A 144,179-nucleotide genomic window follows, 5' to 3' on the forward strand; every position below is an offset into this window, starting at 1 on the left:
CAACCCAACCACCAGTAAATACACTGTTTATATATCAGGAAAGAGCACATCGCTTTGGAACGGCTACAGTAGGGAACATGTGTTTTGTTTTAAAGCCTACAGACAAGAAATGCCGTTGCTCCTTGCATGAGTGATGTATGGTACTTCATCCTCTTCGCTCTGTGGCCAGGATTTGCTGATCCAGTACTTTTTTCGCGCAAGTTGAAAACCAGTGAAAAAAAAATAACGCAGTGTCATAAAGTCGCCTTACATTTATTCGGTTTTTTGCGTATGTAGAGTTCTGTGCATCGTGAGAATATCAAACCCGTTGCAATCACACAGAAAAGAGTTCAACGGGGTTTTTGTAACCGTACGTCATGAACAACGCAGGTCATGAACAACACAGTTGTCGGACTCCCTCCACATGGCCGTCTCGTTACAGGTTTCGATTACGTCACCAGTGCTATCACAGGAGAGGCCCATGTAGCACGCGTTATCGGATGAGGTTCTTACAGTTTGGCAGTACCATGGCACCTTCCATGACAGCAGGCGTTGTATGGTTAATAGTACAAAAAATTCTGATGTCACCGTATGTAGCAAAAGGTGAGACTGCGGAGGTTGAAAGTGGAGACATGATATTTTCAGTAGTTACCTTGTTCACAGATTTGAATGTTGACAATGGCTATATCCTGATACATATACATTCACGTAATTGATCATCCTCTCTGTGGATTACATTACACAACACCAGAAACTGGAGGAAAACTATGATCCATTTCAAGGTTCATGTGGCTTTTGATGTTCTTGAACTACCACTCTTCTATGTCATGAACTTTCTCGGGATATCTCTGTTTTATATTTATATATTATTTACGGTTGATTTTTTTATCATATATAACGCAACATTTTGGGGAGTGATTTCGGAATCATTGACCGGATACGTTCTCTATTGAAAAATTGGCTTATTGACCTCTGACAGAAGCCAAAAAATTTTTGATTGGACATGTTAGTTTTATGACATTTGTAGGAAATGTGAAACCAGGTCAGGTTCACCGACATGACCTTGGCTCCTGCTTGACTGATTTTTTAGGATTATTTTCGTCATTTCACAACAGTGTAGCAGGTTGGACCCAAGGCCGACATATTATACTGCTGCCTCACTGGAAGGTTAGGCCGCAGGCACAAAATGGCACGTTGCCCCTCCGAGGCACATTATACTGAGACCGGGCCAATCGTCCAGCACTTGGTCTAATCATCTTATTCTGAGTGTCAAGCGAGGAAGTAGCAAGACTGAACCCCGAAACTATCGTATATACAACACAGGCTATCTATCGACTATAAACATAATACTAAAGATTATATGTACATCACATAAACATACATACTGATATATGTTCTTGCTAATATGATTGGTGCTCAGGAATTCATTACATATATATAGGTTCTCAGATTTACGGTTAGAGGACGGCACAGTGCCCAGACTAAAGCACGGGCAAAACTGCTGGCTCAACGATCCAGTCGCAGCAGTAGCCAGAGATGAATTTGTGGGCACGTGGCCTCATTGTTCAAAGGCCTGCTAGTCACAGCGAGACAGCGTTTTAACGATCTGAGCTAAATGTGCTCCAGTGAAATTTAAGATTTAGACAATCTCTTACGTGGACGGAGACGCTGACACTTGTGCATATTTCCTTTGACATTTCAGAAATATGCATTTCCTAGAGTCATAGGGGAATTAACCCTAAGTATAATATTGAACAACAACAACTGTAATTGCGTTTTTAGCCAGTATTGGTTTCACAAAGCCAATGAAATCTTGATATAAAACATGGTTTGAATCTGCAGAGAGGAACAGCACACAAAGAAGCCATTGAAACTTTTAAATCAGGTATTAATTAAATATATTTATTTTCGAATGAATATATTTCTTGCAACTTTGGTCAAGTATCCTTCATAAAATTTAGTTAAAACAGTGAACAAAGACAAGATGGATACACTGTGCCAAGTTCTCTGACTGCTTTGTTTTTATACTGGCCAAGAATTCAGATTCATACAACGTGCGGCAAACACCATTTGGGTCGTCAGTCTGTATAGGAATAAATGCCCCCAAAATGTTTACACTTTTATTCACCTGGTTGTTCATAAGAATAAAACGTTGCCTGTAATATTGCAAAACCTCCCTAGTACACTGAGACGCTTGGTGTCAAAACACTTGTCAGTACGTGTTAATCAGGGAACGGGCAGTGGCATGAAGGCAAAGCAAGGTTTAAGTGTGATAGAAAATACCACTTTTGAAAATTAACTTATTTATAATGACTGTTGTTTAACGCTGTACTCAATAACTTTTGCGGAGCAACCCACTGCCTTTCGACTGTGACTATGAGCCACATTCGAAACAACGAGAGCTGGATTCGGACACGCGACCTCGCTATTCAAATGCCTGACAATGTCAGTGAGCCACTGTTTTACTGGTGAGCCAGCAATGCCATCCACTCTGAAAATGTATAGTCTTATTTCAATGTGGGGAATCTTATAAAAACCGGAAACTGCATTCTACGGTTGGATATTTACATTGGATTTAACAACTACTCCAGATGTGCAGTAAGTATCCTAGCGCTAATTGGCTAATGTGTGAATAAATAATTTATTTTGATTCATCCTTTGCAAGCTAACTACCGTTTTTTACTGTTTGCTTTTTAATGTCTCCTTATAATTGATACGTTCATTTGTACAACACAGTTACAGGAGGTATATTTAAGAAGCCGATTGACCTGATGAATAATTGATTAACTTGTGATATTAACTGCACGCTTGATAAACAGTACATTGCCATCGGCAGCAAACTGGTTAATATTTCGCCAATTGATACTGGTCAGTATTAATATCTTTGAGAGTAGATAAAACGTATATTCACAACACAGTACTTTATTACTTTTCTTTGATACAAAATGCTTTTACCTTAATGTATACATTTGTGAAATTGTTTTTTTTTTCATCTGATCGACTTCACAATGGTATTAGGATTATCTAGAGAACATGGACAATCTTCCCGTCATTAAGGTCAACTAACAAAGACTTCCAAACTATTTACTGGAATAGCTTCACAATGACGTGCACAAACATCCCAGCTGAAGGTCTATGGTCTGTGTCCTTCAGCTTAGAGTGAACATAAAGTTATCCAGTAAAGTTGAATTAATGAATTTATTTATTTGCTTGGTTTTTTATGTCGTACTCAATAATATTTGACTTATACCACGGAGGCCAGCATTATTGTGAGAGGAAACCGGGCGGATCCCAGGGAAACCGACGACCATCAGCTGGTTTATGTTAAAGGATACAAATACATGTATGCTTGTTTCTACGAAAAATGTAGAAGATTAGAGACAGATTATGTTAACAATCTCAGGCAAACGCCTGTAAAAAGTCAGACGATTGTATTTCATGTCTTAGATAGTCATAACATTACACTCAAAAATTAATGTGTTAACTTTAACAGAATGTCTGTTGTCTGATGCTAGAATGTATGCTATTACAACAGATTGTTCTGTTAAATATAACACACACGTTCTACAATTCAATATAAAGATTCTATTTCCCATCAATGCATTCGCTGGGAGCCCAGCTCATGCTGGATTCGTCTCCGGGCGTACGTGGGGAGGTCTGTCAGCAATCTGCAGATGGTCGTGGGTTTTCCCTGGTTTCCTCCCACCATAATGCTGGCCGCTGTCGCATAAGTGAAATATTCTTGAGTACGGCATAAAACATTAAACAAATAATTAAATAAATAAAGACTATCAGACTTACAGGGTATTATGTTGAATATGACAGAATATTGTTATAATAGCGGAATGCATTCTAGCATCACTCAGACAACATACTTTCCGTTAAAACTAAGAGGTTAATTTTTTGAGTGTAGCCACTCTGTGATTTGAATATCTTCAATGGGCCGGAACTACATGTAATGGATTGGGTCTGCGGGGGAGCCGTTCCCTTCCACTGACGTCACTATACGTGTAAGTCGTGTGCGACCCTCTCCTGACATGATCGTTGTGAGAAGCAAAGTGTATATGCATTAGTTAAAGACGTATAACGCATAAAGTTACTTGAATAAATGGCTTCCATACTAGCATGGTACACGAATTGAATAATAATTTCTCTTATTCATCTAGAAAATACCTGGTATACGAATGTCTGTTTCGAGGCATAGATCCACGTCAGCTTCTACATAAAACAGGAAAGAGCTGACATAAAACCGTCATCCAGAAGACTCGACCTTCGAGCAGTACCATTGGCCAAAAGGAGAAATCAAGTTAGCCAAGAATATGTGCATACATTTCTCGTGTACACGTAGTAATACACGTTTATTTCCAAACATGATTATAGGATTTTTAATAGCCGGACAAAAGCCTATGTTCGAATGTATGGCTAATTTTCTTGTGGCGAACATTGTGTTCTCAATCCTGCTATTTAGCACTCTCTTTGTTTCCTGTGCATTGTCTTCGCGCAAACGTTTATTGGATGTGATGAAGACGTAGACTATGAGTAACTGAAGACCATTAACGCCTTATCCATTCATCATCGAGGAACTTCATGATCTAATGTCATTTATCATCGCTGCATTTTTCACCTTATTCGGCTTATCCCATGGTCTTAGATGATGCGCAAGTTGTTACATTTTAAGCACTTTAACGAACATTTAGATTAAAAGCATAACTGAGTATGGTATAATACAACAATTACATAAATAAATAAATTTATAAGCGACAACCTGACCTTATTGACGGTATACAGAGGTACATCTTTGAATACCATTCTAACAATACTCCTCTGACGAGCTACATGCTCTTCTAACAAAGAGGATATTGTCCTAAGTTTATTTATCAGTAGGTGTTATAACTATGCGAATTACGCGTGAAACCCAAGCGATATTTCTCAACGGTTCGCAGCTTGCTTTTGATTTTGTGTGCTACTTGACATTGCATAATTGTTCACAAATTGCCAAGGTGACTAGATGTTAGATAGTAAGGTGAGCAGCAATTACTTGTTTCATCCATTTCATCGCTTTCATCGATCAGCCTCGGGATTAAGCCATAAAAGCTTTAATTCATTCTGACCGAGTCCCTTCTCCCCTGCTCTATGCTCAATGACACTATATTGCGGCAGTGGCCTTGTCTTAAATTACATGTCCAGGTTATCATTACAAAAGAGACTCGCCCATTCCATATTTATTTCATTTGAGACTGTATCACCCTTACCTCTGTTCTATAAGGTGAACGACAAATGTAACCAACCTGACTATTTACGATCATTATTTATTCAGGGCCTAGGTCACATAGTGGTTATAGCGTGCAAGCACGGAATAATGACCCAGGAGCACTGACAGCACTTGCGCCATCGCTCTGAGTTCAAGTCCAGCTCATTGGTTTACTCTCTGGTTGTACCTCTGAACATCTGACAGCAACCTGCGGATGGCCGTGCATTTCCCGGACACGGTTTCCCTCTACCATAATGCTGACCACCGTTGTATAAGTGAAATATTCTTGAGTACTGCAGAAACGATATGTGACCACTAATATATGTAAGGGAGGAAAGTATTATTTAGAAATGAATTATATCAAGACCATGCAGAGCAGAACGAGGTAGGATGAGAATTAGCGTATCTATAATCAGTGCTACAGATAATTTTTGTCAGAGGGAGTACAGTACTCCTGACTTTGAAAGAGAGGCAGAACGTTACGTCCGACTTTCTAATTACGTGGTACTGCAAAACACTTTTTTTTATCAAATATTCATCTCTTTTTTACCTATTTTAGGTCACCAGTAATACACCCGGAAAGCGTAAATTTGATCGAGTGAAAGGGGGTGAAGGACAGACATAGGCCAAGATGTGCATACATGTCTACATAGGCCAACATTTACAGAGATTCTTTCCTTTGTAGACTAGCTGGTATACAAGTAGATGTAGGCCTACATATAAATTGCCCCCAAAACATTCTAGAATAAAGTAATTATTTCAGGTCTTACGCAAGACGAATTAATTTGAATGAAGTTAATACATTTATTTCGCATCGACCTTGTGAGGTTTATTTCAATAACTTACTCATTGACAATTTTATTCTGTACTTTTCATTCCTTGTATTATAGTCTTGGTTCTGTCCTGATGCTAGCACCCTTTGCCGTTTACAAAGGTTTGCTATAGGTAGAGCTGTAATAAGAAGTACGAAGCCAGTCAGTCAATTATCGAGCACACAAGTGGAAGTATTCTTTTATTAAAGAGACAATATTAATATAAACAGGTGCATACATGTATATCCGTAACATCTGCACCGCTTATTTACAAGTATATAAATGTCTTTAATATTTAACAATAATATTCGACAAACCGTAAATTATATAATATTCGATAATCGTACTTATGAATCAGTACGTACATGTAATACAATTTAACTATAGGTCTTACGCTGGGACACCTGTTACTTACCTGTAATAAGAAATACGAAGCCAGTCAGTCAATTATCGAGCACACAAGTGGAAGTGAAGTCCTACCACTCTGTGCCCGACTTTATAGCTGACCGATGTGGCAACGCATTCACAGAACAGGCAAGAACAAGTGTCTCCACGGACGACCGTAACCTTGTACAGGCGCCCTAGAGAGCGGCCCTTTCTATACATGTACGCTCCCGCTAATCGGGTTAATCCTCTACCCCGAGTCATTCATAATGACTCGGTAGCAGATGGGTATCCCGACCACAGGAGCGCGTACATACAATCTTTAAACATGTAGGTAAACATGTAGGTAAATATACGATATATTCTATATAAGTAAATAGGTGTAGCATATTGATTTACATATACACCAAATGATACATTTTATTATTAATTTAATACAGTGGTATGCCCTGTGACGTAAGTAAGTAATACATGGAGTAATATGTGAATATAATATAACTTAAATAACATACAGTGAAATGGTGTGTGTATGCTGTGACGTGCATGTACACACCTTATCTTATACAATTCTATCAGTCTGAATAAGGGCCAATAATGTGATTATACATGTAATGAATCATATAAACAACATGGTCAATATATAAATAATCGTAATTATGTAACCTATAACACTTGTGCTTTGATAGCAGGGGTTGCAGTATTATTTTTTTTTTCATGGTAATCTGCCTGATGCTACAAGTAAGTTTTCTTGTACCTGTCTAATCAGTTCTTCGCGCGTACAAACTTGTTAATAACTGCCATCTTTGGGTCAAAAGATGATAAAACGGTTGATGATATGGGCTAAATCCAAATGTTGGGCAGACTTTAGTGACACGAATTTGTTATTTTGTGCTTTAATTATGAAATTTACATACAATAATATAACATTCAGTCCATCGGGTAGTGTTATAGCCTATTAAATCCATTACGGGACTAACTAACGTAACGTTCGGATGTTTGAGGACTACAAATTGCATTTTTTTTACTGTTAATTTACGCCTTCCATCAAGCGTTCCATCAAATTATGGTATTCGGGACATCGTTTATCTTTATCTCTGCATCTAATCCGTCTCGCTGTTCACCTCAAAGCTACACAGAAATAATCATGAAGGTGAATAGGTGAATGGTATTCTCATGAATCATGGATTTGTTAATGCCATTATCGTTGACTATGCCATTGAAACGTGACAAGCCACAAAATTCAACAACGATACTCCCACCTTCATTCTGAAGGTCGATCACAGCACTGGACGCTACTTCTGGAATGGTGGAATTGTGTCATTTCATGCTGAGAGTTCGACGTAAACATTACATTCGGGGAGGTACTCACAGAAGTCAAAACATCACAGTTTGTATCGGCTACGTCAGCTACAGTCTCAAAGACATTTTTTTGTACCGCAGAGCGACTGTTTTCCATCTTGAGTGGGCGTGGTCCTGTGAACAATATTATTTAGGTTATTTAACACGTCGAAAGAAAATGTTGTTTTTGAAATGGTGGTCTTAGAGGCAACGTTCTGGGAGATATCGAAACCCGACAGAAAAATAGCTGCAACACCATATACTCAGCAACGTAATTTTCGTCCTTAACAGAGAAGCAAACGTAGGCTATAGCCAAACTGGAACAAAACAACGATGTCTACTCGCACACTGAACAAGATGCTTGTGTATTTATGTTTGACCCTACTTACTGTCATCATTCTAGGGCCGCATGACCTCTATAAACGCTACCCTTCGCAAGTCACCCAAGCAACTGATTTGGAATCATCTTTGAGAAACACGAACAGAAAGTACAACGAGAGACGGCGTATAGGGAAATGGTCGTTCACTGAAATCCCAGAATTCCATCACCAGTCAATGTGTCAAATCCAGACAACTTGACATTTTCCCAAATGTTACTCTTTTGGGATTCGTTTTTGTGTCCTGTAGAGGGGTATTGTGGTGATGAACGCGCCTTGAATCACTCACATACACGCCCGCCGTTCACGTGCATCCTAAAATCTCTAGAAAGAAGCTTGCTTTGTTTGAATGGTATTCTGTGATAGACAAATGCCCATGGACATATCAGAATGCAGTCATCAAACAAAGGTGTGAAACACGTAACGATTCTCTGGATATTTCGAATTTCCCGCACACTTTTCCAGTTTACAGTTTTACCACAGACAGAAGTTACGTGAATGCTGATTGCGCACGATGCCACGGGGACGAGAGCGCTGTGGAATTGTGGGAAGCAGAGGTTCGCTGTTCCTTTGTCATGGATCTCACGAACATTACATATTCGACAGATCTGGTCAACTTAGTTCTGCAAGACGAGAGATGTTATATAACTTCAAACCCTCCTCTTGGAAGCAAGAGTCACAAGTGCAAACCACCGGGGCTGGAAATCAGTCAATGTCCATATGCCGATAATAATGACTAACTATACCGGAGTGCTGGACATGTTCAGGGATGGCTTTTTCTTTGCGCCCGATCATGAAGACAACCCTGTCTTGCCCCCTCCATTTTCGGTGCTACTAGATTTGCGTGGAGATGAACAGGAGGCAATCCTTCCCGAGACGTCAGACTTGAGGGAGTGTCCCACCAAGCAGCTTTATCATCCATATCTGGTGAGTGCAATGAATGAATGTGCTTATTTGTTTATTTATTTAATTTTGTTTATTGTCATACTCAAAAACTGTGCACGTTTAAAAAGCCAAGAGGGTCTGCCGCCAACATGCCACCAGCCTGCGTCCGCCATAATGCTGGCCGTCGTTGTCTGAATGATATATTTTCTTGAGTACGATGTAAAACACCAATGAGTTATATATACCACGGCGGTATGTTTTAAGAGTGGCGGAAACCGGCGAGCTTGGTAAACAGTTGAATGCAGCAGTAGTAGGCATACATCAAAAACTTCAATTGATACATCCGTATTATCTTCCAATAAACAAATCACAGTTGGTATTTTTATCCAATCATAGCTCGAATCCCTTACAAGTTTTGTTGACATTGTTATAGACAAAACCGCAAAACCTGGAAATAGAAGACTGCATTTAGAAATGTATTTTCTATGGATAAGTGCTATTAAACTTCTTCTGATAACCAGTACTCCCACAGCCCTCTTTACATCAATACAAAAAACAATTTCTGTCCAGCATATTGTCCATGTAATAAATCTTGTTTGCTAACAGCCTCTCTTTATTGTTACAGAAAACATGCGTGGATGTGATCTGTGCCAAGGGCCAGATCATGAGCACACACGCATGTGTGGATGCGTTCAAGAGTGCTCGAAGAATCGGCTACAAAATCAACTATGAACTCGTCCCTGAAATAACCCTTACATCTTGACTTCACCTGTAATTCATCTAAGATACGGGCGTTCCTTTGAGATGATAAACTGGGAAATTCTGCGCTATCTAAGGCCAATGCATGGGACACTAGACATTAAACGCTGTTCCCTAGAAGGCGCGTCGACTGGGAGTGATATCACACTCGTATACGCCTTGCAGGTGGAATTTCGTGTTGTAGTTGCCCATGACGCTTCCCCGGCTGGAGCACACAGCCGTCTTCTCAACCTCTCCAGACAGGATTGGTCGTATGACGGCATTACTTGGATGGCTTAGGAAACAGTCAACGTAAATACTAACATCTCTTGCAAGTCATTTAACCCTGTTTTTTTAACACCAATGGGCTTAGATGTCCCTCTCCCTGACGAATATAAGTGGGATGCAAGTCTTTACATATGTGTTAATGAACTATCGCGATATAATCAAATTCGGCTCGCACCCGAAGAATACGCCATTGATGACAGCAGTGGGGACTTAGACCTGGTATGGACGAATCAGACATTTGCTCAATCGCAGTATCAAATATTCAATGGCTCTGTTTACATATGCGTGAATTTTTCAAGCTTCTATGATAAATCCACGGACGACGAATACAACACGGCAAAGAAGAAATCAGAAGAAGGGTTGGACAACTGGCTTACACTCGTCTGTCTCATACTCTCTATGACGAGGTTAGTCTTTACACTTCTGATTTGTCTTCGCACTAGATCCGATCAAACCTTACCAGGAAAAATCACCATAGTTTTGGTGATATCCTTGTTTACGGCACAGTTGTTGTTTTTGTTGAGTCCATACGCAAAAGGCGACCTCTTGTCATGTCGCCTAATGGGCATAGCTCTGCGTTATACCTGGCTTGTGGTTTTCTTTTGGAAAAACTGCTTATCACATTCATGCCGTTTTTAGCAAACCCTACAGCATATCAACCAAAACCGATCTCGTACGCTGATAACGTATTGTTTGTATGGATTTGGTATCCCGGTAGCAATAGTAGGATTTTATGTTCTTGCTTGGGTAATAATATCTGAAAGCAAACACATTGGTTATGGTGAGAATTCTTGTTTCCTGTCCCGACCCGTAGACCTCGGCTTATCCTTTGCTCTCCCAATTTCCACTATCATCGTCTCCAATGCTTATTTCTTCGGTCGTGTTATCTTTTTCATCCGAAAAATGTCAGAAATGGAGAAGAATAAGAACAAGTCGAACACTTTGCTCTACATAAAAATGTCCGTTGTACTGGGGTTGACTTGGATTGTGGGGTTGTTGGCAAACATCACTAACATGCAATACATGTGGTACGTGTTTATCGTTGACAGTGGGGGGACAGGCGTGATAATTCTCCTGTGTCACGTCACTAATGCATATCAGAGCGGGATGTGTCGCCATCTGACAGGTCAATCGGGTGTAGACGATAACTCCCACGTTTGCAAAAGAAAATCAGAAATATAAACAACTCATACAGACACCGTCCATTCCATCACCGTCAATGCCATACTCAAAACTTTTGTAGCAAAGAGAATACACATTACCATACTCTTACTCTGCCCAAGAGGTCTTCACTTGTCAAGTAACAATGTTTGAAGGTTGTGTTAAGGGGCTATACCGAAAGTGTTCGGCAAAAGAGCCCATATTCGCTTATCAAATCAAAGCTTCTCTATTTACCGACAATAGCTCAAATTATCAGCAAACATCTGACCTGTTCCTGTATTATTTACAGTGTTAAAATGATTTTAAGTTTTTAAAAAAAATTTAACGTGACCTAAAAGTTTGCTAAGAGGTTCATTATATTCTCATTATAGTATAGTCTAATTACATTGTAACGGTATATACATAAAATAGTAAATGGACACATTCCGTCAAGCAATTAGGTAATGTAAGTTATAGGGCTTTCTTGATGTACATGTAAACCATGAAAATTGAAAATATCATCTACAGAAATGTTCGTTTACGCACAACACGAAAATAAACTCTGTGTGTTATAAATTATGGTGTTGTATGAGTTCTTTCTTTCTCTTATTGTCGCTTACAGCTTATACCCATGCATGCGCATGCTCTATCGCATTCAGAAGGCATGTAGTAAATTACCAAATCCGAGACAGGCGGATAAAACATACAGATAAAGCTTTAATATTTAGAAATATTCCCTAACACAAAGTTTCCCGATACAAATTCAATACCTGAATATGAAACTGGACTGGTTAAAGCAGCTTTATTTATTTAAACAAAGTGTTCGTCTCAACATTCTCTTTTGGGTCAATTTGAAGCCTAACTAAGGATGAAATGAAACAAAGCAGGGGGAGATAACAATGTATAATTATTTCAGGCGTAATTATTCAGGCAGTTTTGAACGCTCGCTAATGGACGGGTGTTTCGCCATGGACGACTCCCATTCTCTGCCATCAAAGCTTTCATACTCTGTTTTGTCAACGGTCCCTGGAACTAGACAATGGGGCATGACACCTGCATAAAAGAATAAAACAATACAATTGTAGGTTACTAATTTCAAATCTCGTCCAGTCTATATTGCTAGTCCGGGATTTGCTCTGACGCTAGGTTCGAATTTTGTTCGGACATGGATTTTAAAGATTGTGGTGCTAATGTTATTGATGAATGGTAATGTACTGGTGGGAGACTTTTATATATATATATATATATATATATATATATATATATATATATATATATATATATATATATATATATATCACGATACATATTACATCATGGCGCGACTTTCTGTCTATCAAAAGCGTTATGACTAGTTCTCACCGTAGCCGTCAGGGTTACTCCGGGGCCTATAAAAACTCTGTATTCCACACGTTTTACAAAACATATGTTTGGCCTTATGGGTATTAAATGTGTAGGTTGTCAAGTTTTCAGCACCCTATAAGTAAAAAAATATTTAGAAATGAGCCATATCTACAAGCTTACACAATGTTATTTCACCTGTAATACACGGGAAGAAAATAATTGGCTAATTTTAATAGAAAGTCTGTTACCTGGGTGATACCAGAATGCATTCTGTTATTATAATATAAATATTATGCGTAATACTTAACATAATATCGTGTTAGACTTACAAAATATTTTTGTCGATTTATTAGAATACTAGAGCTATATCTAACAGAATTAGCTGCCGAAATACATTCAAGAATAACTTAAACAACAGACATTCTGTCAAATTTTACAGGTAAGTTTTTTGGGAGCACCGCATACCAATCTTAACAAAGAAAGGATGATGAACAACCCACGGAATACCTACTCGTATATGACAGTACCCTTTATAAAATGTCTGTCGATATACATATACAATATTTTACTGTATTTTTATGACAGAGAAAAGTGGTGTAGAAAATATTTTACAGACAAACAGAGTGGATCAAGAAAAAATATCGTACAAATACAGCTCCCTGTTAACAATATTGATTTATCACGCGCCAAGTTATGTACACTCTTTCAAGGTATAGCTTTACATCATGGTGTTGCATATATTTGATTGGTTTACAGAAATTTGCTGCCACAAAAGAACATGAAACGATGTTCTACGTTTACAACCAAGCTAGAATGTACACAGGTTCAGGAAGACGTAATCCGGTTGCCATAAATGATAGCGTCATGGCCCGCATCTTACCTCAATAAGTCGAAATCTGGATTCCGGTACGATGAAGTGGTGATTTTGCTTCATTGTACATATTGTGCAACTGAAATGAAATATTTCTCAAAGCGATGTCTTATAAAAGTACATCTTGGTTTTTAAACTGATTATAATTCACTACTTTTTTATGTTTGAACACAGCCAGAAAATCCGGATGCATACTCCTTAGAGCGCATAGTTACTGATACGCAGATACCACTGTCATCCTCAGACCGGGTGATTTGATAATTCTTCAGAAAACCTCAGTCAAACCTGGAATAAGGTATGTTTTGAGCGACTCGCTGCGTGACGAATGTAGATATTGCAGAGTAGGACATAAAGGCGAGATATCATGGAATTATCACTCGTATACGAAACGGAATGAGATAAAAATTGTGCAGAAGTCGTCGGAGAATGCAATTTACCTGACTTAAGGATTGGCACGTATTTCATTCCGTCGGCTTGCTCGTTGGAAGGCAATTTTACAATATAGGGCCTACAGGACGTCATTCCTGATGTGAGCCCGGCTTTATACCCAATATTAAAAGTTCACATCCGATTTCTTGGATAAATTAAACTCTAATAGCCCGAATGGCAGAGCACTCTTACAGAATACGTAAACATTTGAATGCCATAAAACACGTGTTCAAAACTTTTCAATACTCGTGATATTAATAGCTCTGTTTTCGTGTATTATACCTATATCATACTCGGTATGCACATAAAAATATATAATACATCTATGTCATTGACCATCGCCTGTGTTTTTGTGGCATGTGCGAAGCTTACTTGCACTTGATGACCTTCAGGATTGCTGGAGCCCAAACCTCAAACTGCACGCGACCACAGTGACAGCCACCCGAATGGCGTACCACGTCGGAATCACTGACAGACATGAGGTTTCCTTGTTGTCAGTGATGATTGTGCACCTCGGTTACCTCCCTTGGAGTTGTTACTGATCGACTTGTTCCTGAAAAAAAAATAAGGGTGGAGTGTACACATCCAGAATGTATGCAACTACGAAACAGTGGAAGGGACAAGCAAAGGAGAAATCCTCATAAACGCAAAAAACAAATTTTTTACATGGGGCAATTGGCGAGAAAAATTTCATAGAAAAAAGGACATTTTTACTTACCACTGTTTCTGTTCAGGGAGCAAAAAGGCCTTTGGACAGCAATACAGAGCTTCCACTCTAGAACTGCTTGATGGCTGTCAAACTAAGCCAGGTCCGCGATATTATCCCTGGCCCCGTGATAATCAACCAATGAAAACAGTGTGTTTGACAACGCTCTAATTTGTGGGCTGCACATTGATCATTGAGGAGAGGTATAAATATATTAGCAGTAACAAAGACAGTAATATAAAATTATCTTTTCTGAGCTGGCAAACTAAGCCAGGTCCGCGATACTATCCCTGGCTCCGTGATAATCAACCAATGAAAACCCAGTGTGTTTGACAACGCTCTAATTTGTGGGCTGCACATTGATCTTTGAGGAGAGGTATAAATATATTAGCAGTAACAAAGACAGTAATAAAAAATTATCTTTTCTGGGCTGGCAAACTAAGCCAGTTCCGCGATATTATTCCTGGCCCCGTGATAATCAACAAATGAAAGCACAGTGTGTTTGATAACGCTCTAATTTGTGGGCTGCACATTGATCATTGAGGAGAGGTATAAATATAGTAGCAGTAACAAACACAGTAATAAAAACTTATCTTTTCTGAGCTCTCGGATAGAAAAAAGTCTTTCTTTGCATTTAACACACCTTTCTCAGTAAGAGCAAAACGTCATGACAAATTGTCTTTTTTTTGCGGACAGACAAAAATTTACTTTGACATGCAATGGGTTGCAACACACACGTGTCACTTTGTTCGGTGACTAAGACGGCTCGTATGTCTTGCGCATCGACCTACTTTACTCGTGGATTAAAATGTAGGTTACAGTTTAACACAAGATGAACTATTTGTTCTCAGCTGTTGTCAGTAGATAATAATAATATAATTCACACAGCTTAATGTGCTTTTCCGGTGTGTTATATCTTGTGTATTAGACACTGGGATAGGCTAGAATCTCGAAAACATATTCTTTGTCGTTAATAAAAGGGATAGTACCGCGAAGACCCGCCGAGAAACCACTAACGTTACATTACAGTCTCAGTCGAATCGATCCAGTTAGGACGGGTCCAGTTGTTACAAGTATTCAAGCACATATTGTACACATGACATATACCTCTGTCAATCCCAGCCCTGAGTGGCGACCCAGAGACCCGTGTTAGCTTGAGGTATGTAGCTTGGTGAAATGCATGAGACTGCACTGTACGTACCTGGAGGGGTGCAGTTCATGTCATCTGATATTCCACTTCAAAAATTTCAAAATTATAGGACAGGTACTTGAGTGCGGTATATCTAGCAACATGCAAATCCCGTTCTAATGCATGATTTCGCATTGTAATAATTTCGCGCTTATCTAGCCTTCCCCTCCACAGTCGTGCCGTTGCTTGTGGGGTTGACAGGCACGAACACGGGGAGAACAATGATAATTTAGAGCGTGCCCCTTACGGGGTCAGGCGTCACAATAGAGAGTTACGGGTAAATGTCGATCGAACAGTGACAAATTAACTGCCCTCCATCATTACTTCCGACGTGATCATGCCTTCAAAGTCTGGAATGCTATTCTGTCGTTACCAGGTGCGGGACCCCTGGACTGCTCAGTTGGTGTTACTAAGTGGGGACCCCTTGATTTCTTTCCAAGTGTTGATGGGTGGGATCCCCTGGTCTGGCATGCTGATGTTACTGGGTGGGGAAATTGTTCTGTTTTCTTGTGTTAGTGGGATTATTCCCCTGGACTGCTTAGTCAGTGTTACTGGGTTTGGACCCCTGGACTGCTTAGCCAGTCTTACTGGGTTTGTCCCCCTGGACTACTTAGTCAGTGTTACTGGGTTTGGCCCCCCTGGACTGCTTAGCCAATGTTACTGGGTTTGTTCCCCTGGACTGCTTTACCAGTGTTACTGGGTCTGGCCCCCTGGACTGCTTAGTCAGTGTTACTGGGTTTGGCCCCCCGGACTGCTTAGCCAATGTTACTGGGTGTGCCCCCCTGGACTGCTTAGCCAGTCTTACTGGGTTTAGTTCCTTACTTGTACTGTGTGGTAAGGATTTACATACTGTACACCTGTAGAGGTGTATTATTTGATCACCATTTTATGTCTGAGCAGAGAAAACCATCGATCTGTCGAGTCTATCTGGTTAGATGTCTGTTATTTTAAGAGATTTTAGCTTAATGTCGTCTCACGCGTGTCAGCATCAAATAGCATGGAAAGCAATGTTAAACAAAATGTTAGGAATGATATCTTCAAAAAGTACTGTATGTAGTGAACTGATTTTGGATTACAGGTGAGCTCTTTGGTAGCCGTGCTACCAAATTTAAATTTCGGTATTAAAATCCCTTGTTCATCTAACAAAACAAATACATGCACATGTAACTTTTACTATGGCAATTAACACTTGTCCTGACATGTACGTTGTTTATTCTGACCAATGATTCAGCAAAGTTCAGCTAGCTCAGTTGCTGCTTTAGGTAGGCTTGCATGAAATTCAGCTACATATAACTTAAACTTAACAATAACTTAACTTTTGATTTATTTTTATTTCTCCACCCATATTGATCCCATATAAGATACAACCAACTTTATACCAAGAGCGATATTACATTGTCACCAACGAACCTAAAGCCATCATATATTTATTGGATTGGTGTTTTACACTGTACTCAAGAATATTTCACTTATACGACAGCAGACAGTATTATGGTTGGAGGAAAACTGGCAAAGCCTGGAGGAAACCCATGACCATCCGCAGGTTGTTGACATACCTTCCTATATACAAGAGAAAACCAGCAGGAGTGGGACTTGAACTCACAGCGACCACATTGATGAGAGGCTCCTGGGCCATTGCGCCGCGTCGACATACTCACTACTTTGTCCACCTACTACCATATATCATTTGTGTACACTACCCTCTTCTGTACACGCATGTATGTATGTATGTATGTATGCTTGATGTTCTCTGTCGTAGTTACACCTTTCTCAGTGAGTGACCTACCCTGCTGATGTTCACGGACAACACCTTATAAAAAGTGAAGAATAAAGTGAGTGCAACAATCTTTAATAATATCACAGTCTTAACGAAGGGAGACAATCCACTCTACTGAATAACAAGCATAAATACACTGGAATTCATAGCTAAAGGGACGTAATCAAGAGATAGGAAGCGTTTCCTTCTCACTGATCACCTGTTTTCACGTATCTATGAGAAGACATTATCAAATCTCACAATAAATATCCTTTGATTTTCAGGTGTACTACCGCACCCCAAACCTTCACACTCTTTATTACAGCAGTCTGGGCAAGAAGGACTTTAGGTGTGCAAATTACATTCCTAGTCTTCTACAAGGAATGTGATAATCACACACCTGATCAAAAACAAAAATGAAGGCTTAATTCCACACTTTTTGTTTAGCAACATATCAACACTACGACTGAAGACACTTCTTAAGCACTTGTTTGCAGAACAGTAGTTCTCCATTACATTGCAAGACTAGTTCAAAATTTGGGTGAAACACAAACTTGTCACAATTTTTCAGTCATATGACGACGAAGGAATCCTTAGGGTGTATGTAATGTGCCTCCTTGTCGCACGACGGATTTCCACTGCTCTTTTATCTAGTGCTGCCTCACTGAGACGCCTTACTGAAGGTAAATGACAAACTATATTAATAAAAAAAAATTTCTACAGCATCAGTACCATAAACCCAATGGTTATCATCAGGAATACTCATCATTTAGTAAGTAAACTGTAGGGTCACAAATAAAGTACTGCAGTATGATGAGGTGAAAGAAAACCTTTGTTGTGATGATGTAGTGGTACAGATGTTCCAACAATATTTGTAGCACTTTTAAATACCATTCAATATCCTATCATTTCTATAAACATTTTTTCAACCATCAACAAATCAATCAAGTTTTAACCTTTAACAATGCTACACAGCTAGCACTTCTCAATGCCTGTAGGTGACAAAATATATCAATATAGTTCAAAAACTTAAAAAGTATAGTCACAATTAAGACATAGACCACTAGAACTGAACTTTGTTGTCAAACCTTTCTTCGATCCAGCACAATTACTAGTAAGTCATTCCCTGAATAGCCTAAAATGATGGTCTGCCAAAGCAGAGATATGCAGGACTCAATACGCAGTTTTCGAGTTACGCCATTACGACAACAGAATGACGTCTCCGTGTAAAAAGACGTTGCCACTTTACAGAGCAATAGGGCTACTTGCCTATCATTTAACATGGCAGTGATCGTGTTTAGATCAAAGTATCGACAGAACATCACTTTTTGTGCAATATTGGGAACGCTAATTCACCCCTGAACACAATTCAGAAGATCAGTGTAATCCTTTCAATTACTTCTCTATATTCTACATACCAGTCCATGTTAAAATTACCAGATTGGCCCTACCGCGCCGCAAAGTGAAGACGTCGTATCATAAAGGGATGTCACTCTGTCGTCATGACGTCATATCTTGAAACATGCGTATTGTCAATACACACACCTGCCTAGAAATCTAATATTATGTAGAGAACATTGCCTTTATATTCTTCCAAACATCTACCCAGTTTATCTTCTCATGCTTGACTGAAGGATAGCTGTAAATGGTTGATCTTGGCCTATCCTCTTCTATTACCTTTGGGAGAAACTTTTCCCAGTTTTCAAAAATGGTTTGTATTTCCTTTTCCTTCTTATATTCAACCATTTGCTTCTGCAGGAAGGGCACAACCATGTTGTACTTGTGTATTTTTGCATTGATATCATCGATGGTCCGTCGGAAGTTGTTGGAATGGTGCACCCAGCGATTGTGGTTCTGGCCAGACAAGGGAGGCGATCCTAAGTAATTCCTTTCTTTTGCCAACGTTTCTCGACAATGTCGTATCTCTTGCCTGTTAAAAAATACAGTGGACTAGAAAGGTGATGCCATCATGTACTTGTACAAAGTCTTTTATTCAAGGTGTTACAACCTTGTGGTGACGTCCCTTTGTGGCCGTTACTTCGCCGTCTTCACAGCAGAATGGGGCAAAATCAATGTTAACACGGGGGGATATGTACAACAATTACTATGATCCATAACCCATGAATTTTATTTGTGAATTATTTACTTCAGAGGATTTGCAAGTATTTATTTATTTGATTGGTGCTTTATGCCGTACTCACTTAATATTTCACTTATATGACAGCAGCCTGCAATTTGGTGGAATGAAACAGGGTAGAGCCCAGAGGAACCCACGACCATCTGAAGGTTGTTGACAGACCTTCCCATGTACGGCTGGAGAGGAAGCCAGCATGAGCGGGACAGTAACCTCATCAGTGAGAGGCTACTGGGTCATTGCACCATGCTGGCGCGACACCTCAGCCCCCAATTTGCAAGTAAGTCACGTAATTAAAGTCATGCTGTGTAGATAATTTTCATTAGTGCATATACCCGCCCATGTTAAAATGTAGTGTTTGACCTCACCATGCTCTAAAGCGACTGTGTAACTTCACAAAGGGATGCCACTACGACATCATAGCGTCATCACACCAAATCCCCTGAATCGGAGGTGCACCTCTATGACAAACAGTTGAAAGTAACTAGTCTAGCATACAAGCAACAAAATGGTAACCAGTGAAGTGGTTACTATCAATTTTTATACCTCGTTACCAAATAACTTGGTTCTTATTTTCAAAAGGAGACAAATCCTCAAGATCATGTGTACAGATTACGTGTGCTTGGTTATCTGTGCAATAATTCACTCGAACATTGTTTAATTTTCATAAAAGTTCAATTCCTGGAACCTCTTGAACATTTGAAAACTAGCCTGACCCATTCATATCTTCAGCAAATTTTATAAACAATGTGATTTTGATTGGCTGAATGCTGTTGCAATGTACATGTGAAATAATCCAGATGAGGGATCAACCACAAAATATATGTATCAATATAGCATGTATATGTGTACATGTATCTTCCATTTTTCAGGGGTCTCCGTGGCTCAGTTGGTTAGCGCGCTAGCGCAGTGTGATGACCCAGCAGTCTCTCACCAACGCAGTCGCTGTGAGTTCAAGACCAGCTCATGTTGGCTTCCTCTTTGACCGTACGTGGGAAGGTCTTCAGGCAACCTACGGATGGTCGTGGGTTCCCCCCAAGCTCTGCCCGGTTTCCACTCACCATAATGCTGGCCACTGTTGTATAAGTGAAATATCCTTGAGTACTATGTGTGCTTTCACCAGGGGTGTATTTCTGCAGTGACAGCGGAGCCTCTCACCGGATTTCTCTCTCCAGGGCGATCCACTCAGGAGCGAAGCCATCATTGATGAGGATCTTGTTGAGGTTGTGAGTGGTAGAATCCACGAAGGGATTCCTGTCTGCATGATCCACCAGTGGCTTTCCAGTCCCTGGCAGGTCCTGAAAATCACCTTTCTCTATCGACTCTTTGATCAAATCTTCAACCAGGCGGTCCATGAAATTCCTGAAACAGGCAAATACCTATCACATCAATATCTCCACAATGTGATCCGTGAAATTCCTGAAACAGGCAAATACCTATCACATCAATATCTCCACAATGTGATCCATGAAATTCCTGAATCAGTCAAATACCTATCACATCAATATCTCCGCAATGTGATCCGTGAAATTCCTGAAACAGCCAAATACCTATCACATCAATATCTCCACAATGTGATCCGTGAAATTCCTGAAACAGCCAAATACTGATCACATCAATATCTGCACAATGTGATCCGTGAAATTTCTGAAACAGCCAAATACCTATCACATCAATATCTCTGCAATGTGATCTGTGAAATTCCTGAAACAGCCAAATACCTATCACATCAATATCTCCACAATGTGATCCGTGAAATTCCTGAAACAGCCAAATACTGATCACATCAATATCTGCACAATGTGATCCATGAAATTCCTGAAACAGCCAAATACCTATCACATCAATATCTCCACAATGTGATCCGTGAAATTCCTGAAACAGCCAAATACTGATCACATCAATATCTGCACAATGTGATCCGTGAAATTTCTGAAACAGCCAAATACCTATCACATCAATATCTCTGCAATGTGATCTGTGAAATTCCTGAAACAGCCAAATACCTATCACATCAATATCTCCGCAATGTGATCCGTGAAATTCCTGAAACAGCCAAATACCTATCACATCAATATCTCCAGAATGTGATATATAAAATTCCTGAAACAGCCAAATACCTATCACATCAATATCTCCGCAATGTGGTCCGTGAAATTCCTGAAACAGTCAAATAACTATCACATCAATGTCTCCGCAATGTGGTCCATAAAATTCCTGAAACAGTCAAATACCGATCACATCAATATCTCCAAAATGCGATCCATGAAATCCCTGAAATAGCCAAATACCTATCACATCCATATCTGCACAATGTGATCTGTGAAATTCCTGAAACAGTCAAATACCGATCACATCAATATGTGCACAATGTGATCTGTGAAATTCCTGAAACAGTCAAATACCTATCACATCAATATCTCCACAATGTGATCCGTGAAATTCCTGAAACAGTCAAATACCGATCACATCAATATGTGCACAATGTGATCTGTGAAATTCCTGAAACAGCCAAATACCTATCACATCAATATCTCCGCAATGTGATCCGTGAAATTCCTGAAACAGCCAAATACCTATCACATCAATATCTCCACAATGTGATCTGTGAAATTCCTGAAACAGCCAAATACCTATCACATCAATATCTGCACAATGTGATCCGTGAAATTTCTGAAACAGCCAAATACATATCACATCAATATCTCTGCAATGTGATCCATGAAATTCCTGAAACAGCCAAATACCTATCACATCTCTGCAATGTGATCCGTGAAATTCCTGAAACAGCCAAATACCTATCACATCAATATCTCCACAATGTGATATATAAAATTCCTGAAACAGCCAAATACCTATCACATCAATATCTCCGCAATGTGGTCCATAAAATTCCTGAAACAGCCAAATACCTATCACATCAATATCTCCGCAATGTGATCCATGAAATTCCTGAAACAGTCAAATACCGATCACATCAATATCTGCACAATGTGATCCGTGAAATTCCTGAAACAGCCAAATAACTATCACATCAATATCTCCACAATGTGATCCGTGAAATTCCTGAAACAGTCAAATACCTATCACATCAATATCTCCACAATGTGATCCGTGAAATTCCTGAAACAGGCAAATACCTATCACATCAATATCTGCAAAATGTGATCCATGAAATTCCTGAAACAGTCAAATATCGATCACATCAATATCTCCACAATGTGATCCGTGAAATTCCTGAAACAGTCAAATACCGATCACATCAATATCTGCACAATGTGATCCGTGAAATTCCTGAACCAGTCAAATAACTATCACATCAATATCTGCACAATGTGATCTGTGAAATTCCTGAAACAGCCAAATACCGATCACATCAAAATCTCCGCAATGTGATCTGTGAAATTCCTGAAACAGTCAAATACCTATCACATCAATATCTCCGCAATGTGATCCATGAAATTCCTGAAACAGCCAAATACCTATCACATCAATATCTGCCCAATGTGGTCTATGAAATTCCTGAAACAGTCAAATACCGATCACATCAATATCTCCGAAATGCAATCCATGAAATCCCTGAAACAGCCAAATACCTATCACATCAATATCTGCACAATGCGATCCATGAAATTCCTGAAACAGTCAAATACCTATCACATCAATATCTGCACAATGTGATCCGTGAAATTCCTGAAACAGTCAAATACCTATCACATCAATATGTGCACAATGTGATCTGTGAAATTCCTGAAATAGCCAAATACCTATCACAACAATATCTCCGCAATGTGATCCGTGAAATTCCTGAAACAGCCAAATACCTATCACATCAATATCTCCGCAATGTGATCCGTGAAATTCCTGAAACAGCCAAATGCTGATCACATCAATATCTGCACAATGTGATCCGTGAAATTCCTGAAACAGCCAAATATCTATCACATCAATATCTCCGCAATGTGATCCGTGAAATTCCTGAAACAGCCAAATACCTATCACATCAATATCTCCGCAATGTGATCCGTGAAATTCCTGAAACAGCCAAATGCTGATCACATCAATATCTGCACAATGTGATCTGTGAAATTCCTGAAACAGCCAAATATCTATCACATCAATATCTCCGCAATGTGATCCGTGAAATTCCTGAAACAGCCAAATACTGATCACATCAATATCTGCACAATGTGATCCGTGAAATTCCTGAAACAGCCAAATACCTATCACATCAATATCTGCAAAATGTGATCCATGAAATTCCTGAAACAGCCAAATACCTATCACATCAATATCTCCGCAATGTGATCCGTGAAATTCCTGAAACAGTCAAATACCTATCACATCAATATCTCCGCAATGTGATCTGTGAAATTCCTGAAACAGCCAAATACCTATCACATCAATATCTCCGCAATGTGATCTGTGAAATTCCTGAAACAGTCAAATACCTATCACATCAATATCTGCACAATGTGATCCATGAAATTCCTGAAACAGGCAAATACCTATCACATCAATATCTGCACAATGTGGTCCATGAAATTCCTGAAACAGTCAAATACCGATCACATCAATATCTCCGAAATGCGATCCATGAAATCCCTGAAATAGCCAAATACCTATCACATCAATATCTGCACAATGTGATCCGTGAAATTCCTGAATCAGTCAAATAACTATCACATCAATATCTGCACAATGTGATCCGTGAAATTCCTGAATCAGTCAAATACCTATCACATCAATATCTGCACAATGTGATCCGTGAAATTCCTGAATCAGTCAAATAACTATCACATCAATATCTGCACAATGTGATCTGTGAAATTCCTGAAACAGCCAACTACCTATCACATCGAAATCTCCGCAATGTGATCTGTGAAATTCCTGAAACAGTCAAATACCTATCACATCAATATCTCCGCAATGTGATCCGTGAATTCCTGAAACAGCCAAATACCTATCACATCAATATCTGCACAATGTGGTCTATGAAATTCCTGAAACAGTCGAATACCTATCACATCAATATCTCCGAAATGCGATCCATGAAATCCCTGAAACAGCCAAATACCTATCACATCAATATCTGCACAATGCGATCCATGAAATTCCTGAAACAGTCAAATACCTATCACATCAATATCTGCACAATGTGATCCGTGAAATTCCTGAAACAGTCAAATACCTATCACATCAATATGTCCACAATGTGATCTGTGAAATTCCTGAAACAGCCAAATACCTATCACATCAATATCTCCGCAATGTGATCCGTGAAATTCCTGAAACAGCCAAATACTGATCACATCAATATCTGCACAATGTGATCCGTGAAATTCCTGAAACAGCCAAATATCTATCACATCAATATCTCCGCAATGTGATCCATGAAATTCCTGAAACAGCCAAATACCTATCACATCAATATCTGCACAATGTGATCCGTGAAATTCCTGAAACAGCCAAATACCTATCACATCAATATCTGCAAAATGTGATGCATGAAATTCCTGAAACAGCCAAATACCTATCACATCAATATCTCCGCAATGTGATCCATGAAATTCCTGAAACAGCCAAATACCTATCACATCAATATCTCCGCAATGTGATCCGTGAAATTCCTGAAACAGTCAAATACCTATCACATCAATATCTCCACAATGTGATCTGTGAAATTCCTGAAACAGCCAAATACCTATCACATCAATATCTCCGCAATGTGGTCCGTGAAATTCCTGAAACAGCCAAATAACTATCACATCAATATCTCCGCAATGTGATCCATGAAATTCCTGAATCAGTCAAATAACTATCACATCAATATCTGCACAATGTGATCTGTGAAATTCCTGAAACAATCATATACCTATCACATCAATAACTCCACAATGTGGTCTGTGAAATTCCTGAAACTGTCAAATACCTATCACATCAATATCTGCACAATGTGATTTGTGAAATTCCTGAAACAGTCTTATATCTATCACATCAATATCTCCGCAATGTGGTCCATGAAATTCCTGAAACAGGCAAATAACTATCACATCAATCTCTGCACAATGTGATCTGTGAAATTCCTAAAACAGCCAAATACCTATCACATCAATATCTCCGAAATGCAATCCATGAAATCCCTGAAATAGCCAAATACCTATCACATCAATATCTCCATTATGCTATCCATGAAATTGCTGAAACAGCAAAAAATCTGCCTCATGTATACCTCCATCAGGCTGTCCATGAAATTTCCATAACAGCCAAAACTCCTGATCAATACATCAATATCTCCACTATGCAGTCCCTATAAATCTGGTAACAGCCAAAAATCTGCCACATTATTCCTTTCACCAGTTGGTGCATTAAATTCAATTGAGTGACAGATACCTGTAGTTAAGGGATGCAAATCATTGAGAAGGGGAGTAACCTAAAATGTTACCTGTAAACCACTGACCTTTGGAATGTTTGTAATGAACTTTCACACAGGTGGCACAATATACTGGGAGACTCTGTATTGTCACCAAAATCAACAAATTCCCAGGCCATATTTGAACCTGCACCTTTAATCCTAGCGATTAAAGACTGGCTCAAGTAAAAAATCTACTGTATTACTATTTCACGCAAAGTTAAGCATTCTTCAAGTGTCACATTTCACCAGGTTTTCATTGATTCATCCATCTGACAGGCTCAAATGCTTGTCAATTTTAAATCCTTTATGTGCTTCTGAAAGTGACTGTTTACACAGTTAGCTTCAAGAGAAATATAGTACATTAAGACAATTTGAGATCTGAGATGAGCTTAGGATGAGGCAATGTGAGGACTGACTGTGTTTTGTGGGTTTTCATAGCCTGTTTATCCTTCACCACCAAGGCGTCCTCGTACTGCACAGCAATCTTCTGAACACGCAAGTCGCTGATGCTCTCTGTCGCCTTGGCAACACGGTGCTGTTGATACTGCTTCATTCTTTGTGTGGGTGTGCCAAACCCTATACCCTGGTGGAGATAAAACATCAGATCATGACCCTCAGGTTACTGAATTAACATATTTATTTGATTGCTGTTTTGAGAAGTGCTATTAAAAGGGTATTTCACTTAGGTATGAATCACGAATAATTGGGTACATGAAAGTTAGAGACACATTTTCTTTATGGACATTTGTGTCCTAACATATAAAAATGCAAAAACCACCCCTCAGCTTTTACCTTTGGGCATAAACACAACTTTAAATTACAGCTTTCTTATGGCCCCAGTGGTCAGTCTGGAAATCAAGTAGCTTGCAGCTGTGACATCACTGGTTATGGCTGTTTATACAACTCTGTACAGGAACAGCCCGCATGGGGAACGCTATGGCGGTCTCCTGTTCACAGCAAATTCATTGTATGATGAGCTGATTTCAGAAAGGGTTCCCTTTCATGTATCTTTCAAACAACGACTGACAGCATTACGGTGGGAGGAAACCTGGCAGAGCCCGGAGGTCAGGTTCCCAGCAGGCCTCACATACGACCAGACATGAAGCCAGCAAGAACTTGAACTGACAGTAACAGCATTGAACTGACAGTGACAGCACTGAACTGAACTGACAGTGACAGCATTGAACTGACAGTGACAGCACTGAACCCACAGTGACAGCACTGAACCCACAGTGACAGCACTGAACTCACATTGACAGCACTGAACTCGCAGTGACAGCATTGAACTCACAGTGACAGCACTGAACTCGCAGTGACAGCATTGAACTCACAGTGACAGCACTGAACTCACATTGACAGGACTGAGCTCACAGTGACAGCACTAAACTCGCAGTGACAGCATTGAACTCACAGTGACAGCACTGAACTCACAGTGACAGCATTGAACTCGCAGTGACAGCATTGAACTTGCAGTGACAGCATTGAACTCACAGTGACAGCACTGAACTCACAGTGACAGCACTGAGCTCACAGTGACAGCACTGAGCTCACAGTGACAGCACTGAACTCACATTGACAGGACTGAGCTCACAGTGACAGCACTGAGCTCACAGTGACAGCACTGAACTCACAGTGACAGCAATGAACTCACAGTGACAGCATTGAACTCACATTGACGCACTGTTAAGGCTTGATTCACTGTACAGCACCATTAGTTTCTGTTGCTTTCATCTTGCTGGTCATATAATGTCCTCTGAGATTACACCAGTGTGAGGAATACCAATGACTGGTGTAAACGTATCGATGTAATTGTCATGACTATACGGCTACTCTCAATCACTTTTGATGCCAGTCTACTTGATCTCCTTTGTATCTCTATGCGCATTTTTCATGCTTTTCCTTTCCACAGAAATCTGGGAACCCAATTCTCGTCACGACTGATGTGTAAACCAAAACTACAGGACTCCAAACAGATTCTTGTAAACATGGTAAAGTCACATAAATAATTGTGAACATAATCAAAATCTTCCACCTCCAATTCTCCATTCCTAACTATTCTGTCTCCTTAGGGGAAGTGGATACTGGAGTTTCACATCATGATTTAATAACGTGGAATCCACAAAATCAGCATTAACCCCTAAACTTGCTTCATCAGCTTTGTATTACAGCTTACTCTTTATTTGCATTAACCCCTAAACTTGCTTCATCAGCTTTGTAGTACAGCTTACATTTTATTTGCATTAACCCCTAAACTTGCTTCATCAGCTTTGTAGTACATAATTCTGTTGGATTCTTGCAAAGCAAATCTATCAGAGTCCAATTAAAAGAAGCCTGTTACTCAATGACACATCAGGAATACATGTATATTCATGCCTATAAATGTACATGAGGTAAACTATACGAAAATGACACGTACCTGCAACATTGCAAACAGTTTTAAACTGTGGATACAAGGAATTACATGGCAACTGTGCAGCCTATGTGATGGATGCATTGCACATTGCCGCTTACATCCAAACTCAACAAAATGTCCCTTTGGTGGTCACTTTTACATGTGTTTGATTTCGCACACTCAAGAATTTTCACTTACACAATGGCAGTTGGATTCATTGTTGGATGAAACCAGAGTGCCCAGGGTAAACCAAAGAACTTGGCAAAATACTGACTAACTCTCCTGCGTGTGGCCCTTACAGACATGAGGTGTACACCTCAGTATGAGGTACAGATGAGGTGTATATGAGGTGTATGCCTCATGTATTTATTTATTTATTTATTTCATTGGTGTTTTATGCCGTACTTAAGAATTTTTCACTTATATGACGGCAGCCAGCATAATGGTGGGAGGAAACCATGCAGAGCCCGCATGAAACCCACAACCATCTGCAGGGTGCTGACAGACCTTTCCACTCATGGCCGGAGAAGAAGCCAGCATGGGCTGGAGGCCCCTGGGTCATTATGCTGCGCTGGCGCAGTAACCGAGTGAGCCACAGAGGCTCCTATGCCTCAAGTAAACCCTGGCCATATGCCTAAAGGTTGCACAGGAGCTTTGAAAAAAAGTCAAGACTTAGAAGATGTACCTCCGGTTCCATTTATAATTGTTGAGAGTATTTGAGTGGTTTTTGAATATGAGATAATATACCTCACAAACTCCGAAAAAAATTGACACTTAAACGGTGTACCTAGAAAGTTTTGATTGAGTTTTTGATTATTATTTAGTGATACACCTTCAGTGCACCTCACATACACCCCAAGTATACCTTAGACACACCTCAGTTCAAATATGCTACACCCTAATGGTACACCTCAGATGTACCTCACATATACCTCCAGTACACCTTATACCGGTAATGAATGCACAGACATGCACACCATACTGGTGAAAGACAGGTGGTCTGCAATAAATGTTAGACTTTGAAACATGTACATGTAAACTGTTTGAGGGCCAATGACCTTCTGAACTGACCTCAAAGTTGAGGTACTGCCTGTGCTGCGGAGCGGTGTGGCGAATGTCAAACACGACCTGAGGTTCCTCTACTTCCCCGTCCATCCCCTCTCCCATTTCAGCAAGCCTCTCCTGACAACAAAAAAGAAAAAAGAAATGATGCATACATATAATTTCAAACCTTTTGGTTTTGCAGATCCATGTACCCATGTACACGTTTATTATTACCTAACTGAACAAGCAGTTTATATCGAGGTCAAAGAACACTAGTGCTACTGGTTAGTGAAATTTTACAATACACATGTACAGTTTGTTTCTCTCCCTGATATAACAGTACATATTGCATATGGTGAGGTGCAAATAGATGTACCGTAGTGGACAGGACAAAAGGTCTCCTCTGAATTACCTCCCTTGCTATACTGTAGCAGATATGACATATCGCAAACTTAGTTGTCAAGGCTTGAAAGTAAATAGGAGTGCGACCTAGCCTATTGAATTATGCATTATGTATATAACTTTGTCAGGACAAATGCTACCGTTTTGTATGCAACAGAGTGTAGAGAAACACCACATGACCCAGTGTGATCCTTTTCAGCTCAAGCTGAATACATCTATGTATGCTTTAGTTTGTGTAAGCTGTATATATGGTGTACATTTACAAGCATTTCAATGGGGAGGGGGATATTTCCTCCTAATGGCTTGCACATATTGAAGGTTTATTCTTTCAAACCACTTTACAAAATTAACATGTCTTGAATATAGGCCTCCAACTGGCCTATGCCACTTTAACATTGGAACTCACCATTAGTGATTTTCAGAGGTCCCACCTAACCACGTTGTCTCTAAAAAAACACCATTTACACAGGAGAGTAAGCCTAAGGGAGGCAATTTGGTTCCGCCCTACTGCAGAATAAGCTGGGCAGAGAAAATGGAATTGCCTTTCAAAGAGCAGTAAACTGGAACTGCCACTCAATATAAAATGGAAGCTTCAAATGGTAGCTGTCATAATCCAGCTCACAAAAAATTCTGATGATACACACGGTCACATTTGTTTCTTTCTTTCAGTACATTTATTTTCAGGAGGTAGAGGGTATTAAAAATTTGTTGGTATTTTTTGGGGCATCTACTCCAGACACAAATCTACAAAAATCAGTTCTCACAACATAAAGTTTGTTTTTCCAGCTTGTAAAATTGCTGATTGTCAAAGAGTTCTATGCACTTTCCAACATGCTGTTAAAATGTTGAGTGCAAATTAGCTGATTGCACTTTCTTCACATGTTACTGGTAATTAACAATGAGTTCACTGCATCCTCCCAACATGTTGTTAAACTGGTAAATGTCAACGCGTTCACTGCATCTTTCCAACAGGTTGTTATACTGGTAATTGTCAATGAGTTCACTGCACCTTCCCAATATGTTGTTAAACTGGTAAATGTCAACGCGTTCACTGCCCCTTTCCAACAGACTGTTAAACTGGTAATTGTCAATGAGTTCACTGCACCTTCTCAACATGTTGTTATACTGGTAAATATCAATGAGTTCATTTCACCTTTCCAACATGTCATTAAACTGGTAAATGTCAACGCATTCACAGCACCTTTCCAACAGGTTATTAAACTGATAATTGTCAATGAGTTGACTGCACCTTCCCAACATGTTGTTATACTGGTAATTGTCAATGAGTTCACTGCACCTTCCCAACATGCTGTTAAACTGGTAAATGTCAACACGTTCACTGCACTTTTCCAACAGGCTGTTATACTGGTAATTGTCAATGAGTTCACTGCAACTTACAAACATGTTGTTAAACTGGTAAATGTCAACGCGTTCACTGCCCCTTTCCAACATGCTGTCATACTGGTAATTGTCAATGAGTTCACTGCACCTTACGAACATGTTGGTAAACTGGTAAATGTCAATGAGTTCACTGCACCTTCCCAACATGTTGTTATACTGGTAATTGTCAATGAGTTCACTGCACCCTCCCAACATGTTGTTATACTGGTAATTGTCAATGAGTTCACTGCACCTTATGAACATGTTGTTAAACTGGTAATTGTCAATGAGTTCACTGCACCTTCCCAACATGTTGTTATACTGGTAATTGTCAATGAGTTCACTGCACCTTACGAACATGTTGTTAAACTGGTAATTGTCAATGAGTTCACTGCACCTTCCCAACATGTTGTTATACTGGTAATTGTCAAGGAGTTCACTGCACCTTACGAACATGTTGTTAAACTGGTAAATGTCAATGCGTTCACTGCACCTTTCCAACAGGCTGTTAAACTGGTAACTGTCAATGAGTTCACTGCACCTTCCCAACATGGTGTTATACTGGTAATTGTCAATGAGTTCACTGCACCTTCCCAACATGTTGTTTAACTGGTAAATGTCAACGCGTTCACTGCACCTTTCCAACATGTTGTTAAACTGGTAACTGTCAATGAGTTCACTGCACCTTCTCAACATGTTGTTATACTGGTAATTGTCAACGCGTTCACTGCCCCTTTCCAACAGACTGTTAAACTGGTAATTGTCAATGAGTTCACTGCACCTTCTCAACATGTTGTTAAACTGGTAAATTTCAATAGCTTTTCCATTGTTAATTGCTGACTGTCAATGAACTCAGCCAGCTTTTTCAACACGCTCTTAAATTAAAGTTGATTGTCCAGTTCAGTTTATATCCAACGAAATTAAAGTGGTAGTTGTTGCAAATTTCAGTGAACTTTCCCACCATACCTTTTTATAAACCGTTGTTGAAAATCAAAATCCACGTTACAAATAACCAAGCATATCATACCTTTATTGTCCTGTAAGCTTGCTGAAGTTTTGAAAATCTGACTGGATCTGCTGTCTCCGCTCCACTATCTGGGTGATAAACTTTGGCCATGCGAATGTAAGCATCTCTCAGCTGAGCAGAGTTACATCCCTCCCGCAGATTTAGCATCGCATAACAATCTGCCAGAGGGTCCTGTATTTTAACACCGATCCCATGGCTGGTAGTAGTGTGCATATCTGAGGTGTGAGGCACTGGTTGACCTTGTTTAGTCAGCAGCAGTAACGCAGGCCGAACACACGAGGCTCTGTGGCTGAGTAAACACGCAGGCTTTGCGCAGTAACTCAGCATTTTGGAAGAAAATGGCAGCCACACTCTATTCACATATCAAGGACTATTTAACCATCTCTCCTGCAACAGAAAAGAAAATAATAGTACAAAAGACTACGGCAAAGAGAGTAAAATAAACCAGAGAGGCAACGCCCATGTGATAGTTAGCAAGTGGTCCCACATAACCTGTCAAATGTAACATCCTGTCAAATTTACCTCAGTCAGCGTTTTGCTCTCACTGTTCATGTAAATGCTTGAATGGCAGAAATTTAGATTTGCAAAATAATAAAATATAAAAGAATCGAGTAAGACACACACAAAAGAATGAATGACTATGGCTGAACGCCAAATCAGCAATATTTCAGTCATATCGTGGCAAAATAACGCACAAGAAACCTTCCTAATCTGCCCCAGGCAATGTTGAACACAAACATGCAGTCTCTTTACAGAGGGTCTTGTCTCCAATAAACAGTTCAGCTGGTAAGAACTGTCAGGTAAGTTGTCAAAATAAGGACACGATTGAGTGATATGCTTTCTGAAAAGAGGTTGTTTGTAGTGAGTGAGTGCTTTGGGTTTAACTTTGTACTAAAAGTTGTTTGTAAGTGTCATACATGACTCCATGTAACCAAAGTCCACCTACATGTATTTACCCCTTCAAATGTGTACTTCGTAGCACCCAATTCCATTGTTTACCATTTATTTTATTTCAAATAACAGCTGTTATTCGCATTAACAACAGATATGACGATCAAGGCTCATGTAAGTTAACATTTGAAGTTCCCGTGCAGATGCCTTAAAAAGACAAGATAAGGTTCAGCGGCTCTCTTACCTGTCTATTTTCCCTTTATTTTCATATGTACATATGTACATATAAAAGCGTGTAATTTCAAATAGCATGTATTTCTCTTTGGATAAACTAAACAGGACTTGCTAAGAAGGAAATAACATCTGATTAGTGTAAACAATTTCAAAAACAAGACTGATTCACCCCACTAAAGTCTGTTTCTAAACCTACATTCCATCCAATTAAGATGTTAGATTAGATGGTAGAGCGGTTCCTGACATTCAGTTTGGGACTGGCCGAAAATGTCATGCATTCATTCTGACATTAAACCCTGCTCAGTAAGGTTGTGTAATGCTTTCACAAGATTTATCCTCAGACTTAAGTTAATGGGTAGGTTTTGGTAACATTAAGTATTTAAAAAATGTTATTCTGCCAGCCGGTTTCATCAAACCTTGATTAGTGACATCTTAAAAGATTGGCTACATCATTTAACTTGCGCTGTTGTCACTCTGTGGTCATAGTGACTTAAGTCAAAAACTGCATATACTGTTTAAATGTCTTGTAAAGGGAGATAACTCAGAGTCCATGTGACTCATTGTGAAATGAAAAGCAGACAGCTGCTCTAGAGCTGATTTTCAATGAAACCTTTACATAAGCCCAACTTACATGTACTTCTTTTGAGATTGCCCTGATGTGCCCTAATTTGGTTATGCAAAATTTTGGCAAGGATGGCCTTAAACTGATGTCAGAGCACACATTAGACACATGATAAAATTACACATGTACCTGCCCGTGTCTCGACCCTATAACAGTGTTACCTTCATGCTCAACGATGGTCGACTGGCCTGGATAGCACAGTTGATAGAACATCCGCTTCGGGAAGGGTAGATCCAGGATCAATCCTTGATCGAGTCACACCTAACACTTTAAAAGAGGAAGTTGTAACTTCTTCGCTTGGCATTCAGCATGAAGACGATAGTGCAACGACTGGTTGACCCGTATCAGTATAATGGCTCGGGCGGGGCGGCTTACTTGCCTTCGGTAAGTCGTCTCAGTGAAGCAGCACTAAGTAAAAGATCAGTGGAAATCCATCCTGCAACAAGGAGGCACATTACACGTACATGCACCCTAAGGATTCCTACGTCGTTAAATGACTGAAAAATTGTTGAGTACGACGTTAAACCGCAAGCACTCACTCACTCACTAAACGATAGTCCAGGTCAACTGTCTTGAGGAGTGTGCACCCTGCATCATGGCAATAATAAAGCTATTTTCAAGTCAGTAGAGATGTATGGTGGCGGTGCAGAAAGCAGGTCTTTAAGTTCATGTCTTTGTTTACACAAAACTCATTCAATAATAAAGACAAATGGCCTGGACCATCGTTGAGTACAGAGGTAACACTGTTATACCGTCCAGACGCGGGCAGGTACATGTGTAATTGCATAATGTTTCTAGTGGAGTGTGGCTATAATAAATTCATTCTAAAGCCAGTAAGGACATATGGCTGCTGTGTGGTAGGCGAGGAAATAGGTCATTAAGGTCAGTGTCTTTGTTAGTTGCGCAAGACTTGTGAGATAACAAAGACAATCGGTCTGGACCTTGGTTAAGTGCGAAATCAACACTCTTAGTGTCGAAATTCCAACCATGCTAGGCCTTTTTTTTTTTTTTTTTTTTTTTTTTTTTTTAATAAACGCAGCTGTAGTCTTTCGGGGCTAGAGTAATACCAAAGAATCTTGAGCCCACACTGCCTGAGAAATACACGATCTACGTTTAGTTCGAGACTGCTCTGACCTCAGGTTTGGCAAAACTTTTGTTCAGCCGACGTTGGCCCCTAATCACAAACCCGAATTTCGGTTTGAAGCTATCCCTGACCGAACGAAACTTTTCACTAAATTTTCTTAGCGTTGGATTATTGAGTTGCCAAATGTCGCCACATATGCATCGATTTGATCTCCACAAATTACAAAGACATTTTCCTGACATCTTGTTGGGATACAGGGCAATAAAGCTGAAGGGGTCATACTGACACAAAGAAGTATCAACAGTGTACAGCTCTACCTGGCTGTGAAACGAGAAATTACTGCCACCAGCGACGAACTTGACAGATTAACAACTTCCGCCGTGACTACACCACGTGACCTGAACCTTGGCATGGCCTTCATAAGTAACATGTCCAGTTGCATTTCAATAATAATAATGTATACCCATTAAATGACAAGTCTTTTTCAGTGATGCAGTTAACAAGTTGAGGCCTGCCGTGTGAGGAACAAAATATACGATCCCTGAGGAATACAGAAAAATAAAAATACATGGAGATACATTGTAGGTATACATGCACATGTAGCTAATCCAAGTAGATCTATACCGCTCCCTATAAGCCTACAATAGCTAAGGTGCACATATATATGCAGATCAAAACCTGCATGAGTTTATAGCTTGCATTTAACACATTGTATTCACTTTAATTTTGATAGAAAATAAGCGGCACAAAACAAAAAGGCACCACAACCACGTTAGGCTTCCCCCACCTGGCAACGCTCACCCCCCCCCCCCCCCCCCCACCCCCCCCACCCCCGGGCAGAGTTGCTGACAGAAGAACCGCACCACTCATCAGCCATCTATGTTTTACATAATTTTACCGAATAGTACGCACATTGATGATGTTTCATTCGGTACATATATGTAGTGGTAATAAAACTAAGACCTAAGACTAACCCGACAAGAGTTTCTTTCAATATAAGTTTAGAGTTGTGCCTCTGAAAAAAAGGCAAAACATAGACACGTACTACAAGGTAATACACCCGGGCTTATATGACAGATAAAAAGAAACTTAATTTACGTGGTTTGCTTAACCTAGAGCCTCTATCAAAATAACCTGGTAAGGTAAAAGACAGTAATCCTTCGATCCCATTATAGCCAGCTTCCTCATGATGCATACTGAGTCTGTAGGTCTGTATACGTGATTTGTAGGAATAGGCCCACTAAAATGTCAGCAACAGGATTATACAGTGTTACGATCCGAACAAAAGTTCACATGTGCATTCTGTCCTCGACTGATGCGGATATATTCACTTCTATCAAATAGCGATTTTACTCCTAGGTATACAACATACGGATGTTAAAAATTATATAGTCATCAGTCTATCACATATGCATGTACGAGGTGTTACCGTGGCCACAATGGCTCCAGTTGAGGAGTTTGTATTAATTAGAGTATTTATTCACTTATTTATTTATTGTGAAATATTCAATTACCAGTGTACAATTGCTCCCCTGTTAGCTATATACGACAGCACATAGAAATAGTTACGTATCATCCTGTGTGGTGGCGCTGCTAGTCGATGACCCGGATGCTCTAAGATACATATCCTCGTTCCGGAGCCTCAAATCAGGGTATATTGCGTCACACCTGCGCATAATCTGCAGACATCTGCCGATCAGAGAAGCGAGCAGGTTGTGCGTCATTACATGTGTCTCCCCTTGTAACTGTATTATGACCGCCAGCAAAACTGACCATGTAACACACTGTATTCGTATTCTGCCTAACGTCTTGAACTGGAGCGGTGTAACCTGAAACGGCTGTGTTCGTGCTTGAGATGAAATTCAACGACAGACTGCCTTTGCTCGCACTTGTCAGCGGAAAACGGTTGAGCCAGAAAGCTCTGTTTGCTCATAATACACGTTTACTTTGGAGTGGCCGTGATCTGCACTTACATGGCTGGGGGTGTTCTGTAGACCATGCTATCTTCCACGTGTAACCCTCAGCAGGCGGTAACAGCAGCGCCGCGCGCACGCAGTGTAGAATACCTGTGCAATGGCTAGGGTTGGGCGTTGAGTTGAATCGCTCGAAACATCAGGCGCTAAACAACTGTATTTATTGGGTAACCAGTATGACTACTACAGGTGTGCTGGCCACGGCCGGACTTCGTTAGTTGGCCTTGTGCGGTTCAGTTGATGTGCTGCTCTTAACAAGCTGGCATTAGTCTGCCCCCATTATGAAGCTCGAAGCTGTAGTGAAGGAAGAACTCGGTCAGACAGATTGATCACGTGGGCTGAAATGCTTAGTCCACTGGCGGTTAAAAAAGGCTCAGTTTCCGTGATGTACAATTAACTCTTATAAACTTTGCAGGTGCAGGCGTGGATATTCTCTCGAACACTACACTGGATATCTGCGCACTGACCCGTGAATGAGTACTGAAGACATATATCAGGACGAACTGCATGCAAAAGGAATGCTGGCTGTGACTGAAGAGATTGCACGGTCATGCTCAAGGAGATTTTTTTTTTTACTTTACATTTTTTTTTAACATCACATATTTTGCATACAGCATTCAGACCTTGCATTACACACTTTTTTGTCTCCATTGGGCTGTGTGCATGTAAGCAGTCAGATTAATTTCTAACCTAAAGTCTGTCGACAATACGATTCTTGAAGTTTTTAAACACAATCTTCGCTCAGGTCTTTATCTGTATAAGGCCCAAAATTGATAGCTCAATTCAGACTTCTACAGCCGCATAACGTTAGTGTAACAATATTAGTGGTACACGTATGATGGAAGAAAATAGTTGAAAAAGACTAGTTGAAGATAGCACTGACACCGTGCTAGGCAAACCGTAAAGGAGCAATCTTTTCAGTTCGTTTGGCACGGCGTCATTCTGTTGAATTGTGCAATGAACTAAGAGTTGTTAATTTTCATATTTGTCAAATCTACCGTCATAGGCTTTTGCCTTGACAAGCAATGTGATATAGGACTAACATCCTTGTGCGGCATTATCGTATAATTTAAGAAAATTCGCGTACAGTTCTTGATGCCTTGTCCAATATTGGGTGTAAACACCGAAATGGAAGAAAGGCAGGATGGAAAATACCACAACTTCAACGCAAATGCAGTCCGGTTGTGTCTTCCAGATAGGTGATACTGCATGGAGAGCTTGTGGGCTATTTTCAAAAAATCCTGTAAATAACGGTAAAGACTAAGATGACTAATAAATTTTTTATTTTGCCTCCAAAACAGGTAGTATTTTATAGAATGCCTTACGCAAAATATAACTTAGAAGCAGCAAAGCTAGATCATCTGTACTTACAAACTTCATTCAAATTCAAAATTTACTCTCTTGTCTTTACTGTTATCAGGTTAACAGTAAAGACAGACTTGATAACAGTAAAGACAAGGTCGTGCAAATAATACCAAAAACAGACAATGAGGCTGTTAAGAATTGTTTGCCTCTCAAAACCAACACCAACTGCTTCATTTTGTCAGTACATTACTTGTCTTTTGCCAATTTATTGTCTGGTTTATTTGCTCTCTTGAAATTGAACACCAAATCTAGCAGTATTTCAGCTAGACGATCGGCAAATGTTTTAGGTGACGACAGCAGACAAAGCCATGAAGTACATAGTGCCTTTCAGTTCGACTTTAAACTCAATAGTCATTTGGTTTCCTGAAATCTGATTCTGATGCAGTGATAAGTGGAAATCCACAAATTCCCTGACCAATGCCGGATTTGAACCCGCACCTTGTTAAGCTCCAATATTCATTCATTCATTCATGTGTCTCATAGTTACAGGGCAGTTGCATTGCCATTAACACATGTATATGTGTCATATAATTGTTATCCAGTCTCAGATGGGTACATGTAAGTACAAGAGGTCAGCTCTCCTTTCACTGGTTTACTGTCTTTAATTTTGGTTGCTGTCATATTAACACCACACCGAGCAAGAAACAAAACAAGGGATCTATTGATTGCTTGACATTGCTGTCAACATTGTTTTGACATACCACAATGGTTTCTCCTAGCAGGCCAGTCCCAATGCTTCCTTATTTATAGTGCTGCCTCACTGAAGTATCATGCTGAAGACACCGCTCTGGGTTGAACACAAAACAAGGGAAGATTGGACCCCAGCAACATCACATTTTGTTTAATGAACTGAAATCTCTGAACATACACACTACCGATAAGGAATTTCCTCTGTGTAATGTTATGTTAAAAACAAAGTAGGGTGTATAACCTTTACCCTCTGGGAACTACATGTACATTTGTCATGTTTGTAAGCTTCATTGACAGACAAATCGTTAAAACAAAGAGTAACAGTAAATGTAGAAAGTGAATGGACAAACTCTCAAAGAATTCTTAACTGAAAAACAAAAAAGTAAAGTGTCTGCACTAACATAACTGCTACATGTACATGTAACTGTATTTCTTCCGATTCAGCAAAAGCATTAACAACACTTCATGTCCTCTATAGCTCAAGACGGTTGACAGTTATTTATCACTGATAGATGTTCTCCCAAGGTCAAACTTCTGCACCTTACCAATTATGACTTTGTACTCCAAATCAGTGAGTGCAAATGGGGGTGGACCAGTAAACTCCACCTTCTGCAGAATGAAGCTGGTGTTGATTGTGCTGATATCATCCCTGCGTGGCCAGTCATATAGGTTTCCATTTCCGTACTTTCTTTCAAGAAATTTCATGTCTGCGACCTCACCATCTGTTTTCATTACACGGCCAAGATAGAAAGTTCCTTTTTTAGAGCCTCTGGCGTGGAAGAATACTGCATAGATCTTGTTGATTTCAGGAAACATTGCTGTAGAGTTGTGAGGCTGGTTCTGTTGGTTGTATTTCGTTGGTTTCCACTCTTCGTCGGTTTCGTCCGCTTGATCTTCTATGTCCTCAAGATCACTATTCTGTTCAGTCTCTTGTAGCTTGACTGCTCGCCATGCTGTCCAGTACAGGTACTCTTGCCTAGCATCATAATCAAGGGAACCTAAGTCCTGGATTGTGATGTCATACCCTTCTTCCAACCGTTTCTCAAACTTTACAATCTGTTCTTGACTCAGGTTTTTTTCAATTCTCAAGATTTTTGAGTTAGTGAACTCCACTTCAAACTTCTCTTTAGAATAACAATCGCAGAACCCAGGGTATGGTGCAGAATTGCAAAAGCAAGAAATTTCTCGATAGAAGACTGTGCCTTCATGTGGTAGAGCGGTCATAAGCTGGTGAATCTTCATTGTGCCTTTAACTGGCCTCAGACAGGATTTCTGCACATCTTGTACAATGGTGTTGATTTGTCCACTACTGACCTCATATCCTCCTCAGACCCAGGACATGTTTTTCTTGGAAAATTCGCATGCTACCTGCTATGAACACTTCTTTTAGACTATTTTGCGCAAACATGGTGTCTGTTTAACAACTCCACCTCCAACTAACTTCTCTTAACATGTCCTCATTTGTGGACATTGGGTTCCAGCCTTTTATAATGGAATTCAATGTCCACGTACGTGGACATCAACTAAAGAACTAAAGCAAACACATTTTACGCTTAAAAGCTTTTAATAGTCATGTAACTTAGACAACTTTGACAGTATTTGCTCAGTACTCTTGTAAGAATATGCATCTGGATTTTTTCAAAAGTATTTAAACTGAAACAAACTCTTTGAAAGTGTCACATGAAACGAACTATCTGTTATTAGTAACCGGTTTTGTTTTCATACGGAACGCCCAGAAGCCTGATTTAGACATTACTAGTCCTGTGAACTATTTGTGGAAGTTTTCAAAGCAGCCTTGAATGCAAAGGAAAACTTGACACGATGTGCACATTATAAGGCTTTTACCACGCTTGCATTCAGGATTGCGACATCTCGCCGCATTCTTTAAGTCAATGAACCTTGGCATGTGAAGCGCTTGAGATTTGCGTGCAGCCTCTGGTGGCAGGGCAATCCGCTTTCGGGGAGGTCCATCTTCCGGATCAGCATTTGTATTTCCCTGGGGATACAGTAAATGTTCACTGACAGCAAGGCGGAAGTCTAAGAACTCCCTGAGATGCTTAGTTGTGGTGCCTTTTTCCAGAAGATCCTCTCGCTCTTGAAGCCAAGCATTTACCAATGACATGTCAGTCATGTGCAACACAGTTCGCACAGTCCATTTCTTGGTGCGAGCATTGATGCGGTAATACGAGATCATCCGGTCACTGAGATCGACGCCACCCATTTTGTCGTTATATTCCTTTATAATTGACGGTCGTGGTACATTGATGTATGCTTTATCATCCTTGGACCACCTTCTACAAGTGTTGGCCCCCGTGGGGTTTCCGGGGTGATAAGAATAGGACCTCAGCCCTCTAGGCAAGCTTGTCGTAAAAGTCGACTAACCTAGAGCTCTCCTGCGTGAGCCCGGTGAATATAATAGGCTCACATCTTCTCGGTTGTGTGAGAGGCAACCGGGGAGCGACCTGTTTGCCGTGGGTTGCGACCCGTAATCTACGAGGACGGGATCCTGGTGGCTGAGGGTGTGTTGGTCTTGCGAGATCCTCACGCCCAACACGCCACTTTGGCCCTTACTTGGAGAGAGACGGGAGGTCGGATGGGCCCGGTCCGATCAATCGGCTTGGTCATGTCTTGCCTCTACCTGGTCCCAGAGTATCCATAACACCAATCCTTAGAGAATATCTGTTATTTCTGAAATTTTGTTTGCGGGACTAGGTTTTGAGGCGGTGGCTCATGGGTCAATCGAGTAGTATGTGTCTGATGTGTGACCTTATTAGCCTAATGGGGTTTGCTCATTGAGGCCATCTATTCGAGTATACCTCACGTGGAGTCCTTGATGTCTTTCCTGCCGGGTATTCCCAGGTTCAGGCATCGCCCTTGTTGGCACTCCGCGGTGGGTGGGGAACACGTGGGGTGAATTCGTATTATATATTTATCATGTCTACCTTAAACCTTCCATTAAATGTATCTAATGAATCGATCAGGTCTTCCTCTCAGCCGACTTCGTCGAATGCTGACAAAAAGAGGAAGTTAGACGTTTTATCAGACTGCCTTGATAATGCGCAGGATACATGGCCGTCTTTTATCGTTCTCTCAACAAAGAGTGAACAGAAGCCGGCATCTAAAATCCACCCATTTATGTTGAAAAGAGCCTTGCAGGGCGCAGCGGGCACACTAAAAAACGTGAAAAAGCTGAGATCCGGAGACATTCTTATAGAATGTTTCCGGAAACAACAATCCACAAATCTCCTGACTTTAAACAAAATATGCGAAATTCCGGTGTTTACATCCCCTCATAGTTCCCTAAATAGCTGTCAGGGGATTATACGTGATAGGGATGGAGATATTAGAGACCTAACTGAGGAAGAAATTTGCGCAGAGTTACATTCACAGGGTGTTACCAGAGTGAAACGTTTCACAACAAAAAAAGCTGGTAACATCCTAAAATTAAATACATATCTTCTAACTTTCAATACTAAATCCCTTCCGTCGTACATCTACATTGGCCCGTATAGGGTTAGTGTAGACTTGTATATTCCTAACCCAACGCGGTGTTTCAACTGTCAAAAATTTGGTCACGGAAAGGGCCAGTGTAAAAATAAACTGGTTTGTTTTCGGTGCGGCAGTGAAGGTCATGATGGTTTCGACTGTAGCAGCACAATTAAGTGTTGCAATTGCGGTGGAGATCATATGGCCTCCTCTAAAGACTGTCCATTGTTCCTTAAAGAAAAACAAATAATAAATTTAAAACTTAAAAACAATATATCGTATCAGGAAGCCCGCAAACTAGTCTCGCCTCCTAATACTTCACCGCAGACTTCGTTTGCCAATGTGGTCAAGCGAGTAGCATCTGTTGCTACTCAAACTTCCTTGACTTGGCCCATTGGAAACGACAAACCTAGTTCTACTTCTGTCCAACTTTCGGCTCAACCTGCGCTTAATTCCTGCTCAACTCAGACTACGACAATACAACAAATAACGCCGGTAAGTAGCACTCTACAAACTGATAAACCTGAACCCAATGTCCCTAAAAATAATGACAAAACTAAGTTCAAAAATAAAACTCAAAATAATAATAATAAACCTAGTGGCCCCACAGAGCGTCCCTCTAAGGCCACTAGGGATGCTATCCAAACTTTTAATAGGTTTGGATCGTTGGAGGACGTTGGTCCTTCAACATCGGATGCGATGGATACATCACCCGCACCAGGGAGATCTTGCAGCCGATCTCCACGGAAGGGTCGGCCTCGATCCAAACATAAAGATAAATCACCCATACGCCTTCCTCCATAATGTCTTCTTTAGATAAAATTATACAGTGGAATTGTCGAGGTCTTAAGGCAAATTTTATTGAAATAACACAGCTAGTTCAATCTTTTAATCCAGTTGCCCTGTGTCTTCAGGAAACTCACCTGAAGACACCTGACAAAGATAAAATAACTCTTAAAAACTATTCCCTTTATAGCACATATTGTATTGAAGAAGAGCGAGCTGCAGGCGGCTCCTCGATCTTCATAAATAACAATATTATCCACAGCCCTGTAGCTCTGGATACAGAGCTTCAAGCTGTGGCCGTTCGTGTTTCATTATATGAAACAGTCACATTATGTTCGGTGTATATACCTCCGAACACTTCTTTGTCAGCTTTTCAGTTACACAATTTAAAAGAACAGTTACCTAAACCGTTTATAATACTTGGAGATTTTAATTCCCATAACCCCCTATGGGGCAGTAACAACATAAATAATAAGGGCAAGATAGTAGAAGACTTCTTATCGAATGGTGAACTGTGTTATTTCAATGATGGTTCTAATACCTATTTACATCCGGGTAACGGCACTTATTCTGCTATCGATCTCACTATCACGGATCCATCACTTCTCCTTGATTTTTCTTGGAAGGTGCATGACGATCTTTGTGGTAGTGACCATTTTCCTATTATCCTAGAGCATATCACTTCTAATTCTTTAGAACGTGTAGCTAGGTGGAAATTCGATAAAGCAGACTGGATCGCATTCGAGATGTTCTGTGAGGCTGATATCACTCCAGAGACTCTCAATGCAGCAAATGATCCAATATTAAAATTTAACGAGCTTCTTTTACGAGCTGCCGATAGAACTATCCCTAAAACCTCGACAAATCCCAAATCCAAAAGTAAACCCTGGTATGATAAGGACTGTCGCAAAGCCATTAAGGACCGCAAAAAGGCCGAGCGAAATTTTAATATTTGTCCTACTGATAATAACTTAAACCAGGTTCGTATTTTTCGAGCTAAGGCTCGTCGATTACTCAAGTCCAAGAGACGATCTTGTTGGCGGAACTTTGTTTCAGGCATTACGTCAAAAACACCCATGCGTAAGGTCTGGAACATGGTTCAGAAACTTAAGGGCAAAAATAATAAAGCAAAAGTTCAGCATTTAAAAGATGGAGATAATATATTAACATCTCCATCTGATATAGCCAATAAATTAGCTGAAACAATTTCCAACAAATCTTCTTCTAAGAACTATACTAAAAAATTCCAACATATTAAAAACCAGAAGGAGAAAACTAAATTGCCCTTTTCTTCTAAAAATTTACAAGATTATAATTGTCCATTTAATATCGAGGAACTTAGAACTGCATTAAAAAAGGCCCACGATACTGCTTGTGGTCCTGATAATGTATATTATAAGTTTCTGAACCATTTACCACCTGAGCCACTGGAGACTCTCTTGGATTTGATTAATGATATTTGGATAACTGGTAATTTTCCACCATCATGGAGGGAGGCGTGTATTATCCCGGTTCCCAAACCGGGTAAGGATCATACTGATCCAAATAATTACCGTCCCATAGCTCTTACCAGCTGTGTCTGTAAGACTATGGAACGGATGATTAATGATAGACTTGTTTGGTTTCTTGAAACCAACAAGCTTTTATCTAACATTCAATGTGGTTTTCGGCAAGGTAGATCTACCATGGATCACCTTGTTCGATTCGAAACTTTTATTCGCGATGGCTTCATCAATAATGAACATGTGGTGTCCATATTTTTTGACCTTGAAAAGGCCTACGACACCACATGGAAATATGGTATTTTAAAAGATCTCGCGAATATGGGTCTAAAAGGTCGCTTACCTATATTTATATCCAAATTTTTATCCGATCGTCAGTTTAAGGTACGGGTGGGGTCCACTCTTTCTGACTCTTATGAGCAAGAAATGGGTGTACCCCAGGGCAGCATTCTATCACCAACTCTGTTCAGCATAAAAATAAATAGCCTAGCAAAAACATTAACATCGGGCACAGAGGGTTCTTTATACGTCGATGATTTCCTTATATGCTACCGAGCTAAGAATATGAATAATATCGAACGTCAGTTGCAGCTTTGTCTCAATAAGATCGAGAAATGGGCAACTGAAAACGGTTTTAGATTTTCAACGTCTAAAACCGTCGGTATGCATTTTTGTAATAAACGGAAACTTCATCTTGACCCTGAGCTAAATTTTTCTGGTGAACAGGTTAAAATTGTTGGAGAAACAAAATTTTTAGGTATAATATTTGATAGTAAACTATCTTTTATACCTCATATTAAAATGCTTAAAGCTAAATGTACAAAGGCTCTCGATATAATTAAGGTCGTGTCTAGCACCGATTGGGGTGCTGACAGATCAGTTTTACTTAATTTATATCGTTCTCTGGTGAGGTCTAAATTGGACTATGGATCCATCATTTACGGTTCCGCTAGGAAGTCGTACATTAAAATGTTGGATCCTGTTCATCACCAAGGTTTGAGGCTCAGCCTTGTTGCTTTTAGAACCTCACCAGTAGAAAGTTTATACGTGGAGGCAAATGAGCCTTCCTTATACAACCGACGTATTAAACTTAGTCTTCAATATACTACAAAGCTTAAAGCACATCCAACAAACCCTGCCTACGACTGTGTTTTCAATCCATTGTATGTAGACAAATATATTAAATGTCCTAACAAGATCCCTTCGTTCGGTCTGCGCATACGGGACCATATTGTGGGAGCTAACATCAAGCTGGAGGATATAGCTCCGGTGTCTTTTCCAGAGTCTCCTCCATGGCTTCTCCCACAAACTAAACTAATATTTGATCTACGTAAATATAATAAATCGAATACAAATCCTCTTATAATTCAGCAAGGTTTTGCTGAAATTAAAGCTAATTATATGGATTATAAATTTATATATACTGACGGGTCGAAGGATGGGGACAGGGTTGCGACTGCGGCTGTCATGGAGCAGCGAGTCTCTTCCTTTCGTCTTCCATCCTCTTCTTCAATATTCTCTGCCGAGGCCAGAGCTATACTCCTGGCCTTATCATATGTTTCTTCTGGGTGTGCCCAGAGGGCAATGATATGTACTGACTCGTTGTCTTGCCTATTGGCAATACAGAATAATAAATTTAAAAATCCCTTGATCCTTCAAATTTTAGCTATACATAGGAAATTAATTAGAAGAGGTAAAGATATTATATTTTGCTGGATACCAAGTCATATTGGTATCCATGGAAACACAGTCGCAGACAGAGAGGCGAAAGCTGCCCTAAATAAACCCATATCTAAGATAAAAATCCCTTATACTGACATGAAGTCGAATATTCTTAAATATATTCGTTGCCTTTGGCAGGGTGAATGGAACTTGCAGGTCCATAACAAACTGCATGCCATTCATCCGGTCATTGGCTATAATTCATATACATTTGATATGTCTCGTAGAGACCAAGTCGTTTTAACCAGATGCGGTATTGGGCATTCTCATCTGACACACAATTTCATCTTGGATGGGAGCAGTGCTCCCGAGTGTGTTGGATGTGATGCTCAATATGGCATCAAACATATTCTGGTTGACTGTGTAGACTTTGCCCATGTTCGGCAGAGATTCTACACGGTCAACTCTGTATATGATTTATTTGACAGCATCGCTGGCGATGTTGTCATCAATTATTTGAAGGCCATTGGTCTATATCATAAAATATAAATTTTAACTGTCATAAATATCTATAGAAAAACAGTGATATATATTTATACATGTACTATAACCCTGGTTTTCGAGTTTTAAATCTTATTTTTCTTTTATTCAATTTTAATCACGTCTGTACTTTTTGTTTTACTTTTGGTGTTCATATTATCAGATCGAAAACCTTAACCGTCTCTTGCTTTCACCTTGTTCTCGCCACGATATGGCTGAAATATTGCCGATGTGGCGTTAAGCCATAATCATTCATTCATTCATTCTACAAGTGTTGGTTGGATCAGCGCCAAATTCACTGGACATACATAGCACAGTTTTATTATCGTACCACTGAATAATGCATGCTTTGTTGTCCTCCCGAACAATTTCATTAATTGACCCTCTGCCTTGTCGTTTTAGATCAGTGTCATTTTTCAGGCAATTTTTGGCATTACGTGGTACCAGGTTTTTCGTAATTGTCCCAGTAACAGTTATTCCCTTGTCCAGTAAACAATCCAAAAGTGGCATGCTGGTGAAATATCTGTCAACAAAGACTGATGTATTGGGGTTGATGGTTTGTGTAAGTCTAAGGACTGCAAGCCCTCCCAGTGATAAAGTGGATGTGTCAGCGTCGGGAAAAAACCTTTTTCCCTGAAATATTTCGAAGTCCAACACCATCCCGGATGGTGCTGCCAGAACAAAATTTTTCAAGCCAGTTGGATATGGTTTCCCACGAATGTGCTGCCTTATGCCTACATGGCCAGTGAATGGTATCATCTGTTCATCGACACACATTCTGAGGCCTGGGGAGTGTTTGGCAAGTTTGTTTGATTTTATCCAGAAATGGACGAACTTTCCATAATTTGTCACGCTGTTTCTCGTTTTCTGCAACATTGATGTCTACAACTACCTTCAGATTAGAGCGTATTTTGAAAAAGCACAGAAATGATAAACCATAAAAATTTAGGGAACCAAATATTGTATGTCCACATATGTGGACGAAGGGCCTGAGGAGGATATATGGACTAGAGAATAAGATTAAAATTGAACAAATGATTTGCAAATCAAGCAGGTAGGCATTTTGCATATATGTAGAATAACTAAACACATCTGATATCATCATATCAATGGACATTAATATTTCTGCCTAATTAATTAATTAATTAGTTTGTTTGTTTGTTTGTTTGATTGGTGTTTATAGCCGTACTCAAGAGTATTTTACCTATATGCCGGCTTGCCAGCTTACGGGTGGAGGAAGCCGGAGTACCCAGGGAGAACCACCGACCTTTGACGAGTGCTAGCCAGTCTTTCACATATGTCATACATCCAGCTTCACGCTCATCAGGGCGCAACCCTGGAGTACATCACAGTGGTGAAAGGCAAGTGATTTCCAGCGAATGTATCACTGCTGTTTTTGCAGATGTACAAGCGTTGTCAATCACTTAGCCACCAAGGCCCCATGACAGTAAGAGCGGGAGAATCACGACAATTAATTAATTAGGTTGATGGAAATAAAACTTTGACGGCTTTACTTACATGTACTAGCAAAACATCAGGTCACCATGTAGCACATCCACAGCTAGTGAATATGCGGACATGTCATAGTCTATTGCATTATCATATTCCTCAGACTGAGACCAGTACGCCACCTTATAGACCATTTTGGCCATTCTCAGTTTCTCTAGTTTGGCATTATAAATAACAAGTTTTCCCTCTTCTGACCAAATGTGGCAAGCCTTCTGTCCCACAGCTTTTCCATCAAGGACGTCCTGCACCTTATCAAAGTTTACATAATCTAAGTTGGGATAGTCCCTTCGCACACTTTCTAAATCAGAGTTTTTAAGTATCTTTTCAAGTTTTTTTCTCTCTTTCGTATCACGCGCATGCTCTCGTGCTTTTTCTTGTCTGATAACTTCAGCTCGTAATTCCTTTTGGCTCAGCTTCCTCTTTTGCCTTTGTCTCCTCGAAAACTTTATCCCTTTCTTAAGCAAGGTGTCTCTGTCCTCCTCCTCCAGTTTCTCCAAATAACACATCGTCTTGTTTTTGTTTGCTCGCATCCTGCAGGACAGATAGTCCATCGTGGCATTAGGGGCCTTCTTCTGGGATGCCGAAAACATGCCCATCAGTTCTTCGGCATCCATATTATGGGATCTTGCCGATGCAGTCTCTTCGCGTAGCTTTTCGGTTATATGAATAGTAAAGTACTTGCTGTACTGTCGTTCCAGCACTGCTGTCACTGCCAGGAGACAGTCCTTCATCATGGTCTTGAACTGGGGATCAACAGGGAACTGGCGCAGCTTTGTTAAAGTATCATCCAGAGGCATCTCGTCACCAAAGAAGTCGTCTTTTGCAAGTAGAAGGGCCTCAGGATCATTAATGGAATTCTTTATTCTCTCAATAACTTTTCTGACAACATCAATACCATCTACATGATTAATTTCATTTGACGCTGATGTATAAAATTTCTTCATCCATGGGCCTGTCATCATCTTTCCTAGCAATCCTATCACATGGAGTTCAGATTTTGAGGTAGCGTTCATAACCCTCTAGTGCCCAGACCCATTTTCCTCTAAAGGAAAATTCTGAAACCTTCAAAACATGATCAAATAGACACAATGAAGACAAAAAATACCTTCAGATAATTATATTCTTTTATTGATTTCTTTGAAAATATTTTGTGTATCATATTTGATACAGTGAGCATTCAAACAAGTGTATCACATATGATACAGCGGGCTGACAGTTAGGACACAGTGGGGTGACAGTTACTTGTTGGAATGAAAATCTTTGAAACAGTTCCGGTCTTTGTTAAAACACAAATGGGTTTTGCACTTCGTGCAGACAACAAAGCTGAGTTTCTGGCAGGATGGGGCCTTGCATCGACCTCTGGTTGTCCACTCTGGCAGGTGACCGACGGAGTCCAGACGAACATCAGCGAATGGCACCTGCTCATTTGTACTGGAGGCTGCAGGTTTGGGTGTTAAAGGGGAATTCATCGCGGGTCTTCCAGGAACTTTCTTCACATTGATAAGACAACTGGCAATATTGGATTGGAAATCAGAGAGCTGGAGTGACTTTTCCGCGAGAAGAGAGCAGTGGCGACGATACCAGTTCCATGAATTTACGACAGCCATGTTTATCGTGTGGTAGAAGATGTACAGATACAAGCGCCTTGACTTGATGCCAAATTTGTACAGGGCTGTGAGAGAATCCAAGAGATCAACCCCTCCCATGTTTTTGTTGTACATTTTCACTATGGCGGGGCACTCTACTTCAACAAACTGTTTCCGTTTCTTATCATATCGGTTCACAGTTGTAATGGGTTCCACTCCTACAAATGACGAAATCAGGTCTACCTTTCTGTTGTCCATCCAACGGACTACCACAGTGTTGGAATTAACCTCCAGTTTACTATCCATAGCACCCCGTTTCTCTTTCTTCAGATGTTTCTCTGACTTCAAGTTACAGCCTTTCAGTCTGTTCTCACGGACTGTACCAACATACCACATCCCCCTATCTCGGAGTTCATTTACCAGAGCCAGTCCAGAGAAAAGGTTATCAGCATAAATGCGGAAATTGGCATCTGTAGGGAGTTTTCGTGTCATCTCTAACACCACATTCCCACCCATACCCACTCTACTTGAGTTATCTGTATCCCTCTTCCCTTGGTAGACATCAAAATCATGGAGTATTCCATCAGACCCAGCACGAGCCCACAGCTTGAATCCCCATTTTCTGGGCTTGTTACGGATGTATTGTTTTAGTCCAGATCTACCTTTGAAGGCAACCATTATTTCATCAACGCTCTGGTCTTGCAATGGAATAATTTTCTCAAGATTTGTGCGTAACATGCCCAACCAAGGCCGTACCTTCCATACGCGATCAGCTGCTTTCTGTTCATCTGTGAGTGATGTGTTCTCACAAAAGTGAATATGCCTTGCCAACAGTTCAAATCTATTTCTTGACATCTCCTCTGCCACAGGTGGATAGCGTGTTTCCCATGACCAATATGCCCTGACGCAGTGACTTTTCATAAGGCCCATACGCAAGTATAGTCCTATGAACACTTCGATTTCTTTTGCAGTTGTTTTCAGTTCGATACCACTCTTAGACATTGCATAGAGATTTGTTTGCCTTTCCACATGTTCTAGCATGTTGTCAGTAATCAGCAGCCGAAAAAATTCATAGGGGGATTGCAAACCATCTGTGGGCAGCTGCTCGATTGGTCCTTTGAAGGCAGTATCAGTTGGCCCCAGTGGAAGTTCAGCCCACATCGGTGAATCTAGCATTTCGGACAACATTTCGGAGTCAAAGTCTTCTTCACGGGACTCGCGAATCCGGTCACGTAAGACAGCTAATGGAATGTCATCATCCGTATCAGCTGGGCAAGATCGTCTTTTCTTTGCCTTTGGTGGTTTGGCCCTCCTGGCAGCTGGTTCATCTTCTATTTCACTCTCTTCAGAAGAGCTAGGAGTGTATTCATCATCAGATGTATCATATTCACTGTCATCTATGTCAACAGCGTCAAGAATGTCATCTACATCAATATCACTCGCCATTTCTATCTCTGCAGATAAACACAAACAAAATTGTTAGATTCATCAGAAATTCCATACGCTGATAATCATGCTCCAAATCAAGTTAAATGTTAGTTATATCTGACCGATGAAGTTAAAAGATGCTTTATATCCATGCGGTATGTCATCAACAATTTTGATAAATTTTGACAAGTTTTTATGCTAGACTACTTAATGCCCAGTGTATCACATATGATACATCAGAACTGGGCAATCCGCCGGCGTATCATATATGATACACTCAAATTCAATCACCTCTTATAAATACACTCTTCACTAATTTTCTCTAAAACAGGTATTTACTAGCATAATGGGCTGTATTTTAACAGATAAAACTGAAATTATAAAATAGTATGCATACCTTGACTGGATGATGATGGATTTGACACCACGTGGTAACGAAGCCAACTTGAGCAGACGACAGGAAATGGAAAGGAAGTTGTCAGCCAATCAAAACATCTAACATTTGTTGTCACACAGCGCCCCCATAAGTCATTGTAAGGGAAGCAACTTAGCCATGTTATGATTTTATAAAATTGTTCATGGTTACCTCCCCTTATGGGCTTCTTATCTGGGCGTATCATATATGATACGACGGGCACTAGAGGGTTAAAGTCCTGTAGAATTGCAGTTCTCAATCCTCCACATGAACTCCCACTACTGAAGTAAAGCAAAAACATGTCATAGTGCTCAATAAGTTTGCCTGCAATGTGAAAAAGAACATGAAGGCGATTCCCACGATATCGTGGAAGAATGCCCCTGCCAAGTTTATTCTCATCCAGAAATGCGACAAACCCACGCGGGTCCCCTTTTCCATTCTTATAACGAAGCTTGTTAATCTGTAAAACAAGATTTGCAGCCAGACAGTCTTTACCAAAAACCTTTCCTCGAGCCTCCTCGAGTTTTTTAAGGGCTGCTCTAACTGAGGATGCAATAGAGTCCAATGGGTGCAAATGACAATTTAATTCATGCAGTGATTTTCCCCATTCACTGTTTACTATTCTAATTGCAGCATGATTGCTTGCACACCTGTCAGTCATTGTATTTGTGATATTGTCAATAATATTCTGTCTAGTTTCTGGATAACTTGCACCTTCATGGAAATAAACATATGCATTACTCAAACGGTCAACTGTTTCACAAATGTGTTTTGCGTAATCTTCAGCTGTCCCACCAGGTAACTCATCCACAGCAGCGCAGACACATTCATCTTTCGTTGTAAAATGGATAGAATTAACGTGTGTTTCCTCCTGTGTAGTGGCATCAAATCCCAAAGTGATACAGTTATTTTGTAAAATCACTTCCACGGTCTGTAAGTCTGCAATGCTGCCAAGTTCTCTTGCCATCATCTCTACTGCACTGCGTTGTGGGAAACTTTCTTCGGCGTCTTTTGTAGGATCAGCAAGTTTCTTGAGAAGTATTGGAATATTAGCAGTGGGTACTTTGTTTGTTATGCAGTGATATACCCTCATTCGCATACTGGAGGAGTAAGTTTTGCCATCCATTTTAGACTTTGTGCCTTCAGTATTCTTGGACTCTTCGATAACTTCTTTTAATATCAGCTTGTCTTGCTGCAAGCTCTTCACGGTCTCGTCCAGGTCCTTCAGTTTAGCAAGAGTCTGTTGATATTTTGCTTTTGGTACAGTGGCGCTGTATTTAGCCTTTTTTAAGTTGTACACTTTCAGCTTCCGGTGGGCATTTTGTAATGTGGTGAGCTCAACTTTTTTTCTTGCCAATTGATTTGCAAGTATGTTTCCACGCAATTGTCTCTGAAGATTTTGTATTTTGCTATCCTTCCTTGCAATGATGCTGCTCTTCCTTTTAAGAGCTTGGTTGATGATTCTTTTGGGTGTCTTCAGTTGCTTCTTCAAGTCTTTGATCTCACCTTTATACTTATCTTTCTGCTTTGAAGAGGAGGCAGATAAAAACTCAAGGCGTTGCTTAAATTTCTGTTTTCGGGGTGTAAAAAGCTGGCTTCGACTTCTTGTAATGGAACTTGTGGTGTCCGGGGTCGATTGCATAGTTGAGGGCTCATCTGGGGTAATAGGAGTAGATGTCCAGGTAAGATGAATGGGGCCAAGCTCAGGACTAGTATGACAAATATCTCTACTTGGACCAGGTTGAATGCTGTCATCACCAACCTCATCATCAACAGAGTCTGGTGACACTTCAGGCAATTTGATTGTGAATGGTTCCTCACATGCTAGCTTGAATTTTCTAAATTGCTCTGGATTCCCCAAGTTTCGATACTTTTCTAGGGTTAAGACCACCTTTTTTATGTTTGCCTTGTAACAACATCCTGTGGTAATGTCAAGTTCATTCATGATTAATGCCCTCAATTGTCTGTCGCATTCTGCTCGGCTGAACTCCCCAGATGTCATATAAACGTAAAGAATGTGACCAGTCAAAACTTCCTCAGCAGCTGTAGGGAAGGATCCAAAGTTTTCTTGTAGGTAACATTTAGCCACACCAGATTTAGAGTTTGAGTTTCCACCTCTGCGTTTCTTCTTTGGTGGCATCTTTTTGCCTGCAAGGACAACAAATATTAAGGTCAGGTTTAAAATAACTGGGGAAGCTGGGAAACAATTATTGCTGAATTGATATTTTCTATAAAGAACAACAATTATATTGGTTTTAGTGTATTTTGAGATAGACACTGCTCAGCCAGATCTGCATCTATTTTTGTCTATAAATGAAATTCTAATTTTGCAAATAAACCAAGATTAAAGAAAAAAAAAAATCATTGAAAAATTCCATTCATAACTTTTTTCAAGCCCAACATAATTTGTCACACAAATTAAGCCAAAAACAATGTATTAATTTTTAATAATTGGGTTGGAACTAGGCCTGCTATTGGTTTGAAAATAGGCCCCTTAAAAAAATTAAAATAAACTAAATAAGAATCTGCTAGAAATAGTTATCTAGGTCTAATTTTAAGCCAAATATAGACCCTTAAAATATATATATATATATGTATACATGTATGTATAAACAACTGTCAGTAGGCCTACTGATGTGCTGGGATATTGTTTTAATGGCATATTACAGCTTCTGGAGCCCAAATAATTAACCTAATTTAATCAGTTAATTTATTGCACTGGCTCAGAATAATTTCACAAAAATAAAATAAAGGCTCCTGCTAAAAATCCTTAGCTAAAACTTTAATGGAGTCATTTCTCCAATAAAAGACAATGAGTATACATGTGGGGTTTGTTTTGTAAATACAACTGCTCGGCCAATCAAATGACACCAATGGATCACGTGACCGAACGAAGGCAATTTATGTATGATACATGGGTCTAATAATCTGTAATCATCCACCCCATCAGTAAAAATAATCAATAAAAGTACAGTTTTCTAACATCCTAAGACATTAAGGATGTGGTTTATTGCCATAAATTTGATATGTGAAGCACATAGAGTAGATATTATCGGGTATCAATGTTGGGGAAATTTACGAATTTTTTAGCCGCCATTAAACCTACTTGATCTAACAAGATATTTGAGAACAATAAAAACATGTCATAGATCCATTTATTATTGATGAGACTTCGTCAGTTTGGAGATAAAACATAGAATTAAATGTCCACTTACCTCACGATAGTGTCCAGAGTCTCAGAAAATGTCTGACGCTGGTTAATTCTGACTAAAAACTTTGGTAGTACCGTAACGAGCAAAATACTGAATGGAATAGAAAAATTAAAAAACGAGGCTGTAGAAGGGAATCCCCACTACGTCATTATAAGGAATTCCACAAAAAATAACCAATGGAAAGCGGCGCACGACCAGTTTTACTGAAGTACCCGTATGGGCATTCCCAAAGGTGCCAGCAGAGGCGATCGGAGAAAATGGCTGCCGCTGAGAGCCGGTATTGCAACATGCCTACATTGTGCCCAGGCCAAATGATTTGACACAAACTTTACATCTCGCCTTGTGTTTATCTGGATCTTTTTCCAACCACCCGACATATTCACTGTTTTCCAGCCATATTTCGTGGAACAAACAATGGCCAGGCATGTTTAACATTGTTAGCAAGTTCACATACTACGGCTTCCTCGATTCAAACCAATCCCGTCAGAAAACTTTCCTGAGAACCCGCGCAATTTCCGGTTTCGGAAACCAGCTTTTTCAATGACTACTTATGATGTGGTTGTGTTTCCGATATTACAATCTGCAACACTCGGCAATTTTCGTGTGAAGGGGCTCAAATGGGGTTTCTGAAATATGGTGTCTAACCGTATGATTTTCGTGGATGATTCTTAATTGTTACCTTGTAATATTAATTACTCAGCAATAATTTTTTTCACTGGTTGCAGTTTATAATTTTTAAAGACTTTTAAAGACCCTGATCTCACTTTTATCAGATTTTAAGGTTTTTAAGGTCCTTAATTAAACACAACGAATATTAGGGCCTAAAGACTTTTAAGGAAATTAAGGCAGCGTACGAACCCTGGTCCAGTGTCTTGCCATGCACATGATAACAAAGATTTTTCTTCACATCTCCAGAATTTAGGAGGGTCCCCTTTTTTTAGTTTTGTTACACTGGGTTTTATATCTGCAGGCAACCCAAGTCTGTTACTGCGGACAGTGCCACAAGTCCCTATACCACGGTCCATTAGCCTCATGAACAGATCTGGGGATGTGTAGGGGAGACTGGGGACCGATGGGCCACTTTTAACACATTTGACGAAAATTCCCATGTTCTTTGGAAGAGCAGGCATAACATTGGTTGTACTTGTTTGAGTATTATTGCTGCTTGCAATGAAGGTCAGTTTGGGTACCTATCTTTAACACTGGCATTCACAGAGGAGTTTTTATATCATGGTGCTTGGTGACCCATGGGTCCCCGAGGTAGGGGACCTGTGGTCCACCCAACGGGGTCCTTCCCTGTATAGATCTGAAGTCGAGGAACGTAACCGGTACTAGATTCTGCAAGCACCCACACTTTTATTCCAAATCGGGTGCGTTTGTTGGCAATGAATTGCCTAAATCCGATACGTCCCTTGAATGGAATCATTGATTCATCAATGGAGATGTACTCTTCAGGTACGTACACACTTTGGAAACGAGGGAGGAGTAAGTCCAGTAAGGGTCTGACTTTGTATAGTTTATCCCTATCAGGGTCATTGTCCTGGGGTGCCTCAGCCTCATTACAAAAGTGCAGGTACCGCCAAATCTGGTTGAATCGGTCTCGTGGCATAACCATGTTGAATGAGGGTATATCAAAAAACCACTTCTTCTTTTGCCAGTACGCGCCAAGGGTTGGAAGTTTTATTATGCCCAAGGAAATAACAAGAGCAATAAAAACCTTCATTTCTGTGACAGTTACATTTTCCCATTTGCCTCGATTTTTATTTGGATTTTCTCTGCGTTTAGTCTCAGCATTTAGATTTGTCATATCAACAAGCAACTTCCACACCTCCTCAGTAAAAAATTCCTCAAACACGTCTAGATAAGTGGTATTCTCTGGATAGCGTCTCTGTGGGCCTATTCTTTCTGCAAAATTCCTTGTGACTCTGTCATTTATTTTCTCCTCCCATACAAACAAATTATGTCCATCAGGCACTCTGACAGGGCTTCGTGATCTATCTCTCTGCGTAACAATTCGCCCACCACGAACCCTGACACCACGACCACGAACCCTGACACCAGGACCACGTTGGCGAGGCCTGGCGCGCCCAGCGCCTCTCCCCCGTTCTGCCGACCTTGCAGTATGTCTCACAAAATCATTTTCATTATCAGATGAATCAGAGTCACTTACTTCCTGATCAGAAAAACGATCATCATCATCTCTCACATCAGGTCCACTCACATTACCGGTACCCTGTAAATCGTCGGGCATAGATGCAGTGTCAACATCTAAATCACCGTCCAAATCGGAATCCACAGTATCATCCCCATCGTCTAAATCAATATCTGTGTCACTGAGATCGTCCAACATCCGTAGAACTTCCTCTATGTTGTCTATTCCTCGAATTCTATGCGTGTTCTTTGACATTTTTCACTCTGGTCAGAAATCGCTACCGGTATTACAGCAACAACGTGCTCCCCACGAGGCCTGCAGGATTCACGACATAAGCAAGCGCATGCGCACATGTGGCCGAAACACGTGGCCGAAGTATCGAGAATTGGGCCCTGGGTGTTACCATATATTATTAGACAGCCAAACTGAGCGATTCAATGCGCTATAACAGGTTAGTATGGGCAACGCGGAAGAATTAGGACGGGGAATTCCCGATGCGCGAAATTTCGCGTATCCGTAATGAGGAGGCTAGGGCCACATAGGCTCTCATTTCAGATTCACTTGTGTCATGCCACTTGTGATAACGAGACCTCACTGGAAAATCATCTGTACCGTCTAAATACTGCATGGCATATATATTTGTTTGTTCTGCAAAAGTTTTGAATAGAGGCTTGGGGAAAAACTCATAGAAATAGTCAACTGGTTTCTTGTCTGTCATGTCCTTCTTTAGGCATGGATAGGACTTGCCTGTATCAAATTCGGGGCACCAATCCAAAGAAAAAACATCACCCGTGATAGATTCCCACTCAAGCTGAGTCAGTTGTTGTCTCGTGTAATGCTGTTGGTGGTGAAGACCACGCCCCCTCGCATCACCACCTGGCTGGGGTACATGCCTTTCGTTGTCAATATTTCCATTCGTGGAAGCCGGTTCGTCATCAGAATTGTCAACAACAACATCGTCCACAACTGCATCGAGACAACTGAGTCATCCACTGCTGTTCTGTCTACATCGCTGACTGCCGAATCTGAAGTTTCTGGCAAACGAGACAGAACTTTTTGTCGGTCAAGAGGGAAGATTCCACATTTCGCGAATCCGGATTTCAGGTTGTCTGGTGTGTTTGTACTTAGCTGGTCCATTAGCTCCATCAGAAGGCGAGGAAACGTATCCTTGGGGATTGATGACTGTGTTGCACCCTTCTTCTTCCATCTTGCTAGGATAGGCCTCCATGCCATTTTCATCGGGCGGAAAAAGCACACATCTAGTGGCTGACACAGGTGAGTGGAGTTTGCAGGGAGAAAAACAAAAGCAATATCATTTTTCTCACACTCCTGGATAACATCTATTGTGAGATGAGAGCTTAAGTTATCTCCAATAAGGATTTTACGCCCTGGAAGCCTTCTAAAGTATGGCAGGGCAATGGTATAAAACAAATCAGAAAAACAGTATGAGTCAAACCATCCCGATTTGCTCCGGTTATATCTTGTACCTTCGAGCCCTCCCTGTGTCCACGTGTCATACATGTTCAGAGACTTGTACACAACGTAGGGTGGCAGTAAACATCCACTTGCAGTTCCAGCAAACATCAACGAAATTGAAGATTTTGATTGGTTCATAATCCTCTCTGGATATTTGCTTCCTCTCTTAGTGAGAACTTTTGCTCTGCCTGGGTCGTCAGACAAGTTGGTCTCATCATAATTTAGAATGTTGTCAGGTGGGACACCATCAACTGATTCAGCCAAATTATCAAAGTAATCATTCAGAATCTCCTGAGACACAGCTGCTCTGGATCTTTTTATGTTCTGACAAATCCTCTGTGTTAATTCCCCTCTGTGTCTCTTAAGGAAGGAGGCTGCCCATTCTTTGCCAGGTAGGTTATCTTTAAATTTTGAGATCACCAGCCCACGTCTATCCAGGTAACTTTTAATAATAACTCGCAGGTCGAAGGCGTCTAAAGAAAACCCCCAGTTAGCACAAGTTGTAATCCTGTTGACAATATGGTCCTCAAGGGCGACATCGAGTACCGTTTGTCCACCATGTGATTTTGTTTCTGGATGCAGTTTGTGTCGATTGATGACACTTTTCGGGATCCCAAATTGTTCAGAAGCCTTTCTGTTGGACATGCCTCGGTTCACTGCAGCAACAGCCTGTCTTATTTTGTCCTCATCATGTTTCTTGTATGATTTTGCACCCGGTTTTGGTTTGTATGTCCGCGGCATCTTCTGTCCCTATTCACCCCGGAACGATCATCTAATTATCTGAAATAAATGAAATTGGCTCCGGAAAATCTAAATTTAATTTTACTTAAAAACCTTTTCTACCACAGCCACACGAGGTTCTTGGCTGTACTTCACAGGCTTCTAAGACAATTTGATCTATTGGGTGAAGATGACCAGCCAAAGTTTTGACCACAACAATTTTTTGACGATTTCGATGACAATCGCCTTCTGTCCTCAATAATGCAGAGTTTTTATCCGCCCCCCTGTGTGATATCATGGAGTAAGAGCTGTCCACCTACTCTGTCAACCTGAAACATAAAATCATTTACAGAAGTTATTATGTTAGCTAGTGATCCACTTAAAAAACTTTCCTGGTTTTCGTCCCTATTCACCACGGTGTCCCTATTCACCCCAGTTTACGGTAATAATCGAAGTGTCCAATTAAACATTAAGGCCAATTGAAAACCAATGACATACCGTGCATGTCCAAAATAAAGTTGCCGGGAAGACATACAAGTGTAACACGTGCATCTAGCTAATGCATCAAATCTATAGTCTCTCCGTTTGGATTGAGGCTTGGCGCGAGAGAGGAGTTGGAGACGTTTTTACATATTCTGTTAACTCAGGAGAACCAAGACTTGGCCTACCAACCTTCCCACGAGGCTCAGAATAGCCGCCAATCAGAACCTCAACAACAGAGATAATGAAGTCACAATGCGTCTTCTGTTTGTTTAAAGGAGTGGGGTCATTTGGATTGTTCTTGTAACAAATGTATGCATTTGTCAGAGTTCTGTCAATCAGATGGAACACTACTTTACGCCAACACTTCACTGTACCCAGTTCTGGAGCATAGTGGTCTGTCATCTGATCTGATATATCGACTCCTCCCATGCCGGCGTTGTACTCAGTCACAATTTCCGGAATTTGTTTTACAACATTCCTTCTTGTAGTTTTATTCACAGAAGTTGCTGAAGAACTAGTGGATATCAGTCTAACTTGCTTTCTGTCCCCCCAACTGATAGCTAAGACCTGTCCTTTTCTCATGGCAGTAACATCACCCTTTTTGTTGTTTTTTTTCTTCACCTGAGCAGGTAGATTACGGCGATCACAACGAACTGTTCCCGTCACATAGACCCCCTTTTTCAGCATCTGTTCAGCCAGCGGAATGCTGGTGTAATAGTTGTCTACCACTAAAAGATGGTTTTTATTCTCATGTGGAGCCATAAGTTTGGCACATACATCATAAGGTTGTCCGTACTGGCTTTTTTTGGTCCCTGCTTGGTGGTACATCGTCTGATGCAGGTAACCGGTCAAAGAATCACATAGATTGTATTCTTTAGGTCCCCACTGGTGGTGTTTCTTTATTCTGATATAATTTACCAGGTCATGCCGCCCTTTGAAGCCCACAATAGACTCATCAATCGACACCATGCGATTTAGCTGAAATTCGCGGGCCCATGCTGCGTTGAAGTGGTCTAGAACTTGGCGAAATTTATACTGTGGGTCATAGTTCTGTGTACCGTGTTTCGGTTCCAGGGCACTGTCTGATGCATGGTAAAACCGCAGTATCAGTTTGAATGTGTTGAGTTTCATCACCCTTCTGAATACCGGAGTGTAATGAGAATAGTCTGAGCTATTCCAGTATTGCTCAATAGAATGTTTACGAATGAACCCCATGTTGAGTAGGGAAAGGTGGGGCAAGATGGGCCACATTTTTTTTAAAAGCTGTTTATTTCAACACAAAAGTAGGTACACACCAGTGCTTATGGATTTGTACAGATTTCGTACGACTACGCTATCAAACACAATCATGACTCATTGGCAGGGTTTCTTTGGAACAACAGTCATTCTTAAACAATTATGCGTGTCCCATCGTGCCCCACATATTTGGGGGCACGATGGGCAAGCAATGGACATTGTAATTTTCCTGACACCTGAGACACTAAATATGACAAAACTGTAGGGGTACGGGAGAATTACATAATTTCCAAAAATATTCCTTGTCCATAAAGATCAGACAACAGTTCAAGGACTTTCTTTTTAGACCTGAACATCGTTCGTGTACAAGTCCAACTATTCCAGCAACTTGTAAGTCAAGTAATTGCTAATCTTGATCATGATCAGAACACAAATCACAAATAAAATCATCTTTACCGCTCTCGTGCTTTTAGAACCTCACCAGTAGAAAGTTTATACGTGGAGGCAAATGAACCTTCTTTATATCACCGACGTATTAAACTTAGCCTTCAATATAGTACAAAGCTTAAAGCTCATCCAACAAACCCTGCCTACGACTGTGTTTTCAATCCATTATATGTAGACAAATATACTAAATGTCCTAACAAGATCCCTTCGTTCGGTATTCGTATACAGGACCATATTGTGGGAGCTAACATCAAGCTGGAGGATATAGCTCCGGTGTCTTTTCCGGAGTCTCCTCCATGGCTTCTCCCACAACCTAAACTAATATTTGATCTACGTAAATATAATAAATCAAATATAAATCCTCTTATAATTCAGCAAGGTTTTGCTGAAATTAAAGCTAATTATACGGATTATCAATTTATATATACTGACGGGTCGAAGGATGGGGACAGGGTTGCGACTGCGGCTGTCTTAGAGCAGCGGGTCTCTTCCTTTCGTCTTCCATCCTCTTCTTCAATCTTCTCTGCCGAGGCCAGAGCTATACTCCTGGCCTTATCATATGTTTCTTCTGGGTGTGCCCAGAGGGCAATGATATGCACGGACTCGTTGTCTTGCTTATTGGCAATACAGAATAATAAATTTAAAAATCCCTTGATCCTTCAAATTTTAGCTATACATAGGAAATTAATTAGAAGAGGTAAAGATATTATATTCTGCTGGATACCAAGTCATATTGGTATCCATGGAAACACAGTCGCAGACAGGGAGGCGAAAGCTGCCCTAAATAAACCCATATCTAAGATAAAAATCCCTTTATACTGACATGAAGTCCAATATTCTTAAATATATTCGTGGCCTTTGGCAGGGTGAATGGAACTTGCAGGTCCATAATAAACTACATGCCATTCATCCGGTCATTGGCTATAATTCATATACACTTGATATGTCTCGTAGAGACCAAGTCGTTTTAACCAGATGCCGTATTGGACATTCTCATCTGACACACAATTTCATCTTGGATGGGAGCAGTGCTCCCGAGTGTGTTGGATGTGATGCTCCATATGACATCAAACATATTCTGGTTGACTGTGTAGACTTTGCCCATGTTCGGCAGAGATTCTACACGGTCAACTCTATCTATGATTTATTTGACAGCATCGCTGGCGATGTTGTCATTAATTATTTGAAGGCCATTGGTCTATATCATAAAATATAAATTTTAATTGTCAAATATCTATAGATAAACAGTTATATATATTTTAATACATGTACTATAACCCTGGTTTTCGAGTTTTAAATCTTATTTTTCTTTTATTCGATTTTAATCACGTCTGTACTTTTTGTTTTACTTTTGGTGTTCATATTATCAGATCGAAAACCTTAACCGTCTCTTGCTTTCACCTTGTTCTCGCCACGATATGGCTGAAATATTGCCGATGTGGCGTTAAGCCATAATCATTCATTCATTCTTTACCGCTCTCTAAATCAGCACAACGTTCGTGACACCATTCCTTACAAGAGGAACATTGAATCCAGTCTTCCGTGATTGGCTCTACGTACTGTTCTGAACAAAATATGCACTCATATTTGGAAGTAGTGTTCTGTGCAGATTTTCCCCCACTCATGTCGCTTTTTGACTGATTTTTCCCTCCTGTTTTCTTTTTCCCACCCTGGTTAGCTGTCTTTTGATTTCCTTTACGGCCTTTTGACTTTTTGTTCTCCAACTGTTGAAGAAGCCTCGCTTTGTACGGACTGCTCGTCAGTTCCTCTGCTTTTCCTGCCGCACGTTTACGTGCGTTATTGCTTCTTTCCACTCGAGGAATTGGTGAAATATCTTCTATGGATACAGTTGTACTGGATCCTGAAGATGTGCCTTCATCCGAAGATGAAGCTTCTGGGAAAGGCGCTTGGATTGGTGGATCATTATCCTCATCAGCCTTGGAGGTCCCAGGCACAGGTTCGAAGTCATGGGCTGGAGTCAAGGTATCGTGGCCAGTGGCAAGCGTCGTGTTTCCGCTGTCAACTGTTTCGTGAAGTCCCTCACAGTTTTCCACGCTCCGTTCTGTGAGCTCAGCTGGGGCATAATCAGTTTCATCAAATATATCTGGGTTGAAAGGGTAGATACCAGTGCACTGAAATCCCTTGATCCCCTTCTCAACTGAGGCACAACGAGGGTACGCTTGTCCCACGAGTTCAGCAATATCATATTGTGTGATACGTTTGCCTGGATGATTGACCATAAACTTGTGACATTCTTGTTCATAAGCAGTTTTCAAGGGACCGTAAAACGTCCTGTCCAGCGGTTGTGTTTTATGGCTAGTGTGTGGCGGGATTGTTATCATGACAACCCCGTTCTCTCTTGCTTTCTTAATCGCCTCGATGGAGCAGTGGCTCACGTGGTTGTCCAAAATGAGCAACACTTTGTCTTCGGTAGAGCTTTTCGTGTGATCAATAAAATGATCCAGCCACTTAGGGAATAAGTCAGTATTCATCCACCCACTGTCAGAGCAGAGCCCTATTGCACCAACCGGAGCATTCCGCATTAGTTGTGCATTCATGTTCTTGCGCGCAAAGATAAATACTGGAGGAATGAACGATCCAGCGGCATTCATTGCGCATACGAGGGTTGTTGTTTGACCTTTCTCCGCAGAAGTGATTTGTCCCACCTGTTTGACACCCTTCTTGGCAATAACCTTTGATGTGCGGTTTGGGACGGTGCTCATTCCAGTTTCGTCCACATTGTAGATACGCTGTGGTTCAAAGTGATGTTCCTCCATGGCCTTTCTGACTAGTTCATAAAACTTCATTGTCTGAACCTTATTAAATCCAGTGATACGACTGAGGCTTGTTTTTTCTGGGGTACAAAAAGACAACTCTGGGTGTCGACTCATAAAGTGTCTCAGCCAATCCGCTCCAGCCTTTTTCTTGTCATTTGGAAAAGGATGTTTAATTTTGTTTCTTTCAGCAAACTCAAAAGCAAGAGAGCGGAGGTCATCCCCAGTTAGGCCATACATCAACCCTTGGAGTTTCAGTGCATGGTTTACTAACTCGTCTTCCATCTCTTTACTGAAAACAGTGGTAAAGGCACCTCTCTTCCCGCTTTCAACATTTCCCTTCAGAAAGCGCTGCAGCGTCGACTTGGGAATATTGTATTTTATTGCAGCTTCTCGAACAGATACACTCCCAAACTTAACATAGTCGGCGGCTCTGTCTAGGTTTTCTTTGCTCCACTTAAACCTGTCACTCTTTCTTTTGTAATTTCGGACCATTCTGAAAAAGTAACCATAAACAAGAATAAATTGGCAGCATCAGCTTTATATTCAGAAAACATAATTACATGGGTTCAGATCCCAAGAGACACTCTTAACTTAAAATTTAATTAGCTTGAATAGTTATGGTCATGTTGTTATTTGTGGCCATGTTATTACATGATGGGGCAGGATGGGACAGCGACCCATCCTGCCCCCCCGTGGGGTTTCCGGGGTGATAAGAATAGGACCTCAGCCCTCTAGGTAAGCTTGTCGTAAAAGTCGACTAACCTAGAGCTCTCCTGTGTGAGCCCGGTGAATATAATAGGCTCACATCTTCTCGGTTGTGTGAGAGGCAACCGGGGAGCGACCTGTTTGCCGTGGGTTGCGACCCGTAATCTCCGAGGACGGGATCCTGGTGGCTGAGGGTGGGTTGGTCTTGCGAGATCCTCGCGCCCAACACTCCGCTTTGGCCCTTACTTGGAGTGAGACGGGAGGTCGGATGGGCCCGGTCCGATCAATCGGCTTGGTCATGTCTTGCCTTTGCGTTGTCCCAGAATTTCTCCATAACACTATTCCTTCAAGAAAATGTTATTTCTGAAACTTCGTTTGCGGGACTACGTTTTGAGGCGGTGGCTCATGGGTCAATCGAGTAGATTGAATTTAACCTGTTGGTATAAATCAATCTGTTCGAGTATACCTCATATGGAATCCTTGGTGTCTTTCCTGCTGGGTATTCCCAGGTTCAGGCATCGCCCTTGTTGGTACTCCGTGGTGGGTGGGGAACATATGGGGTGAAATTTATATATATATGCCATGTCTTCTTCACACCTATCAATTAATGTCTCCAGTATGACTAACAGGCCTTCCTCTCAGCCGATTTCAAGTGCTGATAAGAAGAGAAAATTAGAGGTTTTGGCTGACTCAGTTGATAACGGACAGGACAGTTGGCCGGCTTTCATCGTTCTCTCGACAAAAAGTGAACAGAAACCGGCCTCAAAAATTCATCCATTTGTACTTAAAAGGGCCTTGCAGGGATCAGCAGGTACTTTAAAAAACGTCAAAAAATTACGATCCGGAGACATTCTTATTGAATGTTTTCGGAAACAACAATCCATTAATTTATTAGCTTTGAATAAAATAACTGATATTCCTGTGTATACATCCCCCCATAATTCCCTGAACAGCTGTCAGGGAATTATACGTGACAGGGATCAGGATATCATTGATTTATCAGAAGACGAAATCTGCACAGAACTGAAATCGCAGGGTGTTACCAGAGTGAAACGCTTCACTATGAAGAAATCTGGTAACATCATTAAACTAAATACATATCTTCTGACATTTAACAGTAAATCTATTCCGGCGTATATCTACATTGGCCCGTATAGGGTTAATGTGGAGTTGTATATCCCTAACCCGACACGTTGTTTTAACTGTCAAAAGTTTGGTCATGGCAAGGGCCAATGCAAAAATAAACTGGTCTGTTTTCGGTGCGGCAGTGAAGGTCATGATGGTTTCGACTGTAGCAGCAAAGCAAAGTGCTGCAATTGCAGTGGAGATCACATGGCCTCCTCTAAGGACTGCCCACTTTTCGTAAAAGAAAAACAAATTATCACTATAAAAACTAAAAACAATATATCGTATCAGGAGGCCCGCAAACTAGTCTTGCCTCCTAATACTACACTGCAGACTTCATTTGCCAATGCGGTCAAGCGAGTAGCATCTGTTGCTACTCAAACCTCATTGACTTGGCCCATTGGAAACGACAGACCTACTTCTCTACAACCTGCTGCTCAACCTGCCTGTAATTCCTGCTCTACCCAGACGACTACAATAACTCAAAAACACCCAGTAAATATTACAAAACAAACTGATAACCCTGAGCCTGATCAAAGCAAAAACAAACCTGCCAGAAATAAGTCTGAAAATAAATCTCGTAATGAAAATAATAAACCTAGTGGCCCCACAGAGCGTCCCTCGAAGGCCACTAGAGATCCTGTCCAAACTTTTAATAGGTTTGGATCGCTGGAGGACGTTGGTCCTTCAACATCAGATGCGGATGTGATGGATACATCACCCGCACCAGGGAGATCTAACAGCCGATCTCCCAGGAAGGGTCGTCCACGGTCCAAACATAAAGATAAATCCCCCATACGCCTTCCTCCATAATGTCTTCTTTAGACAAAATTATACAATGGAATTGTCGAGGTCTTAAGGCAAATTTTATTGAAATAACACAGCTAGTTCAATCTTTCAATCCAGTTGCCCTCTGTCTTCAGGAAACTCACCTGAAGACACCTGACAAAGATAAAATAACTCTTAAAAATTATTCATTATATAGTACTTATTCAAATGAAGAAGAGCGAGCTGCAGGCGGCTCCTCGATCTTCATAAATAACAACATTATACACAGCACTGTTGCTCTGAATACAGAGCTTCAGGCTGTGGCTGTTCGTATTTCACTGTCTAAAACAGTCACATTATGTTCGGTGTATATACCTCCGAACACTTCTTTGTCAGCTTCTCAGTTACATAATCTTACAGAACAATTACCTAAACCGTTTATTATAATGGGAGATTTTAATTCCCATAACCCTCTTTGGGGCAGTAATAACATAAATAATAAGGGTAAGATAGTCGAAGACTTCTTATGTAAGGAAGAACTGTGTTATTTCAATGATGGTTCTGATACCTATTTACATCCGGGTAATGGCACTTATTCTGCTATCGATCTCACTATCACGGATCCATCACTTCTCCCAGATTTTTCATGGAACGTGCATGACGATCTTTGTGGTAGTGACCATTTTCCTATTATCCTAGAGCATATCACTTCTAATTCTTTAGAACGTGTAGCTAGGTGGAAATTCGATAAAGCAGACTGGATCGCATTTGAGATGTTCTGCGAGGCTGATATCTCTCCAGAGACTCTCAATGCAACAAATGATCCAATATTAAAATTTAACGAGCTTGTATTACGAGCTGCCGATAGAACTATCCCTAAAACCTCGACAAATCCACAATCCAAAAGTAAACCCTGGTATGATAAGGACTGTCGCAAAGCCATAAAGGACCGCAAAAAGGCCGAGCGAAATTTTAATATATGTCCTACTGACAATCATTTAAACCAGGTTCGTATTTTTCGAGCTAAGGCTCGTCGATTACTCAAGTCCAAGAGACGATCTTGTTGGCGGAACTTTGTTTCGGGCATTACGTCAAAAACACCCATGCGTAAGGTCTGGAACATGGTTCAGAAACTTAAGGGCAAAAATAATAGAGCAAAAGTTCAGCATTTAAAAGATGGAGATAATATAATAACTTCTCCACCCGATATAGCTAATAAACTAGCTGAAACAATCTCAAAGAAATCTTCTTCTGAGAATTATACTAAAGAATTCCAACGTATTAAAAGCCAGAAGGAGAAAATTAAATTGCCCTTTTCTTCTAAGAATTTAGAAGATTATAATAATCCTTTTAATATCGAGGAACTTAAAACTGCATTAAAAAAGGCCCACGATACTGCTTGTGGTCCTGATAATGTATATTATAAGTTTCTGAACCATTTACCACCTGAGCCACTGGAGACTCTCTTGGACTTGATTAATGATATTTGGATAACTGGTAATTTTCCAGCCTCATGGAGGGAGGCGTGTATTATCCCGGTTCCCAAACCGGGTAAGGATCATAATGATCCAAATAATTACCGTCCCATAGCTCTTACCAGCTGTGTCTGTAAGACTATGGAACGGATGATTAATGATAGACTTGTTTGGTTTCTTGAAACCAACAAGCTTTTATCTAATATTCAATGTGGTTTTCGGCAAGGTAGATCTACCATGGATCACCTTGTTCGATTTGAAACCTTTATTCGCGATGGCTTCATCAATAACGAACATGTGGTGTCCATATTTTTTGACCTTGAAAAGGCCTACGACACCACATGGAAATATGGTATTTTAAAAGACCTCGCGAACATGGGTCTAAAAGGTCGATTACCTATATTTATATCTCAATTTTTATCCGATCGTCAGTTTAAGGTACGGGTGGGGTCCACTCTTTCTGACTCTTATGAGCAGGAAATGGGTGTACCCCAGGGCAGCATTCTATCACCAACTCTGTTTAGCATAAAAATAAATAGCCTAGCAAAAACATTAACATCGGGCACAGAGGGTTCTTTATACGTGGATGATTTCCTTATATGCTACCGAGCTAAGAATATGAATAATATCGAACGTCAGTTGCAGCTTTGTCTCAATAAGATCGAGAAATGGGCAACTGAAAACGGTTTTAGATTTTCAACGTCTAAAACCGTCGGTATGCATTTTTGTAATAAACGGAAACTTCATCTTGACCCTGAGCTTAATTTTTGTGGTAAACAGATTAAAATTGTTGGAGAAACAAAATTTTTAGGTATAATATTTGATAGTAAGCTATCTTTTATACCTCACATAAAAATGCTTAAAGCTAAATGTACAAAGGCTCTCGATATAATTAAGGTCGTGTCTAGCACCGACTGGGGTGCTGACCGATCAGTTTTACTTAATTTATATCGTTCTCTGGTGAGGTCTAAATTGGACTATGGATCCATCATTTACGGTTCCGCTAGGAAGTCGTATATTAAAATGTTGGATCCTGTTCATCACCAAGGTTTGAGGCTCAGCCTTGGTGCTTTTAGAACCTCACCAGTAGAAAGTTTATACGTGGAGGCAAATGAGCCTTCCTTATACAACCGACGTATAAAACTTAGCCTTCAATACGCTAGTAAGCTTAAAGCTCATCCAACAAACCCTGCCTATGACTGTGTTTTCAATCCATTATATGTAGACAAATATATTAAATGTCCTAACAAGATCCCTTCGTTCGGTCTTCGCATACGGGACCATTTTGTGGGAGCTAACATCAAGCTGGAGGATATAGCTCCGGTGTCTTTTCCGGAGTCTCCTCCATGGCTTCTCCCACAAAGCAAACTAATATTTGATCTACGTAAATATAATAAATCCAATACAAATCCTCTTATAATTCAGCAAAGTTTTGCTGAAATCAAGGCTCATTATATGGATTACAAATTTATATACACTGACGGGTCAAAGGATGGGGACAGGGTTGCGGCTGCGGCTGTCTTAGAGCAGCGGGTCACTTCTCTTCGTCTGCCACCTTCATCTTCTATCTTTTCTGCAGAGGCCAGGGCTATACTCCTGGCCTTATCATATGTTTCCTCTGGGCATGTTCAGAGGGCAGTGATATGCAGCGACTCGCTGTCTTGCCTTTTGGCGATTCAGAATAATAAATTTAAAAATCCATTGATACTTGAGATAATAGCCAAACACCGAAAACTAATCAAAAGAGGTAAAGATATTATATTCTGTTGGATACCAAGTCACACTGGTATCCATGGAAACACAGTCGTGGACAGGGAAGCGAAAGCTGCCCTATATAAACCTGTATCTCGGGTTAAATTCCCTTATACTGACGTGAAGTCTAATATTCTTAAATATATTCATCGCCTTTGGCAGGGTGAATGGGACTTGCAGATCCATAATAAACTGCATGCCATTCATCCGGTCATTGGCTATAATTCATATACATTTGATATGTCTCGTAGAGACCAAGTCGTTTTAACCAGATGCCGTATTGGTCATTCTCATCTGACACACAATTTCATCTTGGATGGGAGCAGTGCTCCCGAGTGTGTTGGATGTGATGCTCAATATGGCATCAAACATATTCTGGTTGACTGTGTAGACTTTGCCCATGTTCGGCAAAGGTTCTACACGGTCAACTCTATATATGATTTATTTGACAGCATCGCTGGCGATGTTGTCATAAATTATTTAAAGGCCATTGGCCTATATCATAAAATATAAATTTTAATTGTCATGGATATCTATAGATAAACAGTTATATATATTTATACATGTACTCTAACCCTGGTTTTCGAGTTTTAAATCTTATTTTTCTTTTATTCGATTTTAATCACGTCTGTACTTTTTGTTTTACTTTTGGTGTTCATATTGTCATATCGAAAACCTTAACCGTCTCTTGCTTTCACCTTGTTCTCGCCACGGTATGGCTGAAATATTGCCGATGTGGCGTTAAGCCATAATCATTCCTTCCTTCCTTCCCATCCTGCCCCATGGAGGATGTCCCATGCTGCCCCCCAACACACACGTATTTCACTTTGTACCACGGCGAGACTGGGAACAACATTCCGCCTCACACGCAACATGCAGTAAGGTTGATATATCAGCTATCACAATCACATGCAATCGACTTCGAATCCCTCATCATCCGGTGTCAGAGATAGTGAAATTTCGCCTGTCCAGAAAGTCAAACTGATGTGTATTTTCTTTGAAACTTCAAGAGAATGTTGTCACCAGTGGACGTCAAGATGTCTGCTCACGCGTGCTTTTCAGCAGCACAGCGTACAGCGCCACCTGTTGCTTTGCCTGAAACACAGAAGCTTGTCCCATGTTGCCCCATGTCCCATCCTGCCCCACCCTCCCCTACAAGACCTATGAATGCTCGCAATTGTTCCACAGTAACATCCTTCCATAGGTGCATTTTAGAATGTTGCTGAAGTACACCAAGCTTTGTCATACACCAGTGAAAGTACTTGTTGGTTTCATGAACAAGGAAATCCCAAAGTGAAGGGCCGTTGCCGTCAGAAGCAAAGAAACGATCAAAATACTCGATGGGCGTGGCCTCAGCTGGCACCCACACAGGTCCGCTGGAAGCAGTAAAATCGTTTACTACAGGGGGTCTGTCATTATCAAGGTCTCTTACATGTTGCCACTGCCCTTCACACTCATCATTAGACATTTCTGAACCACTGTCAGACCGATTGTCATCAGGAGACACCGTACGCACGCTTGTGTCAGTACAGTCAACAACAACATTATTGGTGCCCGATCGAGTCTCACCGTCTGATTCCTCCCCAGAATCACTAAAATCATCCGCATCTAAGTCACTCCCGCTTTCTGGACATTCCAACTCATCGTCCGAGTCATTCAACAAAGTACACACTTCATGCAAATTGAATTTGCGCTTACAATCACGGCTAGAATGCCGCTTGCCTGTGCTGGTTGACGCCATGTGTTTACTTATCGCAATTTGACCCGGAAGTACTTTCTTATTTAGCGTGCTTTAGGAGATCACGTGCGTTACTCGAGGCTAAAAATACTGCACACAGTAACCTAAGTGCCTGCCAATGGCAATGCATGTTACTAACTCGGGGATTCCCGCACTTGGCCAATGAGAGGAGACTTCACAAAACCGGTTTGTTAAAACGACAAAAATGTCGCTTTGCCCGCCGGACCGAGGGCGACTTTAACCCTTTCCAGACTGAATATATTTGCATAGATTAAAGAGTTAACTGTATGCATGGAGTCTTTTTAACCCTATATTGAAAGGTTCTATTTCCCCTGTAATAAAACATATACCAATCACACAACACGTCCTCCTGAAGACACTGAAGCTGAGATTCCATATACGCGGTATGCGGTTTGCGGTATACGGCACGCGGATACGGCATGCGCTTTCTCTGATTCCATTTATGCGGTAACCTATGCGTTTTCTTTCATTCATGGTGCGTTTTTATCAGAGCAAACATGTCGCATTTCACGACGTGTGGCTTTAGAGCAAGATTCAGACCTTGCCATAATAGCAATGTCATATAAGTTGTTGCAACTAAAGAAGCGTAAAAAGAGAAAACACCGATGGTGGGTCCACAGTATTTTGCGGCAAAGAGCTCAGCAGGGGGCTTTCCGAAAACTTGGTCTCGGAATTGCAGCTGGATGGAGAAAAATTCCAACAGTACTTTCGTCTAACCAGAGAACAATTCAAACAAGTTCCGACCAGGTGTCGGGGAAACACCCCACCAGTGACGTCATTTCTTGGGATACCCTGTCCGGTTTTGAAAACGCATACCGCACCGATCGCTACATGGTGCGATTGATTTTGCCGTATACGTTTCCGCATGAAAAAACGGATCCGCGACCGTACCTATGGAATCATTGCAACTTATTTTAACTATTTCGATTTTTTGCCGCGTACCGTACCGGTACCGCATGTAAGGAATCTCAGCTTTAGAGGTAAAAACAGGTGTTTTCATCAGGTTGGCCACCTTGACCTATTTTTCCAAATTGTAGCAGATCTGCTACATTGGTTAATGCAAAAAAGAAACGAAGGATATGACAACTATTACTTGAGAAAATTTATTCTGTCAAATCGAATATAATGCAGATCTATTTATCCGCAAATACAAAAGATCTTGTTTAACCAATACTATTGTGCTTTATAAGCATACATAAGTCACTCGTAAGGTGTCACACTGTAACATATCGTCATCCTAATAAAATAATTGCCTAAGTCATATTTGGTGGTTTTGATAAAAACGCACAAAACTGCACACAATTTTTGGATATCTTTATTTCTACCTCACTTAACGTACATATTACTATGGATTGAAGGTCTTTACCCCTGCAGTTTTGAAAAATAAAAAAATATTGTTGCATAACTACTTGTTATGACTTACGTACTTTTATCACAACATCTTGGTGACTTAGGCAAAAATTGTTTTTACGTCAGCAATGTCAAACAAGTTCCTTGACTAAAACAAACTGTCAGTTTCAACATTTTTAGAATTACACACATGGAAGGTCTGTTGTTACTCATGAGGCAAGTTGTCGAAGAAAGGATGGCAGTCTGCTGGCATGACATGTTTCATGGACTGGAGATCATTGAACTTCCTAACTGAAATCGGACGTGTTTTTCGATACATTGGTTTCCATTCAACATTGGTATCCAGGATCCTCTGTGGAAGGTCCTCCCACTCTGTGGTATCCGCAAATGAAAGCTTATATCTGACCTTCCCATTGCTGTCGTATTGTAGAGCTCTCAGGTCGTGAACGGTTGGGTCCCCTGTCTTTTTCCCAGGCCTGATGCTTGTGAGGATGGTGCCTTCCATTTTCTGGAAATCGGTGTGTTTCATCTGCCTTACTTTGTAAGGCGAAGGTCTCAATCGAGCATTCTGAATAATGACAACGTAATCTCTCTCAGTGAATATGTCGTTCGTCATTCTTTGTTCGATCTTACTGTGCATGCTGTCACACTCCATTTGGGTGTGACCCGCAACCAGAAACTTTTGTGTTATTGTTACGCCGCATTTCTTGGCCAAAACAGAGTAAGCATTAGCAACAGTCACGTTTCTATTCTGGTAGCCACAACCGTCACTCCAAATTATGATTTCTTTTAGCGTAGGATTAGCCACGAGGATTTTTTCAAAGTGCTGAAACTGCAAATATGCGAAAATGTCGCTACTCAATCCACCTTCTGTTTCGTTCCAAATATAACAATCAGCATCCCTTGTTTTAAGATCATAAAGTGTGAAGTTATGTATTTGTAGCTTGGTTTTGTAATACATAGTGCTGGCCTTGGTGTTTGGACATAGTAACACAGCCTGCAGATCCATAGTCCACACTGACTTTGTTGGGTCGTTTAAGTTTTTGTCACCTGTTTTCTCAGATCTGGCCTCATCTTTGAGAGCAGCGTCTGCGTCATACTCTTCCTTAGTTATGTTGCCATGCTTGTATAACACACATACATCACACTGATCTTTCCGGGGAATAAACACGCTATACTTCATCTCGTGAAAGACTTTGCTGAAATGGGCTATGCTAACAGGTCTGACTTTTGATGCTTCGGCCGCCAGTGTATACTCCCGATGGAGTTGGGAAATAGTAGTTCCTGGGTGAAGAAATTTTCTGTCTTTGTATGTACTTCTGCAATAGTGAGAATCGACCGTGGGTAATCCTTGCAGCCAGGTTGAAAGGAATCGTGTCTCCTCCTCTGCGAGTGCAGCGTGTTTACCTGAGAAAACAAATGTCTGCAATTAAGTGGAATGAGGTATAATGTTTTAGCGCAAGTGCCTGGTGACTTCTGCTGTATTTTCAAATAATTATATTTTTTCAGTTTATAGCTAAAAAGCTTTTTGTTAAAAGCTATTACCAAAATCAGTTCGATAACTGAGTGCATAGATGAAGTGACATAATTCATGGAATAGGTCACATGGAATTTACCAGTTTTAGGGCCACTCTTTTTCGGTCTTTTCGGATTTTCTGTCAACCACGACATGATTGTTGTCTCAGAAACACCAAGTGTGGAACAAAACAATGGCTTGCAAACACGACGAACAGATCCATCAGGTAGCCTGAGTTTGTAGGCGAATGATGAGTCTCGTCTTGATGCACTGCCTGCCTTCTTCTGTTTGATCTCAACCTTAAAATAGACATCAATTTTACAATTTTAGTTATCCGCCATTGTAAGTTTATATCAGAAGATCTCCCCCAATACATCATTTCAATGTGTCTATCATTAAAGTACAATAAAACTGTTTCCCGTTGACTAGTCACAAAAGTTATAATTATAGTACATTTTAATTCCGTTGCAATTCGACCACATATGTATTGACGTATTGTTGCTGGCTAAAAATGTAGATCACCTTTTCAACCAAAGCTCGGACACAAATCTTTCGCCCTTCCCACGAATTCATCGACCAAAATTGCTTAAAAACACCAACTCTCTGGTCCTCCCCTATAGACTGGCAACTCCGCTCTTTTGATTTCTGACAAAATTTTGAAACACAAGGTGCTCCCATTTTTTTCTCAGCCAAAGCTTTGCCCTTTTTGTTTGTGTAAGGCATTCCACACAAGCGTGTTTTCTTGCAGACGTTTTGCTTCCAGGTGGATGGAACGGGACGTTTCTGCCGGGCAGGTTTCTTCTCCTTAAAAATAAATATACTTGAGTTGTAGTTTAAAATTATTTTAGTTTCAAATAACTTTATTTTCAAATTATTTGAGTTACAAATTATATTAGTTTCAAATAACTTTAATTTCACATTATTTTAGTTTCAAATTACTTTAGTTTCAAATTACTTTAGTTTCAAATTCTTTTAGTTTCAAATTATTTTTGTTTTAAATTATTTTACTTTATTTTAACTAATGCAAATAAATAATGTGAATGTAAATAATTTAGTAAATTTATTGAATTAATTTTTTCTTTACCTTCTCGTTTTCGCCCCCCTTTGTATCTTCTAGTTCATCGCTACTATCGATTTCACTTTCTGAATTTGAGTCATTTTCTGGTTGATAATCTGCATCACAATCAGAATCCTGAATTTCGTCCTCACTGGAGTGCGGTGCCTCGGTAGTAGAGTTTTCAGCTTGGGCTAATAAATTAGCCATCTGTAACGAAACCGAAGGTGCCACCAGCTCTTCAACGTTGTCCTCTGAATTGCCATCCGTGAATACAGAGCAAGTGTCCTCTATCTCATCTCCTATTATGTGAAAGTGAAAGTAAATATCGTGACTTTCATGTTACTGCATTGTTTGCTTCAATGTGCAAGCTTGTTTAACTGCAGAAAGTCACTAGCCCATCTTTACATGTTACTATATCAGTTCCTGGGGTTAACTCCCGGATATCTATTCAATCAAACCATACAGATTACTTCGGTCACTTATTTGGTCTTGGAAACAGTTTACAACAACAACGCTCATATCAGCCTGTCTGGTTTACACGTTTATATGCCTGGTTTAATTACTGAGTTACTTTATGTCACAGTATAAATATGCGATAATTCTAATTGGAATACTTACCGCTAGAGATAGGTTCCCCAGTCATTGCTATAACAGCGTCTAAGGTGAGGTTGCTGACCTGTCTTTTAGGAGGGTCAGCCATGCTGATATTGAATAAAAATGCCTAAGTCACATCATTTTCACTTAGGCACTTCAGACAATCTGCCCGTCACACCGCTGACTTAAGCGGCCCATACACGATCAATGATATTGCACAATTGACTTCAGGGTTTTTTCTGGTCGCCACACACGATTCAATAAAATCACACAATTGTATTGAGCAAAATGGTATCATTTCTACTGTAAACTTTGGCCACTATGGATCCAACAATCGCTATCGCGTTGGTATTTGTCTCTAGACGTAGCAAATGGAGGTGACGAAGGTTGTGGGCGAAACAATGGTTTCTAGAGCGTGGACGAAAGTTCGGAAACCAATCATTATTACTCAAAATACGCCACAATGAGCAGGATGATATCAGGAATTTCTTGAGAATGGACGCAAATTGTTTTGATGAACTACTGGATATGATAACACCTTTAATTGAAAAACAAAAAACAATTATGCGAGATCCGATTTCCCCTAGTGAGCGACTTTCAGTTACGCTACGGTTTTTGGCTACAGGGAATTCTTTCGAGGATTTGAAATTTCACACTGCTGTATCACCTCAGGCCATAGGAAAAATCGTCATCGAGACGTGTGAGGCCCTCATCACGTGCCTTGGGCCATATATCAAGGTAAGCACAAACCACAATTTCTGTTAAATTCGGTTTATTATTATTATTGATTTAAGAAATGTAGAAATATACATGTGTCATCACAAAGTTCAGAAATGAATTACCAAAACAAAATCGTTAAGTCTGCACCAATTTTGTGGAGCAACTGCAAATTTAAACTGTTCAAATACTGTTTCATTCACGGTACAAAAGAAGAGAAATAATCAGCGAGTCCAAGATGACTCCTCAGGAGGCGGCAAAGGTGTCGAGGATCGACTGTATGTTGGTGCAGATACAGTGCTGTATGGCGTATCAGGGCGGTTGTTAATGTAACTTGATTCAGATGCACTGCTGTACCGGGTCGGCAAATGAACTGCTGCATTTGGTTGATTGTAACGCTGTCTCTTCGTAGAGTACTCATTAATAGCCTTTTTTGCAAATAATTGCTGATTCGGTGTCGTTTGCGATAGTTCGTTGGCCCATGTCTTTGCCAAGGCAAGATTAACATCATCGGGCTCACTAAGTCGTTTACATGCCAAATCCATTAGTTCCTGTTCTCGTGACAGCTTACTCTTTCGTGCGTCCTTTTGTCGAGATTTCGGTGTGTCTTTGGAGGGGACAGGCCCAGGTGTGGTTGATGGTTCATGTTGTGCGATATCTTCTGTCTCAACCTGAAATGACAATACAATTCTATATTTCAGATGCCGAAGACGGAAGATGTTGGAAGCTAGAGGCTGATAAATTTCGCTGTAAATGGAACTTTCCCCATGCCATTGGAGCGATTGACGGCAAACATGTGTCCATAAAAAAGCCCCCAGGTTCTGGATCATTCTATTATAACTACAAAGGCTTTTTCAGCATTGTATTATTGGCAGTGGTAAATGCTAATTATGAGTTTTTGATGGTGGACGCAGGCATCAACGGTCGCGTTTCCGATGGTGGAGTTATTTCATATAGTACATTTGGACGCATGATGGAGGAAAACAAACTCTGTATACCAGCACCGGAGAAGCTACATGATAACGATGAGGCATGTCTGCCATACGTATTCCTCGGTGATGACGCCTTCGCCTTGGGAGAAAATTTTATGAAGCCTTTCGGCGGGGAAGGTGCCGGTAAACTTGATTTGGACCAATGCATTTACAATTACCGTATAAGCAGAACGCGGCGTATAGTGGAAAATGTTTTTGGAATTCTGGCGTCCAGATTTGGGGTGTTTCAGCGAGCCATCCAACTTATCCCTGAGAAAGCTCAAATAATTACATTGGCATGTTGCTATCTTCATAACTTTTTTTTTTTTTTTTTTTTGTACACCACAGCAATCTAAGCTGTGGGTATCTTTATAACTATTTAAGAACAAAATCTGGTTCGCACATCACCAGCGGGACAGTTGATTGGGAAGATGATAATGGAGTCGTACACCAAGGATCATGGCGTGGACGTCAGAGAAACCTAGAAGGTTTGCGGGCAACCTATGGGCGGAATGCGTCGGGACAAGCAAAATACTACCGTGATTTATACAAGGAATACTTCAATAGCAAAGGAGCAATCCCGTGGCAAAAAGAACGCTGCACATGGTTGAAATAAAAGAGGAATCAGAGGAATAACAAACATTGCTACACTGTTGTATGTGTTACCATAGTAATGAAAAAACAGTCAACTCCACCATATAATGGTCCGTATTCATGAATTGCGACCAAGCTCGATCGGGGCCAATATTTCATTGTAAATACACCAAGGTTTGCTTGATAGACTCGTGGAATGCATAATATTTAGTCGAGATCAAATTTTATGACAGTTGATCTCAGATTCTCAGCAGAAAAGTACCAGTAACTGTATGTAATCGATCCGCGTTGATTGTAATATTTATGCAGGGTTTATAATCAATTTCGTATGATGAAATATGTAAAGTTTGGAGTCCGGATCAAATAAATGTGGTTGTCCGTCAAGCACAAAGCTCACAAACTTTGTCATATTTACAATAAAAAATTGACTCCATCGAAAAATATCGCGCGATCGGTAAATGATCTCGACTTGATCCCGATTTATGAATACGGCCCAATGTCAATGAATTGAAAAGAAAACTCTTTAACCATGATAACTGTAATTATATAATAATTATTATAAAGTTAAATATCAAGATGAAAACATACCTGGATTTGTTCTTCAAGTTCATTGTTTTCTACAGTTTCTATGGAATTTCTCGATGAAGCTGGCTGTTCTTGGTCCGTTAGGAATAACAATGCATTATAATACCACAGTGTAGGTTCATACACATCATCACTACCAGCACCAGATTTTTTGGAATCCATTACTTTCTTAAGTTCCTTCCGGAAGTTGGTTCGTAGGGCATTGAGTTTTTTCTTCACATCATCTTTTTCCCAAGTGGGATATTTCTCTTTGAATTTTGTTACAAGTACTCTATATGCCTCCTCTTTCATTCTCCGATTGCTGTAATCTTTGCTCTTAATATTCCAGAGTACGGGATGTTCCCGATAGAGTTCTATACACTCCAACAAGAATTTTTTCTCCTGGGTAGTGGTCATGTTTAAAGTAGAAAGTTGTCGCTTCAAATGAATATTGCTCAATGTAACTGAGCAATGCCACACACCGTCAATCAAATGATTGCGCAAGTCTGAAAATTTCTGCTAGATTTTGAAATTCTGAGACTTGCACAATATGATTGCGCAAGTCTTCAATATCACCCACACACGGTCAATATAATTGCGCAATGTCAGTTCACACAATACTATTGTGCAATATCATTCATCGTGTATGGGCCGTTTTAAGCACACGTCTGTTACCTCCTCAATGGATAACTGAAACTGTGGACCGGTATTTGTTTCACTGAAGCCATGTATCATGTGGTTAGCTGGGTTATATTCATGTCGCCAGTCAGCATCATTATTGGGCTGTTCAAAATGTACTCCAACACGCCTTCGTTGTCCTCTTCCACGTCCCCTGCCGCGCCCTATGTCCGTATGGCCATTTACCTGTCCCGTACCATTCCTATTTACTCCAATTACCTGGGTATTATCATCTGTAGGCCTACTGCCATCATATGAAGTGTCAGATTGCATTTCGTAATCGCTGGAAACCTCAGTCAGAATCCACGGAATGGTCCGTTTCCTGATAAATAGGCTCAATGCTCACACCTGAGCACCCATTCTGCACCGGTAAGACACCTGGATTGCTCACAAATTGTCAAATGTTGTTGTTGTACTGCCGGAATTGTCCTCCCGAGTCCGATTCATCGGAGCTATAATCACTTTGTAACAAGTCAGTCATACTCCCATTCGGAATCTAAAACCGCGTCAACAGCTTCCTGGGTATTTAGTAACAATCGCCGCGTCGCCATGTTCATGAATCAGGATGAAAATCCAGGTAAAAACAGTGAAAAGCTCGACTCAGGTGGCTGTCACACGTCTACACGGGAGCCGCCATTACTGCTAGACATTTCAACTGTACTAACCCCCCTTTAGGGCCAATTCATAAGTGGGTCAAGTTTACCGGCCAAATTTGGCCGGTCCGTCTGGAAAGGGATAAATCATCTAAAACGTCCTGCAGCGAAAGACGTTTGCGAGGTGGCGATCTACCTGTTCTATCCGCCATGTTGACATCGAAAATCCGGTCAAAAACACATTCAAAATAAGCACAGAAACTATCAAACTGTTGTCACTAAAACCACTCACTTCGAGCCGCCATTTGCAATGTGAGCCCCAAGCCTTTCAGTAACAAGGCTCCTGATTGGCTCCTGACGGATTCTGTCCATGTGTAACACCTGTTGATTGGTTTAAACAGGTCACCTGCTAAACCCCGGTTTATCGGGGTAACAGGATATAGGAGTAAAGTGTTTGCCCCGAAATATCGGGATAACGGGTTCTACGGGTTAACCTTCTGACACAGCTTAAATCTCTAGAACAAAGATAAACGTCAATATTCAGCAAGATCCTGGAGAGCATTAACACAGTCTAAGAATCATATCACCAATCTCCGACGTCAAAGTATAAGCAGATTGTACCTTTCGAAACGAGTATTTTATTTGATGTAGAAGCAGGTAAATCCTGATCGGCTTAACTACCACGATTACCACTACCAAGAATACCACGATATCACCGAGCATCAGGATTGCTGTCAATGTTTGAACTAAACGTGATAACCACAGCATACTATAAATGTCGCACTAGCCTGACGTATTCGACGATAAGAAACTTATTAAAGTATACAGGTACAATTTTAATCAGAAACGTTTAATCAAAACGTGGCCTTTTTAGGGAGGCCCGTGTCTTTATCGAACTTGATGTTCGTGCGGCAGATCGGCTTCGCCAGTGCGGAGCCGCAGCCTCCATCGACACGTGGGTTTGGTACAGAGGCACGATCGTCGCGTTGGGCACGACCACCGCGCCAGGCGGGTACTCCTTGCGGCGGGCGTCCCGGGCGCCCCACTCCTTCGCAAGGACACAGATCTCTTGGCGGCCGCCCTATGCAGCTGCTCCGAGCATCCGTGGCGCCCCACTCCTTCGCGAGCACGCAGAATCGTCCATGGCTGCCCTTTCCAGCTGCATCCTGGCAAAGTTCGTGGCGCGCCACTCCTTTGCGAGCACGCAGAGCCGTACGTTGCCCCACTCTGCAGCTGTTTCGAGCATCAGGTCGAAGTCTGTGACACCTCACTCCTTCTCGAGAAAGCAGAGCCGCTCGCGGCGTGGCTCGCAGTCTTCCTCTGCCGCAACGAGTTCGAGCACATAATCGAAATCCATAGCGCCCCACTCCTTGGCGAGAATGCAGAGCGACTCCTTGCCTTCTATGGTAGCAACTTGTAACATCCATTCGAAGTCCGTGGCACCCCACTCCTTCGCGAGCACGCAGAGGTCCTTGTGGCTCCATTTCGCAGCGTTATGAAGCATCCAGTCAAAGTCTGTAGCGCCCCACTCCTTTGCGAGCATGCAGAGGTCCTCGTGGTCACACTTCGCAGCGTTACCGTAAGCTGGGGTGAATTCGGACGATTTTTTTAGTCTTTCCTTTCTGTGCTTCAGAATATCTGATATAATAAGGACTTTTTCTTCTTATCAGTTTGCATTTAATATATGGGTTCATCCAGCATTAGTACAAGTCTTAAATGTATAAGAGTCTGCGATTTTGTTTTTGTTTGAAAGTTGTCCGAATTCCCCCCACAGGAGGTGGTTACTTCGGACATTTACTTTACATCAACACATAAACGAGATAAGCGAACCAAAGGGTTGTTTTCGGACTTTAATTAGGTTTTTAAAAAATACAAATTTTAACTTAAACATCTCAGGATGTTTGAAAAGTTATAAATGCACGTGTTTTGCTTAACAATGAAACAAATTTGAGAAACCGCAATCACGTTTCACATCAAAAACAAAAGCTTTGCAACACACAGTTCAAATACGGAACAGAACGTCTCTAGAATTCCTTTTGTTGACTATGGGATCCATTCACTGGCGTCAACCGCAAATTTGAGCAGACCTCTTCGCAGTGTTTGTGGTTGATTAAGTGCTCCAACTATTTGGTCGAAATCCACTAATGCACAGTCTTTTTCTTTGGGGTGAACAAATACATTTGTCTGCAGACCTTTTCTTCTTAGAAAAGAAACCTCAAGATCCCCATCTGAATAATACACGGTGTCGATCCTTCCGATGAACAGTTTCTTCACACGATCCCCAAGCCGCACTAATACCCACTGATCTATGTAACTCCTTAATTGACCTTACGTTAACCACGCCAGTTAGTCCAGTCTTTCCACTGCTTCGCTGAGCATTTCCCGATGACGAGGTTCCCTGGACACCTTCTGTTTCTATATTATCGCAATGGCAGCTAACCCCTTTATAGGAATCTTCACCTTCTGTGCTCTCAGACGACGCTTCTGTAGATTCCTCTTCTCCTGAACTTGTTTCCTCGGAGTCACTAGTTTCACCGTTGTCATCATTATTGTGGGATAAATCCTCTGAAGAAACACTTTTTCACGGCTCAACACGAAGACGCTTTGCTCGTTTCTTTGGCTGTTGACAATCTGCACCACGCATGTCTTTCAACAACGCTATTAATGCGCCATCCACTCCATGGCCTCCTGCTCCTTCAGGAGCATGTTCTTGGCACTTTTCAATTACATACGGCGACAAATGGCTGCTAAGATTGTCACCAATCAATACTTTCCTGCCGTTTAAGCGCCTCATGTAAGGAAGAATGACATTGGAAAACCAGTCTTCGAAGCAAACTTGGTCAAACCAACCACTTAGACTGCGATTGAAACGACATCGTTCCGGACCTCCAGTTGTCCAGGTTTCATAAAGATGCTTGGATCTGTATACAACGTAGTACGGGAGAACTGTACCGTCCGCCGCTGCAGCAATCATGAGAGAGGTAGCGGATTTTGAAAAATTTTGAACTCTTTCAGGGTATCTGCTACCTCTTTTCACAACAATTTTCTTTCGGCCGGGGTCGTCGGTCAAATTTGTCTCATCGTAGTTTACAATGTGACTGGGCGAAACATCTTGGGTTTCTTTCTCCAGGTTGTTAAAGTAGGTAGTTAAAACTTCTTCGCCAATTTCTGCTCTGGCCAATTTTATATTTTGTGAATTTCTTTCCGAAAGTTGCTTTTGGTGCCTTTTCATAAATCCTTTTCATCTTGGATGGGAGCAGTGCTCCCGAGTGTGTTGGATGTGATGCTCAATATGGCATCAAACATATTCTGGTTGACTGTGTAGACTTTGCCCATGTTCGGCAGAGATTCTACACAGTCAATTCTATATATGATTTATTTGACAGCATCGCTGGCGATGTTGTCATAAACTATTTGAAGGCCATTGGCCTATATCATAAAATATAAATTTTAATTGACAAATATCTATATATAAACAGTTATATACATATAGAATTATACATGTAATACATAAGCCTGGTTTTCGAGTTTTAACTCTTATTTTTTTCTTTGATGCGATTTTAAACATGTCTGTACTTTTTGTTTTACTTTTGATGTTCATATTATCATATCGAAAACCTTAACCGTCTCTTGTTTTCACTTTGTTCTCGCCACGATATGGCTGAAATATTGCCGATGTGGCGTTAAGCCATAATCATTCATTCATTCATTCATAAATCCTTTAGCCCACTCAGGCCCAGGTATGTTGTTCCTGAATGCCCTCACTGTTTTGCCACGCCGATCTAGGTAGGATCCATTAAAGTTAGTGGAAGCCCCCATTTACCACACAGTATTAGGCGATCAGTGAGTAAATTTTCCTCTTCAAGAGACAAAGCTGATTGACCTCCCTGCTTACCAAGATGACGTCCGCTTACATGATCTTGGAGAGTAGAGCGTTTAACATTATACTGAGCTGCAGCATTTCTAACAGACAATTTGCCGTCTTTTACAGCTTTAACAGCCTTTTCGAGCTTGTCGGGAAGAGATGTATTCATGGCACGACCACCAACCACTTTCTTATATTTCCTTGGCATGGTTGTGTGTGTCCGAATCCACCTCAAAAAGTTGTCCGAATACACCCCTAACCGCCAAAGAAAACAAAACAGGGTGATATTATTTCCCTTTAACTGAAAGAATTATTGCGCTTGCTTAATATAGTTGTTATATTGGATACTTCAATAAAATGACTTTATAAAAAATCGCCTGATGCAAGGTTAAGTTTTGTGGTTAAAGATATCGAGAGAAAGTTTACAAAAGTTTGAATGGAGACCGATTTTGCACACCTACCTTGGAACACGGCCCTGCGACACTAAACGTATGTATAACAGATAAAGATGGTCTATGGAAAAGTACCAACGCATATATGGGGTGCTCGAAGTGCAGAAAATATACACAGTGTAAGTTGCAACAATAACGATACTATTCTATACTTTTATTGGCTCACTGTCCGAATTCACCACGTTGTCCGAAGTCGCCCCAATTTACGGTACTAAGCATCCAGTCAAAGTCTGTAGCGCCTCAGTCCTTCGTGAGCACGCAGAGATGCTAGTGGCCGTCCCGCGTGGCGTGGTGGAACATTGTGTTGAAGTCGGTGGTGCCCCACTTCTTCGCCAGAAGGCAGAGCTGCTCGTTGCCACCTTCCGCAGCGTTTCTCAGCATCCAGTCGAAGTTGGTGGCCGCATCCATTACAACAGGGAGGTGTCCTACATTATCATGCCTCACGGCATTGGGAACATTATCAGCTCGGACTGTTAATGCAGGGGCACGGATTGGTTTTGAGATCACTGCCTCATTGGTCTTCTCAAACTTTGTTAGTGACAGAGCTACTTCAAGGCGAAAGGTAACTAGTGAAACCTTTTCCTCGGGATAAAGGATACGATACAGCAAGCAGGAGTTTACAATACACAGGTCCCAAGAATGAAACAATACACGCTTATACCATTTACTTGTTTTCATTGTGTTTCTGTAAAGGGCAAGAAGCATATCGCATTTATCTACTCCCCCCATACTCTTATTATACCTAATTACAACATCCAGACAACTGATTTCAACATACGTTTTTGCCTTTCTGTCGTATCTTTTAACCTTGGAAATTGGTTGTACTCCAAATATGTTAGAACCTAACACAACTGTGCGGTTGTCAAACCATTCTACTATCAAAATATTACTTTCCGTGTCAATGCGGTAGTCAAACGCACCACGCTTTCCTTTTTTCAGGTCTTTCTCAGCTAACAACGGACAATTTCCTGTTCTATTCTTTCTCATGGTACATGTTCCATGTATCCCAAGCCTTTGCAACTCCTTCAAAAGAGCAGGCGATGCAAAATAATTATCAAAATAGACAAATGACCCGTTCGGCAAATCTTTTACAAGCCGAATTACTACTTTTCCAGATTCCCCAACACCATCTGGAACATCTATTTCCTGAAGTGTGTTGTCACCATAAAAAAAAATTTATGTGCATAACCAGATTGCCCGCCTAAAACCCACAACTTGTAACCCCACTTTTTAGGTTTCTTTTGCATGTACACTTTGAGGCTGTGGCGCCCTTTAAATGGAATTATTTGCTCATCTACACACTGGAAAAGTCCGGGCTTAGCACAGTTTTCAAAGTTTTCGTTCAGTTGGGTAAGGATCTTCCTTATTTTAAATAACCTGTCATATCCCACTTCACCTTGGGTTTTTTGTAATGCACTGTCAGAAGCATGCAATAACAAGATTTCTTCAAACCTATTGACAATTTGCAACTGGTTCCTGTCTAGTTCCTGGGGACCAGTACATGCGCCTTTGAGGCAGATCAACAACAGACATATATAAACAAATGCCAATAAATGCAGACATTTCGGTAACAGTGATACTCTTTACTCACTCTCGTTTTAGTACTAAACGCTGCCTATTTGATTCAAGAGTCAGGAATTCTATCAAATACATGTCAAAATGACAGAGGAACATGTCAAGCGGTGTCTTCGCCTCCGCAGCAGGCCCTTTTGGGATAAGCTCATTCTGGGGTGGTGTGACCTCTGGGATGTCTTTTTTGATCCAGTGCCAAATTGGTTTGGTTTTCTTTGTCCTGAAAAACAATGAAGAAATGATCAATTTTACACTAATGCATTACTAACATGTGACTGCTTTTGTTGAAAATATTTCAGGTGTATGGCTTATCAGAATTACTCTTGGAGGTAATCCACAAAAAGGATGGACAAATAAACCAGTAATATTGAGAATTTCTATAATCCAAATGAAATTCTATCTGCAACTCACCTTTTTGCTGCGGGTTGACCGCTTTGGCTATCATCTGAACTCTCCTCGTTATCTTCACTGCATACAGTTTCCTTATCAGAATCTGTATCATCTTCATTTTCAATAAATACACTTAGGCCATTAGTGGAAACTCCATAATCGTCGTCGGACAGACGTTCATCATCACTGCCCGAAGGAACATCACCACCTCCTTGAGAAAGCTGCTCCAGAACATCACTGACAGTCAAATTGCGACTTGGCCTGGACCTGAATAAAAATGTTTGAGTCACATTTTTATTTGTTTATACCATGCAAATCAGATCAGCAATGTGATCCCACACCTGCATCACGGCCACATACGTGACTGGTGTCAGCAAGTGCAAGGTCACTACTACATGCATAATGGCAACATATGTGGCCGTTCAATTAAATAACTCTTAGATTATTCATTTGATAATAAAAAGTACTAAGCTACATTCATTTATGTTCTAAGTAATATTCTTCCTAACTGATATGAATATCTGCTTCATATTTTATATAGGGGGATAATATGAAGAGATTAAATTCAAAAACAGATATATCCATTTCTTTTGTTTTGAGTAAAATCAAGTTTTTTTCTCTGATGAACTCTTTTTCAAATAACCCAATGAACTTTACATTATCTAATAATTAGACAAAATTCAAACAAACTGGTATTGTAATTTAAAATGTTTCATTTAATGGAGCAGATAATTAGAATCAATAAAATTAACTTTAGGCACAAAAACAGATATACGCCACTTTTGGCGCAAAAGCAGACAAATCCTGCACTGTATTTTCGTAAAATGAAATGATTTCTTCTCGCAAATTATAGCGATCTTTGATGTAAGACATTGTTGTTTTGTTCCTCTTTACTTTATTTTGTTCCATAATGTTACCATAACATAACATTAAATCAGAAGTTTCAATGAACGAGACATTTTGCGTGTGACAACCATAATTTTAACAGAAAGGAACATTGTGGTGAACGACTTTGTTCTTTGCTACTGATACCGATGATTCCAAGCACCTTGACAGGTTCTCAGGGGTCAAACCTGAATATCAGACCAGTAATAGAAGCACACTGTTTATTCACTGTCACTGTGCCCTGCGGCAAGTTGCACGCCATCATCTTGTAACAAACCTTCATAGAAGTCCTTCACGTTCCTGTGAGCACCCATTTCCTCCAACAAAGAAAGAACATCCGTTTTCTTGTTGGTGTTGACACAGTTAACCATAGGTAAATCCAGAGGATTGAAGCTTGTCCATTTCTTTCCTTTTTTCAGGAGTGAGTGGTAGCAATATTCTCCAGCGTAGTTGGTGCGAAATCCGAGCTGGTCGCCAGAGATAAGAACAGATCTGGCCTCACTAAGTTTGAAAGAACGCGTTTGCTTCACATATTTCTTGACTTCACTTTTGAAATCAACAGCAGCCCAGTCTTCGCCATAAACATGGACACGACCATGGTTTCTCAACTCACTGATATACTCGCCAGGGAGAGAGATTGTGTCAATTTTCCGAAGTTTTTGTTCAATGCGACCAAACACGCGGTCAACGGGTAGAAAGCTGTGGCCTCGAATGGGGAAATAGTATTCAATGTTCATTTGGGGCTGCTGTTGTTTTCTTAAAGCAAAGAGCATTGACAGTAAATTTATATTCTTGTTTTGTCCATAGCAAGAATCACTGAAGAGGCGCAAGAGTGTACACTCATCAAGGTCTCTGTTGATGACGGTTGTAAAATAATGTCTGAGAGCTGAGGAAATCATGTTGGAATCTTTCCTGTTCTGGTCCTCTCTCCATACAAAGAGGTCAGTGTCATCCGTAGATTGCCTCTGCTTGCTGCCATGATGTCTGACCACTCCAAACACATACAGATATAACTGCCTGGAGTAGTATGCTTGGCCGACTGGTGTCTTAGGAAGTACCAAATTCTCCATAACATCAAAACAGATCGTGATGTCTTCAGCTACTTCATTGAGAATGTCGTAGAAACGCCTGCCTCGCCGACGGTGCAACATGAACATAGTGGCTTCCCTCTGTTTTTCTTGGTCAGTTAAGTCAGGATCCTTTAATTTCATCTTGAACTTAGTACATGTGGCGCACACATCTTTCACAGGTGTTCCAAATCCGAGGTTGAAATCGTAGCAAAAGATACTGTAATACAGTGAAAAAGTAACCTGAGCATGATTTTGTTCAAGGAACAGTTTGTGCATTTTTGAAATGCTGAGATCACTGGGGAGATACTTTCTTCCAGGAGCGCCTCGTCTAGCATAGTGGCTTGCCCGGCATGTAAATGATGTAATGTGGTTCTTTATCAGCTGCTTTTGTTGTTCTCGTTCTTCATTGACACGTTTTCCACCGCGGAGTTCTAGCATGGGCGTTCCTTTCTCTAACCAGTACTGAGAAATGTTGCTCAACCGGTCTTTGCGTACACCTGAAAAGAGTCATGAATGGAAAACCAGATTTAAGCAAAATCAGTTTTAATCGATAATCTTTCAGCTGTTCCGTAACTAGCCATCCACACCCAAACAACATCGGGTTAGTTTGTGGCCCTTGTCCGTTAATTCAAACTCTCCTTATTCATACAGTTAAAACGCCATTCAAATACAGAGGAGCCAAAATAGCCTGATATTTAGATTTCGTGAAAAACCTATGCCACACTATGACAAAATACCTGGAAGCAATTAATTTCACTTACCAAAGATACTCATGAACGTCTCCTTGCAAACAGGTTTTTTTTCCTGGGCTTCATTCACAATGAAATATTTGACTGAAGTGGTCCGTTGTCTTTTACGGCGGTCGTCTTTCACTCGGGACCTTTTTGCCTTGTTGATGTTCATGTAGGAAAGCAAAATTGCATCCTGTTTGGTCTTGACAGTTATGCTATAGAATCTATCTGCACAGAAAACTACCTCACCAGGCTGTAGGGTTCCACCGAGACACCAGTTTTCGTTATGGTCACAAGAAACGTGAGGAACATGTCCATCGCCACCATAGAGCTTACGCTTATTTTCAGCCCTTTTGGTACCGTCCTTCCTCACTCGACGCTTTCTTCCAACTGGTGACGTTACTACCCGTTCGTCAAGGCTGTCAAAATCATTCATATTTGCGCAAAATATCGATGTGTTGTCAAAACAAGCAGACAGCATTCACTCCACCGGAAGTGGATAACCGGCCTTCCCGCAAATCGACGAAAGGCGGTCACTGATTGGTTAATCTGGATATATCGGATTTTGTGGTGAAAGTGGAATGGCGGATATCGGCTTTTGAACTAAACCCGAACCTATCAGTCTGATTAGCATGGCATATATCGTTTTTTGCCGCAAAAATAGATAGCTTGGTCTGAAGCGGTTACTATGTAGTGTTGATTTTTATAGGTTGCTCGATTTTCGCGAAAATGGCGTTTATCGGCTTTTGAACTTAAGCTCTTCATATTGACCTTGATCAAAACGAAAGTCAACTCACCTGCTTCCACTGGGGGCAGCCATGTTTGCTTTGCAGCACTGGTACTATAGCGACATCTGGTGGTGATTTTATGAATCAGGGGTGCTCACTTCTGTGGTCAGCATGCAATTGGGAGGTATAGAGTGGCAATATTCACTGCAACACCATTTAAAACTTGGTCACATATGTGACCGGGATGCAAGAAAGGCATAACATGGCCTGGCTTCCTACAATAATTACATGTCACCCTGCTAAACTGTCTATCAGTAAATGTATGGTCAGACCTTCGTTGAGTAGTGTTTGAATCAACAAGTCATTGACCATACCATCCGCAAACATACTGTGAAGTACACCCTTGTAGCTTTGTAGGTCGGTGACGACAGCTACCCAGTCTTTCCACTTGGGCGTTGCACGCAGCTTAGTCAGGCTAAAAAGACAAAAGAAGTATCTACAAAGAAGATACCATCATTCTTGTACCGTCACCGACCGAACCATGTCCCCATCAATCAAATATATATAAACTCTGTCAAAAAAGAAACACAACCCCCGTATTGTAGAGATTTTAATATTTAGTTTTAGGACGGCACAACTTTTTTCTTATTGAAGACAGAAGTCAGAAATTTGGCAGAATAATAATCAAGATGGTCATGTTTAAAACTGTCTTTCTCACAGTAATCTCACAGTCACCAGTTGCTCACCAGGGGGTGTCTTCCTCAGTATCTCGTATGACCACCACGAGCTGCAATCACTGCACGGCATCTGCTTGGACAAGAACGGATAAGACGCCGGATTCTCTCCTGGGGAATAGCCCTCCACTCCTCCTGTAACGCAACGGCGAGCTGTTGAAGCGCCTGTGGCGGTGGCTGACGTTGACACACGTGTCGATCCAGAGTATCCCACAGGTGTTCAATAGGGTTGAGGTCTGGTGATTTAGAGGGCCACGGCAAGACATTGACGTTGGAATCCTGCAGAAAGTCCATTGTTGCACGTGCAGTATGAGGCCTGGCGTTGTCCTGTTGAAAAAGCTGTGTCTGTCGGTCAGTAATCGGGAGAAGTTGAGGCTGTAACACGTGGTTGATGTAACGTTGGGCTGTCAGATTCCCTGGAACGATCACCAAGTCTGATCTCTGGTTGTACGAGATGGCTCCCCAAACCACAACACTGCCTCCGCCAAATCTGTCCACCTGCCGGACGCAGATGGGCTCAAAGCGTTCATGACGTCTCCTATACACACGCTGTCTTCCGTCGTGACGTGTCAAAAGAAAACGGGATTCATCAGAAAACCAGATGCGCCTCCAGTTTTGTAAAGTCCACATCCTTACGTTGTTGCACCACCTGAGTCGTAGGCGTCGATGTAAGGGGCGTAGTACAGGTCCAACAACTGGTCTACAGGCACGTAAACCCGCTTCTTTCAGACGGTTCCTAATCGTTTGAGCCGACACTCTCCTCAAACCTGGTATTTGTGTGGCAGTCACGGTTGGTAGGGCATGCCGATTACGCAGGTGAAGGACCCGGATGTACCGATCTTGAAGTGGGGTCGCGATTCTTGGCCTTCCACTTCTCGGGCGATCGTTGGTCGAATTAAAGTTGTTGTAACGGCTCCAAAGTCGGGATATCGTTGTTTTGTGAACATTTAGGTGTCGTGCAATAGTACCAAAACTTTCTCTGGATTGAAGACGACCAATGGGGATATTTCGATTGGCAGCACTCAGTCGCGGCATTTTACCGACTGCCTTTCGTCGACGAATGAATGAATAAAATACGAAAGCACATGAGCTTTTATACACCCCCACACTATAACTGCCAATGACATCATTTGCATGTGAATGGTTCTGTGTGCGACGTCAACAAAGTCAGTCCATGTGTTGTGACGTAATAAGCAATAAAATACACTTGAGAGAAAAGGCAGATGTTTGGATGGTAATCTTCATTAAAAACGTGTATAATTTCATTACATTTGGCTAAAATTTAGTTTGGAAGCAATAACTTCATTCGAACGAATTTTTGATATCCGAGGACAGGGTTTGCGTTTCTTTTTTGACCGTAAGAGTTTATATCTCTTACGGTGAATCCATAACTCAACTCACTCAACTTACCCGAAGTACAGGTAAGACATAACCAACACAAACACCTGGGTGAAATTTCAACCTTGAAACATTTTGAACTCAAACACACGAACGATGTGTGTCCATTGTTTGTTTTTTTTTCACGGTAAGACATGTCTGGTCGTAACGGTGGAGGATGAATTACCAATATGAAAGTCCTGGCAATGGTTTATGTTCAGAACTCGTACCACCCTAGTCACCTTCCTGCAAAACACACGAGTAGAACGATCACCGTAGGCCGTACGGCATGGCTAATTCATTAATGGTAGGATCAATACGAACAAAAAAAAAAAGAAACACAAACAAAAGTCAGGGGTGAGAATGGAGCGGTTGAAACAGCAACACACACGTCCATAGTCTCGGTGGCCTGGCTGGGAAGGGTAGGCTTGTTGTTGGGTAGGTTGGCCGTCATATACTTCTCGTACATCTGGGGAAATTCAGGGTTAGACTTCTTGATAGGCCTCTCATTTAAAAACTGACGCAGTTGGTCTTTCACACTCTTCCCAGCCTCCCACAAGATGGAGGCTGCCTTACGGGCCTGGCGCATGAAATTGACCAGCATGGCTCCCTCTTTCAGGTTACGAGTACGGGCCTCGTCCACGATGCTCACGGTCAGCTCTCGGTCCTCCAGCATGGGGGGAAGGGGAGTCGTCGGATCGCTCGCGGTGGCCGGCTGTTTACCGTACGCTTTGCTCTGCAACTGTAAAAGTTGGGGTCGGAGAGCCACATCGTAAGCATTCCACAGCAAGCTAGTCAGCGCCGTCTCAAGCTCTGGCTTCAGCGGAGTGGGTTCCCGCGGCTCCAGAGTGAATGACAGGCGGCTCCACCTTCACAGCGTGTTCACCGTCCCTGGAGTCGCCGGGGTCGGCGGCAGCAGCCGCCACCACCTCCCCTTTCCCTTCCCTCTCCATCTCCTCATCGTCTTCAGCTTCAACGACCACCAGCAACAAGGCGTCGATGCTGGGGATGGCTTTTACCAGCCTTTGCCAGTAGGTTCGGTTGTTGAGAATGACACCTTCTCTCGTCGGGTAGAGTGGACTGTTCGGACGGTAGGCTCGCCATTTCTTCACGTGAACAAACATGACGCCGTCAGGGGCAGCCAGGCTCTTGAACTGAGCCCAACCCTCCCCGTCAAGCGTGACACGGGTCACACACCCCCACCCACAGCTGGGGGGCTGCTGCTGAAGTATGATCACAACCTTTCCGGGCGGTAGCACCTTCTTCACATTCTTTTCGGCAGGTTGTTGCTGCTCGTCAGTGGGTAGCAGGGCATGAGCAGAGCGTTTCATCCTGATGGCAGCATGCAGGGGATTAGCAGAAGGATCATCCGATTCTACTGTTTCGAAATCACAGAAGGTGTATAAACTCTTGCTTTCCTGCACCACTTATGGCTTCATGTAACACCTATGGTCACCCATATGATACACTAAACACGTGGTAGAATAGTTCTCATTGCAATTATGCATTGCAGGCGATCTAATGTCGCGCCGGAGAAGCCGGCGACACTGAGTACAAGACCAGTAAGTCTCGTTTATGGAATTATATTCTTTCTTCAGAGCATCTTTTTACGTTCCAAGTGCTTCTCATAACGGGTTTCACTACGGAAGAGCCTGTTACACACACGGGAATCTACAGGTGTCGTAACGTGACAGTTTCTGCTGTAACACATACATATGACATTGTATCTATGCACAGTGCATTGTACACTTAATACAAAAAAACCTGCTTTTTAGTGATGACATAAAAATGGCCATTGTGGTGTAGTAAGTAGATCTTATTACGTCGTACAACTATTCCCCGGTACACAACAGCATTGGCCGCATTAGCGTCAACCACTAAGTAAACATCTGAGTATAGCATTGGTAGCATTTTCCAATAAATGCATCTTAGCTAACCCAGTCAGCAGCGCCGGATCTACCCCAGCCTTTTCACATAGCTCTAAGGCCAATTTCTTTTGGAGGGCTTTGTTGGAGAAAGCTGTTCTTTTCTTACCTTGGTCATTCAACATATAAGCCCTAGCTTGACGATCGCTCAGGCTGCACACATATTATCCTTATTGGCTACCTATATTACACTTCTCTTCACGCATTTTGTCTAATTACACCGACGTGTATTTCGAAGTTTTCGCTAAGAACCAGTGCTTCATTAGACTGTAACATTTTCTCTACGAGATCTAGCAAATCACGAGGTGAAATGTCTTTTCCTGCTCATAAGCTCAAGACCAATGGGGTGTCCATACCTTTTTGAAAAATGTAAATGGGCGCCAGATCGTCGCTGTGAACGCCGTGGAAAGATCTCCCTAATACAGCCTCCAGAGCATTCGTTAACCCTTTCAGCCCTAAGGGGAGATAACTTACTCCTATACCTGAGCTCCACAGTCAAAACACTTAAAAATGTACATATGGCAAATAAAACAAGATTTATTGATTAAAATTTGACAGAAACCAATCAAATTTGACTGTCTTACCCCAAATTGTCACACCTTCACTCTAATACCAATATTGGACTTTGGTGTGCCAGTCTTCCCAGCATTTGGAACCTCTTTTCACGCACAAATATCTTTTACACAAGGAACACCAGATTGTTGTCTTGACAAGTTTGTGCGGAATGTCTTTGTAAGCAGTCCTTGGGTTATTCCTTCTGTATCTGAGATGTTTCTCACTGCAGACAACGCATACGTGGTTGCCTGATGTATCCCGAGGAATAACGGGGTAATGCGGGCCTGCTAGGAGACGCTGATCGCAAGGCTCCTTTCTGGTACGGACTTGAGCTGAAGAGCGATATTCACCAATCAGTGATAAACAGATTTCCTCAATAAATGAGATGAAATAGTTATTGTTTGTTTGGCTGTGTGCATTTGACAGGATATATGTATTGTATGTAGCCCACATAAAAAACTTTATGAAGAGACGACGTGGCCATCTGTAGTGTTTTCTGGTTTTGTGCAAGCGCGTCATCTGGTCATTCTTGTCACATCCTCCCATAAATGAATTATAGTCACGGATAAGCTGTGGCATTTGTATTTCAGACAGGGATCCATTCTTGTTTCGCCTGTTCACTGTAGTTACATCATCAGGACTGTGATAGTTAGAGATGAAATGTATTGACTTCCTGTCCTGCCACACCATACACGTCAAGCTGTTTCGACACAGAAAGCGGAAATCCCCACGATTTGGCAGTGTTTTTTACTTTTAGAGTCTTTGGATAGTGTTTCCTATTTGTTTGGACTGTACCCACTACTCCAGTATTCAAGACATTTAGTAAATGGTCTGCTAAAAGTACAGAGTTACAGTATCTGTCCATAACGAGCACATGCTATTTTCCATCAAGATTGTAGGATTTAATTAGGCGAACAACAGTATTCCCTATCACACCTAACTTTTCCTCGACAATGTCTGTTTTTCCCGTATACATTTCAGCGTTGAGTACATATCCCGTTTCACCATCACATAACAAAAATGACTTTATACCCCACTTAGTTGGCTTATCTTTGATGTACTGTTTGATAGCTAGTCTGTCCTTGGTTGGAATCATACCCTCGTCAAGGCTGAGGTGCTGACTAGGTTTATAGTACAGTCTAAATTTCTGCAACAAATCATTCAACATTGGGCGCATTTGTAGATTTTGTCAGATTTATCAATGTTTGGGTCTTGTTCATCCATTACATGTAGAAATGTCCATATTGCTAGAAAGCGATCACGTGTAATTACCTGTCGAAAACCAGGTGTGAAAATTACTAAGTCACTACCTTCACTTTTCCAGTAGTCTCTATAGCTTGGCTTGATAACCAGATATTCCATACATAGGGTACACCGGGGCATTAGGCACCACCTTTTCACACCCTTCCCAAAAATATTAAATAATGTAAAAAAATAAATGTACATTTGGGGTAAGTTCTGTAGGAATGATAAATTAAAACATGTGTTTAACCCATATCCGCCCAAGCCATTTTTAGTAAATAAAGCTGAATCTGCCCAGTCCTATAGAAAAATAACTATTGTTTTCTGCACAGTGAACAGAAAATGTAGATTCTACACATTTGGTTTGAAAGGAACTGTCAAGTTATATACTGTTAGAAAGCCTAATAACTGTCCTACAACATGGAATGATTTATAACATAACATTTTTGCTGTTGCCATGGTTACCGTACCTGTGAAAACTAAGAATAGTGGGGGTAAATTTATCACAACAGTGGAGTTGTAGGTTTATCTGCACCCATAAAATCAGAAATAAAGCTATAAAATGATTTCTTTCCTGGATATTGTAGAGGTATTGGCGTAGTACACAGAGACAGACATCACAACTTACTTAGCTACAGTATAAGGTAACAGGTGAGAATTAATTACAGGTGTGTTGTTTTGAAATATAACGTCACTACACAAGTTAGAATATCCAGAAGTGTTACAGCTCCATTTCAATGTACAGTAACCATGTAACATGTCCATAAAGACAATAAAATAAAATTACAGACTACCAATCACTCTGTCCAGGTAAATTGATTTATTTTGGGGATATTCTCATCAAATATCATGGCTCAAATCAATTTTTGCAAACATTGTATGACATGTAATTGGACACATTTGAAAATACCAAGATGTTATTCTATGCAGATGGGGCCACAGATCATATCAAATAAAGTAACTTTTGAACCCGGGATTTCATTCACACTCATGGATTGATGTATTGAGTGATCAATTATATTATTCTTTGATTAGTTTATCGGCTGTACCAGTATGCCAAGAAAACGAACTCTGACTGGAGACTTTTGGATTTCGAGATGTGCTGCTACAATCTGCGCCTGATCAAACCTTTGTGTACAACATCTGAACAATTCATATTTCTTTACATAAAATGACTTAATTAATTACTGACTGATTGGATATTTAATTGGTTGATTAATTGATTTCTTGGTTGATTTATTGATTGATTGATTGATTTAAAATAAGAGAATTTGGACGTTATGACCAAAGCAAGCACATGATATCAAGGAAACACATTTGTACACAGATCACAGCTTGCTCAACACATGTACCTATCAAGCTGTAGGCCTAGTTTAGAGGCAGAGTGGTTTGTTTCTACACACTTAGCTGTCAGTCAGAAATTAAAAAAAGATACATAATTACAGACTATCATTGCTTTGTTGCACTGCATCTCTTGCGTACCGGTATACATTTTTTGATTCCAGGATCGTCAGCCAAGTTTGTTTCGTCGTAATTAAAAATATGTGTTAGTGGTATTGGGCTACCGTCTACATTTTGAAGTGTGCCCTTGAGGTTATCAAAGTAAGATTTCACAGATTCGGACGACACTTTGGCTCTCGCTGTCTTTATGTTTTGGCATAGGCGACGAGTAAGGTGACCCTTGTGACGTTTTAAGAAGTTGAAAGCCCACTCTCTTGATGGAAGATTATGTTTAAATTGCTTTACGGTCTTCCCTACCTTTGATAGGTAGGTTTTCAGCAGAAGTCTTAAGTCCAGTATATCAAATGGGAATCCCCACTCAGACACCACTTTTACGTGGTTTACCAGACTTGCTTCTTCTTCGTCGCTTAAAGCAGTAGGGCGACCTGGGGCGTTTGCGTATTTCTTGTTAATTTTGTGAGATAATGTTCCTAACGGGATGCAATACTCTTTGCATGCTTTCCTTAGACTCAAGCGCCCAGTTCGAACAGCTTCAATTGCTGCAGCAAGCTGTTCATCATCATATGCTTTGTATCTCCTGGTACCAGGGCGACTCTTGTAAGTTCTCACCATCTGAAAGGCAACAATGTCTAGCTGTGAATAATAGTGTGGGTAGGCTTTCAGGATTTCATTTGGAAGGAACTGGTAATTAGTGGACATTTGTACTGAAGGTACATGCACAAGCTGGTAAATTTAAAACTGAAAAGAATAATGTGCCCAGCATTGAATTTAAACTTCTGTCATTATAAAATCACAGAGCACATTTTAATTTTTGAGCACCTGTGGAACAACATATATGTATACAAATGCTTTAGACCGAATAAAAACGATGTTTTACATCAGCATTAACTTACTTTATTTCAGATTTAGCATCATGAATTTATTAATCTATTATCTTTATTATAACTTTGAACGGCAGGGTAACTTTGAACACTGTTCAAAGTTGCCCCACAAAAACTGGCTTGTCGACCACTAATAGTATTTGCTGTCATAACAGATATTCAAAACATTTTTATTAAAAATTCTCGTAATATCAGTGGACACTAATGGGTGTACTAGACTTCTACTACATGCATTTGACTCGACCATTGGTTCTTACCGTTGAGTGACCAGAAGTATATCCTTCTTACAAACACATGTCATCCACATCAGCCATTTGCAATTTTGCTGCTGAACAGTTACTATGGCAACAGAATAAAACCAACCACTGAAAAAAATTTCAGTCACATATAATGTTGGAAAATAAAAATTGCTGATAATAATTCAGCATCATAATGGATATTTGTTAAAAAAAATTTTTTTTTTCAAAAGTGTTCAATTTTACCCCAATGTTCAAAGTAGCCCCACTTGACGGTATCCGCTTTTTGTGTTGCCACTCTGGGTCATCATACATGTAATTATCCATATGATGGTAACGGTGAAAGCAAGGAGCTGGACACATTCTAACACCACACACTTGGCAGATGTAAGCAGTTTCAACTCTTTGCATATGCACACGACAGTTTACAGAAGTTGATATTTTCTGCGGGGCATGGTCTAACTGACGATTCTGTCTAATATCAGCATCTGCAGGTCTTATTTGAACAGATTTGCGATAACAGCCGCCATCGATGAGTTGAGTTGAAAGTTCCTCCCTGAATTGGCGAAGAGAGAGTTTATTGGATGTATGTGAGGCAGAATACATTATGAAGGCATTGAGAATGGTAACATCTAACATATACCACAAGGACTTTATGGTACCATTTCAAACCTTTTGTTTGACGCTTGTAACACACAATTTTTTTGTCAGCCAAATCTACACCTCCCATATTCACATTGTAGATACCAATAATGTTTGGTCGAGGGATTTCAATTTTTTCCCATTGACCATTTCGTTTTACTGTTCTCTCTACAGGTGTACAGTCCTTCGTCACAGGTAATGTAGACATTACATACACGACTTTAGTATCTTTCCAGGTCACAAAATATATATTATCTGACTGACGCCAAAGACATTCACCACGCTGCAAATTTTTCACCACAGCCTTTTTTTTACCAACTGAATCCTGGGGAATTTTTTTCTGTTCTCACGAACTGTACCCACAGCCATAAATCCACGATCTAAGAGTGTTTCCAGAAGAGGAACAGAGGTATACAAATCATCCATGAATACTGTATGTCCCTGACCACTGTAAGGTATAACTAAACGCTTCACCACTTCAGCAGTCTTATCTGACTCTCCGTCGAAACTTGAACTTTTCCCACCATATATGTCTCCACTGAGAAAATATCCGCTTGCAGATTCACAAAGAGCCCACACTTTCAGTCCCCATCTCGACGGTTTATTTCGCATGAATTTTCGAGCTGGCATTCTGCCCTGACCCTTTATCATACTCTCATCAACAGACACATTCTGATTTGGATTATAATGTTCTCTGTATTTTGGAATAAGGTAATCTAATATATATCTGATCTTGTAGAACTTATCATAATCATCTGCATCTCTTCCTTGATTTACACGATCCTACCCCGTGGGGTTTCCGGGGTGATAAGAATAGGACCTCAGCCCTCTAGGCAAGCTTGTCGTAAAAGTCGACTAACCTAGAGCTCTCCTGTGTGAGCCCGGTGAATATAATAGGCTCACATCTTCCCGGTTGTGTGAGAGGCAACCGGGGAGCGACCTGTTTGCCGTGGGTTGCGACCCGTAATCTACGAGGACGGGATCCTGGTGGCTGAGGGTGGGTTGGTCTTGCGAGATCCTCACGCCCAACACGCCACTTTGGCCCTTACTTGGAGAGAGACGGGAGGTCGGATGGGCCCGGTCCGATCAATCGGCTTGGTCATGTCTTGCCTCTACCTGGTCCCAGAGTATCCATAACACCAATCCTTAGAGAATATCTGTTATTTCTGAAATTTTGTTTGCGGGACTAGGTTTTGAGGCGGTGGCTCATGGGTCAATCGAGTAGTATGTGTCTGATGTGTGACCTTATTAGCCTAATGGGGTTTGCTCATTGAGGCCATCTATTCGAGTATACCTCACGTGGAGTCCTTGATGTCTTTCCTGCCGGGTATTCCCAGGTTCAGGCATCGCCCTTGTTGGCACTCCGCGGTGGGTGGGGAACACGTGGGGTGAATTCGTATTATATATTTATCATGTCTACCTTAAACCTTCCATTAAATGTATCTAATGAATCGATCAGGTCTTCCTCTCAGCCGACTTCGTCGAATGCTGACAAAAAGAGGAAGTTAGAGGTTTTATCAGACTGCCTTGATAATGCGCAGGATACATGGCCGTCTTTTATCGTTCTCTCAACAAAGAGTGAACAGAAGCCGGCATCTAAAATCCACCCATTTATGTTGAAACGAGCCTTGCAGGGCGCAGCGGGCACACTAAAAAACGTGAAAAAGCTGAGATCCGGAGACATTCTTATAGAATGTTTCCGGAAACAACAATCCACAAATCTCCTGACTTTAAACAAAATATGCGAAATTCCGGTGTTTACATCCCCTCATAGTTCCCTAAATAGCTGTCAGGGGATTATACGTGATAGGGATGGAGATATTAGAGACCTAACTGAGGAAGAGTTACATTCACAGGGTGTTACCAGAGTGAAACGTTTCACAACAAAAAAAGCTGGTAACATCCTAAAATTAAATACATATCTTCTAACTTTCAATACTAAATCCCTTCCGTCGTACATCTACATTGGCCCGTATAGGGTTAGTGTAGACTTGTATATTCCTAACCCAACGCGGTGTTTCAACTGTCAAAAATTTGGTCACGGAAAGGGCCAGTGTAAAAATAAACTGGTTTGCTTCCGATGTAGTAGTGAAGGTCATGATGGTTTCGACTGTAGCAGCACAATTAAGTGTTGCAATTGCGGTGGAGATCATATGGCCTCCTCTAAAGACTGTCCATTGTTCCTTAAAGAAAAACAAATAATAAATTTAAAACTTAAAAACAATATATCGTATCAGGAAGCCCGCAAACTAGTCTCGCCTCCTAATACTTCACCGCAGACTTCGTTTGCCAATGTGGTCAAGCGAGTAGCATCTGTTGCTACTCAAACTTCCTTGACTTGGCCCATTGGAAACGACAAACCTAGTTCTACTTCTGTCCAACTTTCGGCTCAACCTGCGCTTAATTCCTGCTCAACTCAGACTACGACAATACAACAAATAACGCCGGTAAGTAGCACTCTACAAACTGATAAACCTGAACCCAATGTCCCTAAAAATAATGACAAAACTAAGTTCAAAAATAAAACTCAAAATAATAATAATAAACCTAGTGGCCCCACAGAGCGTCCCTCTAAGGCCACTAGGGATGCTATCCAAACTTTTAATAGGTTTGGATCGTTGGAGGACGTTGGTCCTTCAACATCGGATGCGATGGATACATCACCCGCACCAGGGAGATCTTCCAGCCGATCTCCACGGAAGGGTCGGCCTCGATCCAAACATAAAGATAAATCACCCATACGCCTTCCTCCATAATGTCTTCTTTAGATAAAATTATACAGTGGAATTGTCGAGGTCTTAAGGCAAATTTTATTGAAATAACACAGCTAGTTCAATCTTTTAATCCAGTTGCCCTGTGTCTTCAGGAAACTCACCTGAAGACACCTGACAAAGATAAAATAACTCTTAAAAACTATTCCCTTTATAGCACATATTGTATTGAAGAAGAGCGAGCTGCAGGCGGCTCCTCGATCTTCATAAATAACAATATTATCCACAGCCCTGTAGCTCTGGATACAGAGCTTCAAGCTGTGGCCGTTCGTGTTTCATTATATGAAACAGTCACATTATGTTCGGTGTATATACCTCCGAACACTTCTTTGTCAGCTTTTCAGTTACACAATTTAAAAGAACAGTTACCTAAACCGTTTATAATACTTGGAGATTTTAATTCCCATAACCCCCTATGGGGCAGTAACAACATAAATAATAAGGGCAAGATAGTAGAAGACTTCTTATCGAATGGTGAACTGTGTTATTTCAATGATGGTTCTAATACCTATTTACATCCGGGTAACGGCACTTATTCTGCTATCGATCTCACTATCACGGATCCATCACTTCTCCTTGATTTTTCTTGGAAGGTGCATGACGATCTTTGTGGTAGTGACCATTTTCCTATTATCCTAGAGCATATCACTTCTAATTCTTTAGAACGTGTAGCTAGGTGGAAATTCGATAAAGCAGACTGGATCGCATTTGAGATGTTCTGTGAGGCTGATATCACTCCAGAGACTCTCAATGCAGCAAATGATCCAATATTAAAATTTAACGAGCTTGTTTTACGAGCTGCCGATAGAACTATCCCTAAAACCTCGACAAATCCCAAATCCAAAAGTAAACCCTGGTATGATAAGGACTGTCGCAAAGCCATTAAGGACCGCAAAAAGGCCGAGCGAAATTTTAATATTTGTCCTACTGATAATAACTTAAACCAGGTTCGTATTTTTCGAGCTAAGGCTCGTCGATTACTCAAGTCCAAGAGACGATCTTGTTGGCGGAACTTTGTTTCAGGCATTACGTCAAAAACACCCATGCGTAAGGTCTGGAACATGGTTCAGAAACTTAAGGGCAAAAATAATAAAGCAAAAGTTCAGCATTTAAAAGACGGAGATAATATATTAACATCTCCATCTGATATAGCCAATAAATTAGCTGAAACAATTTCCAGCAAATCTTCTTCTAAGAACTATACTAAAAAATTCCAACATATTAAAAACCAGAAGGAGAAAACTAAATTGCCCTTTTCTTCTAAAAATTTACAAGATTATAATTGTCCATTTAATATCGAGGAACTTAGAACTGCATTAAAAAAGGCCCACGATACTGCTTGTGGTCCTGATAATGTATATTATAAGTTTCTCAACCATTTACCACCTGAGCCACTGGAGACTCTCTTGGATTTGATTAATGATATTTGGATAACTGGTAATTTTCCACCATCATGGAGGGAGGCGTGTATTATCCCGGTTCCCAAACCGGGTAAGGATCATACTGATCCAAATAATTACCGTCCCATAGCTCTTACCAGCTGTGTCTGTAAGACTATGGAACGGATGATTAATGATAGACTTGTTTGGTTTCTTGAAACCAACAAGCTTTTATCTAATATTCAATGTGGTTTTCGGCAAGGTAGATCTACCATGGATCACCTTGTTCGATTCGAAACTTTTATTCGCGATGGCTTCATTAATAATGAACATGTGGTGTCCATATTTTTTGACCTTGAAAAGGCCTACGACACCACATGGAAATATGGTATTTTAAAAGACCTCGCGAACATGGGTCTTAAAGGTCGATTACCTATATTTATATCTCAATTTTTATCTGATCGTCAGTTTAAGGTACGGGTTGGGTCCACTCTTTCTGACTCTTATGAGCAGGAAATGGGTGTACCCCAGGGCAGCATTCTATCACCAACTCTGTTTAGCATAAAAATAAATAGCCTAGCAAAAACATTAACATTGGGCACAGAGGGTTCTTTATACGTGGATGATTTCCTTATATGCTACCGAGCTAAGAATATGAATAATATCGAACGTCAGTTGCAGCTTTGTCTCAATAACATCGAGAAATGGGCAACTGAAAACGGTTTTAGATTTTCAACGTCTAAAACCGTCGGTATGCATTTTTGTAATAAACGGAAACTTCATCTTGACCCTGAGCTTACTTTTTGTGGTAAACAGATTAAAATTGTTGGAGAAACAAAATTTTTAGGTATAATATTTGATAGTAAGCTATCTTTTATACCTCACATAAAAATGCTTAAAGCTAAATGTACAAAGGCTCTCGATATAATTAAGGTCGTGTCTAGCACCGATTGGGGTGCTGACCGATCAGTTTTACTTAATTTATATCGTTCTCTGGTGAGGTCTAAATTGGACTATGGATCCATCATTTACGGTTCCACTAGGAAGTCGTACATTAAAATGTTGGATCCTGTTCATCACCAAGGTTTGAGGCTCAGCCTTGGTGCTTTTAGAACTTCACCAGTAGAAAGTTTATACGTGGAGGCAAATGAGCCTTCTTTATATAACCGACGTATAAAACTTAGCCTTCAATATGCCACAAAGCTTAAAGCACATCCAACAAACCCTGCCTACGACTGTGTTTTTAATCCATTGTATGTAGACAAATATACTAAATGTCCTAACAAGATCCCTTCGTTCGGTCTTCGTATACGGGACCATATTGTGGGAGCTAACATCAAGCTGGATGATATAGCTCCGGTGTCTTTTCCGGAGTCTCCTCCATGGCTTCTCCCACAACCAAAACTAATATTTGATCTGCGTAAATATAATAAATCGAATACAAATCCTCTTATAATTCAGCAAGGTTTTGCTGAAATTAAAGCTAATTATACGGATTATAAATTTATATATACTGACGGGTCGAAGGATGGGGACAGGGTTGCGACTGCGGCTGTCTTAGAGCAGCGGGTCTCTTCCTTTCGTCTTCCATCCTCTTCTTCAATATTCTCTGCCGAGGCCAGAGCTATACTCCTGGCCTTATCATATGTTTCTTCTGGGTGTGCCCAGAGGGCAATGATATGCACTGACTCGTTGTCTTGCCTATTGGCAATACAGAATAATAAATTTAAAAATCCCTTGATCCTTCAAATTTTAGCTATACATAGGAAATTAATTAGAAGAGGTAAAGATATTATATTCTGCTGGATACCAAGTCATATTGGTATCCATGGAAACACAGTCGCAGACAGGGAGGCGAAAGCTGCCCTAAATAAACCCATATCTAAGATAAAAATCCCTTATACTGACATGAAGTCCAATATTCTTAAATATATTCGTGGCCTTTGGCAGGGTGAATGGAACTTGCAGGTCCATAATAAACTGCATGCCATTCATCCGGTCATTGGCTATAATTCATATACATTTGATATGTCTCGTAGAGACCAAGTCGTTTTAACGAGATGCCGTATTGGACATTCTCATCTGACACACTATTTCATCTTGGATGGGAGCAGTGCTCCCGAGTGTGTTGGATGTGATGCTCAATATGGCATCAAACATATTCTGGTTGACTGTGTAGACTTTGCCCATGTTCGGCAGAGATTCTACACGGTTAACTCTATATATGATTTATTTGACAGCATCGCTGGCGATGTTGTCATAAATTATTTGAAGGCCATTGGCCTATATCATAAAATATAAATTTTAATTGTCGTAAATATCTATAAATAAACAGTTATATATATTTATACATGTACTATAACTCTGGTTTTCGAGTTTTAACTCTTATTTTTGTTTTATACGATTTTAAACATGTCTGTACTTTTTGTTTTACTTTTGATGTTCATATTATCATGTCGAAAACCTTTACCGTCTCTTGTTTTCACCTTGTTCTCGCCACGATATGGCTGAAATATTGCCGATGTGGCGTTAAGCCATAATCATTCATTCATTCATTTACACGATCCTCGTCAACAAAATGAATGTAACGCAAAATTTGCAAGAACCGGTTTCGAGGAAAAACTTCCGGAAAACCCTCAGTTCTGGTAAGTCTATGCTTTGCTGACCAGTAGGCACGGATATCTCCTTTCAGTTGTAAAAGTCCCATACCCACAACCAGCCCCAACCATGCTTTTAGTTCAGCGTTTGTCAAAGGTGGGAAAGAAGACTTATTTTTTTTCAGGCATCTATGTGTGTTTTTTTTTCGTAGTTCAGATTTGTCAATCGAACAGTTTCTGAAATAAACCCCTCAGTGAAAAACAGTTGAAATATTTCTAGGACACTCTTATTTGAGTGGTCTTGAGTAGGGCCAGGCGCAGGGCCAGTAAATCTTTTAGGGACATTTACAGTCAAGTTGTCTGTCCACACCCTGGGAGGACTGGGAACTGTTGACCTTTTCCTTGGGCCTCTGGGTCGACCTCTTTTGCGTGGACGAGAACGTGCAGGAATAGACTGGTCATCTGATTCAGAAGAATTATCATGTAGATCTACATCGCCAATGTCAGTGTCACTGTCATTATCACTACCATCAGCAACATTACCATTGCTAGTAGTTGATCTAGGCCTAGGCCTACTGGTGTTGACATCTCCGTTGTCACCAAAACTATGCGGCACATAGACGTCTGACACATCAGAATCAAACTCAATTTCACTTTTATAATCATCACTAAAGAGCTGCGATATATCTCCTCCACTGTTGATAGCTTGGGCAAGTCTCGTTTTTCCTTTGAATGCCACGGACAATGTAGGCATGTGACAAAAAAAATGAAGTTTGAACAATGTCAATAAAACTGGTTTCATTGGAAAGAGCTTAAAAAAAGCTGTGCAATGGTGTTTACTTTTTGTTTTTGCAACAAATATTAAGGAAGCTACGTCGTTTTTAAGATGGCTAAGTCTCGCTCGTTTTGTGCCCTTCCTCAAAAACATAGGAACAATTGGCACCCTTTTTAAAACCAAAGCAATAAAAATGCAAAAGTTTTCTTACAAATTTCGTTAATAACAACAAAACGATCACCAACTGAGAACAAGGCTCAATGAAATTGCAATCAAACTAATTAATTAATTTGATTAATTAATTTAACTAGTTATCATCAATTAATTAATCAATCAATTAACTAATTAACGAGGCATTGTACACAAAAAAGCTCGGAAATGCCTTAATACATGGAATATTTTGATAAAATTTTCACCAAAAGACAGCTTATAAAAAGTAATATATAATCAGGGTTCATACACTCATTCACAGATGAAATTCCAGGAGTTTTCCAGGTGTGTCACAGTAATTTTCCAGGAGTGATAATTGTTCACTTTGGCCGAAGTCAAACCAAACCACATTTCAGTTAGTTTGTCCGGAGTTATGCCTTCATCATCAAAAGGACTTCCACAGACCAGTTCAGTTTAAGAATGAAGGATTGTGAAATTCACTTATATAACAAAACACTGCTGTGCATAGAACAGTTTAGGGAGATTAACCCCTTATAAATTGGAGGTAAAAAATGATATTTAACTTCAACACTATTTGACCTGTCAGTCAAACACCAAATTACATTCTTTCAAGAAATCATTGCCTATCATTCCCTTCTCATTTGCACAATAATACTATGTAAGGGGAAGGCAGTAATGCCCCTGCATGGTAAACATATGTATGGTTTGACAACACATACCTTTTCTACCACCATTTCAAAAGAGGTGGATCTCCCTAACCTGTTGAATGATGTCACATTTCACAGAGCTCTCCAACCCAACCAATGCGCAAGTCTGAATTCTTAAACTGAACAGGTCTATTTCAAAACTTATAACAGCCAGGACCCAATCCAGGCATCAAAACGTTTTTGTGATCCCAAATCACAAAATTATAAACTGTGAAATTTTGATATCTACATTTGAATTTGAAGTCAAGTAGTGATAGTATATTTAACTGCCCTGGCTGTTTAGTATTTTCACAAGGGAGACAATCTCACAAGTTTATGATACTTTATTCATGCAACAATATTGTTTTGCATCATAAAAAGTAGGAGTACATGACAGAGACAGTCAAACTGATTTCCCTGATCATGACAAGATGTCCAACAGCAGTCACTTTTTTAACTCTTGCAGTCTCTCATCCAAGGTAGAAGCAATGGTGGCAAGTTCTTGTTTCTTCTGCTTCGCTGTTCTTCGCAAACTGTTGGACTTTGTAACAAAGTCCAACTGCCCTGTCTCTTCTGCTTTTTCTGCAAATTTATCTGCAGATTGTGTCAAGGATTCAATGTCTCTTTCAATGCGCTTACGCTTTGTTTTCAGTTCATCTATTGTGTCCAGAACATGCTTTCTTTTGGCAAGTTTTTCTGCATTAAGTTTCTCTTCCCTCTTGGAATCTAAGTACAAGGAATACTTCTGTCTAGCAGAAGAACAGTACGTCAACATTTCCTTTGTTACTTCAATGTTTTTCAATCCGCCGATTCCCTTGAGGTGATCACACACAAGTCGTTCAGATACAACAGTTTGTTCAATCATGTTTTCTGTTTCAATCTGTCGGTTCACTGAGAAGCCTCTTTCGACCGTCGCTTGTCCATGCGACAGGAGAAGAAGGTTTTTCATAACATTCCACAAAGGTGCCATTCGCTGATTTAGGGCAACAGATTCAAACATCAGGGCATCTAGTCTACTCTCAGGTTTATGTGGGTCAAAGTTGGAAAATGTTGACATGTTACCAATAACAGTTGTTTCCAGAAATTCTTCAAACTGTAGGAGTACAGTGTCGCATGCAGATGCTCCTCCACGCATTTGGTTGGCGTCCAGTAATGTGGCCAACAGTTTTTTCATGTTAGTGATGCACACGGTTTTGTTTGTTGCCATTTGTCTTGGGTCCAAACAAGAAATTTGCAAAGTAAGGGGGGTATTTAAGAGGAGATTTTTCAAGGAGTTTGATAATAAACCCTTTGCATTGCATGCGTAGCTCAAGGATCTCTCTGTCGCTAACTTTAGCCCAGAGGAAGAGCTCTTGATTTTCTTGAGCTCCTTTTCTGCCGCAAACCCGAGATCAACATCAGTGTAGCTCTTGTGAAGATCTTTGTCTTCAAGATTGACCTTAACAAGTTTGTTTACCGGGCTTATGTCCACATCTTCTTTGAGGAACCTTTTCATTAAAGATCGTATCAGACGAAACAAATCCTCAGCCAGGAATGGTAGCATTGGTTTGTCAGTTTGGTATTGTGTCAAAAATGGCTGAATAGTTTTGGCAATAGACAAAAATGACAAAAGTGTTACAACAATAATCTTGTCTTTGGTCATCTGATACAGTCTTGTATGAAACTGTCTTTGGGTTGTCACAATGTCCTTTATTAACCTGTTTCACATACTTCTGAATGTTAAGCCATATGGAGAGTGCTCGTTCAACCACAGGAACATTCTCCACCCATCTGTGGGGGCAAAATTTCATTGGGAAAGTGGTTGATTCTGTACATTTAATGAAATCTTCCCTTCGTGCAGGCGTGTCCTTGAATAACGTGTAAAGGCCTCTCAACACATCCTGAATCTGCCAACCAGATGCACTTGCACCATCCTTAAATGCTCCATGTACGATATGAAGCCCACAGCTCCCAACATTCAGAAGAAAGTGGTCATAAGTGGAAGAGATCTTGGTTTGGAACATGCGATGAAATTTCCAGTTGACGGAAGGTCCATCCATGGACAGCTGTAGAAGTCTTCTCATATTGAGCCCGTCCGTGCCAGTTTCAAAGTGTTCGATCATGTCCTCAGCTGTGGCATGTCCCATGAATAGAGAGGTGAAGTAATGGGTGCCAACCTGAAAAGAGAAAAGGATTAAACTTAAATAAATCATCATATATCAAAAGATTTATTTTCCTAGCATGATGAGCAACACATGCAAGGCTAGCACCAAATACTAAAGCTGTCCCATGTGCTCAAACAATGATAATGTAACTGGTTCAATTGTGTTAATACATTTAATTAAAAATACACATGAAAGGGAGGCAAAAGTCAGCTTTTATTTTCTTTCTTGATTTTGAGCCATTGATAGTTAATATCTTATTTTTCATGACCTGTTCAACAAAAAACAAATAAGCTAGATACGATTATTATTGAGTATTAATCATGAATTTTGGCCTAAAATACATATAAACTTAGAGAAAAGGAAATTATAAAAATTCTTGAATAATGACAAAATCCTCCATGTATTTTAATTATTTAGCTAAAGTGAAGTTGGCGGATCTATTCCCCAATTTGGACCGTGGGAATCACAGCCGTCCAATGAAGAAGCAGCTTTTCAATATGTACTTAAAGAGAAGCAGCTCTTCCGGTGACGTCAAGGATCAGTCGATCCATAAACTTTACAAATCCCAATTATTTTAACAAAGATAAAAATACAGGAGATAGGGGCACGAGAAACAAGGGATATTAATTATCAATGGCCGTGTCAGATCTGTATTATGGCTGTTCTAAATATATGACAGCTCGACAGTCTGGCATAAAAGGGGAAAAGTCCCTGACAAGAGGCCTACACTTCTGCAGGCTGGCTAGACGTAATGGTTAAAATGGCTCGCAATAAAAAAAAAATCAATTCTAGTACATGTACATACCAGTCCTTCATCCCAAATCCTGGCGTGTATGTCCATTTGCTTATTTCTAGTCACCTTGTTTAAACTTTCGTCGAAGAGGAGGACGTAACCGTCTGCGTCTGAGATTTTTTTTGACAGTCTGTGTTTCAGGTATGGCGCGATTCCGAATGTACATAAATACGCACATTTCCTCTCGCCACAAGCAAACTGTTTGGCTATATCAGAGTCTGGGAACATTTCTGCAAACAGGTGCTGGGTATCTGCACAGGATTTGAAGGAGTAATGAGATGCGATCACTTTTAGTGTCCACAATATTTCCGCGTGCAAACATTCCGACTTTGCTACAAAACTAGGCACGGAAGTCGAAGTTGGTCTACCGGTACTTGAGGCTGCAGAGGTCGTAGGGAGATCTTCACATGACTGTGCTGTTATTGTGGCAGTTGTGCGTTTAGGTTGAAAAAAGTCTCTAATGACAAATCCAGAAGATAATTCCTCGAGACGTTGTTGGTGTTTCTGTCCCTTGGCATGACTGCGCAATGCTGGTTCTCCCATGTTTGATACGTCAATCGATTAAACGCAGATCTTGCATTTGGCGCTTAATTTGTTTCCTGGGTCCGACTCCAGCCATCTGGCGTACTCAGCCTGTTTCAGCCAACGTGGGTTGAATAAACATTTGCCTGGAGGCATGATGACAAATAGCCCGTGACCCACTTCAGTAATCAGAACAAAGAAACGGAGAAATTTGGCGGGACCTCGAGACAGAAAGTAAAGCCAACTGTCGTTAAAAGTTAGAACGCTTTACGGTTTATATATAACATACGTTAATGTCGTAAAAATGCAAAGTTATCTCCCTTGCACAAACAGCGTTAACTAGATTACCGACCGGCTAGTTTTTTATATTTATCAGAATTTCAGGACTTTCCAGGAGTTTCCAGGTCAGATTTTTTTTTCAAGGACTTTCCAGGACTTTCCAGGAGGCGTGCGAACCCTGTATAATTCTCTGATGAATTAAATTACCTAATTATAAATTAATTAATTAACAAGGAGTAACCATGTTCAGAAAATGTGAATGTCCAAGCATTTTGGCACCTTTTAATCAGGAGAATGTCACATTTTCTTACCAAGAAATGTACATGTTCTTGACATGTCTTTTTATTTTCATGCAGTTCATAACCAGCATTATGCAAGAACCAGATCTTCACAAACTAAGTCGGCACCAAGTGCAAACTTGGTGAGTTCGTAATCTACACCATCGTTATCGTACGTTTCACCTTCACTCCAGTAAGACACCACGTAAGTTCCTCCAAGTTTCTTTTTCATTTTCTCGAGTCGACCATAATATGTGGTTTTCCGATTGCTGTCCCTGTCATACCAGATGTGGCAGATGTCTCGACCTACTGCTTTCCCGTCTAAAATGTCTTGGAGGTCGCTCCTTGTTGTTGCATCCAGATCTGAGTTTTGTTTCCACCTTTTTCCTGTCTCTGGTTTCTTTTTTTTCACGTTTCAAAGTCTGTCTTCTGGCCATTTCTTTTCTTAACTCGAAACATCTCTTTCTGTTATGCTGTCTCTGCTTCCTTCCACGCGACACAGCCGTCTTTAACACACTCTGCAGTGTGAGTGTATCACTGTCCAATCGATCCAAATAATCCATTACCTTGTTTTTCTGTGCTCTTAGCTTAGATGACAAGTGACAAATTGTACTGTTGGGGGAACGCTTTTGTGCGGCACTGAACATTCCCATGATCTCCTCTGCATCTATATTATGAGATCTAGCAGACTCTGTTTCCTTCCGGAGCTGTTCAGTGAGCTCTAAACTGAAATAGCGACTGTACTGACGCTCCAGGACAACTGCTATTTCTTCCAAGACCGCTTGCATCATTTGACAGAAGAGATTTTCATCTGCTGGCCTCTCTTGCAGACATTTCAAGGTGGAGTCACAGGAGTTGAGTTCATTTCCAAAGAAATCAGTGGAATTTGTAAGGAGTGACATGGGGTTTTCTGCATTTTCCTTGATAGTGTCAATGACATTTTTGACAATGGGAATACCATCCACATGGTCAACTTGCTTTTCAGGTGAAGTATAGAATTTGGTCATCCATGGCCCAGACAAGATTTTCCCAACCAGCCCTAGAACCTGTAGTTCTACTTTAGCCACTGGATTAACAAAATCCTTCAGCATAGCAGCCTGTAGACCACCACATGAAGCACAGCCTGGTTCCAGAAATTTTGTGAACAAATGATGCTTTTCAACAAGTTAACCACAAATGTGGAAGACGATATGAAGGCGGTTGCCACGGTAACGCGGAAGGATCCCCCTTGGTAAGCCCTGTTCGTGGAGGAAATTCACAAAACCCTTGGGGTCACCCTTCCCATCCTTGTATCGCAACTTGTTCATCTGCAACATGATGTTCCCCGCTAAACTGTCGCTTCCATATAAACTTCCTTTAGAAACTTCGAATGGCTTTAAAGATTTTCTAGCTGTGCTTGCAATTGTACCCAAGGGGTGGAGATGACAGTTAAGTTCATTGAAAGATTTACCCCAGATTCCAGATATGTGGGTTATGGCAGCATGATTCACAACCACGCGGTCTGTTAAGGTATTAGTTATATTGCCTATCAATTTCTGTCTAGTTTCCTGGTAATCAGCTTTATGAAAGTCTGAATAAACATCAGCTAGCCGGTCAATGGAATCCACCACATGGAGTGCGTAGTCTTCCGCCGTCCCGCCGTCTAATTCGTCGACTGCAATGACTTGGCAATCCGACTTGGTTGTGACATGAATTTCATTAATATGAACTCCTCCTTGGGTGGTTGCATCAAAGCCAAGTGTACTGTTTTCACTGTCCATAAGAACTTCAGACGCCTGAAGGTCTGAAAGGACTCCCAGCTCACGGACCATCAGTTCTACCGTGCTCCTGTGAGGAATACATTCCAGCTGTATGTCAGCTCGCTGGGCAAATTTATCAAGCAATTTCGGGACATTTTTTGTTGGCACTTGGTTTACTATACTTTCGTACACAAACATCCTAATATCAGTTGAAAACGTTTTCCCAGTTTTGGTGAAGGATGCATGATTAGAAGCTTGTAGCTCTTTCAAATTTTCTTCTAACTCAAGCTTATCATTTTCCAAAGTTCTAATGGTGTCCATCTTTAGTTTTGATTATTGCGGTCAACTTAATTACTTTCTCATTAACTGAACTAACAGGGCCAGGACTTTGTCGGTGTTTCAGTTTCATTTGTTTATGTTCTTTTCTCAGGAGAGCCAGCCTTTTCTTCGTATCAGCGAGATCACTGTCTTTACTCTGAAGCCTCTTCTTTAATTTAGCAATTGTTTCCTGTTTCCTTTTGATTATCCGATTCAGATTTTTCACTTTGCTTGGGGTTCGAGCCTTGCTCTTTATGTCTTTCAGGACGGTTCGGTGTTTCTGTTTCAGTTCACTGTTTGTTGCAGACAAAAAATTTAACCTCTTTCTCATTTTGACCTTTCGAGGTGTCGAATCACCTGTTCTCAGACTGTAAAACAATGGTGTTGCAGTAGACGGAGGAGTGAATGTTCTATCCACTGCAGAAGTAGACGGCGCAGTGTCATTCGTGTCCTTGGATGGCGTCATATTCATGGTAACATCTTCAGCAGAGGTTGATGGTACTACTACATGCACATCACCAGACTCATTATGACTGACAGCGACAGAAGGCGGTTCTACTGACACTGTAAACTCTTTACAACACATTTCACTGAACTTCGTCATTTCACTTTCATTCGATAACCGTTTATAATATCGTAATGTTTTATCCACCAACACCCTTATACGATTTTTCAGATCTGCAGCTAGCACTCCAATTTTCTCCGTCACAGCTCCCACAGCATTGGTCACGGATCGCCCATTCTGGATATAAAGCAACAACACATGTCCCACTTTAAGTTCTCCATCTGGAACCGGAGAGAAATTATCCAGCAAGTACTGATGTGCTATGCCAACTGTCATGACTTTCCTCTTTTTTTGGGAGGCATTCTTCTTGTCTGTAAGTGATAAAATATGCATACAAGTAAGCCTATACACACAGAATTAATATCTGGCCAATATTTGAAAATTCAAGTTAAAATTCCATAAAAAAACTGAATTGGCACGACTTCCAAACGTTTTAGTGAAGCATAAGTATTGTTCAATAATGTGTTACAATGCGCACTAGAAAAAATGCTTCAATGTGCCTTGAAATCCACCAGAACATGCACAGCACATGGCACAAGTGTTTTGTAAACACGGGGAATGTGTTAATGAGCCAATGATATGACCGTAAATGAGTCACGTGACCCGGTTGCCACGGACCAGGACGAGAAGCATCCACTTACATGGCCCTAAATATCTGCCATCATCCACACTTTTTAAGCATCTGGCAATTAAAACATCCGATGTAGTAAATAACAATATCTTAAAGTTTCTCACAATGTCATTTTAAAAACCATAAACAACTGCGTAGCACTGTACGCGTGCTATTTTGAAAGATGAAATCCTGACAAAATTCCAAGATGGCGGTCATTGTCACGTCAAGATACTAATTTTTTCGCGTCTTCAACAGCACTCTAGGACTTATTCAATCTGATTCAAATTTCCCAGAAATGCAGACAAATACATGTATTATCTTACCTATGTATTAGGATGTTTGACCCAAGTATACTTCAGGTGTAACTTATTTCACATTGACGAAGCTCAAAACTGGAACCGCCGATCTTCCGTCCTCCTTAGAGTACAGCAACAAATCGAAAACGAGGCAACAGGGAGGGTAATGGACTACGTCATATCCCAAAAATAGCTCGGAAAACACGCGCAATACCCAACAGGAGCCGAGATTGCAGGGGAGTCCCAGTACAATTGAACAGTGTACTGGTACGGTCAGCGCGCCACCAGGAGACCGACCGATGACCTAGTTTTGTCACATGCCTAGACAATGCCGAGAGGAATGTTATCATCCGAAGAATCCGTGTCTTCTGCCATTTTTACACACAAAAATCACCTCCAACAGCACGAGATGCTCAGTCCGCACAGGGTAAACACGTGTATAAACAAAACCTGCCACGCCCCGCCTGCACTGTCCACTAATTTTACTGAACAATCGATGTAAATTTCTTCAAAATCGCAAAACACAAAACTGCAACTACAACGGAAGCCCACTGAAGCAGATCTGACGTCACATCAATGCTACGGGGATTCCCCAAGCCAAGAAAAGCGTGACCTAAATGATGATACGGAATACCCCATATCTGGGCATATTCAGCTTTCAAAACACGTACGGCGTACGCCGTACTTGGGCGGATATGGGTTAATAAAAATAGCCATTTTTATTATGGAAAAAGAACAGGAAAATATTAAGTTTTTTTTTTCAACCTATGCAGGATATCCTTAGTCAAGAGTATTGTGGGGCAATAGGCACCACGGGTTGGGGCAAAAGGCACCACTACTATTGGGCACAAAAATCACACGCCCATTCCTCATTTCGAAGGTCTTCAATGGATGCCGATAGTTCTGTGCATCTATGGTGGAACCAGGAATCGCATATGTCGCACTGTATCCAATTTGTGCCATCAGGACTGCTGTCCTTGGTACATCTCCAACATTCCTGACCGTCGCCTTCTTCGGCTGAAGAAAGTGGACTCCTGCTCCTCGACCGTCGAGCCGATGATCCTCCAGCAGTTCTCCCACCTCTTCCTCTACCTCTTCCACGACCCCTCCGGGATGCAGCAGCCTCCTTAGCGGCAGCAGGCTCCTGGAGACGAGTGAAACATTCATCTGATATAAGGCTTTCTCCATAACGAAATCGTACGCGCTCTGATCTGCCTCAAGCTGAAGATTGAACCTGGGGAGTCAGTTGTTTTAGAAAGAAATCTTTCACAGAGAGGTTAGACGAAGATGTAGCAGCCCCTGGAGATGCTGGAGGAGAAAAATGTGATGAGGAGGGTGCTGGAGATGAGAGCACAGTAGGGGTTTCAGACGAAGAGGACCCAGGTGAGGGTGCTGTCGATGCTGGCCCAGGAGTAGGTGAGGGTGCTGTCGATGCTGGCCCAGGAGTAGGAGAGAGTACTGGCAAAGGTGAAGTTTGAGAAGGTGTTGGTACAGAAGGCTGAGGCGACTGGGGTCTTGCTTCTATTTCAACAGCCTGGTCGTTGAAAGGGTAGATACCAGTTGAAGAAAATCCTGCCAAGACTGTATGTGGCCTGAAGGACTCCTCCACCGGCTGTTTAAGCATTTTTGGAAACTGCCTCTTTCCCACAGGTCCATTGTGAGTCCTAGCAAACTTCAACAGCATGGATTGCCATTTGATTTTTACTGGACGGAAGACTGCACGATCTAGCGGCTGAAGGATATGGGTCAGGTGGGCTGGAAGGCGAAGGAGCACGACATTGTTGTCTCTTGCTTTCTTAATGAGGGCCAGAGAAAGGTGGGAGGCGTGGCCATCGAAAATGAGCACCCTTGGCTTGTCCTTAACATCCTCTGTATGTTTTAAAAAGATCGTCTCGAACCAGTCAAGATACAGAGCTCCTTCCATCCAACCGTTGGTGCTGGAAACATATGCTGTATCCTTGGGCCCGTCTGTTATCCAGTCCTTGTACAAATTTTTGCTGTTGTAAACCACATACGGAGGTGGCAGCTTCCCAGTAGCTGAGGCACAACAGTTGACCGTGATCTGGTCTTTGCCAGACCCCCCCCCCCCAATGCTCTGGTTGACTCTTTTGCTTCCTTTCCGAGCCAATACGACTCCTGACTTAGGATCAGTGACGAAGCCAGACTCGTCACTATTGAATATCTGCGCTGGTATGTCCTTCACCCCCTGTTCTGTAAGCACTTCATCTAGAAGCTTAAACCACCTTTCCACCACTTCTGGATCTTCAGTCTGTTCTCGACATTTACTGAGGTGCTCCGTCTTTCTCGGGACGATATCTGGATGACGTTTTTTGAAGCCTTCCATCCAGTCATACCCAGGGCGACAGTCCTTAAATGGGGTTTCCAGCCCCCATGCCTGCACAAATTGTTGAACAATGTCCTTGACTTCTTCACTGGTGAAGCCATAGCCCCAGTCTGCCATTAGCTTGATGGATTCTGCCAGCTCGTTCTCTTGAGGAGGTGAAAGGACAGTGTTTTTTCCAACGTGAGCGTTAAGTGGAATCTCACCAGACACCCGTTGAAGAAGCGATTTTTTGTTTACTCCATTGTATTTTGCAGCTCCATTCAAGGACATCTGTTTTCCCATCACTGCATTGTATGCAGCAGGGATTTGCAGGCACTCACTCAGGTTCTTTCTACTGCCTTTTCCCTTTTTTTGTTGTTTCGAACCATTCTGAAGAGAAACAAAGTAGACGGGGCATTAGGCACCACACAGCAAAAGATGTTTCTTCAGTGAAGTGTGCCACCTTCTGGTACAATAACTGGATTCAATAACTTGCTATGAATTAAAGGTAATAAGAAGTAATATTATTTGATTAGTTTAATAATTTTTTACATTGTTTGAACCAATTTAAAACATTTTATCTTACAAATAAAATTGATTTGGGGCATTAAGCACCCCCAACATATTAAGCTAAAGTACACCCTGAATGGGCTTAAACCTTTCCATGCGTAATTCCATATTACATAACATATAGCCCTTGCGTAATTAATTGCGGCTTTTTGATCAAATTGCTATCCTTGCTCTTGCTATGGTTTTTATAGAGTCAAGTGTATAATTTTAGCCAAGAACTGAGAGGGAATTAATTATCCTCTATTTCTCTTTTTTTGAAACACCAACAGTGCGGTACCCATTCACAGGGATGCCCATTGGGAAGGGCAAAAAGGGCACTATATGCTATGTAGATATGAATTTTCAAAAAAACAATGTATATATAGCCACAAAAATCCACAAAAAATAAAACTGATGGTGATGAAATCTCATTTATTTATGAATCCTATGAATTCCAGAGTCTATTCGGCACTAGTAATTTTTTTTAGTGTGGTACAAGCCAAAACAAGGGGCTGGGTGGAGGGCTGGGTGGGAGCCGCATTTACTACAATAATGAACTGATTCTGATCTATTGCCACTGCAAACAACACATTTTCTCCGTTTACCATCATCAATTTTGCCTAGTACATGCAACCTTCCATCCAGTCTCTCTAATGGGGCATCTTGCATGGGTCTACCCCTTTTGGGGGGTGGGGGTGAGTGGTCATCATACACAGGGAGTGACACTAGGCCAGTTACAAGCTGTTTTCGGAATACCAGCAAGGTAAGTTTCTTCTTAGGAATAGGGGGATTTCTTGATAACTTATAGAGAATATAGCTGTTTGTTGCACATAACTCAATTAGCCAAAAAACACTTTCTTGTACCACTTCAAAGAATGGCGTGCACATGAATAATACTGGTTTAGCTGGTCACACTTGTCGACACCGCCCATATAGCAATTGTACTTTTCTACGACATTAGGTTTTACAACAGGGGTATCTCTACCCCTTATTTGTTTTTCCACAGTCTCATTGCCATTATAACATCAGACCTGTGCACCACAGCAAACCCCCTTTCATTATTCTGGGTGGAGTTTTCAGTATTTTCCAGGAACTTTCAGTATTTTTACTAATGTATGCACGGATGAATACAGGAACTTGTCACGTCCTTCTGAATGACTCTTGTACAACACTACTGTTAGACTTAATATCCAGCTTTTTGAGTGCAGTACACCATGAAAATCGTAAAATGATATAAATATCAAATACAGGACTTGAGTAAAATTCCTGAATTCATCTGTGATGAGTGAGCAATGGGAAAAAATACAAACACATAAAATCTCAATTTAAATTATAATATTAACGAAGAGCAATATATTATTCAGTTACACACATGTATATGTTGGGAAGCCAAGATTTACATGATCAGACCAATAAAGTTGCTTATTGTCCACTGTTAGAAAGTGTTTGTTTTGATTTGTTTTTGTTAGATTCATAGTAAGAGTGTTTGAGTTTGGACAACACAGATGGTGACAGTTGATTTGTAGAATCAAATGGATGTCCTGGCTGTGATTTGATCATGAGGAGAGATTCCAGTGTGTCATCTCCCATAGAAGCACGTTGATCTGTCCTGTTCTTCCTGACTGTAGAGAATATCCTCTCACAGTGAGCATTACTGTGAGGAATTGTCAATATTCCCCGCATCACAACTGATAAATTTTCCATCACTACAATTCCATCTTCATCTTTTAGTTTCCCAATCTCTGCCCAGGTACTGTCCATCCTGTCAGATAGCATGCAATTAGATATATCAGAACATTGATAGACTGCAAACTCTTCTACTATTTGGTCAATACTACAGTCTTGGGGAATAAGAGCTGGAAATTTCTCTAAAAAGAAGTTCAGATCCTCCAGGCTAGAAGCATGTTGTAGTTTTGCATCAGCAACCTCAGCATGTTTAAGGTAAATGTCATTTACTGGTAACTTATCCACGAGGTATTTGCAGACGGTTATGAAGTAAGTTTTCACGTCACTATAGAACTGCTTCACCCGACTCTCTCTTAGTCTATTCTTATCCGACTCACTAATGAAAGTAGTTGCTGCCTGACCAATGATCAAGTCTTTATCATCCTTCTGATTACTACCAGTCTTATAGTCAACCTCCAGGACATTATCTTTCATTGCTTTAGGTTTGATAAAACGAACCATTACAGTCTTTATCAACTTCACCAAAGACCTCTGCAGGATGTGAATTTTTGGCTCATCTGATTGTAGGCCAACCAGCACTGGATCAAACGTCTTGACGGTGTAGTTAAGAAAGAGAACATACAACTTATTTGTTGGAGACTTGACAAATTTAAGGATGTTTTCAACTTTTTTGGTGGCATAGGATTCTGTGGACTCCTTCGTGTTTGGCTTCAGTTTCTTCTGTTGGGTCTCCTTTTCAGATTTAAAAAACTCTTTTAATGCATCCCAATTGAGTAATAATCTTTCTAAGCACCGACCTATGCTTAGCCATCTAGTGCAAACATGCTTAAGCATCTTCTTTTGATCACTGGAACTATCCAACAAATAAGTGACAAAGTCATGTTGTCTTTTTTCACTTTTTTGAAAGTAGTACCAGATGTCTTGAAGGACATCAGCAACATCTGGCAAACATTTGGATCCTTTTTCAACTGCAATATGTACTAGATGTAGGCAACGTCCTGCTAAATACACATTTTCATGCTGTTTCTTTATAAATGCAAAAACACCATTTTTCTTTCCAGTCATCACAGGGGCATTGTCAGTGCCTAGAACCAGGCAATTGGTCCAGCTAAGATTACGAGACTGAATTTCCACATTCAGTAAATGGAAAATATTCTCTCCTGATGCACGGCCTTTGCAAATAGGAAGGCACGGCAGCTCCGAGTTTACAAGTCCAGTTGATGGATCAACAGGCCTAATCACAAGTGGAAATTGCTTGCTGGAATTATCATTGCTACCATCTGTTGAAACAGTAAAAGCTGTGTTCTTTAACCTCAGAGACAGTTTCTCCTTCTGGGCACTTGCTAATGATTTAACAAATGCAGTCGCCTTCTTTCTTCCACCCCCGTAGGGTTTCCGGGGTGATAAGAATAGGACCTCAGCCCTCTGGGCAAGTTTGTCGTAAAAGTCGACTAACCTAGAGCTCTCCTGTGTGAGCCCGGTGAATATAATAGGCTCACATCTTCCCGGTTGTGTGAGAGGCAACCGGGGAGCGACCTGTTTGCCGTGGGTTGCAACCCGTAATCTCCGAGGACGGGATCCTGGTGGCTGAGGGTGGGTTGGTCTTGCGAGATCCTCACGCCCAACACGCCACTTCGGCCCTTACTTGGAGAGAGACGGGAGGTCGGATGGGCCCGGTCCGATCAATCGGCTGGTCACGTCAAGCCCTACACTTGATCCCGTTTATTATTCTTTGTCTTACTGAGATGTCAAGTTTGCTCTTCTTCAGATGCACTTCCTTTGGGGTCAATGCAGAAGGCGGTGGCTAATGGGTCAATCGAGTAGATTGAATTTAACCTTTTGGTATAACTCAATCTGTTCGAGTATACCTTGTGTGGATTCCCCGTTTCTATTCTCTGCCGGTCATCCGCAGAGGTAGATTCGCCCTTGTTGGCACTCTGTGGCGGGTGGGGGACACGTAAGGCGAAATAAAAAAATTAAACAATGGCCTCATTTCAAATGTCAACCTCAATTATGCCTAACAGATCTTCCTCTCAGCCGACTTCATCAAGTGCTGACAAAAAGAGGAAGTTAGAACTTTTTTCAGACTCTCTTGATAATGGACAGGACAGCTGGCCGGCTTTTATTGTTCTCTCGACTAAGAGTCAACAGAAGCCGGCTTCAAAAATTCATCCTTTTGTATTGAAAAGGGCTCTCCAGGGCACAGCTGGAACATTAAAAACCGTTAAAAAGTTAAGATCCGGAGACATTCTCATTGAATGTTTCCGGAAGCAACAATCAAAAAATTTATTATCATTAAATAAAATTGCTGATATATCTGTTTTCGCATCCCCGCACAATTCCCTGAACAGCTGTCAGGGAATAATTCGTGACCGGGATGGTGATATTATTGATTTGTCTGAGGAGGAAATATGCGCAGAACTGAAGTCACAGGGTGTTGCCAGAGTTAAACGCTTCACTATGAAGAAATCTGGCAACATCATTAAACTTAATACATACCTTTTGACCTTTAACACAACCTCGCTTCCGTCGTATATCTACATTGGCCCGTATAGGGTTAGTGTAGATTTATACATTCCCAACCCTACACGCTGCTTTACTTGCCAAAAATTTGGTCACGGCAAGGGCCAGTGTAAAAATAAAATGGTTTGTTTTAGATGCGGCAGTGAGGGTCATGATGGTTTCGACTGCAGCAGCACAGTTAAGTGTTGTAATTGCAGTGGAGATCACATGGCCTCCTCCAAGGACTGTCCGTTTTTTATTAAAGAAAAGCAAATAATAAATCTAAAAACTAAAAATAATATCTCTTATCAGGAGGCCCGCAAATTGGCCTCCGTCTCTAACACTTCACTGCAATCTTCGTTTGCCAATGTGGTCAAGCGAACTACAACGTCTGTTGGAACTCAGACTTCATTAACATGGCCCATTGGAAACGACAAACCTAGCTTCACATCTTTACAACCTGCTGCTCAACCTGCGCATATTTCCTGCTCAACACAGACCCCTGCAGAACAGCAAATAAAACCAGTCAATAATAAACAACAAACTGATAAACCTGAAATTAACCAATTTAAAAACAAATCTGCCAAAACCAAATCTGAAAATAAATATAATAGTGATAATAGTAAACCTAGCGGTCCCTCTAAGGCCACCAGGGACCCTGTCCAAACTTTTAATAGATTTGGATCGTTGGAGGACGTTGGTCCTACAACATCGGATGCGGATGTGATGGATACATCACCCGCACCAGGGAGATCAAACAGCCGATCTCCAAGGAAGGGTCGTCCTCGGTCCAAACATAAAGAGAAATCTCCTATACGTCTCCCTCCATAATGTCTTATTTAGACAAAATTATACAGTGGAATTGTCGAGGTCTTAAGGTAAATTTTATTGAAATAACACAGCTAGTTCAATCAGTTAATCCTATTGCCCTGTGTCTTCAGGAAACTCACCTGAAGACATCTGACAAAGATAATATAACTCTAAAAAATTATTCCTTATACAGCACTTATTCAAATGAAGAAGATCGAGCTGCAGGCGGCTCTTCCATCTTCGTGAATAACGATGTTATTCACAGCCCTGTTGCTCTGGATACAGAACTGCAGGCTGTGGCTGTTCGTGTTTCGTTGTCCAAAACAATCACTTTATGTTCGGTGTATATTTCCCCGAACATTTCTTTGTCAGCTTTTCAGTTACATAATCTAAAAGAACAATTACCCAAACCTTTTATACTTATGGGAGATTTTAATTCCCATAACCCCCTATGGGGCAGTAATAACATAAATAATAAGGGCAAGTTAATGGAAGATTTTTTATCGAAGGAGGAACTGTGTTATTTCAATGATGGTTCTAACACCTATTTACATCCAGGTAATGGCGCTTATTCTGCTATCGATCTCACTATCTCGGATCCATCACTTCTCCCAGATTTTTCTTGGAAGGTGCATGACGATCTTTGTGGTAGTGACCATTTTCCTATTATCCTAGAGCATATCACTTCTAATTCTTTAGAACGTGTAGCTAGGTGGAAATTCGATAAAGCAGATTGGATCGCATTTGAGATGTTCTGTGAGGCCGATATCACCCCAGAGACTCTCAATGCAGCAGATGACCCAATATTAAAATTTAACGAGCTTGTTTTACGAGCTGCCGATAGAACTATCCCTAAAACCTCGACAACTCCAAAATCCAAAAGTAAACCCTGGTATGATCAGGACTGTCGCAAAGCCATTAAGGACCGTAAAAAGGCTGAACGTAGATTTAACCATTGTCCTACTGATAATAACTTAAACCAGGTTCGTATTTTTCGAGCTAAGGCTCGTCGATTACTCAAGTCCAAGAGACGATCTTGTTGGCAAAACTTTGTTTCGGGCATTACGTCAAAAACGCCCATGCGTAAGGTCTGGAACATGGTTCAGAAACTTAAGGGCAAAAATAATAGAGCAAAAGTTCAGCATTTAAAAGATGGAGATAATATAATAACTTCTCCACCCGATATAGCTAATAAACTAGCTGAAACAATCTCAAAGAAATCTTCTTCTGAGAATTATACTAAAGAATTCCAACGTATTAAAAACCAGAAGGAGAAAATTAAATTGCCCTTTTCTTCTAAGAATTTAGAAGATTATAATAATCCTTTTAGTATCGATGAACTTAAAACTGCATTAAAAACGGCCCACGATACTGCTTGTGGTCCTGATAATGTATATTATAAGTTTCTGAACCATTTACCACCTGAGCCACTGGAGACTCTCTTGGACTTGATTAATGATATTTGGATAACTGGTAATTTTCCACCATCATGGAGGGAGGCGTGTATTATCCCGGTTCCTAAACCGGGTAAGGATCATACTGATCCAAATAATTACCGTCCCATAGCTCTTACCAGCTGTGTCTGTAAGACTATGGAACGGATGATTAATGATAGACTTGTTTGGTTTCTTGAAACCAACAAGCTTTTATCTAATATTCAATGTGGTTTTCGGCAAGGTAGATCTACCATGGATCACCTTGTTCGATTTGAAACCTTTATTCGCGATGGCTTCATCAATAACGAACATGTGGTGTCCATATTTTTTGACCTTGAAAAGGCCTACGACACCACATGGAAATATGGTATTTTAAAAGACCTCGCAAACATGGGTCTTAAAGGTCGCTTATCTATATTTATATCACAATTTTTATCCGATCGTCAGTATAAGGTATGGGTTGGGTCCACTCTTTCTGACTCTTATGAGCAGGAAATGGGTGTACCCCAGGGCAGCATTCTATCACCAACTCTGTTTAGCATAAAAATAAATAGCCTAGCAAAAACATTAACATCTGGCACAGAGGGTTCTTTATACGTGGATGATTTCCTGATATGCTACCGAGCTAAAAATATGAATAATATAGAACGTCAGTTGCAGCTTTGTCTCAACAAAATCGAGAAATGGGCAACTGAAAACGGTTTTAGATTTTCAACGTCTAAAACCGTCGGTATGCATTTTTGTAATAAACGGAAACTTCATCTTGACCCTGAGCTTAATTTTTGTGGTGAACAGGTGAAAATTGTTGAAGAAACCAAATTTTTAGGTATAATATTTGATAGTAAACTATCTTTTATACCTCATATAAAAATGCTTAAGGCTAAATGTACAAAGGCTCTCGATATAATTAAGGTCGTGTCTAGCACCGATTGGGGTGCTGACCGATCAGTTTTACTTAATTTATATCGTTCTCTGGTGAGGTCTAAATTGGACTATGGATCCATCATTTACGGTTCCGCTAGGAAGTCGTATATTAAAATGTTGGATCCTGTCCATCATCAAGGTTTGAGGCTCAGCCTTGGTGCTTTTAGAACCTCACCAGTAGAAAGTTTATACGTGGAGGCAAATGAACCTTCTTTATATAACCGACATATAAAACTTAGCCTTCAATATGCTACAAAGCTTAAAGCACATCCAACAAACCCTGCCTACGACTGTGTTTTCAATCCATTGTATGTAGACAAATATACTAAATGTCCTAACAAGATCCCTTCGTTCGGTCTTCGTATACGGGACCATATTGTGGGAGCTAACATCAAGCTGGAGGATATAGCTCCGGTGTCTTTTCCGGAGTCTCCTCCAAGGCTTCTCCCACAACCTAAACTAATATTTGATCTACGTAAATATAATAAATCCAATATAAATCCTCTTATAATTCAGCAAGGTTTTGCTGAAATTAAAGCTAATTATATGGATTATAAATTTATATATACTGACGGGTCGAAGAATGGGGACAGGGTTGCGACTGCGGCTGTCATGGAGCAGCGAGTCTCTTCCTTTCGTCTTCCATCCTCTTCTTCAATATTCTCTGCCGAGGCCAGAGCTATACTCCTGGCCTTATCATATGTTTGTTCTGGGTGTGCCCAGAGGGCAATGATATGCACTGACTCGTTGTCTTGCTTATTGGCAATACAGAATAATAAATTTAAAAATCCCTTGATCCTTCAAATTTTAGCTATACATAGGAAATTAATTAGAAGAGGTAAAGATATTATATTCTGCTGGATACCAAGTCATATTGGTATCCATGGAAACACAGTCGCAGACAGGGAGGCGAAAGCTGCCCTAAATAAACCCATATCTAAGATAAAATTCCCTTATACTGACATGAAGTCCAATATTCTTAAATATATTCGTGGCCTTTAGCAGGGTGAATGGAACTTGCAGGTCCATAATAAACTGCATGCCATTCATCCGGTCATTGGCTATAATTCATATACATTTAATATGTCTCGTAGAGACCAAGTCGTTTTAACCAGATGCCGTATTGGACATTCTCATCTGACACACAATTTCATCTTGGATGGGAGCAGTGCTCCCGAGTGTGTTGGATGTGATGCTGAATATGGCATCAAACATATTCTGGTTGACTGTGTAGACTTTGCCCATGTTCGGCAGAGATTCTACACAGTCAACTCTATATATGATTTATTTGACAGCATCGCTGGCGATGTTGTCATAAATTATTTGAAGGCCATTGGCCTATATCATAAAATATAAATTTTAATGGTCATAAATATCTATAGATAAACAGTTATATATATTTATACATGTACTATAACCCTGGTTTTCGAGTTTTAAATCTTATTTTTCTTTTATTCGATTTTAATCACGTCTGTACTTTTTGTTTTACTTTTGGTGTTCATATTATCAGATCGAAAACCTTAACCGTCTCTTGCTTTCACCTTGTTCTCGCCACGGTATGGCTGAAATATTGCCGATGTGGCGTTAAGCCATAATCATTCATTCATTCTAAAAAGGCGTCAGTATTTAATCAAATAGTTTTCGACGATGTACATGTATAAAGCTGTGAATGCATATCGACATATCAATATTAACCTGTCACTTTTGATGTCAGGTATTACATCTGTCTGTTGGCGTCGCTATGAGCACTTAAAAAGTCTTTCACCTTTTATGCGATCTTGAATATAATAATACACTCTGGCAACGTGCATAATAACAAGCCAACAGTGCAAAGTAGTATACGCAATCTCCAGTTTCCTGGATCTTTGAACAGATCTGAGGATGGTGACAAATGGTTTGTATTCGTATCTGTTTTTATGTTGATATGAAAGACACAATGTACCTTTCCGTTGGAATCAAGACGTACAGCATAGAGAGAGAAACCTCTCTAAAACTATGACCTCATTTTGTCTCTTTGTTCCAGATATATATAACGCAAAAGATGGCCGAGGCTGTATAGTAAGTCTTATACCTGGGTTTTGTTTCACTATCTTCCCCCTACCTGTCAAAAATACAGCTCTGTACTCCAATATTAATCAACGAGAAACTGTGTCCGGTTGACTGCACTATCCTCAAGGTTTCAAAACTCTGGTACCCCCTAAAAAGTTTCTCATTATTCGTAAATGATACAGATTGTACTGTCGCAAAAGACAAAATGTAACTGGCGCTCCCAAAGACAGGACCCGAACTTTGCCGGGCACCATTTTCGAATCATATGTTGGGTTAATTGATACATCCTAATAGATACTTAGCACCATCTGGAAAATGATAATCACGTTGGTTGTACCACAAAGATATATAGCCCTAACCATTATAACAGGAGTATACAGCGTGCTATGGAGTCTAAACTTACTTAATATTTTAATAATGAAAATGATGTTTGTACGCTGTAGAAGCTGATGAGATGTTTACGTGCTAATTTTGACCGTACTCTCTTTCTCACCTACACGAAGTACAAATTTGGTTTTATTTTTAACTGATTGTCGATTGGACTCATACTCTAGAATGTTTCACCTACATGAGGTTGATCAGTTTTATGAGTGGAGGAAACCACGCAAAACAGGGGGAACCCACAACCATCCGCAGGTTGCAGGCATAAACTTTCCCACATTTCACTTACACACTTGCACACCATCACTGGTGAAAGCAAAGTGTCTTCAACGAACGTTTTTGTGTGCTAACGTCGCCATAGTCCAACAAGCAGTAAAAGCGCATTAAGTAAATGTATTTGCTTTAAAATTTATACAGGACGTCTGCCACCATGAAATATAACGACTATTATAAACCATCATCAAAGAAGAATTCTTGTTTTGTTTTGTGTCCTTCAAACAATTTGCCCCCGTGGGGTTTCCGGGGTGATAAGAATAGGACCTCAGCCCTCTAAGCAAGCTTGTCGTAAAAGTCGACTAACCTAGAGCTCTCCTGTGTGCGCCCGGTGAATATAATAGGCTCACATCTTCCCGGTTGTGTGAGAGGCAACCGGGGAGCGACCTGTTTGCCGTGGGTTGCGACCCGTAATCTCCGAGGACGGGATCCTGGTGTCTGAGGGTGTGTTGGTCTTGCGAGATCCTCACGCCCAACACGTCACTTTGGCCCTTACTTGGAGTGAGACGGGAGGTCGGATGGGCCCGGTCCGATCAATCGGCTTGGTCATGTCTTGCCTCTGCGTTGTCCCAGAATTTCTGCATAACACCATTCCTTAAAGAAAACGTTATTTCTGAAACTTCGTTTACGGGACTACGGTTTGAGGCGGTGGCTCATGGGTCAATCGAGTAGATTGAATTTAACCTTTGGTATAAATCAATCTGTTCGAGTATACCTCATATGGAATCCTTGGTGTCTTTCCTGCCGGGTATTCCCAGGTTCAGGCATCGCCCCTGTTGGCACTCCGTGGTGGGTGGGGAACATATGGGGTGAATTTATAGTATATATACACCATGTCTTCTCTAAACCTCTTAAATAATGTTTCCAATAGTAATGTTTCATTAAGGTCTTCCTCTCAACCGACTTCGTCGAGTGCTGATAAGAAGAGGAAGGTTGAGGTTTTGTCGGACGCACCTGACAATAGACCGGACCGTTGGCCAGCTTTCATTGTACTCTCAACGAAGAGTGAACACCATCCAGCCTCTAAAATTCATTCTTTCGTGTTGAAAAGGGCTCTTGAGGGCACAGCTGGGACTTTAAAAAACGTCAAAAAATTACGATCCGGGGACATTCTGATCGAATGTTTCCGGAAACAACAATCGCTAAATTTACTTTCACTGAATAAAATTACTGATATATCTGTATATACGTCCCCTCACAATTCCCTGAACAGCTGTCAGGGAATAATATGTGACCGGGATCAGGATATAAAAGACTTATCGGAAGAAGAAATCTGTAGAGAACTAAATTCACAAGGTGTTACCAGAGTTAAACGCTTCACCACGAAGAAATCTGGTACCATCCTAAAATTAAACACCTATCTTTTGACCTTTAATAGTACCTCTCTTCCGTCCCATATCTACATTGGCCCGTATAGGGTTAATGTAGACTTATATATTCCCAATCCAACACGTTGTTTTAATTGTCAAAAGTTCGGTCACGGCAAAGGCCAATGTCAAAATAAACTTATTTGTTTCAGATGCGGCAGTGAAGGTCATGACGGTTTCGACTGTAGCAGCACAGTTAAGTGTTGCAACTGCAGTGGAGATCACATGGCCTCCTCTAGGGACTGTCCGCTTTTCCTTAAGGAAAAACAAATAATAAATTTAAAAACAAAAAACAATATTTCTTATCAGGAGGCCCGCAAATTGGCCTCCCTTTCTAATAATTTTCCGCAGCCTTCGTTTGCCAATGTGGTCAAGCGGGTAGCATCTGTTGCTACTCAAACTTCATTGACTTGGCCCATTGGAAACGACAAACCTACTCCTATTTCTGTGCAACTTCCGGCTCAACCAGTCTTTAATTCATCCTCAACCCAGACAACTTCAACACAACAGATAAAAACAATAAACAGTATAGAAAAACTTGATAAACCTGATCCCAGTCTCCCTAAAAACAATGAGAAAAGCAAGTCCGGTAACAAACCGCAAAATAATAATAAACCTAATAAACCTAGTGGTCCTACAGAGCGTCCCTCTAAGGCCACTAGGGACCCTGTTCAAACTTTTAACAAGTTTGGATTGTTGGAGGACGTTGGTTCTTCAGCCTCAGATGCGGATGTGATGGATACATCACCCGCACCAGGGAGATCTTCCAGCCGATCTCCACGGAAGGGTCGTCCGCGGTCCAAACATGAAGATAAATCCCCCATACGCCTCCCTCCATAATGTTTTCTTTAGACAAATTTATACAGTGGAATTGTCGAGGTCTTAAGGTAAATTTTATTGAAATAACACAGCTAGTTCAATCTTTTAATCCAGTAGCCCGATGTCTTCAGGAAACTCACCTGAAGATATCTGACAAAGACACAGTAGCCCTTAAAAATTATTCATTATATAGTACTTATTCAAATGAAGAAGAGCGAGCTGCAGGCGGCTCCTCGATATTCATTAATAACAGTATTATCCACAGCCCTGTTGCTCTGCATACAGAGCTTCAGGCTGTGGCCGTTCGTATTTCACTGTCTAAAACAGTCACATTGTGTTCGGTGTATATACCTCCGAACACTTCTTTGTCAGCTTCTCAGTTACATAATCTAATAGAACAATTGCCAAAACCGTTTATCATTATGGGAGATTTTAATTCCCATAACCCTCTATGGGGCAGTAATAACATAAATAATAAGGGCAAGATAGTCGAAGACTTCTTATCTAACGAAGAACTGTGTTATTTCAATGATAGTTCTAACACCTATTTACATCCAGGTAATGGCACTTATTCTGCTATCGACCTCACTATCACAGATCCATCACTTCTCCCAGATTTTTCTTGGAGGGTGCATGACGATCTTTGTGGTAGTGACCATTTTCCTATTATCCTAGAGCATATCACTTCTAATTCTTTAGAACGTGTAGCTAGGTGGAAATTCGATAAAGCAGATTGGATCGCATTTGAGATGTTCTGCGAGGCTGATATCTCTCCAGAGACTCTCAATGCAACAAATGATCCTATATTAAAATTTAACGAGCTTGTATTACGAGCTGCCGATAGAACTATCCCTAAAACCTCGACAAATCCACAATCCAAAAGCAAACCCTGGTATGATAAGGACTGTCGCAAAGCCATTAAAGACCGCAAAAAGGCCGAGCGAATCTTTAATACATGTCCTACTGATAATAACTTAAACCAGGTTCGTATTTTTAGAGCTAAGGCTCGTCGATTACTCAAGTCCAAGAGACGATCTTGTTGGCGGAACTTTGTTTCAGGCATTACGTCAAAAACACCCATGCGTAAGGTCTGGAACATGGTTCAGAAACTAAAGGGCAAAAATAATAGAGCAAAAGTTCAGCATTTAAAAGATGGAGATAATATAATAACTTCTCCACCCGATATAGCTAATAAACTAGCTGAAACAATCTCAAAGAAATCTTCTTCTGAGAATTATACTAAAGAATTCCAACGTATTAAAAACCAGAAGGAGAAAATTAAATTGCCCTTTTCTTCTAAGAATTTAGAAGATTATAATAATCCTTTTAATATCGAGGAACTTAAAACTGCATTAAAAAAGGCCCACGATACTGCTTGTGGTCCTGATAATGTATATTATAAGTTTCTGAACCATTTACCACCTGAGCCACTGGAGACTCTCTTGGACTTGATTAATGATATTTGGATAACTGGTAATTTTCCAGCCTCATGGAGGGAGGCGTGTATTATCCCGGTTCCTAAACCGGGTAAGGATCATAATGATCCAAATAATTACCGTCCCATAGCTCTTACCAGCTGTGTCTGTAAGACTATGGAACGGATGATTAATGATAGACTTGTTTGGTTTCTTGAAACCAACAAGCTTTTATCTAATATTCAATGTGGTTTTCGGCAAGGTAGATCTACCATAGATCACCTTGTTCGATTCGAAACCTTTGTTCGCGATGGCTTCATCAATAACGAACATGTGGTGTCCATATTTTTTGACCTTGAAAAGGCCTACGACACCACATGGAAATATGGTATTTTAAAAGACCTCGCGAACATGGGTCTTAAAGGTCGATTACCTATATTTATATCTCAATTTTTATCCGATCGTCAGTTTAAGGTACGGGTTGGGTCCACTCTTTCTGACTCTTATGAGCAGGAAATGGGTGTACCCCAGGGCAGCATTCTATCACCAACTCTGTTTAGCATAAAAATAAATAGCCTAGCAAAAACATTAACATCTGGCACAGAGGGTTCTTTATGCGTCGATGATTTCCTTATATGCTACCGAGCTAAGAACATGAATAATATCGAACGTCAGTTGCAGCTTTGTCTCAATAAGATCGAGAAATGGGCAACTGGAAAACGGTTTTAGATTTTCAACGTCTAAAACCGTCGGTATGCATTTTTGTAATAAACGGAAACTTCATCTTGACCCTGAGCTTACTTTTTGTGGTAAACAGATTAAAATTGTTGGAGAAACAAAATTTTTAGGTATAATATTTGATAGTAAGCTATCTTTTATACCTCACATAAAAATGCTTAAAGCTAAATGTACAAAGGCTCTCGATATAATTAAGGTCGTGTCTAGCACCGATTGGGGTGCTGACCGATCAGTTTTACTTAATTTATATCGTTCTCTGGTGAGGTCTAAATTGGACTATGGATCCATCATTTACGGTTCCGCTAGGAAGTCGTACATTAAAATGTTGGATCCTGTTCATCACCAAGGTTTGAGGCTCAGCCTTGGTGCTTTTAGAACCTCACCAGTAGAAAGTTTATACGTGGAGGCTAATGAACCTTCTTTATATCACCGACGTATAAAACTTAGCCTTCAATATAGTACAAAGCTTAAAGCTCATCCAACAAACCCTGCCTACGACTGTGTTTTCAATCCATTATATGTAGACAAATATACTAAATGTCCTAACAAGATCCCTTCGTTCGGTCTTCGTATATGAGCAGACCATATTGTGGGAGGTAACATCAAGCTGGATGATATAGCTCCGGTGTCTTTTCCGGAGTCTCCTCCATGGCTTCTCCCACAACCTAAACTAATATTTGATCTACGTAAATATAATAAATCCAATATAAATCCTCTTATAATTCAGCAAGGTTTTGCTGAAATTAAAGCTAATTATACGGATTATAAATTTATATATACTGACGGGTCGAAGGATGGGGACAGGGTTGCGACTGCGGCTGTCTTAGAGCAGCGGGTCTCTTCCTTTCGTCTTCCATCCTCTTCTTCAATATTCTCTGCCGAGGCTAGAGCTATATTCCTGGCCTTATCATATGTTTCTTCTGGGTGTGCCCAGAGGGCAATGATATGCACTGACTCGTTGTCTTGCCTATTGGCAATACAGAATAATAAATTTAAAAATCCCTTGATCCTTCAAATTTTAGCTATACATAGGAAATTAATTAGAAGAGGTAAAGATATTATATTCTGCTGGATACCAAGTCATATTGGTATCCATGGAAACACAGTCGCAGACAGGGAGGCGAAAGCTGCCCTAAATAAACCCATATCTAAGATAAAAATCCCTTATACTGACATGAAGTCGAATATTCTTAAATATATTCGTGGCCTTTGGCAGGGTGAATGGAACTTGCAGGTCCATAATAAACTGCATGCCATTCATCCGGTCATTGGCTATAATTCATATACATTTGATATGTCTCGTAGAGACCAAGTCGTTTTAACCAGATGCCGTATTGGACATTCTCATCTGACACACAATTTCATCTTGGATGGGAGCAGTGCTCCCGAGTGTGTTGGATGTGATGCTGAATATGGCATCAAACATATTCTGGTTGACTGTGTAGACTTTGCCCATGTTCGGCAGAGATTCTACACAGTCAACTCTATATATGATTTGTTTGACAGCATCGCTGGCGATGTTGTCATAAATTATTTAAAGGCCATTGGCCTATATCATAAAATATAAATTTTAATTGTCATGGATATCTATAGATAAACAGTTATATATATTTATACATGTACTCTAACCCTGGTTTTCGAGTTTTAAATCTTATTTTTCTTTTATTCGATTTTAATCACGTCTGTACTTTTTGTTTTACTTTTGGTGTTCATATTGTCATATCGAAAACCTTAACCGTCTCTTGCTTTCACCTTGTTCTCGCCACGGTATGGCTGAAATATTGCCGATGTGGCGTTAAGCCATAATCATTCATTCATTCAAACAATTTGCTGTAGGACGGTTTTTGCGTCTAACACGCCAACTGAACACCATCCATTTAGGACCATGTTTTTTGGTGGTCAAAATACTTACGTGATAGGAGGTTCTTTTATGACACATTTTGATCTGAACCGATGGTATTAGTTAAATATTACCGGAACACAATAAATAAGTCTTTCAAAGCCAGGTGATGAAAGACAGGTATTGTCTTGCTTCATACTTTGGTTGCTATCCATACATAAATCATGTAGGCCAACACCAAAAAGCAATGACATCTTTCAAACATGCCGATGAGCGTATTGCTCGGTTAAAATAAGTTGTCCCATTGTGTGTACATTTTTGTCTTTTCCTCAATACTCCACTGTTTCTGTGTACATTGGAAATGTTGTGCCATGACGCTCTTTATCTCGCTTCTACAACGTCTCATTCGAAATATTTGCTTGTTGCCCAGTCAGATAAACGGGGATAATAAAATTGGTCGCCTACTTGTCATTTTTTATATCAACTTAGGCCTACAGGCCACTCGACACATAGCACATTGACTTACAGAAGAGCGAAAAAACCCGAATCTGATATTCACAAAATTTAAAAATGACCATGATGACTAACTTGGTCATGTTTCCTGCTGTTGTTTCAGGACAATTCTCCCGGTGCTGGGAGAACGCCACACCCTCGATAATACCTATGCAATACCAATGCCTCTTATTCTGTCTGCAGACAAGTTCCTGCTCATCGCTCACCGTGAGACGGAATATCAATGTCACGTGGACTGTCGACTGTATGAATGCAATGCGTACGATGACATGGATGGTGTCCCTGCTGAGGGGTTGGTGCACTATGACCAAACTTTTGCTATGAACTTCAGTAATTAGTAACATGATTAAACATATTGTCCCAAATGCATATATACATGTCTGCATCTGAATATAATACCCAACTTGAACTATTCGCTGTGTGTATTCATCGATCAGTATATTTATTTATTCATTTTATTGGTGTTTTACGCCGTACTAAAGAATATTTCACTTATACGACGGCGGCCAGGGCCATGATGGGATAAAGCCAGACAGAGCCCACGGACACCCACGACCAACAATAGGTTGCTGCAAACCTTTCCACTTAATTACGACCAGAGAGGATGCCAGCATGATAAAGCATATTAGTCGATATAAGAATCATTGTTTTGATTATTTGATCGGTGTAGTTTAAATACTCTACATCTTTTCACTAATACATAGAATGGTGGTAAGTTTTATGGATGGAGGAAGACAGAGTGCCTCCGACCTTCAGGTCGTTACTGACGAACTTTCCCATGTTTTAAATGTTGAATCGTGTTCATCACTAGGGTTTGGGACTCAAGAGTTTAGAGCTGAAGCCTGGCGAACCTGCGTTATATAACAGGCCTTATAACGGCTTTAGGCTAATCGAAGAAGCTCTGTCTTTAACATAGTTTTTCAGCGATGTTATAACGAAATAGATGTTTCCGACCCTTATGGCTAATAGCAAGCTAGAGGAGACAACTCATTTTTTTGGAGATTAGGACAATTGTCTGGATATAAGAAATTTGTACGTACAGATGGGGTGAGAAATACGAACAGAGTTGTATCTATCTATGTGTCGGAGCAGACGTTCGTATACCAGCCATCAACCAAGATGGACGCGTCAGGTCAATAACTGCAAGGCCAATTCCTAAAACAACGTCTAACACAAATTATTAACCAAGAAAGAATGTGAAGTTTGAATAGAATCACGCAAAGAGAATAGTCAACAGATTTTCATGATGTTGGAAAGAGGCAAGGTATAGCATGTCCTAGGCAAATGAGTGTAATAAGTATCAAATGTTGTACCGTGCAAGTACAGAAGTTGTGGACAATAAAGTATGTATCTCACTTGCGCTTTGTTACCCAACGTGGCGATCTAATTTATCATCATGAATATACAACCCCTAGGCCTGTCTTAGTCGGAATTAGCCACAACCATGATGCAGAGCGTCAGAGATTCTGGACGCTTTGTCCTATTACAGGAGAATTATATTCATTGTTAAACTTCAGTGCCTAGTTGTTTGAAACAAATGCAATGGCTCCTCAGTCTGGCTAAAAATTTGAATATAAAAAAAAACTTTCAAAGTCAAAGTATAACACTAGCAATTATAGTGTATATTTAATGTAATGTTCGTCACGGATCTCCGTGGCTCAGTTGTTTAGCGCGCTAGAGCAGCTTATTGACCCAGGAGCCTCTCGCTGTGAGTTCAAGTCCAGCTCATGCTAGCTTCCTCGCTGGCCCTACTACGGAAAGTCTTCCAGCAGCCCGCGGAAGGTCCTGGGTTTCCTCCCACCAATCTGGCCACCGTCGTATAAGTGAAATATTATTCGGTTAAAATAAATATACACTTTTTTAGGCTAAGTATAAAATTGAAGACTTGGCTTAAAGTTACATCTGGCATTAAGTCTTAAACCAGTTTTGAACAAATGGGCCCCAGAAACTTAGAGTTAAAGCGTTTGATGGTATAGGCTTAATTGTCTTCCATATTCGGACTTTTAATCCAGGGCCGCAAACTGAGTATCGCCAGAGAGCGATTTTGTGCAGTGAGGGATCGTGGTGGATTTTTAAATCCGTTTATTCTTGCAATCTTAACCTTTCCTTAGGAAGTGCTTGAGAGAGATGTTTGGATACATGATGGATACCAGGTCTTCTTTGCGGAAGCAAAGTCGTGCTTGGGGAGGCTAAAGCAGCTCTTACAAACTTCAAAAATATCCAGTTAAGATCCGGGTATTCTGATTTTCGACTCCACGTTCGGTGCCTTCAAATACATGTTAAACTCTATGAACTTCATCTTATCTTTTGCGCCAATTCTTACGTTTATACCTATAGTGACTTACATAGACCAAGTACATGCATAATGCTAACGATATGCCGTCTTTGGTATTCTTTGTTTAACACACATTTTTACCTTAGTTGGGGACATTGTTCCCATGTGTGTTGTGTGATGGTCAATTCGACATGAACCAAATCCTGGTTGACTGTTTAAACTATTCACCAAAGGCTCTGCACAGTCAACTGTGGACTTCATTTATTTGTCAGTGGCGATGCTGCCATACGCCCCACTTTAAAGAGTATTAGTCTGCATGTATATGCAATTTTCTAGGCGATATTTTTTAAAATACGACTATTTTGGTCAGATTTTAAAATGGTCGTCTAATATAGATTCTGGATGTTTTCATTATCGCATCTAAGATCATACGTATCTTCTGTTTTAGAATATAACTAAGACGTGCGCTAAACACTTTTCTCATTAAGTTGTTTCTGTAATATTACCGAAGACGAGTAGAGGAATGACGGCACGGATAGTCGACCGGTTGGATAGGGATTCTGATGCGCTAGTGCTGGACAAAGGGCTGAAAAACGCCTGGAGGTGGGACTGCAGTGACGGGGAATATGTGAGGAAATACATGCAAAAGATCAAGTCAGAATATTTACAGCAAGCTCTTACATTAATATTAGAGATGGAGGGATTTCAGCTGATTGAAGAGCAAAGGAGGGTGTTGACAAGGAGATATATTTATAATGTTTAGTCTCAGTATACAACCACAGCATTTGATTTAAAGTTAAAATTTCAGCGATAGAGTGAAAACTTAAAGAGTTATCTGGAACTCCTGTGCAAGACGATTCTCGTCGTCAGGATTCTGTTGAGTGTTACTACTACCATGCTAGGGGACTCGCCCGGAAAGCTTGTCCTAGACTTTGGGATAAATCTTCATATAAAAGAAACGAGTGGAAACCGAGGGTTCGAGAAACTGTGTTAATACCTTCTGGTCAGCAGACAGTTATTCCTAGTACACTTGTTACAGATAATATGGAGATTACTGGGAAATGGGCTTTCTGTGAACCTTTTGGAAAACGTAAGCATGAAGATGTTTTTGTTTTTTTTGACAGAACTTAAGTGGACACTGATCTAGATTGTTTTCCTCTCCGACTTGTAAATATGCGAATTATCCCGTCGATCATAGTTAACGGTACAATTGCAGCATGTTTAAGTAACATACTTTCGACTGAAGCAGTTACTGACAAAATGGTTCAAAAAAGAGTAATACTGAGAAAACCTTTATTCTGAATTCGGAGTTAGTTAAACAGAATAAAAAGCTATCCTGACATTTAGCAGATTTACATCTTACAATTATTCAGATTTCACCATCAAAGGAAGATCAACACATTTGCTCAGTCAGATGAAGATTTTTTGTAGAACAAAAGGGATCAAAGACTGTAAGAACGCTAACCAGCCTCCAACGCTCACACACGATCCTCGAACATTAACATTTCATAAACAGGAAGAAGCTCACAGTCAAATATAAAATATGCCGCAACATGATATTATTGAGAAATCGACCAGCCCATGGGCCTCGCCTATAGTTTTAGTCACAAAGGAGGATGGGCTTAGCAGTTTTTGTGCATATTATCGTCTTAATATCATCTTTATGGGGCTTTATTTGCTTTATGGAGTGTTAAGAAAGTACGTCAGATACAAACAAGGGTCGATCCCTGACATCACCCAAGAACTAAACTGTCTCCACAGTCACCCAGTTACTGAGCGCGGCCTGACGTCACAGCAGTCAGACGATAGCGAAGCGATAGCTACGAACGCGGTGATGAAGAGCTAGTTTCGCTCCGTAAAACTTGTTTTGAGAGTACGGAGATCCACTCTTCAGGTGAAGTGCCATACATTTTCCTCGCTAATTGACGCACAAGATTGTGGATACTTTGATACATGTGCATTTAGTGTTGATTGATCATTTTTCGGCGCGATGCAACCAGACGGGCACTTGCAAATCAGGTCACACAATAACACAGGACGCAGTCACAGACTGCACTCATATAAGGCATTTATCTGATATAAATGTAAACAAAGCATCTGCTGAAGTGTATCCTATAAATATTTCTTTAGTTCTCATTAGTTATAGATTGACCGTTGGTCTTGTTATTTCTTTGATAACTGTGGAAAATTAAAGCCTTGGAAATCTCCGTTGTAGATTATGACGTCACTCCGCGCTCATGAATATGAATGAGCTGATCTATTCGATGTTTGTTGATAAATGATTTCATGTATTTTGCTGTGGAAAAATATGCTGCACTGAATTTATGAGAGATCTGTAGACCTGGGTTAGCATGTTTACAAAGTGGGAATGTCATAAGTAGTCATATATTGTATTCTTATATATTATGTAAGAGAAAGCGGTACATGCTTGTAATTTTACTTACCGAACATTGCCGATGTTGTTTGTTTTAATGTGTTTGTGTTAAGATTGTGTAGTACACTGACATAGTGTTTATTTCATCAGTTTGATCATGGGTGATACGATCATTAATGCTATTTTATTTCTTTCTGTTTTTACAGAACGCACGCGTTTTCTAGAGAATACAGTGTTTGGTAAGAAAAAATATCCGTAGTAGTTAACTTCATTACTTTCCGACCATGGGGCGAAATGGTTTTCCACACTTTATCTGACAAGTTATTAATAACAAGTAGGCTTGAATGACGATTCTCGTTTTCACAGGTCAATGTGGATTATTTCAGTTCAAGACCATGCCCTTCGGCCTTGAAAGATTAATGGAAATGGCCTTAGCGAGTGATAAGTGGAATATATGTTTGACATATTTAGATGACGTCATTGTGTTGGGAAAAACTTTAGATGATGCAATTCAAAATTTGAAGATTTTAACTATTTACCAAAACAAGAACAATATAAACATTCAACTCGGATAACATAGAAACTTTGTACCTTTTATGCATCGTGAGCGAAAACACCCAGCCTTCCAAATTCAGGGGTGAGAAATGTTAGTATGGTTCCCACTTCAAACGTCTTTGAAAAACTTGTCAGGGTAGTGTTTGGATATGATGTTGAGATTAATACTTCTTTGTTATTATATTCCTTTATTTATTTGTTTGATTGGTGTTTTACGCCGTGCTGAAGAATATTTCGCTCTTTGTTATTTTATGGGCATGATATCAGTGTAAAAGTTAACGAGACTATTGTTGTGTTTGCTAAATGATTCATGACACTTTACGATTTGTGTAATAGCTTTTTTATATATGTACACCTGGTTCTGTGACTAACAATATACTTTTTTGCCGTCTTATATCTTTTATATGAATAGGCTTATCAGCCCATTGTCAGTGTTTGCACTTTATTATTTTAATGTAAATTGTGTACTGGGCGACACACTATGACTGCCGTACTGATAAGTCTTCAGTTTTTCGTTTTCTTCCCATTAGTTAAGTTGTAAACCAGTTGCCCCCACATATGTAATTGGAGCAATACTATAAGTATGATGCTTACTTTGTGGCGCGATCCGAACAAAGAATGTTTCAAAGAAAAAATTGTCAGGTAAGGAAGGACAAACCGGGGTACTCCTGTCCCTTCGGTCTGCAGTTCACACTCTCAAAACCTGTGGAAATCCCTGTGGGTTAGCGCCCCGGTGCAAAAAAGGAATTTTAAATGCGGTACCATTTGATTCCCCATTCTAGAAACCTTCCATGCTATTAGATATGCAAATATAATTTCTATATTTAGAAACTATCATTGGACAAACGACAAAAATGCCTTCTATTTTAACTTGTGCAACATTTTGTAAGTCGAAATTAATTTTTTTTAATTATGGTGATACTCCATATTAAAGTTTGAAAGCTGTTAAGGTGCATTTACTTGATGTGTGTTTAATATGAAATTACATTCACTAAAGTCCAGTACAGAGTGTAATCATACCGATCAGATTATACAAATCGAAAAGATCATACATAACAGTATGATCTGAGGATTTATCGCCTTCGTCTCCATCACATTGGTACGTCTTCGTGGAGAAATACACAATAAACATGTAAGTTTTGTACCATGTACACTCAATAGATCTGAGGATTTATCGCCTTCGTCTCCATCACACTGGTACGTCTTCGTGGAGAAATACACGTTAAACATGTAAGTTTTGTACCATGTACACTCAATATTACATGCATGCCAGTAAGCAAGTGCCAATTAACTCATCTCATTCGCACTTAAACAATTCCGTCTATTTGTTCATACATGTATGTGTTTAACAATCACAACGGATATTTTGTTAAATGGTAATATCTAAATAATTTGCTTACACAGTATATTTTCTGGACATATAATATAACAGCAGCAAAGATATAGTTGAAATTTCTTCTCAAAAGACACACTACTTGTCGTGATATCCTTTTTAGATTATCGGCATATGGTCGTCTTCTAATTTAACCTGATATATAGAATCTATACGCTTGCTATTTTACTCCTGCACAGTCTCAAACATTGTTAACAAGAAATCAACACACAATTGTAGAATGCAAAACTAACCAGAATCATTACTTGCCAGATGTGTAGTGGATTTACGTGATTATACCATTGGCATTTGAAAGTAAACTATATTGTCTTTCTTCGGTCCAATGCACTACACACCAAGGGGTCAAAGGCTGTACCAGTAAATTTTACTTCCACCAGTGAGAGAACATTTACCGCCATACGCTGTATATAGGAAGCTAACTTCAAAATGATTAAGATTCTTGATTCGGCTCTGGGACATTTTTAACATTTTTCTTAAAGTTTCTAGAGACTGTCCTGAGGGGGTCATATTTGCAGTGGCTTTGGTCCCAGACGAGAGCATAAATGTACAGGACCAGTGTCTTGGACCAGTCAAAGGTTTGGTACGGGAGGTGACGTATTAGGTCTATCACGTCGGTGAGTCATCTGGTTTCAGATGTGGATGAAAAGGTCACAGACAAAGCATTGTGAAGATCGTAGAACTGAAGTCCGCGAGACTGGGCGTTATCATAAAGATAATGAGCGGCAATGCATTCTCTGTATCAACAAAGAAATGGATACCGGGATACATGAACTTTTCAAAATGGGTAGACTATTTACATAATAGGATTTGAAAATAACAGATGTAGGTTTATCATCGCTGTTTAACTGATTGATTACTTTTGACGAGTTAATGACATTACAATTTAGGAGGCATGCATATATGAACGGTAAAACAGAATTTGAATATTCCCCTTTACAATCCCTGCTTTGTTGACTTTAGGCCTAGGTTGTAATATATCTTGCCTTTACTCGTTTTTTTTCTTCAGTGTTTCTTGAAACTGTGCATTCCATGATGCTCACAATATTTTTGTTCTACATCTTTGAAGAAGGTCCTGTTTGTTACATATTTTTATCAAACACGAAATCTTGACTTGTCTTTAAACTGCCTTGTCCTGTATTTCTGTATACACTTAGTGCATGCCAGTGCCACAATTCTTATGACTTGTCTGGGGACAAATATATCTGGAATGGGGGTTGAGGGGGGGGGGGATGTAACGGAAATACCCTCCCGCATGTATGTATCATTATAGCTAATTCTTTACACGTTAAGATGTGACGTCACATTATTTAAAAAAAAATGCGGTATCATACCACTGTATCCCCATACTACACACATTAAGTAATATTAGATACGCAAATATAATTTCTTTAATCAGAAGCTCTCTTCGGACAAACGACTAGGACAGCCTTCTGTTTTGACGTACGCAACATTTCGTAAGTCGAAATTATTATTTTTGTTAATTATGGTGATGTCCCATACATTTAAAGGGAGACGTTATTGAGTTCCATATCGCTTGGATTATACAAATCGGCAAGGCCATAACGGGATGATCTGAGGGATTGTTATGTAAGTTATGTACACTCTGTGTTCTACGCATGTCAGTACACAAGTGCCAGTTAACGCATTTTATTTGCATTTAATAAAAAAATTCCGTTTATTTCTTCATATATGTACCTGTTTAACTATCACAGTGGATATTTTGGTAAATGGTGTCGTCTGCTTAAATAATGTATTTTCTGGACATGTGATAATAACAGTAAAAGTATAGTTGAAATTTCTTATAAAACTAACACACTACCGGCCGTGATATCCGATTTGATCATCAGAACATGGTCACTTGCTGAAATAACTTGATGTATAGTCATAAGGGCATAAGAGTATAGGTCCATGGTTTCTAGAATCTGCTCTGAAGGTTTCAGATTTGCAGTAGCTTTGGTCCCTGACACGGACATAAATGTACACGTCCAGCGTCTGGGGCCATGTAAAGGATTGGTACGGGAGGTGACGTATCATACCTATCATGTAACTTCTAAGGAGTTTGCCATCAGAGATGAGGGGTTCATGTACAACGATCTTATATGGTGCTAAGAAGGTCTGATATCTCACCAATACGTCGGAAGGGAGGATCACTAACATCCCAGCGTGAATTTTTCTCCCAGACTCGTTCATTTTATCCCTCGCTGCTGAAAAACTACCAGCTTTACTAGATTGTCTCCTCGTGTAAATTTCAAGTTGTCATTCACCGAAGTTTTAAATAGTTAGCGCAGGTAAATGTAAATTTGCATTCGGCATAGACCATCGTCAGGGCAAAGAGGGGAAAAACTCTGAAAGTAGTAAAGACGCACACTGTTTATTTATACTGTGATAAAACGGTTTGTTCTGTAATTCTCTTTATGTTAGGAGAAAATTTATGTAGTGATATTTGCTTATAGACTGTAAAAGCCAACCTGTCAAATTTTAATTAATAAAGATTCTACTTTCTGCATGGT

The 144,179-nt window shown here is 40.5% G+C and overlaps 7 protein-coding genes across 12 annotated transcripts; all 7 read right to left on the reverse strand.

The window, feature by feature from the left end:
• Positions 1-11,984: 11,984 nt before the first annotated feature.
• LOC135471908 (centromere protein V-like) lies at positions 11,985-14,364 on the reverse strand. Its single transcript, XM_064751342.1, has 4 exons — positions 14,209-14,364; positions 13,417-13,486; positions 12,555-12,669; positions 11,985-12,245 (listed from the first exon to the last, which is right to left on the reverse strand). The coding sequence occupies exons 1-4, from the start codon at positions 14,313-14,315 to the stop codon at positions 12,115-12,117; spliced, it is 423 nt and encodes a 140-aa protein (XP_064607412.1). The 5' UTR covers positions 14,316-14,364; the 3' UTR covers positions 11,985-12,114.
• Positions 14,365-17,569: 3,205 nt separating this feature from the next.
• LOC135471132 (dnaJ homolog subfamily C member 28-like) lies at positions 17,570-41,340 on the reverse strand. 6 transcript variants are annotated; one of them, XM_064750218.1, is made up of 7 exons: positions 35,399-35,483; positions 34,190-34,295; positions 32,282-32,668; positions 29,500-29,610; positions 26,453-26,619; positions 20,780-20,983; positions 17,570-19,417 (listed from the first exon to the last, which is right to left on the reverse strand). In XM_064750218.1, exons 3-7 carry the CDS (start codon positions 32,606-32,608, stop codon positions 19,051-19,053), a joined length of 1,176 nt encoding a protein of 391 aa, XP_064606288.1. In that variant the 5' UTR covers positions 32,609-32,668; positions 34,190-34,295; positions 35,399-35,483; the 3' UTR covers positions 17,570-19,050. The 6 variants fall into 6 exon arrangements, with proteins under 6 accessions (XP_064606288.1, XP_064606289.1, XP_064606291.1 ...); XM_064750219.1 differs by having other exon boundaries at positions 35,430-35,445; XM_064750221.1 differs by lacking the exons at positions 34,190-34,295; positions 35,399-35,483 and adding an exon at positions 37,086-41,340.
• A 6,897-nt stretch (positions 41,341-48,237) lies between these two features.
• LOC135470230 (uncharacterized) lies at positions 48,238-54,544 on the reverse strand. The gene is made up of 2 exons (XM_064749047.1): positions 52,278-54,544; positions 48,238-49,644 (listed from the first exon to the last, which is right to left on the reverse strand). Exons 1-2 carry the CDS (start codon positions 54,192-54,194, stop codon positions 48,640-48,642), a joined length of 2,922 nt encoding a protein of 973 aa, XP_064605117.1. The 5' UTR covers positions 54,195-54,544; the 3' UTR covers positions 48,238-48,639.
• A 1,950-nt stretch (positions 54,545-56,494) lies between these two features.
• LOC135470674 (uncharacterized) lies at positions 56,495-65,133 on the reverse strand. Its single transcript, XM_064749709.1, has 4 exons — positions 63,255-65,133; positions 60,287-61,179; positions 59,935-59,943; positions 56,495-57,664 (listed from the first exon to the last, which is right to left on the reverse strand). Exons 1-4 carry the CDS (start codon positions 65,047-65,049, stop codon positions 56,495-56,497), a joined length of 3,867 nt encoding a protein of 1,288 aa, XP_064605779.1. The 5' UTR covers positions 65,050-65,133.
• Positions 57,690-61,374, reverse strand: LOC135470186 (uncharacterized). Its single transcript, XM_064748988.1, has one exon. The coding sequence runs from the start codon at positions 59,633-59,635 to the stop codon at positions 58,235-58,237; it is 1,401 nt and encodes a 466-aa protein (XP_064605058.1). The 5' UTR covers positions 59,636-61,374; the 3' UTR covers positions 57,690-58,234.
• Positions 65,134-112,194: 47,061 nt separating the features above from the next.
• LOC135470675 (uncharacterized) lies at positions 112,195-113,976 on the reverse strand. The gene is made up of 2 exons (XM_064749710.1): positions 113,088-113,976; positions 112,195-113,039 (listed from the first exon to the last, which is right to left on the reverse strand). The coding sequence occupies exons 1-2, from the start codon at positions 113,974-113,976 to the stop codon at positions 112,195-112,197; spliced, it is 1,734 nt and encodes a 577-aa protein (XP_064605780.1).
• A 2,687-nt stretch (positions 113,977-116,663) lies between these two features.
• LOC135470678 (uncharacterized) lies at positions 116,664-118,073 on the reverse strand. The gene has a single exon (XM_064749712.1). It carries the CDS (start codon positions 118,071-118,073, stop codon positions 116,664-116,666), a length of 1,410 nt encoding a protein of 469 aa, XP_064605782.1.
• Between the last annotated feature and the right edge of the window lie 26,106 nt (positions 118,074-144,179).

Source organism: Liolophura sinensis, chromosome 7, assembly GCF_032854445.1.
Source record: "Liolophura sinensis isolate JHLJ2023 chromosome 7, CUHK_Ljap_v2, whole genome shotgun sequence".
Lineage (NCBI taxonomy): Eukaryota > Metazoa > Mollusca > Polyplacophora > Chitonida > Chitonidae > Liolophura > Liolophura sinensis.

Excerpts from the sequence above, each read along its gene's own strand:
- LOC135471908 (XM_064751342.1), bottom strand. The coding sequence starts at position 14,315 with ATGTCTGTCAGTGATTCCGACGTGGTACGCCATTCGGGTGGCTGTCAC. Across the intron at positions 12,670-13,416 it reads CCAGATTTCGACTTATTGAG|GGTGCTGAAAACTTGACAAC; the intron begins GTAAGATGCGGG and ends TTTTACTTATAG. Across the intron at positions 12,246-12,554 it reads GAGTAACCCTGACGGCTACG|GTGTCATGCCCCATTGTCTA; the intron begins GTGAGAACTAGT and ends TCTTTTATGCAG.
- LOC135471132 (XM_064750221.1), bottom strand. The coding sequence starts at position 32,608 with ATGCTGAGTTACTGCGCAAAGCCTGCGTGTTTACTCAGCCACAGAGCC. Across the intron at positions 29,611-32,281 it reads AAGCTTACAGGACAATAAAG|GAGAGGCTTGCTGAAATGGG; the intron begins GTATGATATGCT and ends TTTTGTTGTCAG. Across the intron at positions 26,620-29,499 it reads GGCAGTACCTCAACTTTGAG|GGTATAGGGTTTGGCACACC; the intron begins GTCAGTTCAGAA and ends TATCTCCACCAG.
- LOC135470230 (XM_064749047.1), bottom strand. The coding sequence starts at position 54,194 with ATGCCACCAAAGAAGAAACGCAGAGGTGGAAACTCAAACTCTAAATCT. Across the intron at positions 49,645-52,277 it reads TACAGGACTTTAACCCTCTA|AGGGTTATGAACGCTACCTC; the intron begins GTGCCCGTCGTA and ends TCTGGGCACTAG.
- LOC135470186 (XM_064748988.1), bottom strand. The coding sequence starts at position 59,635 with ATGCCGCGGACATACAAACCAAAACCGGGTGCAAAATCATACAAGAAA.
- LOC135470674 (XM_064749709.1), bottom strand. The coding sequence starts at position 65,049 with ATGGTCCGAAATTACAAAAGAAAGAGTGACAGGTTTAAGTGGAGCAAA. Across the intron at positions 61,180-63,254 it reads TTGTGCTGATTTAGAGAGCG|ACAGTGCCCTGGAACCGAAA; the intron begins GTAAAGAATGAA and ends ACCATGCATCAG.
- LOC135470675 (XM_064749710.1), bottom strand. The coding sequence starts at position 113,976 with ATGGACACCATTAGAACTTTGGAAAATGATAAGCTTGAGTTAGAAGAA. Across the intron at positions 113,040-113,087 it reads TATCGTCTTCCACATTTGTG|GCTGTGCTTCATGTGGTGGT; the intron begins GTTAACTTGTTG and ends TTCTGGAACCAG.
- LOC135470678 (XM_064749712.1), bottom strand. The coding sequence starts at position 118,073 with ATGGGAAAACAGATGTCCTTGAATGGAGCTGCAAAATACAATGGAGTA.